Source organism: Toxotes jaculatrix, chromosome 8, assembly GCF_017976425.1.
Source record: "Toxotes jaculatrix isolate fToxJac2 chromosome 8, fToxJac2.pri, whole genome shotgun sequence".
Lineage (NCBI taxonomy): Eukaryota > Metazoa > Chordata > Actinopteri > Toxotidae > Toxotes > Toxotes jaculatrix.
In genome coordinates, this window is record NC_054401.1 from 27,514,425 (window position 1) to 27,643,170 (window position 128,746).

At 41.1% G+C, this 128,746-nt stretch overlaps 1 protein-coding gene across 1 annotated transcript; it reads right to left on the bottom strand.

Moving 5' to 3' along the window:
• Positions 1–14,497: 14,497 nt before the first annotated feature.
• On the bottom strand, positions 14,498–115,555 carry adgrb1a (adhesion G protein-coupled receptor B1a). The gene is made up of 32 exons (XM_041044446.1): positions 114,820–115,555; positions 79,653–79,811; positions 78,795–78,899; positions 76,680–76,847; positions 76,075–76,254; positions 75,086–75,250; positions 73,139–73,303; positions 72,916–73,017; positions 72,714–72,820; positions 72,197–72,391; positions 71,451–71,519; positions 69,745–69,853; positions 65,918–66,061; positions 61,529–61,604; positions 57,152–57,254; positions 56,981–57,024; positions 47,403–47,529; positions 36,037–36,140; positions 34,579–34,681; positions 34,302–34,452; positions 34,145–34,214; positions 33,784–33,850; positions 31,897–31,982; positions 30,397–30,456; positions 26,351–26,449; positions 22,683–22,854; positions 21,890–21,985; positions 21,752–21,791; positions 19,572–20,233; positions 17,857–17,892; positions 17,475–17,633; positions 14,498–15,760 (listed from the first exon to the last, which is right to left on the bottom strand). The coding sequence occupies exons 1-32, from the start codon at positions 115,553–115,555 to the stop codon at positions 15,566–15,568; spliced, it is 4,854 nt and encodes a 1,617-aa protein (XP_040900380.1). The 3' UTR covers positions 14,498–15,565.
• Positions 115,556–128,746: the final 13,191 nt, after the last annotated feature.

Here is a 128,746-nt window from a genome sequence, read left to right on the forward strand (position 1 = left end):
TGTATGAATCATAAAGACCTGCCTCTTATTTACAAAGCATTACATGGCCTTGCACTTCAAGATATCCATGATTTATTGGTTCCATAACAACACACACTTCCATTTCTTTCCAGGTCACAGCTCAGACTCTGATCATGGCCCAAAGTATTTCTATCATTGCAGATACTGGTTTCAATGCTGCAACCACTTATATTTTCCACACAGTTAAGGCTGATTTTGTGGAAGAGACTTGAGCTGGCTGAAGAGTTTGACTTGTAAAAATGCAACAAGCTGCCACGTATGTGCGATTCATTGTAGTCGCTCTCCCGAGCAGAGATGCTCTGCTTTGTGCTCCTCGTACTATGTATTATTCAGCAGTTCATGGTGAGTGGCTGCTCTCTGAATGGCACTGAGAGGTCAGTGGATCACAGAGCACCATTAGCATCTCATCCCACTGCTGACTGTGTGTGTGTGTATATATATGTATGTGTGAAAGGGAGAGAGAGAGAGAGAGAGAGAGAGAGAGAGAGAGAGAGAGAGAGAGAGAGAGAGACCTCTGCCACAGTCAAATGTAAACATTTTTCAGGCCGTCCACTGGGAGATTTATTCCATTTCTTCAATTTCACCTTTATCTACAATGGGACCACTTTCTTTCCCAAGTGTGAAAACAAATCCTGAAAACACAAGACGAAATATGTGTTCTCTGGTGTACACAAACAAAACTAAAGGTCTGAAACCTCAATAGCAGGCCCTCAAGTCTGCACTGATCTCTGTGTGAAAGTGTAGGATAAATTCCAGTAAGAACATTTTACCATTAGTCCATAGATTCTGAGGCCTTGAGACACTGAGACACTACGGTCTCCACAACTTGACACTCTGGTGTCAGAGGTTCCAGTGACCCTTATGAGCACTGCAAAGGACAGTTTAATAGTGACTCATATGTGTCTCAGTGTGACCCAACTCAGAATGTAGAGAGGCCTGAGGAGTTAAAATCATAAACTTCAAGGTAACTTACTGATACTGAGTGGTGACATATAACAGTTCAAAAAGGAAAAGTGGCAGACATGCGTTCAAACAAATAGATTTATTTAAACAGTTAGAATTAAGACAGGAAATGTTAAGAACCAACAGGCTTGAAAGAACAAAAGCACTCAGGTAAATACAAAAGATAGTTTTTATTCTACAATATTTGAATAACCTAGATAGCACCAACTGAATACAACAATAAAAGTTTAAAACAAGGGCAGAGCACTCACTGTGGGGAGATTCTATTGCAACCTGCTTATACTCACACCATGTGCTCACCTGGTGCTGGTCCCACTAGAAGACACTTCAAACACTGCAAGGCTTTAAACACTGCAAGTCCACCAACACTGCACTGCACATGAGAAAATACAAGACACGACTATGTGACCGCCACCATTTATATTACCACACAGCATGCAAACTACTCCCCACAGGCTGGACCTCTAGCTAAAAATAAAAATAATTACAATCAGTTGGTTCTGATGAACAAATAAAGTGGACAAGAAGGGACTTATATGGACAGATAATTAAAAACTCAATGAGTTCACAGGAAGTAATGCCAGTGCAGCAAAATAATTAAATCAGTCCCTGTATTAAAAAAAAAAAAAAAAAAAAAAAAAAAAAAAAGTGAAGGAAACAGAAGGAAGTATAAGGAAACAAGGCCGCTCAGGCAAAGCAGCAGTCTGGATCTGGGCCTGAAAGAACTGACAACAACTATTAAAATGTATATTAATACTTTAGGGGATACAGCCCCACTACACTGCCTTTAAATAAGCTTCATACTTCAGGACAGTGGGGACCTACTACAGAACCCCTTGGCTCTGTCTGGTTCAGTGGATAAGACTCAACAAGGTACGACCCTCAGTCTTCTTGCCAGATGGAAACACACATTACTATAAAACACAGGGAAAGAGCCAAGTTTACTTTAGCCACGGCCTGCCTCTTGAGCATGGCATCAACAGCCTACAGGCTCACAGGACTGCAAATATCTGTATAATCAGAAAACACCTCTATTAACAAAATAAATCACCTTTTCCCTTTGCGTCTCTCTACAAACCAAACATTCCCTCACCTGCACACACCAAAGCACTGCTCACAGGAGGCCTCAGACAAAGAGGAAATGCTGCACCCTCACCTGGCCTTTTAAAGGCGGGCATATTCATTCCTACCCATTAGTGGGTGGAGTTACAAACCTAAACCAGCCAGGCCTCTAAGCCTAACTCAACCCTCACACCAGTAAATTCTAACACAGCACCTACAAGAAAGAGTGTTATGGGTGAATGGGAGTCATCACTTTTCAGATCTGGCCCTGCTAACGGAGGGGTGTAGGCATCTGAGGTATCTAATACCTCAGCTGTAATAACAGTAATAATTACTTAGCATGACACTGAAGCAGAGTTAACAGGTCACAGATGGGGATGGGATCCGTATCCCAGTGGCCCTGATCGGGTCAAAATTCATTTTCCATCAATTTCAGAGATTGAGGTGGCATGATTGGTGCTTCCTGTTGGGAGTGCCCAGTATGATTGAACTCTGACCTGCAAAACCAGGTAACCATGGATGATTAACCAGTAATCATCCATGTACAGTCTATATAGAGAAAGGGTGAGACAGACCTGTCCTCCAGAGAGCATGGTGAAAGAGCAAAAGCATGACGGTAGTGAGAACAAGGATTTGAATAAAGAGGAACAACAATAGACATTTTTCATTTCCTAGTTGTCAGATCTCACTTTTAACCTGCTTCAACCAGCCTTCAACCAACCCGAATTTAGATTTGCTTAAATAAAACAAAGGAACCTGCAGCTTTAAATAAGCTGAGCATTATGTAAGGAGGACTTGTGATGAGATTTCTACATGTGGACACAGAGGAATCATTGCAGACACCTGACACAAAATCTAATGGATGTTTATCAATTCATTTCTGTCACCCAGCCCCCAAGCTGCAGTGTCTCAGCCATGGGGTTTCACAGAGAAGCTTCTCAGTGGCTATACAGCTACTGACTGACTGAATCCCATCTACCAGTTACTACAACACACACACACACACACACACACACACAGACACACACACACACAAACACAAACACAAACGCCCTGTGGGGGGAAACTGAGAAATTATCTCCTCTACCAACCACCCACATCAGCACTGACCTCTACAGAGTCCCCGAGGGAGGGTTCTGCCATGGTTTGTCATTGATCCCCCAACACACACACACGGGTGTGATAGCAGGTTAGTTGAGGGGACACACAATCAATACGTTACCGTTATCTGCGGCACAGTGATAGCAGAGGTATCATATGCTGAGAATCACCAATGTTAGCTTTAATTGTTTATAGGAAGTTGCTGTAAAATCACAGTCTGACATATATTGTTGTGTGGAAACGTGTTGCCATGTGGCTCAGAGCTCATCAAGGGACCAGAAAATGGCAGACATCCCATCTCAGATGTGTACATGATGAGCAGCTATGTGTGTGTGTAGCCTGTTGTGTTTTCTTACATATGCAATTATCAGCAATGATCAAGAATAAATTAAGGAATGCAAGGGTACTTCTTGCTCAGAGCATGACCTTATTATTATGCCTATTAGGCAACCACCTCCAATTAAATACATGCAAGCACATGTTACAAAATATATTATACTGCTACGTGACATGAAAGCTGTATTTCTACTGATGAAGAAGAAGAAGATGAAGAAGAAGAAGAAGGAACAGGCCCTCATCCACAATGCTCCAAGCTATTTTGGTCTGAACGATCTGTCACATAAAGGCAAAGAGGTATATGTATTTAGAATAAATGGGTTTAATTGTTTTTTTCAGGGAAATTTAATATGATAGAGGAGTACAGCATTGGAAGTGAGTCATTTGCATTCTTTATTATAATATGATCAATGTAACCACAAAGGGTAGTCTCAACATTACTGTAGACCTCTGCTCTTCTGAGTTTTGCAGCTGTGACAACGAAAAAAACAAATGTGTGTGACTGTGTTTGTGGACAGCTGAGTAGTATTTGTGTTAAGTACAGAGAAAAGAATTTATTTCTTTGTGTATGTATGTTCTCAAAAACTGTACATTGATTTGATTCTTGCTCTTAAGGCCGTAGTATTTTTCTAAACATGATGAAGTCTGAAAGCTGGACAGTATGGGAACACTCACTATTCATGAATTTGAAAGCCCAGCCTGGGAAAAGCTCTGAGCGCTGGGAATAGCCGGTGGGGGGGGGGGGGGTCGGGGGGGAGGCGGGTCGTTTGGATCTCATTATGGGAAACAAGCGTCATCTTCACTCAGCCAGCACAGGAGGACAGTGACTCTTATCATTTCTCTGATTTCTAATCAGCATTATTACTATGAAAGCTTTCCTGGCACAGCTAATTCTCTCACACACACACATCGGTATGGGCAGCAACATGTCTGATACTTGAGATACAATGTTTTGGACTGTGTTAAAGAAACGACTGAGAAGTGTGTTTGGATGAATCCTAATTCATCTTTGATGGACTCAATTGCGAACCCATTTATAGAGATTTGGAAAAACAAAATGCAGTTCAGAGCATTTCTCAGGTCTGGTGGTACAGTGTGGCCTGAATACAAACACTTTAATGTCATTTCTTGAACAACGCTCCACGAAATCCTCATTTTTCGTGACAGTGCCATGCTTTTGTTGTAGGGTAAACTTTTCTGTTTCTTTGCAGCCATCGTGTCTCGAATGAACACGCAGCTGATGGCTGGGCTATTAAGACTGTAGAGCTAAGCACTATTGTTGATTTATTTTTAATGAGTTTTCCAATTATGCACGCAATAATACCCATTAGAGGTTATTCAAGAGAACTGGCTGTGGAGCAGGCCTGCGTCGCACAAACTTCTGCCTTCAGCTGCAGCAATTGTGAGACTCTTGGGCTACAATGCACGGTGAGAGGAGTCCTGACTCAAAGTACAGGTGTGGATGAAAAGCACAGTCTGTTCTGCTAATAGCAAACAGTTTTCTTTGTTTTGATTGAAAGAAAGTTTTATGCTGTTCCCGGGAATGTAACCAGTTCTTTAACATTTTAGCGGTGGAAAAGCTGTGGGGTGGGGGTGGGCAGGGGGGTAGAGTGTATGTGTATGTGTGTTTGTGTCAGTTGATTCCTGACAGGAACATTAATCATTGACTCATGGGCAGACATAGATCAATGTGGAAAGGTTTGCTTCCAACCCCCTGCTGGAAACATTTCTAAGTAAGAGTGCCGGAGTGACAGGCTGTAAATCAGGGTTTGTTTGTCGGATCAGTGGCAGGTTTAGCGGCTGTTGGCAGTGGCTAATGTCATAACACTTAAAATGCTGGAGGAAAACAAAAATCCCCAAAAACACACACTCATCTCTTCTTACTGTTGACTTTTACTGTCGCTGCTGAGCAGTGAGAACATGGTGGCTGGAGAGGTGGTTCCCAGTCCAGTTTAACACGCTTAACACTGCTGTTTAAGCTACAGTGGTTAATATTAAGAGAAGCCATTCTGCTGTTGTGGAAGGTTTTAGCCTTTCAATTGCAAATCAGATCATTTTAATGAGCAAGAAAAGGGTCCTTGAAGTGATATGAATCAGTACAATCATTTGAAATTATTCCACCTCATATATATTAGAAACCTGCAGTGGAGCCTTTGTGGATCGTAGAAATACCTTCAGAGCAGCAGTGAGTGTGTAAGCAGCTCTCTGCTGATTGCCATATATTTATCTGTCAGGAAAACCGATTACTTCTGTGAGAGGCTAAAACTAGAACTAATAAAATGTACTGACTAACGCTCTGCCTGGTAAGCTGCTACGTCGTCAGTTAAAACACAGCGTAGCTGACCGACCCCGGAGAGGGGCAGGATGGAGGTTTAATGGCTGTGTACCACTAAGGTGGAACTGCTTGGGAAAGACATTTTGACATCTGCTCCACAATTAAATCACTATACTGTTTCCTCCTCATTCAATAGTCTGACAGCAGAGACAGATGGATGGAAGTGTGAATGACTGTATCAGGACTTCGGCTGCATTAAAACACAGTCTAAGATGACCAGAGAGGCTAGGAGGCAGGAAGGAAGAATGGAGGTTTAACGGACTGATGCTCATTAGAGCGCTTTCAACAGTCATCTATTATAGGTCGACCTGAGCGCAATCATTTTAAATTTGGGTATAGCCAACTGCACAGCCATTGTTCTTTTTAAGCTAATTTTGTCCGACACCGTATAAAACATGTTGAATGATTTGCAGCAGCAGCAGCAGCAAAAAAAAAAAAAAAAAATCAGGCCGTACTTAACTGTGGAAGTGATTCTGAGATGCCTGATCAATTCTGTCCGTCTAACTTCACGTCTACTGTGGGACAGACGTCATACTGCAGGGAGTTCAGTGTTTTACATGGTTTTTGGGCCTGGCGTCTTCACCGACTGTGAAGTTCGTACCGACGATGATAAAGATTTAGAAGAACAACGTTGTTTCAGTTTGATGGCTCGGACACACTCTCATCACTCATTTTAAATGTCAGGAATGCAACCCCACAGCACAGCCGCTGTCATTCACTGTGTGCGTCTCTGGTTACACTAATGAAACAAGGAGTTCTGCAGTTTGTGTTCAGACAGAAGTCGGTGACATGAAATTCACAAGTGAAACATAATAACTAACTAAGTTGTGATGATCATCAAAAGTTATCAACCCTTCAAACATATATCACTAAGCCAACACACACTAATTGACTGAAAGTGTGTATCTGTTGAGCACAGATGAGAAGCGCTAACCACACTGTAACTTTCTTATTCAGCAGTGATACATATGGAAGTACAGCCAATCACGTGTGAATAAACAGATCAACCACAGCCTTAACGTGTTTATTATCCCGTTATTTTTATCTGTGACTAACAGCATGACATTTTCTGGTGACAAAGGACAGCATTATCGAAAATATGTCACGGTATCTCGTGTCCGTGACTGAACCTGTTTTCTTAGCTATATAGACTAAACGTGCTAATTCTACAAACACTGTTTTTAACACAGTGCTTTCAGGTGTTTAACCACTTTATACCTTATCAATGGAAAAAATGGCTCAATCTGTCCGTGTTCCTCCTTAGTTCAGAAATCAAACAGACAGCCAACACGTGTTGAAACAGTCTCAGGTGGTGCAGAGCCTGCTCTGTGTTGATGTATCTGACAAAAAAAAAGGACCAGAAACCACCTTATCGGCCGAGGGAACATCATAGAAATAGCTCTGGAGTTCAAGAGTTCTCTCTCTGGGGGTTTCTGAGTTCTCTGTCTGAGTCGGAGCAAGGAACAGTGGGAGCACCAAAATTCCTGGCATGTGGCAGTGTCATGTATAGTGACAGTGAAACCATTCAGTGGTATGTTCCCCTTTCGTACAGTTTTCAAAAGTATTATTACGCTGATGACATAGAAAATGCTGACATGCTTTTATACAAGTCCATCTCTGCAGCTGTCTGAGCCCAGATGTGTAGTGAAATTCTTAGATGCACGTCAGTAGCGGCATATGGGGAGAGACAGGCCAAATGTTTTTATCAGTTTAACTATTCATGTTGTACACACACACACATCCATGAGATCACATACAAGGCACTGATGCTGTTGTGTTATAACAAAGGTATGGTTTCCTTTCTGCTAGATTCACAACATTTTGGCCTGGGGGCTACCCTCTCTGCTTCTCAAATCCTTCTACAGCAAGTATTTGTTGATTTCCCTCTTTTTTTTTTTTTTCAATCATTTCCTGAGCTTGAATCTAGAGGATGGTAAAGCACTGTCAGTGGGATCCTACTGGCAAAGCCAGAATCTGCTACATACAGCTTTGTCTTATTGATTCTGTTTGATGAACACAAATGTAGGTCCTGCACAGGATTACGCCTGGGGAGAAATGCACACACAGACAGATATATACAGGGAGAAGCAGAGCGAGAGACGATAACGTATATGTGCATTCATCTGCAATCAGACTAATAGCACAGCAGAAAACACACTGAGCCTTTATTTGGATGTAATTGGATATGGGCCTTTCCTGCAGATTAGATTTACAGTAATTAGTCTTCTCAGGTGAAGTGAACACAGCCAGTTTCTCTGCACTGCATTATTACGCGTCCCTGATTAACACTGGTAAACAATAGGAATAACCACAACAAAGGCATCAACATACACTCCTCACCACTCCTCCAACACTGCCTGGCATTATTATTAAGAGGCGGTGGAATCTCTCACACTGCATGGTATATGGTGTGTTTGGGGATTAAAATGGCTGGTGTGGAGGAAATAAAAAGTAGACAATGACGGCAGACCTGCTGCCATTGGAAGTGTTGTTGCAGAGATAAGCTTGTGGCTATTATAGCACAGGCCAGCACCCCCATGTCTGACCGCCTTATCTCCTCCTGCTAAAATAACCCTGCCACACCATCAGCCTGGACATGGATAAGGGTGTTGACATACACTCGTGTTTGTGTGCGAGGTTGTTTTTTTTTTGTTTTTTTTACTGCACTGTCAAAATTTGATTACTTCAAGGCCCATCTCCTTGACTGTCATGGTAAATTGTAAGAAAATAAATAGCACCTGTGACATCTCACATAGGTTATGAAACACTGCTCTGATGCCCAGATTTAGGTGTACTTGTCTCTGTCAATTACAAGAGCCAGGAAATTCAAATTAGCGAGCTGGAATGGGTCGCCCTTGTGGTTTATCGAAGAAATATAAAACCAGTGGTGCTGCAGCTCCATGCTAGCATGGAGACCTAGCTAGCAGGAATGATGCTGACCAAGTGAGTTCAGTATGTTAGCATTGTAACGTTTGCTGATTAAAAGAAAACAGGAAGTACAGATGAGTCGTGGAAATGTCATTGGTTTTGTAGGTATTTGATCATCAGCCAACTCGTTGGACTGATCGTGACACCAGATGAAATGTCACAGGATCACCAGAGTTATTGTAGTTCATCATGAATGTCTGTATCAGATGTTGTGGCTATATCCATCCAATAACTGTTGAGCTGTTTCAAATAAAAACAGTGTCAGCCTCATGGTGGTGCTAGAGGAAACTCAGAGGATCGCCAAAGTTAAAGCTTTATGATGTCAGTCATTAAGATTGAATTCGTTCAGCTATTCAGCTATTTCAGTTTAGGCCAAAGCGGTGGACTGAGAGAGAGACGTTGCCATCCATAGAGTCCTGCTGCTGGTGTGGCATCACATCTGTTTTTGTCAATGGTATGAAAAGACACCTCCAAAAGCACAACTTGCATGATGTGGTCTTGGAGAGAGTCGGGCTTAAAATGTAAAAAGGTTATTACAGGACAATGAGTCATAGATTCATGATCATGGTCAATGCTAGAGATGAACCTTGAGCTTTTTGTCACGCTGTGACCTTTCCCGTAGCAACACTGCAACAGCAAATTCAACCATTTTAGTTCCACTACTGGTAAGTTTCTAATAATAGTGCAATTGTCAGCATGTTATTCGCTGTGCATTTGAATGAGCTGTTGAATGCTACAGCCTTAAGGCCCCTGGCTGGCCTTAAACTTTTAGTTTTGCAGTTTATAGTAACAGGCCAACATATGCCAGCATGTGTTTATGCTGTGTTTGTGCGTAGTCTTGCTTTTCTTGAGTTTCCATCAGAAGTCCTGTCTAATCGGTTTGCAGCAGGAGTCGCTCATCGCTGCCAAACATGGGACTCATAAAACGGAAGCTGCAAAAACAGATGTCCTCATGAATTAGTGAGGCACCCATGAAAAATTAACAGATGACCCAGGACGTAAAGCCAGGGGGCTTATGCTCATTTAATTCTTCCTTCAACATGCAATATGCTGCCTCCAGTCATTGTTTTCGCTGTCTGTCCCTGTCCAGCTGCAGCCGTCCTGTTTTTAGATGTGGCAAATTAACAGTGAAGGAAATGTGTCTGTCAAATAAACGACAACATGCGATGTGGGATAACAGGCTCCATTAGATTCACTGCTAAATGCCTGAAGAGTGGTTTTGGATGGTTTGAAAAATTATCTGTTTAAAATTCGGGATTAGTTTGAGCTCCAGAAATGTCTCAACCAGTCGCCTAGAGCAGGGGGTTTCTCACTATTTTTAATTCCGACGAGCCTCAGGCCTCTTCTCTGAGGGAAAACTACAGCACCAGTTTACACAACTGCACGTATTTGACTCTACATGAGAAGTACACTTACGGAGCCGAGCTGAACAAGCTTCCAGCTGTTTTTCCAGTTTTGTTGTAAAAGTCGGTCTATTCCCAAGCTTTGTAAATAGATTTGTTGATTTGTTGATTTTTGGAGTTCTGACTAAGGAGCAAATTATGTAAAAGCCAGAGAGAAATCAAGACACAGAGGCCCATTCCAAAATGGGCACAAAATTTATCTGCTTGAAGATTTTACTTTTTGGAAAATGCACCTTTAAACCAGTGACATTTTCCACCAGGCTGTCTTAGAAATGATGTGCTTCAGTTTTGATCAATACAGTCTAACTACCTCCAGAAGATGGCTCATTATTTTACGCCTTGTGTACTGTCAGCTTCATTATTCTGAGAATTATGTCCTTTAGAAGAGGAATTGAGAATCATTTCAAAGAATAAATGCCTTCTGAAAACGTCCTTCCTTGCTGTTGTACAAACCATTAGTTGGTACATTTGAATATACACTCACTGAGCACTTGGGTGAGTTGTCCACATACTGCGTTCACAATCTAAGAACTAGAACAGGGTTTTTACTGACGCTACAGCTGAAAAGATTTGACAAAAATCCTCCCATGCAACTCTTCATCATCATCATCATGTCTCCATCTATTCACGTCTGAAGCTGCTGGGAGACAAAGAAAGTTGTTTGACCTTTGGGATATTTTGCAGCTCTTTGGTTGGAACAGTAACACCTGGGTGTCAAACACACCCCCATATTCTCCTTACCGCTCATGAACTCCTGACTCATGGTGTAACTAACTGTTTGAACTGTAACAACTTCACCAGATTTCCCTCTCATCAGGGGCTCCTTATGGGCCAAAGTGCCTTCAGTGGTGCAGCGATGTGGCGTGTGGAAAGACCGGCCTATAACGTCATTAGCATCCATCCAGACACATTAACCTCACGTCGTTAATTAGACCATTAACAGGCATTAGCCTCACTTGTGCCATGTCCTACAAAGGCCTGACAGTGGTTATTAATGGACTAGCGCTGATGACATCTCCTGAACTTGTCTGTGATATTTTCAGATGGTCATCATGTTAAGACGTAGAGGAGAAGAGAAGGATTCTGATCACCAGCAGCTGCTGCACAGTCCTCCAACCACACTACTGTGACCATCCACCTGCCACATCAGGGCAGGAAGGTAGACTTTATATTTAACACCTGGCAGACGTCTGGATCTGGAAAAAGAGAAAAAAGGAAAAAAATAACGCAGATGAAAGACTGGGTGCAATGCAACAAGAAAGTACTTTCAACATTACTTGGAACATGACTATTAATAATAATAATAATCAAAATTACACAGAATTCTGCTGTTCAAATGTGAGAATCTGTTGCTTTATAGTTTATCTTGAGTAAATCTGATGGGGCACTTCACATCACACACAAAAAAAAAATGCCCCCATCAGACAATGACAGATGATTTCTGCATTAATCTCTAATAACAACAAACAGTAGCTGCAGCTCTGGGCATGGACATGTTGGTAAGAATGTGACTGTGTGTCTACTGAAGAAACACATGGGATCAGATAGCTACATGTTAAATTCATAAAGTTTGAGTCATCATTCAGTAAAAGTATTTATCAGCCAGAGGGCCTGATGAATATGGATAGACAGCAGTGTGAGTCTCTGACCTGGAGGTAAATCACTTACCTGGATGTAACTCTTCTGTAAATCACTGTAGCCGACCGTCGCTCTGTATCACAAGAAACAATCTAAACACAGTAACTGTGGAGAATAGCAGCAATAACAGTATATTTCTTTTCTTTACTTTCTTTTTTTAACTGCAGCCAGTCCTTTCTTTCTCTCAGATATTACAAAAAGAAACCATTTTTGAAACACAAGCAACAGATGTTAACCTAATGTTGTCACTGGACATTGTAAACATGTCATCTGCCATGTGTTGTACCAGGTATAAAAGTGGGACACAGCTTTATTGCTCAAGGACACAGGGTAATGTGATTCATATTCCTTAGTGAAACACTCTGCAGGTTATCCTTAATGTTTCCACATGTAACATGTTTACATGTACACATCAACCTGCTCAAGCTCATTGCTTGACTATAACAGAATATTGTGGCTACATAATAAATCATTTTAGAATTCCCCATTTAGTATATGTACAAATCTGGTATCTATTTGCAGAACCATATATGGCTGCTTAAATCTTTATTGTTCAGATTTATTTATTTATTTTTTTATTTATTTTCAGTTGAGGGATGTAAGTAATTCTCAGACCAGTATATACCAGTATAGATGTGCAAGCAGTCATCTAATTCCACATTTTTCATAAGTTTTACTCCTTTAATCTGAATTTCAGCTGCAGTCTCACAGCTCTGATTTCTAACGACAATTGGCTAATGACAGCTAGCTCAACATGTGCTGTAATGAGAGATAGAAAATTTAAAAAGACCCACTATGTTCTTTTTTTTTGCTAGATTTTCTCCTGTATAATGTAGAACACTGTGGTTTAGAATATGGGCACACTACTGCGATATGTTTACCAATTATTTCACCTTTGTGTGTTATTTTTTTAAGTTTATTTCTTTGTTAATGACAAAATGCAACTGAAACAGAAGATTTCTGCTGCTGAGTGACTGGAAGGATTTGATCTGGTACACAAAACGTTAAAATGTTTAAAAAAAAAACAGCAACTGAATTGAATTTGATAAAACAAAGTCTCGTCCACTTAGTGGTCAATAGATCACTCTGCTGGGGGAACGGATGAAAAGAGCTGCAGTTACAAATTCAACTTGTTAGACGACAAGGAACAAGCAAGTGACGGTCATTGCAAAGGAGATTGATAAAAGTATTAATCCTGCTGTACTATACAATATAACCACTTCCATCAGCCTTAATATCAGCGTCAGACCCCAGAGCAGCGTCAGACCCACAGTAAAAGCAGGGAACGAGCAGGGTTGTCGAACCAGTGTGGACACATATAGACCAACAACACACTCATGACTTTTGTTAGCAGTAAAATCCATAACCACGACAGTAACTCATCACTGCTGTAAAATTTGTTGTGTTTTGACCAGTGCTGCTGAACAGCTTTCGACTCATTGCAAACTGTCATAATTTTCTAATTTGGCCAAATAAAGAGATTTTTTTTTTCCTTGAATAGACTCTTGACTGAAAGTGAAGGCTGATAACAGGAAACATTGGTTCAAATGTCTCAGTATGACCTCAGGTTAAGAGCGTCTCAAAGACACTTTTCAATAAATATGTAACACAACTGTAAACGTTGAAGAAATAGTTGTTTTGGGGAAATGCACTTGAAGCCTAGAAGCAGGCAGTAAAAGCTAGACTGAGTCTCCATACAGGCTGCAGTGACTTCTGCAGATTCTGCATGTTGCCTGACCCCATGCCAACCACGCCAACAGGACATCACCGTGTCAAAAAGACAAACATTTCCTGCACACAAGTTTCCTTAAAACCAGAAATGGACATTTTTGTAGTTTCCTTTGTGAAACTACAAAGGTACCACTGCTGTGTTTTTGTGTGTCACAGATATTTCAGTGGTTTGAAACAACTAGAAAAACAGAAATAAATTTAAAAAAAACGAGCAGTTACTCCCCGATCCTGTAATTGCAGCTTGTAGCTACAGAGGCCAACATATTTTAACAGTTTGAAGTTTTTAAGAAGCAGATTCTCCTCTCTGACACCAAACTGCACGCAGACTGCAACACACGTTATTAAACGTAAAAACAAAAGAGCTAGTGTTTTTTTTATTATATAGATATGTTTTTATTAGAAATAAGACACATTCATTTTGTGCTCTGAAAACTGTACATTAACAAAGAGTTGACCCAGTAAAATAAAAAGGGGAGTGAGGGGAGGTGGGAGTGGTGTGTGTGTGTGTGACAAGGTGGGTCGCACATTGGGAGGGGCGGGGTTTGAGGTTGTAGGTCAGGTGTCGACGGTCGGGAGTTTCGACAGTTACACATCTGAGGGAGTGACTGGCGGTGATATCAAAACACACACTGTTACATTGCGATACAGAACACTCGTATAGTCCAGTAACCTGAAGGGACGGGGATGGGGGGTGGGGGACGGGTTATGGGGGGGGGGGGGGGGGGGGGGGGTTTGGTATCAGAATTATGATTATGTTCATATTTATAATCATGATAACAACTATCCCCAAGCACAGTAAGAAAGATATTTATAGGCTAAAATCCATTCTGTAGAACTCTGTTGAAATAATTACAATGCTGTACATCAGGACTCCAAATGAGCCTTGTGCTTTCTCTATGTGCAACCACCACCCCTCACTGAACCCAGCCTTCAGTATAGCATCACCTTTAATCATCATATCATATATATATTTATAGATCTGGTCATTTACTCATCTTCCATTAATCAGCGCGCACACACGTACACACACACACACACACACACACACACGCACATAAAAGTACCTTCTTCCTTAACATCTTTGCTGTACCGAGTTTGCTTATACATCAAGAAACTGATCCAAACAGCCCGTGTCTGTTGCACGTGGCTCCCTCAGGACACTCTGTTGTCCATGCTGTCCCACTGTGGGCAGCATTGAGGTTGAGGACCGATTAGAGTGCAAAGCCCAGTGGCCCGCTCTCTGGCGTCTCTGAGGTGTCTGTCGATGAGTAGGCAATGTGATGTCTTCGAATTTTTTTTAATTTTTTATATCCTCTCCTTTGCTTGTCGTTGCTGGGCCAACCTTGCCCCTGCCAGGGTCAGGGGGATAAAGAGTTAGAGCCAAAGGGATTGGGGTGAGTTGTAGAAGAGTAGGGAGGGTGTGTGGGGGGGACAACAGCGCTGAGGAGGACGTTGATGTATGTTTGGCAGTCTGCCTCCTCAAACCCTCGTTTCCTTTTGAGATTGATGTTGGCAAAGAAATAAATCCAGAGGCATCTCAAGCCGTGTACAACATCAGCGTTCGTCAGGAGAAAGAGAGAGCTGAAGCAACAATACTCTCAACAGTGGAAAAAAGAGACATAATCATGATTATTACATTGTAACCATTTAATACATTGCATGATTACCTTTGCTATGCTGTTTATTACATGATGCACACACAGTAGCTGAATCAGCTACTTTGGCAATCTGTCTCCCGTGGTATCTGAGACCGTATACAAGGAAATGACTAGTATTTTGCTGACAAAAACACAGTCCAAACATCAAATGAAACAACAGAGAAAGACACCTGTTCCTGTTCTCTCTTTAGTTGGTTAAATTGATTTTCTGATATTGTGACGCTTCTGGCTCCTCCTCGCCCTGCTTCCCCCTCATGTTCCCGTGGTAGGCTTCATCCAGCCTTAGAGTAGAAGCACTGAGCAGGGCAGTGTGTGTGTTGTGTCTGCTTGTTTGTCTGAGGGCATTGGGGAAAAAAAAGAGAGTTGTAGGTATGAGGCCAGAACCCAGGTCACACCTCTGTCTGCAGGTCCATGATCTCCTGGCCCACCAGCGGGATGGTGGCGCTGGTCTTCTCCCACTCCACTGTCTGCAGCTCCAGAGGAGAGGCAGCCACTGTCTCCAGGTCCTTCCTCACCCAGGATGGGGGAGAGTGGGTCTTCCTGATGCCCTCCCACGCCCTCTTACTCGGGGTCTGCTGCTTGTCCTGATGGGGAGAGGACAGAGGGGAGAGGCTTGTTTGTCTGAGACAAAATCTGTGATATTTCCCAGTTCCTTGGTGGATTTCTTAAAGGAACAGTTTGACATTTTCATACATGTATTTGGTTTCTTGTTGATGGTAAAACAAGGACATCATCACCACTGTAAGTATGAATCTGGAGCTTAACTTAGTATGAAGAAAGAAACAGTGGGAAGCTACAATGGCCCATTCAAAAGTTCAGAAAAAAATCTACCAGAACATCTAAAGCACACTAATTAACATGCTGTATCTCATTTGTTTAATCCGTACACAAATATAAAAACATCAATTTTAGTTTCACTTGAGGCTATAAGCTGGAATTATTCCTTGGGCCATATCTGGCAATACTTATAAACTTATAAAATGTCAAACTACTCCTTGCTCATTCCGTCTAAAGTGTAGCATACACAATAGCACTAATAAAAATATGATTATGGCCGAGGCACATCCTCAAAACACATCTTGTACCCACAGTGGACAAGTCGATCTCTCTGCCTCTTCCACTTGTTATCACATCACAAAGTTTCTTTTCTTTTCCAAAGTTAATGCTGTGTGATTCTACAGGAGTATTACAAATATCTAACTGGGTTCTGAAACTCAAATTGTGTCAAATTGCTGTAGCTTTGACAGTTGGGAAGTGAAGTTGCCTTAAGACAGAGAAGACCTGACTCCAAAGCTGTGAAACAAACGGAGCTCGGGGGCTTTTGCAGCCAAAGCTGCAGATCAGCTGGAAATCAACAGCTGCCGTGGAATAACGGCAGCTACAAAGCCAACATGCGACTCACTGGCTAATAGTAATGTCTTAAAATTGCTAGTTGTAGAGAAGCAAGGTGGGGAAAAAAGTGTTAGCTGGCAGTTAGAGCTTTTTTGGCTTGGACAGGCAAAAAGAAAAAAAAAAATCTTATCTGATAAGCCAGATAAACTTGGATTGGCTCTTTAATTCTCTGATTTGCTTGCTTTCTTTGCTTATTGAGTACTGTAATATTTATGTATAGCCATCCATTATTTAAACATAAGTTTAAATAATTTATAGTGGCCATAACATAACCCTACACTATGGTTATTATCATAGAGACCTGAGAATAACATTCAAAGAAAACAGGAATGGGAATTTACAGTGGTTTTCCACTAGCATGAAACTAGCACGTTAGCTTGTACTGCGACCTAACCAGTGTCCTAATGCTGCTGTATAGTTTTGCTTCATTTCATTCTTTGCTGACCGTTAGCTTGCCTGTCTTTTTTTCTCTCTAGGTATTGCATATCTACTTGAAACTCATGACATAGATGCAGAATTGGCACAGTCAGACAGACGCTTATGAAAATAACCAAGCACTATTGAAGGGCAGCAGTACATTAGCTTGTATTTAGCTACAGCCCGGGCTGCTAGCTCAACCTTTAAAGTGACACTGTAGATTTGGCAGTGTTTGTAGTTGTAGCTTGTATGCCCACCCACAGCTATACCTCGAGATGCCTCCACAGATATGTTTTTTCTGGCTGTTACATTGTAAGCAGATGTAATCTTTAAATTGGCTGCACTAATATCAGGCAACTCCACCTAGCTGTGGTGATTTGTGCTAGTGAAAAGGAGAACAACATTACAAAAGGTGGGGTGGGATTGGGAAGTGGTGGTGGGAAGGGGGGGGGGCAGGGGAGGGGGCTGAACAGAATAAATAAACTTTACACTCATGTTGGTCTTGTCACTGCTGGCAGAGGACACACTCCATCTTTTGGTAGCTTTGGCGTCAACAGGTGGAGATTCTCTATCCTTGTCTGCACTGTGAATCTTCCTGTTCAGGTCCTGAAACATGTCCTGGTGGCGTTTCCGGGTGTGCATTATTTTCTACACAGGAACATTGCACGTTACAATGTAAACAGCACAGGCTACCATCAATCCTACTTTACGCCCTTTACATGTAGACTCTAATCTCGATACTACAGCCATACCCAAACTTTGAGTAATAAATGTATGCAAAACATCCAGAGGTCTGAATAGCTTGGAGACATATCAGCGTTTTGGTCTAAGTTTAAAAAGCTCTGTAAGGAACCAAAGAGACTAAAATTACCTCAAAGTCAAGCTCTGCATAGCGTGATTTTCGTCTCTGGGGGGGAGATGAGACAGAGAGATTAAAGATGTGTCTTGATATTGTGTGCCTTATTTCTCAAGTGTTTCACTTTGTATCACCACATCAGCCAGTCACGAAAGGGTGTTTCTGAGACTCAGAGGAGAGGAGTGAGTCATGAGGGAAGAAACAAGGTTTGCTGCTGGTCATTCTGACCCTGTTGGCACAAGTTTGCAGTTAACAGATTGTGACCGAACGACCTTTAAGTCCTCCGTAACAGAGTGGTGAAGGAAAACCTGACCTTCAGGCTGCTCGGTAGCTGTGGCAGCTGCCGCCTAACACGGCATTATGGAAGTGCATTGTGCCCCGAAGTAAAAAGACACCAGCAGGCAGATGTCCAGGCTGTGTCATCTCAACTTGCCACTGCTGTCTGGGCGAAGAGCTGAGTGAAAACTAACCTTTTTAGAGATGCTGTCCTTACATGGAGCCAGAAAATGCTGGGGTGCTTCTTATGACACAGTTTTTTGTTAAGACTGAAATAAGGGGGCTTAAAAGAACTGTAGGACACTGCCGACCCGTAACCTAATTCAGGTAACTGATAACTATTCAGTTCATCAATGTATGGCTAGTTGATCATCTCTGTTGCTACGTTTGTGAAACGTAGCCTATGGCACAATACATGCCACGCTGATGATGCTGTATAGTTTACTATATAAATGGCTGTGGTCCATGCAAACTAATAGATGATGAACAAAAAAGATTCATGTGCCTGTATTGAGAGAGTGACAATAACAAGATATAATGAGAAGAAGGTGATATTTACCATCACAGTGCTACCATAAATTCTCAAACAGACACTATGTGGTGGGTGGAACTATATGTTACATGGTAAATTAAGCATAATATCCTTTCCCACAACACTAATTCCATCAACAACACATGACATGACACACTGACAGCTCTGCAGTTCCTGTTTAACAGAAATACCATTTTTACGCATTAATTTATTCCAATCAGTTCTACTTTGTTGTCTTTTTTTTTTTTATCGTTTTAGCATCCAGCTACTGTGAGTCACTACTTCCTGCAGACGGCTTCCAGGAAAGGAAAGGGATTATACCAGTTACTGACCGAAACTTAATAGCTCTAGAAAAAACTGCAACTAAGAACACATTTGTGAAAAAAGGTATTTATGCTAAAAAGCGAAACTGAGAGCAGTCAGTATGGAACAACTGTTGTTGTTGATGGGATTCCTGCCGTGTAAATTCATATTATCATGAAGTTATCAAAAAATAAAAAAAGAGGTAAATATGAAAAAAAAAACCAGGTAAAACAAGTAAATATGATTGAAGTTTTGAATTGGTATTAACATCAAATGATCAAAAAACATCAAAAAACATAAATAGCAAATTATAAAAGGAACACATCAGAGACCACAGAAATATCTCAGAACAATACAGAATAAAAAATCAGGAACTGGTTTATATTGGAGACAATTTTCAACATGGGAATTAAAACCTGTCTCAAATGTAAACCAGTTCCTATCAAAGGCCTGGTTCTTGAAGCAGTTGAGATGAATAACCCAAAAGCATTTGAGAATTTGTGGTAAGTAGCAGCAGCACAAAACAAAACTTTACATGCATGTATGTTAAATATGAAGCATGAGGCTGATAATGCATTATTCTAACAATAATATGCTAATTCGTTTAGTGGTGTCTTACCTCCAGTGAGCTCATGGACAGTGTGGAGACGGTCTCACTCTTGGACATCACGCCAGAATTTCCAGACTCTCCCCCGTCACACATGCTGTTGGCCACCTGGGAGTCTCTGGGCATGTTCTGCAGGTTGTGTGCAGGTGAGTCTCTGTCAGAGCATGACACACTGACCTGCTCAGCAGGCAGGGTCTTCAGCCCAAAGCCAGGCACTGGCTCTCCGCTGGCAGTGTTAGCCAGGTGGATGAGCCTGGTCTGAGGCAGCTGCTCGATGCTGATGTTATACTTGGCCGTCTGCTCTTCTTTCCCCTTGGCTGGCTTCAGGGTGCCCGTGTTGTTGGTGGGTAGAATGACGTATCCCGGGGCTTTAACGGCGCCCTCCGAGCTGCTGCCTTCGCCGTTCCCTCGAGGCAGCTCTCCATCCAGTTGCTTGAAGAGCTCGCTGTCACAGATGTAGATCGATTTGGCACCTGGAAGCTCTGTGCTTATTCCCTTGGCGGCACCTTTCTCCCTTCGTAGCGTCAAAGTGTGACTGTTGTAGTCGGCCACGTTCTGGAGGTGAACCTTAGCCATGCTGGCCGGCATGGTGTTAAAGTTAGAGCCCTTCTGAAGGGTGAGGGTCCCGGAGGAGGCCTTCTCCTCCCCCTGGAGAGATGAGCGTTTCATAGTGCCTGGCAGCAATAGAAGGACAGAAAAAACATCTCAGATGAACAGTTGGATGTGTCTGGATACACCTGCTTGGGGGTCCTTGAGCTGTGGGTCCCTCCAGGTCTCCCATTTCTCACAGTACATTATACTGTATACGCTGTAGTGTTCAAGCAGGCAAATTAACAACAACAATAACAATAACAGTAACAGCAATAATAGCAGACTTTATTTTATAGCACAATTCATGCATGGAATGCCACACCAAGTGCAAAACATAAAAAGCAGATAATCACAACCTTTATGAGAAAGCAATAAAAACAAGGAAAATGTATCTGAATTAAAACAACATGATAAAAAGAAGTAATATGAACCACACTATATGAACCATACTACTGGATTTTGTATTTATATTTAAGAGGCTTCTAAACCAGACAGGGCCTCGTGATCAGGTAACAACACATCTGAAACTGTAAGTTAGTGGTGCGTATTCTCAGATATTCAGGTTAGCCATTTCAGATTTGCTGAATTTAGAGGTCTGTTTGCCCCTGATGCAGCTTCCAGATCTGTCAGGTCAATGGTAATATTGACCCAATATACCCAGAAATATTAGAGGGATACTACAGTATAAACGCTGTGGCAAAATTATTATTATTTTTATTTATATTATCTCATGAAACATAGAGTATTATCTAACGTTGTGCCTTTGCACACACATACCTGATTAAACATACTGTGGACAGAAAATTCCAGCAGTGTTAATACCAAACAAAGCAGGTATTTGCTCTCACACACCTTTATTCATCAGATCATGCTGAGTGCTCTGATGAATCAAACAGCAAATCTCCCAAAAAACAGATCTACTGAGTTATCTTTGTAAAATCATTTGAACTGACAATACATGGCAACTGTCATGTCTGCCTTGACCTTACGACCTGACCTCATTTCAGTATAACAACTGTTGGCTTATGGCAGCCCATTCCATATTTAGGATGGTCAGCAGCATCACACAATGCTCAGTCCCACAAGACTAAATATCTAACATGCCCTCACAGTGCTCCCTCCTCCTCCATGAAATTTACAAAGAAAAAAAAAAAACATCAACAAAACAATCATATCTCTCTCCGCTGCTTCCTGTCTTTTCTCGATCGGGCCTGTCTGTGTCTCAATAGCTTTTCTGCTCCAGATTCTTTTCTTGATATCCTGTCTCAAGAGATAATCAGATTTTCACTCCCAGCTGATATCAGAGCAGAACCGGTATCTGATGCAGCACTGTCAGGAGGGACTGCTGTATAATTACACAGCGGCAGTGTAGGAGTGACTCTGACAGCCCTATTTATCTGCATACACGTTCGTCCCACTCCCATCAGCCTGGGCTAAACTGTGATATGCAGCAGTAATGCGCTGTATCTCTTGTCAAAACAGCTCCGTGGCGAAAGGAGGCTATTGTGATGATGATTGTGAGGCACAAGTGCAGAACTGAGGGAGAACATGGTTCTTTTCTGTTACAGCGACGCTGAGGGCTTTGAAGCAGTGAAGCTTACCTGATCTGCAAGCCATATCGACGTCTTTCTCAAAGTCCGTCTGAGAATAGAAAACAACAAATACCGTATCAACTGTGCACACATTTAGTACTAGAAAACCGAATGAAAATCAGACCACGCATATGCACGTATTCATACCATGAGCTGAGCGTGGCCATTTTGGAAAGACCCTCCTGAATCTCCATTAGCGTCTTCCTGCCGATCCACAACACGACACTTCACTGCCTCCTGAACCTGAAACAAACCATGAGAGATACATCAGTTCTCAAACGATGAATGAGTTACCGTTTCTAAACAAATCTAAAGGTCTGCAGGTCCTGCTGACATGGGGTCAATAAACTCTAGAAGGTTCTCCCCATTTGGGAGCCTGAACGGTCTCCTGGCGAGCCATGGAAGTCTGAACCCTGTGTCCCCACCCAGTATATTTTAAGATAATGGACCCACACGGTCCACAGACCATCATGATGAGCAGTCTGGGGTCACCAAAATCCTATAATGTAAATGTAACTAGAATAGACTTGGAGTAAATGAGTGAATGCAGCGTGATACAGAGGACATGAGTCTATTATACTGAAAAAGATCCATGGGTCACTGACTTTCCAAAAGAGGAAGGGTTCATTGTGTGGGAAGCATGGATGTGCTCACTAATTTACCTGCTCTTGATATTTCTTGTGATCAAGTGAGACTTTTGGCTGAGTGCAGGGTAGAGGGGTCTGCCAAATAAAACATTAGGATGGACATTCTGCGGACTAAGGACATCATGGACAATGAGACATTATGACTATAGTAGTCAAAGGATAATTTGTACTTACAGCGATGCTAGATGGAAAGTTTAGAGTTTAACAAAGTCCTGAGTAATCATCCCCTGACATCACCTCAGCTTTATATTTCAGAAGTAGACATATCTAAGGCGAGTGGTCCTGTGAGGTACCTCTCTGCGCAGGATGCAGTGCACCATGACAATGACAAAGCCTTCCAGTGAGTCAAAGACAGCAAAGAGGATCTGGAAGAGCGCAGAGCGCCGATCAGTAATGGCAAGGACAGCCGACATCCAGGTGAGGGCCAGGAGGGGCAAAACCACACAGGAGCTCCACAGTGACGCCCTGCAGGACGGGATGGGAATGACAGTCAAAGACAGCACAAGCAAACTTTTGTCAACTTGACACAAAGGGCAAGACTACAATGTTCTGTCAATTATGCTGTAAAAACACTTCATATTCTCCATTAGCTTTTTTTTTTTTTTTTCACAGCCTACGGCAGTCCTCTAATAGAAATCAATCCCAAGAGATAAACTGAATTTCTTTTCTTTTGTAACATCAAAAAAAAAGGTAGAGAATGCTTAACACAGTGTTCAACCAATGTCCTACATGCCCTTATATAACTGCCCACGCTGTTAGCGGCCTTCAACTCTAACCATGCATAAATACACAACAAATAATTAGGTTACTATCGCAAACAACAACATACATCCATTATCTGCTGCTATATATGTTCATAATTCACATATATTACATGCATGTATGTTTAAGATGGTTCAGTCAAACCATAAAAGGGTCTAGTGCCACAGGAAAGACAGGAGGAGCGAGGGTGAGCAGTGGGGGAAAAAAAAACGAGTGTAATGAGGCTGAAACAGAATGCAAAGACAAACAGAAGAGGCAGAGCAGAGGAGGACAGAGGAAGAGAGTCAAAAGAAAGAGAAGTGTCATTCCCCCTGCCCCTGTGGTTGGTTCCACTTTACTGGTTTTTCTGTCTGTTTGTTTCTGACTCATTTCTGTTTGTTGTTATATTTACATCACGAATGAACAGGGACAGTAGATACTCTCTGTGTGAGTGTCAGGAAAGTAAGCTTAATTCAGCTGTTCTTACTGAACCTATTCAACAGACGTTAAGGTTCACTTTTAGTTAAAGTATAGTCCAGAGGTGGAAAAAGTACTGAAGCCTTTTCCTCAACTCAAACTAAATCCAACAGTGGAGCGCTGCTCCGTTATAAGCATCACAGCTGCACATGTGATACATGTGAGGACAAACCAAATGGAACTAGAAATAAATGCCTGTCTTTGTTTCATGCAGTGTAACTGCTGTAACTGGTCTAACAGCAGGTTTTCTCTCCAAAGGGACAAACAACTGCAGGACCTCATGGTACTTATGCTTCACTCATGTCACATGAAAACATTATTCTCTGACTGAAACTGTTTAGACTGACTGATCCAAATGGTAATCCTGTAGGGCATTACCAATGATGCAATGATGACACAACCACTACAAATCATGCACTGATAAGAGATGTAATGGGAAAAAAATAAAAAAAATAATTCACAACATAAATAGCGATTATAATCCATCAAGATCTCAAGATAATATCGCTACTAACAAGACAGAAAATGTTCCCCACTACAATTTTAATGTGTCAAAGAAACATCCAAATATAATAATATGATTGTGTTTAAATGCTATCGTGCTCAAGGCATTTTCTAATGCACATCTGTGCATAGTTTGTGTTTAATAAATTATTCTGGAAAGGGAAATGTGAAATATCAGATAAAGATAAAGTAAAAATGTCAATATTTTTCTCTAAAACGTAGTTAAGCTAAAGAACAAAGGCAAACAACAAGAAAACCAAAGCAGCAGTATTAAAAGCTCTGTACTGCCTAATTAATAAGTACTTAGTTACTTTCCACCTCTGGTATTAAACTGGGGTAGGCAAACGCCCACAGTATTTCCTACTGTGTGAATCCTTTTTTGGAGAAGCTTTCCCACCCTGCCCCAGTAACAAACTTCAACATTAAGCTCTGGTATGAAACTGGTCACAGTGAAAGATGCCAAAAACAGGCACAACAAATTAATACAGCATTCAAAAAGGCAACTCCAGTTATTTTCAGTCTGGACCTTGTTTTCAGTATTCCTCATTCATAATCAAACGATCTGACTGTAGTTCTACAAACTGTGGTTCTTTCATACAGGCTAAATCCACTGATGTTGGAAATAAATCAATACGATACTAAAGCTTGTGTTTATAATAGAGGCTGACCTGATTGTAAAACTTGTGGACCACGATGGGACCACATCAGACCACAACAGATGGGACCACAATAAAAAGTATCACTTAAAAGGACTGATACTCTGTTGTCCAAAGGAAAGAAATAATACACAAGTATAAAACAGGATCAGCAGCATCATCAATAGGATGGGGATGGATGAATCGAGGTAAGCAGCAATAAAAGCTATGACCAGGAAAAACATCATTATTAGAATATTTGAATGTGTTGCCTATTAAATTTAGATATATGGGATATGACTCAGAATCAGAACAAACATTATTTGAACCTTTAAATGTTGCCTCTTTTTTTTTTTTTTTAGATCCGCCCATATTTCCTGGGAACAGACTCAACTAGACCGTGAAATAGCTAGGATGCAGGAGCAAAACAAAATCTGGATACTAAAGAGGCAGAATCGGGACGGGACGAGGTTAGCAACAACAAAAACTACTGAACCGTTATTAAGAAACATTATTATTTGGCTATTTAAAAGTGTTGTGTATTATATTTTGATCTACCCATATCACTTAGAAAGAGACTTGATTAAAGGTCACAGGATTGGGAAAAGAACAAGGCTGATCACAATAAAAGCAAAAAAAATGAATGTAATTTTAATATTAAATGTGTTACCTGTTGTAAATCAATCTACCCATAAAAGTGAAGGGACTGGGTTATATATACTGGCGAATATTACCCAACCACAGTCTGAAATATATCCTGCAGATATCTGCTCGTCTATTTGAACACATTTTACCAGCCAGAAAAAAAAAAAAAATGTGTCCGTGTGTGTGTGTGTAATGCGTCAACAAGGTCACATACATCACATACACACGTGGTTAGACTATGAGGGGAAATTATGTGTATGAAGCGTCAATCGAAAGACGTCACTGCTTTTTAAATGTATTAAGTAAGTAGCTATTTAGATGTAGCATATGTGGACTGTAGCAGAGAGTAACACTCAGTGCAAACAGAGGAAGATAACTCCACAATTAACCTCTGCAGTTATGATCAGATTCTATTAACAGCATAGCTAGAAGTAGAAAATGAAGGCCCAGGCTGAAAATAATGGAAATAGCCAATCTAGGCAGTCATAGATCACAGCAACACACACACACACACACACAGTCACACACACATACACACACACACACACACACACACACACAGACACACAAACTGAGACAATAAAAGTGCTCGATGTCCTCTCTGGGTACAGAGCCATGGCCTTCTCAAAAATCTATTCTAACCAGCTTTGTGATGATCTCTTCAGGGACAAACACAGACACACACACACACACACACACTTATTCCATCATCAATCACATAAGCATTATTATTTACATATATACAGTTAACACAGTTTGTTTTCAGCAGCAGCATATGAGCTTCAAGAGTCTCTCATATTGCGTGACATCCTCTCTGCCAGGGCATCAGGGAGAAGAAAAAAAAATGACAGAGGGGTAAAGGGAAAGAGATCCTCTCAAGAGAGGGAGAAGAAGGGAGGCGTACAGCAGAGGAGAGAACAGAAGTAAAGAGTTAAGGAAAAATAATTAGCGGGACTAACATGGCGTTACTGGTAGCTGTGGTGGAAACGTCAGCCGAAGAGATAACTCCGCACTTGGCACATTTGAGCGTCATATTGTACAGTGGCACTGTCATCTGACTGCAAAGTCAAATTAACACGCTGTAACATACACAAACAGATACAGATGCACCTATACACAGACTCACAGAGATGCACGTGCACACACAAGCACGCACAAACAGTCACGCAAACAGTGAGTCACAGTGTTCTCGCACAATCTCTCTCTCAGGGTCCAGCTCGGAGTTTGGTGTGTGTGTTTTTGGCTTTGCCTGTGTGTGTGTGTGTGAACGACTAGTTTGATGGTCTAAAGGAAGCGGGACTCCTCTCTGAGTGGTCAGTATTTCATCCACTAAACTATTTATTTGTTTGTGCAACGAAAAGCTTTCATTCAAATGCCTCATTTCATCCATTTCACAGGCACATCTCAGAGCTCCACTCAGCTGTTACAGTCAGTCACTAAGTTCACTAAGGAAAAATCCTGCCTCAGTTATGACGATGCTGTTACAGGAAGTCGACACATTCAACACACCGCTGAAGTTAATTTATGGCACGTTACAAAGTCCGAAGTCATTCCCTCTCCCACAGAGCTGTAAAGATATTATAGAGCCCAGGTATTAAAATCCTGTTCATTTTACATTCAGCACATGAACAATGATGAGAGGTTCACAGCTGGACTACTGGATTTTTTTGTACAATTTACCAGTATGAAGCTTGAAAATATTACTAATACTGGCTCTTGATTCATTGTACTCTCTACAGGAATTTGCTAAGATCTTAGAATATAGCAACACTGCTAAACATGAAAACTAACAGAACTAATACCCTGAACTTTAGGTGGGAAGAGAGCTACCGCACTTAAGAGGCATTTCAGATTAAAACATTAAATTACTGAGCTTAATATTAAGTGCAGTTAAAACTGAGTGGAAGTTAAAGATTGCTCTCACCTTGTCTTCATTATTTTACATTAACCTTTGGACTCTAGATTCATTTGGTAACTGCGCTGCAGTGTTTTGTTTCCACTTGTGAGAAAATATTCTGAATGTTCTCCAGCTCTGATCTGTATGTGTGACTGCTGTCTTTACAGTCAGAAGCTCCCCAATTTCATGACTCTCTCACGCATGGTATGACTTTCATTCCTACACATTTTTTTGCCACTGTATGTCTATCTTGATGAACCTGATATTGATTATTGCTTTTCTTTTTTTTTTTTTTTTAGAATGCTGGCAGCATTTTCTGTATCCATATTCCATTACAGCTACAACACTAGAAATATCTCAGCTTGATGCCACGTTGTTTGCCCCCCGGCCAGTTATTCTCAAAAACAAAAACTTCAAAATGGACTGTTTCTGTGAGTTTAGCTTTTAATTTGTTCATTGAAGAGAATTATGGTACTAATATTATATTAATTCCCATCCGTTTACATGTAATTAAAAAGCAGAAGATGATTTCACTTTTTCCCCTTCCAGCACCAAATCCTACCAAAGCTCCCCAAACCATCAGGGTAACATTTATAACTCTGTATATCTCTCAACTGTTGCTTAACAAAGACTGACTACAAGTCTGGAGATATTGACAAGTAATAACAAACCGATCTGTTACCATGTGGCCTCGTCCTAAACAACAAATATAGCTGAGGAGCTGAAGGAATCGATTCTTATAGCCTCTGGACACCTGGATTAAAAATCACATAATGGCATAATGGAAGAAATTCAATTTCAAGTAAAAGGGCAATACAGCTGCTAAATGTACACCGTAGGGAATGATATTAAAAAGCAATCAACACTTTTGAAATACACCACCATTTCCCTGGACCTAAGGATCGAGAGGCAAAAGGTTGGTTGTTGGGTGGGTTGGGTGAGACGCATAAAGCTAAATAAACACATATCTAATATGGTCAAACATCACACTGACTGGGCACAGTCTAGTCCTTGAATCGAACACAAACCTTCTACTAAACACTTTATAAGCAGCTCTGGAATGCACTGGTTTAAGCTACAATAAGCCTTATCATCTAAAATCTTAATGTCTGATTGACCAACGGTTTTAACCTGTAAATACAAAGGCTTGATGATTAGGAATGAACAAGGTCTCACACAGCAGTGAGGGGGAGACCCAGCAGTGCCCCCCCCCCTCTTAGAGCTGACCTTCCTGGTGCAGATGCTGCTGAATGCTAAATTTGATGCTGCAAAAATTAATTCACTTAATTAAACAAACATGTTTTGCATTTGAAGCTTGAGAAACATAAGCAAAGGACTGGGGGGGAGGGTGTTGAGACGTCAACAAAAGGAACATAACATATTCTTTTTTTTTTGTCCACCACAGACAGAAGTTAAAAAAAAAAAAAAAAGCCACTTCACCACAAGGTCAGCACAAACAATACGTAATTTAAACCAGTGTGATCTTCACATGACTCACAACCAACAAGCCTGAGCAGCCTCAGCATATGGAATCTACAATTTAGATTTACATTCTTAAGTGGCCATGACCCCTGAGAGAGACTGTGACTGTGTGCAGTATGTGGAGGAACGGATAAGACCCGAAGGTGGACTGCTAAATTAGTTATGATTTAACTTAGAGCTTCAATTAACAACTCTACTATTCATCACAACTGTGCTCATCATTTATCTTTTAAATATACACTGACGTGCTTCACACATCAGCTATGCTGTTTCTGGCTGATGTTGACCAGACCCCCTATGGCAGCAGGCCCAGCCACCGAGCACCTATCTGTCACATCCCCCTGCAGGTCTGGTCCCATTTTCTTTAGTCAAGGGGAGATGACTCTCTTCTACTAAAGCTGAATCACAAATTCTATTCAATTGCCCTTAGTTTTGCCTTGGGGGACCGAACCACTAGATATATTTCCAATTCATACAGGAAGCTCACCGTCAGCTCAAAGGAGCTCAGCTACAGTAGCTGAAAGGAAGTCAGAGTACTGAAAAAAGCAACATGAGGTGGTTGGGCATCTAATTCAGATTACTCCTAAGAGCCTCCTTGTGGAGGTGTTCCAAGTGAGCCCAATTGGGAGGAGACCCAAGAGGGACAGACTCACAGTGCACTGAAGGGATCTTGTGTGTACTGTAAATACCTTGTTATCCTCCCAGGACAGGATGTAGCTGATGAAAGGACATTTTGGCTATCTGCTACTGCAAGAAGCGGAAAATGGTTACACGGATGGATTTACACCTGGCAACGCATCAATCATTAGGCCTGTCCACAAACACCCATTGTAGTATTCTCAATGACACCTCTTTAGTACAATAGCCAGAAGAGTTGTGCCCACTGATACGCTAGTCATTGTGTTTCAACAACAACACAGTAGCTGTAAGGAACGAGACGGAAAAAGACCTTTGCTTTAGTAGGGACTAAACTGCAGAGTGTCAGACTGTCCCAGTCCCAGGGACTGGGTGCATACATTCACAGGTCAAATGGTGACAACTGACATCCAGCTTCAAGACTCGTGGAAGGACAAGAGTCGAGCAGACGAGGAGTTTAGGAGGACAATCGTATCAGGATTCTGCCCAAACAAAACAAAGTGACTGAGAAACATGCTGAACTGATTGTCAGACTCCTCTTTTTGACATTTCCATCCAGTTGAAAGAAAAGGCTGATAAATTCAAGCAACAATCTCACTGGTCCTTACTATCAGACAACCTGCGTTCTATGAGTTTACTCCATCCACCGCAGAATACACACACAAATGCAAAGCAGACTACCATGCTAACCTCGCACACATGCATTCCCACGCCATTCAAGTGAAGAGAAGATATTAATATTTCTGCCCTGCAACTAGTATTTGTTATTTTAGAAAAAAGCAAACCAGAAAACTGTCAGAACCTGAGGCAGTGATATGTTATGTCTATCCAGCTAACAGGAGGTAGCATATAGTGAAATAGTGAGGTAAATAGGCGGGGAAATAATAGTAAGCCAATCAGAGGTGCTTGCTTGAGGATTCAGCAGGTTTGGTAATGGCAGGGCTGGTAGCCACACATTAAGAAGAGGGTGGGATGGGCAGGTATTTTTACCCAATCACTGATGACATGGGTGGGGGCTTCTGAGACTGATGTTTTCCTGATTGGAGAGCCCTGAGTGAGAGAGAGGGGATTCTGTGCAAACTCAAACATGACATTTTTTTTTTTTTTTTTTTTTTTTTCAGACAGCAAAAACAAGTACAGTTGAACAGAGAAATCATTGAAGAAAGCAAACATTTTTTTTTTTCAGAGAGAGAAAGAAAATAACATTTGAATGCACTAACAATGCCAATGGAGACAAAACAGCCTGCAGGGTAAAGGGGAGCAGGGTGCAGATATGCTCTGTGTTCACTCTGTCACAGCGCTGATTTATTATTCAAATTTACAATGGAGTGGGTATTTTACATTTAATATAGCGTATACACTGGCTCCTGCTTTCACCTGTTGTCCAGCTGGCGATGGGCTGGAACACTACACCTATCCTTGCATGTGCTGACCCCACATGGTGGTGGCTCCACATTGTTAATTTGGCCCCCTGGGGGCCCATGGCTACAGACACGGCATTCTGGCACTTGTCTACAGTCTCCTACCAGGTTTAGCTCTAGCTTTTCTGATTTTGACTGTCATGTTATAAGAGCCTTTTCAATTGCCCCCAATTTGGCCCTTTACCTGGGTCTAATTTGCCTTGGGAGACCAATGATACAACAAGGTGGCATTTGATGGAGGTAAAAAGGTATTTAAGTAAGAAGTATTTACCTCTAAATGCTGCATGCTGCAATATAACTGCTTAATAAATGAGTTGATGGTATTATATCAGTATTATATCAGCTTTATATTTTTTTCTATAGCTCCGGTCATTAGTTCTATTGGTTATGTAAACACTGTATTTTCCAGAGTAAGTGCTGAGATCTCCTGTCCAATCAGAACTACTTCACTACTTCCTTTTGCAACCTCAGCACTTACTTTGTTGAGTACAGTGTTATCATAACAGGTGATGTGATAGTTTTCCTTGATCTGAGGTCTTACCCTGCTTCCCTTTACCAGAAACAACTGAACAGGAGAAAAAAGACATGGATGGATTTACAGAGCTTTACATCGATAGCAACACCTGTAAACAAAGAGCAGCAGGAGGAAATGCAACACATTTGAAACTTAAAAGAAAGCAATGAGATGAGCCATCATCTTGCTCAGTCTGTGCAGGACCAATAACCAGACACCCCTCCCCACATCCTTCTTGTCCTTCATGTTCTTCCTGCCCTTACTTTATCTCTGATTCAGAAGCAGTGATCTTAGTCTTAGCTGTATGAGAAAACATATTGTCTTCTGGTCTCTTATCTCATTTTTGATCAATTCAGTCTTATGTCAGTAACTTTTTTTTTTCTCGTCATCCTCCTGGTGTTAAAAATGAAGTGTCATCTTCTTGCCAATTAGGCAGAGTGTGGAATGATGACCTGGGATAAAGAGCCAATAACTGTGCTATTCCTCCCCCCTAGCTGAGCAATCAGGCTGGTTATAGGTCACTGTGTAAAAATGGATGTGTGGTATAAGGCATACCCCGCCCTCTCCTTTAGTTTCATATCAGTAATGCCGTCTTTGGACACCAGTTTGTTAAAAACGAGAATCCCAATAACCATGTTAACCTGCCAAAGAGAAGAGGCACAGGATTAAAGCAGAGCAAAGACAGTTTCATTAATTCAGATCATACAGCACTACTCACATAATGATGATGATGATGAGGATGTTCATCAGGACAAGACTATGACAGCAGCATGCACATACGTCATCGCACACACTCCAGTTGTAATTACTCTTGCACTGTAAACCACCAAGACTGTGCTATGTTTAACGTTAGTGACAAAAACTCTCAGGCACCCGATGAAGAATGAGAAGTGAAAATAGATGAAAGGATGGATTGCTAACATAAATTAATTTTTCAATATATATAGTGTGTTAAAAAAAGAAACCATGCATAAAATATGAGCTGTGTGAAATCAAAGGCAGGGGAGGGGGATACCCTTGACTGTAGTAATTCTGACAATTTTAGTGCTTTCAGAGTTCATCGTCTATAAAAAAAAAACTCTTGTACAAGCCACTCTGATGCTTTTCAGAATGAACGGGGCCTCCAGTATGGCTGCCAGTTAGAGCAGTGGCCCTTAAAGGACGCCCAAACCAAGCTGTTCACTTGTAGGTGGGGAAGAAGCAGTGAGAAGTGAATCACTGAAACTGCAGCTAATAGATGTGATTAATGAAACAAGGACACAGTGTCACTGCAGTGTGTGTTCTGCCAGCCATTATGCCAGAGGTAATGATTATACAGTTGTAAGCAAAGGGTTGGGCAAATTACATAATTTGTTGATTTTTGAACTGAGAAGAAGTAAATAGGATTCCTGCAGCAAACAGAGTTTCACAAATGAGCTGCAAATGTCAGTAGGTTTAGTCATTTAAAAGTAAAAAGTAAAAGTTTTCTGTTGTAGTTTTCTGTTTGTAGTAGTTTTTGCATTCAGGTGAATATGAATTTATCTCTACATGATTTTTACTCATATTTATGATCAGATTTGAATGAATGGAAATGCTGCAGAGGCCAATAAACCTTTCCTTTAGTGATGATAATTGACGAGAATGTTGGTACCATTTTAACAAACATTAGTCTGCCAATTGGAGGTACTCGTATTTTTCATAGGCATTCTTTAGAAAAGTGGTTGTCTGTGTAAAAAGTTACGTATTATTTCCAAATTCAAATCCAATCTTTAATGTTGACATTATGAAAAAACATGAATCTTAGCACAGGGTTTAAGTTTTGCTCATGGGTTCAGCTGAACAAAGAAGAAACTAACAAAACCTGACATGCTTAGAAATGCTTAGTAATAAAGTATACTTAGGAAAAGGGGTTGGGAAGAAAAGAAGCAAGGTGGAAAAGAGGTAGTAAATGAGGAAGTGGGCAAGAAAAGAAAGCATAGGGAAGGAGAAGGAAAGATAAGAAAAAAGGTAAAGGCAGAAAGGAAAGAGGGGACCAAGAAAGAAAAGGTGGGAAGAGGGAGAGAACAGGTAGGAAGGAAAACAGGAAGTAACTAAAGAACAGGGAAATGAAAAAAGAAAAAAAGTGGGGATGGAAAAGAGAAGGTAAATATGGATAGGAGAAGAGATGAAGTAAAGAAGCAGAGATGGGCTTATTTATTTACTGTTACACTGTTCGGGAGCCTGTCTGGGGCCACATTTTTTCAGAATTATTTTTTTTACAATAACTGTGAAACTGCTTTGATGTTTTTTTTTTTTTCCTTCGTTGTTGACATTATTAATACTATGCAGACTACATGTGTTTTTTTTTTTTAAGTGACTGTATGAAAACTGTTACATGAGCTAATGCCACTGGTCTAATTCGCTTTAGTGTAGAGGTGTTAGAAGCCAACCATGACAAACAGACTAAAGATGAAAAGGAAATACCAAGACAACAGCTGCAGCAGGTCCAACAAATGCATAAAGAAGACCTCCTTCCAGAGACAGCCAGCAGCTATAAGAGAGGAGAGCAAGGAAATACAGGAGATATGATTAGAAGAAATGAAGATGATAGAGGAGAGAGGCGGGGAAGGGGGGAGGAACATAGGCGGTTGCAACGTGGAGGAGGGGCAGAATGTGGGGAAAGTCAGAAGAAGGAATGCATGACAAGAATGAGGATGGTAAAAGATAGATGAGACAGAGAAAGAGGTTAAGCTGCTGCATGTGTAATGTGTAATATCCCATATGCATTAATATTTAAAAGAGGAAGAGGAATCCAGTGGTGGATCGATAGAAAAGAACTGCTTACTAGCTTGGCGTTCCATATCCCTTCGCCTTCGTGAATCCAACTGAGATCGCCACTACTAGCGCCGGGAGACCTGGGAGGACAATAAGAATGGACGTTAACACAGGAGAAATGAGAGACCACATGACTCACACAGTGAACAGCAAAACAGAAGGCCCACCCCAGCCGAGACACAGGAAACGCTTGCGTATGATGCGATTCCTGAGGCGGCCCGTCACCGCCATGTATGACTGCCACGCCTCCGTCAGAACCCAGCAGAACGAGGACAGGAAGAAGAAATGAAGGAACGCCGCAATCAGGGTGCATAAGACCTGTAACAACACAAAAACAGAAGGAGAAAACAGAAAAAAGATAGGAGGGAACAATCTTGGATGAATACGTTAGCAGGAAAAGTGAATCACAGTGATCATTCATCTCAGACTCTGACTGGTTCTCACCTTATTCCGTGTCTGTGTCTGTCCAATAAGAATAAGGGCATTGGAGGATATGATGGAGAGGCAGAAGTTAATGAGAATGACTGAGCGCTCAGACCGAATGTACCTGCAGGAAAATGAAAGAGATGAAAGAACTTTTACTTTGACTGAATCCAGCACATCTGTAGCCAAGATCAGGGTTTCAGAGAGAAGCCTCTTCTACATGCTGTCATTGAGGTGCTGATGGTAAACCGTGCATTTCCCAGCTTCAGGTTCACAGTTATTCAGCTTGGCTTCTTTAGTGTCAGGCATCATTGACTTGGGACATGAACACTAAACAGCATTTTTTGTTTCACTTCTTTCATGCAGCCTGTCACTGTGCTCATGTCAGCCAGTTCACCCTACTACCCTCATTTACTCAGCAGAGCAAATGAACATTATGACTGAATTTATTTTATAAATCTTCAAACATCTTAACTATACAGTGTGTGGATTGTACTTTATTCAGTCTGTCCCTGGCAGGTAGGTAACAGTAGCTAACAGCTGTCTGCAGGTATCAGACTGATGTCGCGGACACGAACATGAATTAGTGAGCAGACTTTCAGCTTCTGTCCTGTCTGTGATCAAAGTCATCATTAAAGTGAACGTCTGTACTTAGTTGCAGCATCTGCTCCTGACAGACCATGTGTAGCTGTACGGGGGTAACATGAATTTTTTAAAATATGAATGATGACAACCTTGTCAGTGGTGCATATTTTCGATACTAACTCCTTGGTCCACATTTTCATTACAGGGAGTGTGATGCTCACACGCTGAGCATAGAAGAAATTTAAATTCTGAGAACTGATTTCTGCAACACTGGTATTTATCTGATGTAACTGTGTCATCAAGAATCAAACTGAATTGAAATGATTTGATTCTGGAATTCGTGAACTGAAATCAAATCGATCAGAAGATCAGTGCCAATGCTGAAATGCACTGAACTACTTTCTCTCTACAAAAGCTGGTTTAAAATGGAGGACGCTTTAATGTCAGTACTAATTGAAGGTGTATTTCTGCACACCATATTGTCTTGTATCGTCTGAAAGCTGCATGAAGTCGTGCAAGTAAATGCTTCTGGTCTCAGCAGCCCAGCTGGACTCCAACATAAAGAGAACTTCATGTGAAGAGTTCATATTGAATGACTCACTGTTGTAGCATTCACAAATTTTCATTTACTTCATTAATGTTTGTTCAGAATTGGAGTACTGCAGAAGTAAACTGAATCGTTCACCAAACAAAAGAGGAGTCGACTGATTTAAATGTGTTCTCAACACAGGACATGTGTCTTTTATTCAATTTTATCTTCTAGAACATGCCAGCAGAATAATTTTCCTTTGTCCATTTTAACTTTCTGTTCGTTAAGGATGACGTTACAGCTTCCAACCGTGCGTATGACACAGCCCAGTGCTAATGTTTTCAATACCAGCTGTATTATCTCACCTCCAGACAGACACATAGATGATGATAAGTAGCAGCAAAGTCAGTGAAGACACTCCACAGCCCACAATCAGCGTCACAGACGGGAGCTGTGTCTTATCCATGTTCTAAAAAAAGGAGGAGAAAAAGGCGTTACATCTCCAAACATTATGACACAATCAAGATTGAGCGGGTGATCAGATCTGTTAGCAGATCATGTCTACCTGCGCTCCAACTTATTACACACAGACATCACGATGTCCATTTCAGCAGCATAATGAAGAGAAATCCTGTAGAGAAGAATGTGAAAACCATCACTGCAAAACCAAGTCACAGAAAAATGTCAGCAGGGTCCTACAGATCTGTGGTGTCTACAGACTTTGACAGGAGCTGTCAGCAGATGAATGCAAATGCAGAAAAAAATTCAGCTGGCTCGATTTGCTGAGGGCTCACCTCATAAACTGGGTCACTGATGGTTCAAATGCAGTGGGCTACATTTTCCTTAACATCGCTTCAGCTTCTCTGATGCTTTTCAGTGGGAAAAGGTTCGTCAAACACTGCAGCTCAAGTGTTGTGACAAAATCAAGTGAATTTGTTCACTTTAGGCCTACACTCAGAATCAACATCCTTGTGCTGATTCAGCAGATAACATAATAAGGTACCTCTTTATCTTATTACCATATGGCATTAACATGCAGTCTGTACCTAAGTATCTTCACTGGATCAAGAAAAACCCATCAAGGAAGTAGGGTTTCCCACAGTGTTTCATGCTGGAGTGAAGGTCACCTTCACTCCAGCATGAAACATGAGAAGCACCAACTAACGTAAGAAGAAATAATTCTATTTTTCTGATATACATCATTATGCTTGTTAAAATTCAATGGAAATGTGCCGCGATGCTACATCAGGCAGGCCTTATCAGTTTCCTTGGAAACCCTCAGGTGCAAATGCATGTTTTGAATCAGAACTGAACATTTTTCTGATGTGACACCTCTATATCCACAGTGCAACTTTGTTGTTACAAAAATAAAGCCATGTTCTGATTTTATGCCACTGAGGTTAAGGTTTAGTTAAGTTTATGGAAAATTTTAAAAGGAAGCAGAGAATGTTGGAGAAATACAATAAAGCACCTAACCTTGCCAAGATTATCTGACCTCACTAACCTTAGGAATGGCACTGCATCAGGAGATACGGCCTCCTCACTCTGCTTGGCACAGCAGGAGACACCTGACACAGGGGCCACCAATAATGGAGTCAAAAATGTAATTTATTATCTAGTATCTGGCAAATCACTGGCCAATCAAATACACTGAGCTGCATATACTGTGCAAATGCCAAAACGTACAGCCAGAGTTATAAAGAACTATCTGCAGAGACAAGAAGACCAAGGAGTCCTCACAGACAGTCTGGCCCCCACAGAGCCTTGAATGCAATGTCACTGATTTAAACTGGATTCTCCAAGATGCTGGCAAAACCTACCTGCCAAGTACCATGAAAGACTGGTTCTGCCTTATAAGCAAGCAGTGGTCACAGCAAATACTGATTTGATTTTAAAAAACAGTTTGAATGAATGCAGCTATCAAATAAACCCACGTGGGGTGTATAATGGTGCATTTTTACAACAGGCTAATTTCACTAATTGGACTAGGTGTGCCATTTTTGGTTGGAAGGACATGCTGATTTGTTTGTTGTGCACCTGGGAGTGTACTGATGTAAATAATACAAAATACATATTTGTCAAATCATCTGTCAGGCCCTTGACTTCATCTGCACCAGTGTTATTTTGGATGCGTGGGCCCCAACATGAAAGGAAGCTATGGAATTCAAATACCCAACTTCCTGTCGCTGAAACTTTGGTGTAGACATACATGTGCTGATATAATCAGTGGACTCTTGGTCTTCAAAATGTTGTCCATTGATGTTTTTTTGACCAACAAACTACATTTTACTATTGTGAGACAAGATAGCACCAAACCAGTAAATAAAGTGCTAACTGCCTTCTACTGCAATATTAAATGCTATATTTTTTTGTATTTACCATGTTCACAATCTTAGTTCAGCCTTGATATCAGAGACAACCATTAAAGAAGTCACAATAAGGACACAAAGTTTAGGTACCAGAGGGCTTGTCCCTATTGACCTCACACTATTAAACTATCATTTGGACAGGAAAGAGATCTTACTCCCAGTAGTATGCCAAAGGAATTTATGACCAGGACCAAGAACAAAGCAAATGGAAGTAAACAGTCAACCCCCCCCCCCCCCCCCCCATGTAAAATTAAGCTCATTATAACACAGCAAGACTCATGTCTGATTGTTATTTGACTGTTATTCTCCTCAGAGAAAACAACACAACAAGAAGTGCAGTTATCACTAAGGTGTGAACTTTTATTCAAACCAGGAACTTACTGATATCACTAACAGAGACACTGCAGCCCACTCTCTAACAGGTCCCAAATTGCAGATCTCAGATATCTATCACAAATTACACTACATTCCAGTCTTGACTGGGAACTTGCACATGCGTGAACTGATGAAATAATTGTCTAAGCACCCTGTAATCCAGTTAATATTCTCTAACAAATGTTTTCAAGTCCTTTTGTGCAACTTTTAGATTTGTAGGCAGTTTGTCCTTGTGTCTTTTGTTTAATGCTTCACCAAGTGTTTCTTAGTAAGTTTTGAATTTTACGCGCAACCTGTGTCCCCTTTTGTTTTATAAGCCAAGTCAGCAACAAATAAAATCAGAAGAACAGAAGTATTTAACTTTCCAACTCTGAGTCCTATCCCTTTGGGAGCTATCCCAAAGTATATTAGTCTTTACTGAGAAGTGCTGATGGTGACATAAGGCATTATAGGACTGCACAGCTGGGACTGTTGTGTCAGAACTAGCTTTGGTATTTGGCCATCACAATATAGGGATAACTCAAATTACTTGCTTATAACACCTCTAAGTCAAACACCTCTAAGTAAAAAAAAAATATAGAGTTACAGTACAAGCATATATAGGTCTTAGCCTTAACTGGTTACAAAACTGCTTGAAAGGCATACAAATCCACCAATAACTGCCTGTAAGAGTAACTCACTAGTTCACTGCTCCCTCCCCACTTTTCAATCTAATTTGGACATAAACAATCAAACCCCCTACATATCTTTCCCTCGTGAATCAAACATGGCAGCCTCAGCTGCATCAGATGCTTTGAGTCACGATGATCCCTTTGAGAACCTGGAAACTGCATTGGTGGCAACAAATTTCACAGCTACAAGAAGAAAATAAACTCCTTCGACACCAGCTCAGACACTCTAAGAAGCCTTCAGCACAGGCTGAAGCACACATCAAGGAGCTAACAGCTCAGTGTGATGAACCACACAAACAGAGAGCTGAGTTGAAATCTAGAGACAAATACTTAAAACAGTCTCTCCAAAAAACGTGACCAGGAGCTGGCTGAGACCCAAAACCAACTTGCTGAGATGAGAACAGGCCATGATGGGTACCATGACTTATTCCGTTGGGAAATGGAGGATGATCTGAAAGTATAGATCACAGACTCTGACCTGCTTCTAGAAACTAAACAAAAGTAGATCCAACAGATGCAGCAAAAGTTGACGAAAGCCAGGAACAGAGTTAAAGAGGTGCACTACCAACAGGAAATTAAAGAAGAACTGGCAGCCGTTACAAGAGAACTGCAACTTTTGACGTAGGGCAAACCCAACAACCATATCTTGAAGAAACTTTCCAGTAGAAAAAAAGACACGATCTACCCATTAGGGGAACTGAAAAAGGCACGCCTTTGCAAATCATCTCACCTGTAATGCCAGACCCCTTCAAGGCCAGCAGAACCCTTCTGGACGAAGTTCGAATGATTCAGCCTCTGCAAACTTATCAGGCACCCATACTTCACAGGGTCCCTCAGATCAAGACTTGGATAAGATTGCACACAACATAAGAATCTACTTGAAAGACACTGATTTCTACTTGCGGAAATTCCCACATGCTGCCGCCAAAAGCAGTCTCTATCTTATCAAACTGACCACTAGTTGCAATTTTAGAAAATTCATTGAACATCAGCCTGCCCATATCACAGGTAACTATAACCTACTCTGCGAGGCATTAGGAAGAGAATTCTCTAACTACACCTCACAGATACAGTAAGTTTAACCGCTGCAAGGGCAGTTAAACAAGGAAGCCAAGAATCTCTCCAACTGGGATGGAGGAAGAGTTGAACTTCAAATCCAAAACCTCCACCCCGGTATCAGTGGTTGTCTAGGTGTCCTGGTAAACACCTGTCTTGGACAGGGTTGATGCAAATTCCAGAATAGTTACCTATGGGACAAGCAACCCCAAACTTCACCATGATTCCTCTGATGAGGACATGAATGGAGAAAGTAACAAACAACCCTTACAGCGTAAGACCAACAAAGCTGAAAGTAAATCTCAAAAATCTAGTCATAGCCAAGAAGACCTAAAAATAATCAAGCACCTAAGCAAAGCCGATCTATTCTAACTTGCAATGGCAGCAATTAAAATTGGTCAACATACCGAATAGGTTGGGGGCGGCGGTAGCTCCTGGTACAATCTTGGTAACAAACCTGGGCTCACAAGACAAATCCCCTAACAAAGATGCATCTGTCATCCAGCTAAAAGAACCCTTCCAACAATTTCAAGCCACTCCTTGCCACGGCTGCAAATGTCAACTAGATGTCATCCTCACTTTTCAGTAAGCTGCAAACAATAGTACACCAGTCAAATAACAGCTTGGAACTCCAGCTATTTGCTCCGAATGTGCAACCATACTAACCACAGTATGTGCAGAAGTGTGGCTAAGACCAATGGGAATATCATTTATTTTGCTGGTATTTGGTCAGAGTACTGAACAAATGAAAAAGTTCTGAGGATCAAAGTTATTAGAGTGCATCTTCAATTTTATAGCAATCCATCGAATAACTGACATTTCAATAAAAATCAAAATGCCTAGGCCATGGCAGTGCTAGAGGTGAAGTCAGGTGTCATGTGGCTCAAGTCATGTGGCTGTATACTACAGTCAATGTTAATGTGGTGTCATGGCCAGATGAGATGGTGAGGTAAGGGGAAAATTTAAAGAAATAAAATTTACAGTTGGGTTGGGTGGAAGGTGAGAAGTTGGTTGGACATAAGGGGAGCAGGACATGAGGGAGCTCAACCCCCCCTCCCCCAACCCAACCCCAACCCCGTAGGAGATAATTGGCTGAGTTTATAGCTTGTCTTGTCTCCAGGTTTGATGTGTGTGCTGGGGCCAACTTAATTAAATCCCTCTGATTAATCTGCACTGCAGCAAGTTCCTTCTCTAAGAGCAGGGGGAGGAGGGGTATTAGGCGTGCAATGAAATGGAAAGGCGTCTGCTGAGAGCACTACCATCCAAAATAAAGTGACCACACTGCATTATTCCACATGAGTAGAAACAGGGATGCTCCAGCAACCGCCGGCTGAGAAGCAGCACAGGATGTCGTTTCCACCACAAATCTAGCAGATGATGCTGCTGCAAATATTAACAGTAAACAAATACAATTACAAGTTGCACTGGTTTGAATTATGGTATGGGACAATGGATAGATTGGATGATAAAAATACTGATCCAAGTACAAATAGAAAAGCCATTTATGTTTCCTCAGTGGGACTTACTGTAAATTGAATCGGTCAAATAAAGTAAGAATGATAAATGATAATCAAATTAGAAAATACACATTATCTGGATCAAACAGCTTATTGGTAAACTAGCGGTGAACTAGCTTATACACTGAAGGTTATATGATGTTAGATTTTAAATGATGAGTTGAACTGATTAAGCAACAACTATATGGATAAGTGATTCACATTTATCAAGCAAAAATGCCAAATATTCACTGATTACACTTTCTGGGATCTGAACTTTGCTGCTTTTTGCTGTTAGAAATTATTGTACGCTATGCATCTTTGAGTTTTGCAGAGAGCAAACCAAACATTCATCAAACATAAAAATGAATCAGAGAAAATTACCAGCAAATTAATGAATGATAAAATAATTATTAGTGCAAATAAATTACATAACATTTCTTTTTCAACAAGCTAACAAATGAAACCCAGCTGTTCAGAATGAGCCAGAGTAAACCCACACAAAACAAAACTGAACACAGAGAACTTTTCTAACTAAAAGGCATATTATACTTTCTGCTACTAGGTCAGCCTGTATCTTGCTACTTTTATCAGTTTAAGGGGGAGTTACATGTTGAAACTATCTGTGAAGTGTAAACTATCTCAGTGTGCAAATTCCTGCAACCAGTGGAGACTCTGTGGAGTCACTGCTCCTGGCCAAGAAATAGACCTACAAACGAACCTCAAGAACAAGATGTTGTTTTTATACATTGTGCAGTTTAAATAAAGGAGATATAACATGCTAATTAGTGATCTTTAGAAGTGCTAGTAGGTGCAGATAGGTTTCTTTTGCGCCCAGCTAGCAGTTCCCTCCTGATTCCTGTCTTTGTGCTAAGCTAAGCTAATTTGCTACCAGCTCCAGCTGTTTTATTGTACAGACATGAGGGTGTAGAGTGAACAGACAAGACAGCACATTTTACAAAATGTCGAGCTGCTCCTTGAAGTTGGGCATTTGAAATTTCCAACTCTGAATATGGCCAAACATGCATGTTTTTCAGAGAAGGCTAACAAAACAACAGGAAGGTTAAAAATAACATTCGGACAACATAACTAAAATAGCTACAGAGAATCAGGTTTTGCATTTGAAATTCACGCAAAACAGCAATATTGTACTGTGTACTGTATTTTTTTTTTATGTATGTATGCATTTCTAATTCCATTGGGCATTTATGTTACATTTCTACACAGCCACATTGGACGACTGCAGTTGTCAGTATGACTACCATAGATATTTTTGGTGCCCCCTTCGAAGATGAAACGCAAATGTATACATCCCAGAATTTGAGTATGCTGACACTACAGTGACCTGAAACAATAGTCCTTATTAATTTTCTCTCACAATGTGGGCTAATTGGCCAAAAAGGGCTTGTCAATGCATCTATAGGCTTCTGACAGCACATTCAAACCGAGGAAAAGGCTTATGCAGGCTTACACCACCCAAAATGATCCAAGCACAAGCATGTTCATTCATCCTTTTTCCCTTTAACACACAAAGGTCTAGCAGTAAACTAGGGGGATGGGGAGGGTGGGGGAGGGGGTCTTTCTAAAAGCCTGCAGCGAAGTTGGACTGAGCAAAATGGACACGAGAGGTGGCAGCAAGAGAGTAAATTATGTAGTAAGCGCAGGGAGAGAGAGGGAAAGCTAAAATATAATGCAACCTCAGAGCATGAAAAATAGGGTGATGAAATGACAGAGGAATAGAGAACAGAGAGATAGGAGGAAGAGAGGAGGGAGTGGGAAGATGGAGAGGAAAAAAAGAGGCTGGGGTGTTTGTCATGCTGGGGCTGTAGGAGGCTAGCTGCAGACAGAGCGGCTGAGCCATTTAGAAGCTACTGTTTGTTGCAGTAGGCGTAATTAGCATGGTGGCCATGGCTGTCTCACAAAATGATAGAACGTGGGGGAAGGGATGGCGGCATGAGGAGGGGGGAATTGCCTTTTCCTTCATTTCTGGCAAAAGAAGCCGTCACAATTTAGCTTCCCTCAGGGTGTGTGGAGCCTCCAGGCTGCAACAGAGCTGTGGAAAGGCTGTCATCCGCACAGGTGGAGACAGGCTGCAAGGATGGCAAACTCCAGTATTGGTTCACTTATGATGAGATTTTCATATTTCACAAATATACCCGTGTATGAACAAGATAAAACATCAGCAGTCATGCTAGCTGCTCTGCGAGGCTGACTGTCAATGCTGTAAGCTAAATGCTAATGCTTAGCATGGCAACATGCCCACAATGACAATGATAACAAGCAGCAATAATATTTGCCATGTTAACATTATAGTATTGTGTAAAGACTCTAAAGAATGAGCTAAGGGATCACCTTACAATTCGTCCTCAGAAGATAAGGAATATTCATACCAAATTTTATAGCAATCCATTCAATAGCTGTCCCAACATTACACTCAAAGCCAAAGTTGTCTCAAAGTAGATTGTGACATATTTCTCATGATTAGTGACAGCTTTGACCTGCAGGTGGCCCAAGGTGAAAAGTTGGACGACAACCAACCAGTCATTAAGATTCATCCCTCTGGCACTGTGGATATCTGTACCAGATTTCACGAAATCCATCCAATGGCTGCCCTGACATATCCTCAAAACAGAAATGTCTACCTGCTGGTGTCACTACTGTAAAAGTTACAATTACCAAAGTCAGTAGATTCATCCCATGGGGACTGTGAATGTCAAACAAAACGACCGACTAGAGCCATCCTGCTAACGCAGCTAAAACTCAGCTAAACTGTTCATGAAGGCGCTCGATATCTGGAGTCTTCTTATTCCTCTCTTATTCCAAAACCTCCCATTGGTGTTCAGTTGGGTTGAGATTTGGAGATTGTAAAGCTCATTGGCAATGGGCTGATGAAGCCTTGTTGAAGCACTGAAGCTTTCAAGCCAACTGTGTTCATTTGGGGACATGTAGAAATACCTTGTTACACACTGTCTCCACAAGCTCCCCCATAACTTATCCATGACCATTTCAAACTGAAACATTTCCATACTGGCAACAACAACAAAGGGCCCACTTCAACACAAAGCTAACACTTTCACACTCTTTAAGTTATTCAATGATCCTTGACCTTGTGGAAGTGTGAAAGTAAAGAAAATAATTTGAAGGTTAATAGATAAAGTATTTTTGTAATCTTAGTCACAACATTAAATAGAATGACCAGGGAATTAGGGCAGGTCCTGTATACCACCATGCAAAATTGAATGGGCCATTCCTAATAAATTTGTGTTTACTTGAGTGCAACAACAAACAATTATATACATCATCAATTAGACTTAATTTATCAATTAATCCAACAATTACTGGGTCTATAAAATGTCAGAAAAGAGTAAATTGTGAAACATATTGAATATATAATGTTATAAAACACACTGAGAACGAGGAGCTGCACACATGATGGCAAATGATCAAAATGGTTAAATATTGTTGAATATTGAATAATTCGGAATGATGAATGAATGAATGTTGCCTGTCATTTTTTTGTTGATAGTATTTTGAAATATATTTCAGCAAACATATATCAGAAAATTAAAATGTAACATTATTAGTTACATTGTATATTAGTTTGTTGTTCTATTGCCTGTGCATAAGGCACATATACTGTGCTCCATAGTGTTTGTTGCTCCTGCTGCTGTCAGTGGTCCTTGGGAGGCTTCTCTGTCTGTAAACTTGCAGCTTGTTAAGGTGTGCACTTAGGCGACAGTGGCAAGAAAAAACTCCCTTTTAACAGGAAGAAACCTTGAGCAGAACCTGGCTCATATGGGGGGACCCTCCTGCTGATGGCCGGGCTGGGTGAAAGGAGGAAAAGGAGGAAGATAGGACAGCTAGGAATGGAGGAGAGGAGGAGAAGGACGTGCAGCATATAAAACATTATACAAACAGGGTTGGCAGTGGACAATGTTAGAAGGCCAGCATTCAGATTACAGAACAGTTAGTGGATACTGTGTGCTCAGCAGATTACAATTATGATGGTTATTCAACAGCAAAAACACCAGACGACAGGCTATTTTCAAACATCTGAAGCAACTAACTGGCTGTAAGCATCATTATTGTGATTTTCAGATTTTCAGTTCACTCCCCAATCTCATGTCCATACATTATGTATAAAGCTGGAGACAAGTCTTTATGCTAACCCTAGCTTAGCATAAAGACTGAAGGGCAGGGAAGCTAAGTTAGCTTAGCTCTGTCAAAAGTGAAAACCAAAAAAAAAAAAAAGTGACACTCCAGCCAACACATCCACAGCTCAGACAGAACCAGACTGAAGCTAAAGACCTAAAGCTCAAACAGAAATGTCAAAACAATTATTTATGGTTTCAGGAGACATTTTGCATTATGGAACTATTTCTTGCCAGACTACAGCCGGGCACAAGTGAATGTATGCAGCTTCACAGTGAACAGCAGAGCCACAGAGCCAGGCTGCATCTCCAAATCTTTATGCTAAACAAAACTAAGCTTGTCGTGACTCCAGTGTTGTACTTAACGCATAAGATTATTTCCAGAATTGCTGAACTGTTTCTTTAAATTGTCACTAAGCAATCCTCTGTCAGCCATCTCATTCAGTGATGACCTAATATGTCAGCGCTGAGAGCACAAATGGAACACACCGCTGCAGCTCCTCAGCACGAGGACGGCCATTGCTGAAGCCATCAAACCAACCCCACAGCAGCTTCACTTACACAGTCATCTGCTCCAATCAAAACCACAACTATGTCTTTTACAAACACATTCAAACATGCTTGATTCAAGGTGGTAAAGCCAAACCGTAGTATCAGTGGCCTAGCCTTCCTCGTGCGGGCCGTGCAGGCAGCAGTATGAGCAGCACGCTTCCTCCTATGTCTTTAAGAAAACCTCGGTGCCCATTCTGTTACCAGGGCAACCAGTGAACAAATTGCTTCCGAGGCAATTTCCAGTCTAATAATAACTAATTGCACTGAAAGAAAATGCCCCACAAAGACACTGCCCTTTCCTGAAAGAAACTGGGGCATGTTTGAGTCACTGGGAATCTGCCGTGAATTTTAAAATAAATAAATAAATAAATAAATAATACCATTATCATACACACACACAGCTGGCTTACTGTGTCCAGCTGCGGTCACAATGTAAGGGACGTGTGTTCTGTAGGCTACTGCAGCTGCAAGTCTTTTTTAAAATGTGTCTTTATTTTTTGACCAAATTATTGAACTGTCACGGAGCATGTGCTCTGCGGGGCCTGGTAACCATGGAAACAGCATTTGACAGTTTAATATGTTAAAATATGCTAATATGAACATCCATTGTTGGAGTTCACATGAAATAAGAAACGTGGAGGTGGGTGTGTGGAGGAGGGGGGTTGGGGGGTTGCATGCAGGTGATCAGCAGCTGTAACATAAGCTTAAATTCCCACTCACCATGTCATGTATGAATATTAGCAGCTTGATGCACAGGTTAGCACAGCGCTGCCCTTCCTGTGTGCATTTTCCTCTTGGATACACATACACAACAGCCCATCACAATTTCTACAAAGCTTATAATAACCTTTTGCAGCATGGCTTTGGCATGTCGAGACAGATAGAGGAAGGAGGGGGGGAGAGAGAGGGAGGATCTGTTGATATGTAATGACAATGACGCCCTTTGGAAAAAAAAAAAAAAAAAAGCAGCTGATGCATTCACATAAAACCTCACAAAAAAAAAACACACCGTCTCCGATATCTTTAACGCCAACCAAGTCAAGGGAGGATGGTGGACTTACCATTTCGGGATTTAGCCGTGCTAAAATGGCGAAGGTGGACAGTCTGTCACACACGCATTTGGTTCTGAATGAGTCGACTAGCACGGTTTTGCAGCCCCTGGCAGACCAGGATCCCAGCAGAGAGGAGCTGCACGGGAGAAAAAAACACACACATACACATACACACACACGCACAGACATACACAGACACGCACACACAGAGAAAGCGATGCGGTGAATATAGAGACAGTCCCGGCGAAAAGAAAAAAAAAAAAAAGAAAAGAAATAAAAGAAAGAAATAAGAAAGCTGTTCAAATCCCACCGCGTAACACCGGCTATATAATCCACTTTACATCTCCGCCGATTGCAGGCGAAGGCGCAGAGAGCGAAGTGAACGCGGTGATGAAGAGGTTGTGAGGCGGCGTGCTGCAGGTCTCTGCCTGGACATATTATAGCATAAACCCTGTGCACAGCAAGATCATCCCCAGACATGTATTATTATTATTATTATTATTATTATTATTATTATTATTATTGTTATTCGATAGCAATAGTAATAATAAAGGGACAATACAGAACTAAATATAATTACTAAACGTATTACTTGGTACTTATTATCAGCATTTATGATAATAACACCCACTGAAAGACTAAAAAAAAAAAAAAAAAAAAAAAAAAAAAAAACTACAGCTACAACAACTACAGCTAAACTACAGTGTATGGTGTGGTCTTAATTTGTGGTTTACTCACAATTCTGTGCATCTGAGAATGAAAAGCAGGCTTGGAAAACTCCACAGGCTGTTAGAAATAGTGTAATGTCTGCTACCCTGTCACACTGTTTATGTGAAACATGAAAAAGACTAATTATTATGAATTATTATTATTATTACTACTATTAATAATACAATTTTTAACTAGCATCTCATATTTTTTTTCATAGTATATATATATTACATAATATATATGTTTGTTTTTATCATTCTTAATATGTCATCTATTTTTTTGTCTTCTCCTGGTAGAAGTTTTCAAATTAGAAATGGGGAATATAGTGCTTCCTGTGACACTTTTCTCTCATTTCCTGAATAAAATACTAAAATACATCAATTTATTATACATGGAGCTGTGTGCTTTCAGGGTTCCTTCATTGTGAACAAAGTGATATAGTATTAGTAACAGGACAAGGCCATTGCCAAAATCCACTTGAAAGCCACATAACAATTGGTTAGGAATAAAAGCAACACATTAAAAAAATAGCAACATAGCAACCTGTTGTTGACAGGGACTACATTACAGTGACATGCAGTCAGTCGTCAGACATGTTCCACTTTGTACACAGAAAGCCAGGGGTTTTAAAGGGTTTTCAGATGTTTACTTAGTGAATCAAAGCTGTTTGACATATTGTTGCTGCAGGGTTTGTTAATTTGACACCTCTGGCAATTATACAGCAAAACCGTTTGATTAGGCTCCTGTCACAGACTTGGCCATACATTAGTCTGCTCGAGTGCACACAGAATTTAAAGCAAAATAAGTCATATTGATGAAGAAGCAGCCAAGTGTTATGAACAAACAACAGGCAGCAACAGGCAACAGACTCCAATTCTCCTTGCACAGTTTTACACCGACTTGATTGACTTGAATTTACATCGATTTGATTGAGCAGCATGCAGATTTTGACTCAAACTTGTACTCCGGCCATGGAATCCAAATTAATTTGTCAGGCAGTGACAATAGCAAGCACTTGAAATGTCAGTCATCATGCTGCTTTTTTGAGAGAAGCTCTGGAAAAATCTATAGAGTGAAAGGCCTCACATAGACTAATCAAATAGAGGAGATAAGCAATTATTTATGTAAATCTTGCTGCTGTATGGGTTACTCAGAGAATGTCTTCTAACTTTCTTCTAACTTTGAAGTGTCACTGGCTTCATAGGAACGTGTCAGGTCCTATAGTGAGAAGACTGATTATATCATACAGTCGCTGTGAGGACGTGATGGTGAGAGATCATCATTTCCTCATTTTGTTTTAATGGGACAGTTTGTGATTAGATTGCTGACAACTGAAGATGTGGTTTATAGAATTATGAGTGAAGTTTTGACAGGTGTGTCCAGTGTGGATCTGGAGGTGGGCCGGCACCATATGTTGACTGTCAAAATATGACCTGAAGGAACATCTCCCTCTCTCACTGGATTCGTTTTCCCATGAGCGCAGAAAGCAGGCTTACCATTCTGATATATCAAGTTCAATCTAACACACAAAGTCCAGCGAACAGAGCTGCATCATGTTCCAGCTCCACTGTGACCGCCAGAGACACGGTGACTGCCATTCTAATCAGTGTGCCAGTGGCTCTTTTCTTTGCTAACCTATCTTTGAGCCCCACATCCTTGTTTCTCAAAAGCTTCTTATGGCTTAGATGATCATAATGATCTTCTTACGCTTAAGAGGTATTTCCTAAAAGCAGCATAACTGAAGTCATTCTTAGAAATGATTGCAGATTAATGGGTGTCTCCCACCCACTGTAGGAGGCTAAGAGCATCTTTATGATGGCAAAGCTAAATTTATCAAAGTTCACATTCTTAAAATGACTTCTACATATTAACAGCCGAAAGCTATACTGTGAACTACACATTACGCTTTGTTTTTTATACTAAAAAAATTCCAAGTATAAAACATTTTGTCATTTACAACACTTAGACTTTGTGATGTATTTTTAATATATAGCACGGCTTACAGACAGTTAAAAATGTGAAGTTACTTTAAATGTATTCTGCATCTTCTTCAGCACCATGGGATGACAGTGCTGCTGTGGAAAACACATGTAGAAAAATTAATAGTTAATTAAGAGCAATTGCTACACTGCCATACCCTAGAGTCTTATAGATGGTGCCGAGGCTGATAAGTTGAACGTACAAAAATCTGCAATGTGTCAAGATGCAAACATTATATATATATATATATATATGAGGAACAAAGTTTAATTATTATTATTTTTATTATTATTTTCTTTCAGAAAACTGTGTTCATTTTTAATTACTGTCAACTACAAATAATTCATTCCAGGAAATAATTATAAAGTAATGGACCCATTAGTTATTATTAGCAGAACACCTTCTGCTAATATTTACTATTCTAGAAATGGAGATAAAAAAAGAGAGCAAGCAAAATAATGCACAGCAATCCTGACAATCTGTCTGCTTGAAGACATACCACTTCTGAAAGTCTTTCGGTGAACAGTGGTCTAAAATGTGACGATGCCACCACACGCAGTGAACATGAGGAGTATGAGCAATCATGATTAAATGCAAAGATGCTTCAAAAGAAAACTCCAAAACAGAGAGTCTCAGTTAGACATTATTTCACAATGAAAGTCCAGAACAACTTCAGTGCTCCTTCCTCAAAGTGTGTGAAACTCTATTTGACATAAGGTTTGATGGTTTGGTGGTGGTGGAGAGCGCTCTCATTTCACTTCAAAATCTCCCATAGGTGTTCATTTGTGCTGACATGTGGTGTGAAATGTACATCTGTGTGTGTGTGTGTGTGTGGATTCGCCCCAGGAGGTGACTCATGAGTTGACATTAGCTCATCACCTTTAAAAGAAATCCAATATATTAGAGCAGTTTCTCTGTATGGCTAACATGATTAGGCCTCTGTGAGCCACACAGTGGCCTGCAGACAGTCTTGTTCCACCGTCTAATTGGATAATTTAGGTGCTGGTGCAGCAGCCCTGTATGGAAGAATGTCCAAGAACAGGCCACACGGGTAAAAAGCAGCACAGAGAAATTATATAAACATGGAGTCATGATCAGGTAAACATGATCATGGATACTTCTGTGATCTGTGATCAAAATAAACAGCTGGTGGCACTAATAATGCAGGCCATTAAACCACTGCTGAGGAAGAGGGTGCAGCAACACGGTGCAGTTAGTAAGAGTGTCAAACCTTGATTAGTAATAAAAAAAATGGCCTTAATGTTTGTTTTATGAATTAATTTAAGGCACGTAACCGTCTCATTATCACACCACACACATCTGATGTTTTCGTCACCCACTGTTTTCAGTCTCTTTAGTGGAGCAGAAGCTTCAGTGACCGTTTAGGTCACATGTTCCATGTACACCAAGCTTTTCCACCACAGCAAGTCCATCCACCAACAAATAAGTGGGTGGAAACCCAAGCAGTGTCCATTCTGACTGCTCGTTTTTAATCTCTCTCAAGCCCCACAACTTTATGGAAAAGCCAAACAACAATGCACAAGTACCCCTTTAGATATATATTTTCACATTTCAGCAAAACAAAATATGAACATACAGTCCATTACTTATCATTACTTATGTGAGCCAGTATTTAAACAGCTGATGTTTCCACATCATAGCTCTAATAAAGATACTTATGTCATGGTCTATAGTTGACAAGCCTAAGCCTTTCTAAATGAGCGGAAGCAGCATGAAAGTGCATGATGAGGTAGGCTAGTTGAGCTGAATGGTGACGAGATACTTTGGGGAGCTCTGAGTTGGCTGGCATATGAGTTGGAATAGATTAGCACGCTCCGAATATAAATAGAGTGGACTCTGCACAGCCTGTTCCCTATAATGCAGCCTCTTTTTATTCATACGTCCTTGTAAACAAACATGACCCCTGCTCACTGAACTTCACCACCTCTGCTCAATCAATCAATCAGTCCGACTTTATTTGTACAGCACTTTTCATACAAACACAGGGTAACACAAAGTGCTTTACAGAGATCTCCCATCCATTTGTTCTGACTTCAGGTATAATTAAAGGCCGCTACCAGAAGACCTGATGGTTCTAGGAGGTTCACAAGATAAAAGCAAATCTGATAAATAAGTAGGACCATTAAGAGCTTTATAAACCAATAAAAGGATTTTAAAATCAATTCTGAAGCAAACAGACAAGCCGTCCAAAGACTTTAAAATTCTTGTACTATGTGCTCTCTCTCTGGCTTTAGTCAACATGTGCAGTTGTGAAGAAAATGCAGTTGTGTTTTTTTCTTCTTAGGGAGACCAGAAAGCAGAGCATTACAGTATACAAAAGGGTGCAGTAATGTTTCTGTACTGAGAAATATTTGCACTCTGGCAATGTTCTGCGCGTGATAAAACACACTCTTAGTTACATTTCTAATTTCAAAAAGCTCAAAAGTGAGATCTCAGTCAAAGATGACTACTAGGTTTGTGCACTTCACAGGTGTTTCATGCCAGTGTTTGCAGTTTCACACTCAGTTTCTCTCAGCTTCAGTACCAATGTCCAAGATTTCAGTTTTGCCCTGATTGAGCTGTCAGAAATTCTCTGCTATCCATAACTTGATATCTAAAATACAGTTAAAAAGGGCACTGATTGGCCCTGGTTCATCAGGAGACATGGCAACGTAAAGCTGTGTGTCATCAGCATACAGTAGCTATTCATGCCGTGCCTCCTGATGACATTTCCAAGTGGCAACAAGTGTAAAAACCTAAAACTGAACCTTGAGGAACACCACAAATCATTTAAAACTTTTTTGGTGAACATTCATCCATGCTAACAAAGAATTCCCTGAACTTTGCCACCTGACCTATAATTATATTGTAGTAACTGATGAAATTTTAAGTCCACAGCGGTCAGCTTCAACATTTTTGATGAACTGAGGCAGCTCCTTAACATCAGCACTGACTCTGTGCACTAACTGGGACAGCAAGGTTTGATTCAAAGAAAGGCTAGTTAGTGGCTGCAGCCTGGTAAAACAATGTCTAACCTATGCAAAAAAAAAAAAAAAAAAAAACACCTGGCTTGCAATGGCTGTTTGAAGTCATGTTAATCTTTGTTTTTTTTTTCCTATTATGAATGAACAACCACATCTAAATTTTAAGTTTTCTCAGGAACTGGCTGGCTTGACTGCCGACAGAACTTATACAACACTACAGGGGCATTCTCTGCTTGCAGGGGTAGATTCAGGGCTAAACCATTACATTAAATGATTAAAGACTTTTTTTCCATTAGTGCACAACCATTCCTGTATCTGCAAGGTGGTTGAGTAGATCTGTAAAACAATGTCTGCTTTCAGCTAAAGTAAATAAGCCTTGCTTGAGAAAAGGTGACTAAAAGACACCAAGAATATGTAGATTTAATTTTAGATTATTTTATAGCCCAATTTATATCAATGGGCTTGTGTGACAATTTCAGTACTACCAAAATCTGCTGGCAGGTATTAACTGGGTTTAGCCCACAACACAATTCCCACCTGGTGATGCAATTTGGACCTGCAGGTCCACAGGTGCAATGAAGTCTCCGTTTGAGAGCAGCACAGAGATTGTAAAATGTTCCACCATGGTTGGAATATTTCTGAGGGGTATTCCAGTGGTGGTATTCAAGAAAGCGTGATTAACCTAGCTTGGCATAAAGCCTGGATGTAGGGTGGAGGGAAAATGTTGTGACTGACATCAAGTTTGAAATAAAAAATAAAAACCTGAACAATTACAACAGGTGCTCGGAGCCACACTGCTTTGCATGCGAGGCCCCCAGCCTTCTTGGGCTTTGGACCCCTAATAAGGAATGAATGAAATGTTAATGGGATTTGGCAGGTTTAACAGGCCACATTTGTTAAATGATAACAAGCATGAACACAAAAATCTGTTCCAAAAATGTACCAAGTATTATAAACCAAAGTATTTAAATCCTTTATTTGAAAGGGGAAACTTTAATAAGGGCCCTTTATTGTAAGAGTGTACATACCACGAACTGCAACATTTCCAGTTCATGGCAGGGGACCTACATCTTGCATGTTCTTCCCCATCCATCTATCCCCTCATTTCCTTTCAAGTCTCTAACAAACAAACTAACTCTTTTTATATTCCTGTTAGAGTGATGGAATTGTCAGATTGTCACTGCACTGTCTTAACACAGACTGATGCCAAATCACATTAAGTTCAAGTATTTATAGTACATCAGGTAAGACATACTGTAAACAAAACTAAGTAATAATGTCACTGTGAGTGAGCGTGAGACAGACAGAAAGAAGGTACTGATAGTCTTGTTATTGATTTCAGGAGATTGAAGCTCGAGGCGAGTGAAGGCCCAGGCTGCTTCACAGCTCTTATCAACATGACAAGGATGCCTCCTCAGAGACCAATTTCTCTCCCAAATATTAACTCATTAATCATAGCTGCTGTCCAAGATGGATTTTAATTTTGCATAGAACATGTCTCCCCCCAGCAGCCCCAACCCCCAACCACCAATCCCACACCTAAACACCAAGAGATTAGATTCTTTGTCCTTGCTATGTTTCTGTCATTGTCTCTCCTATTATGTTGTCTCTCATGTTTGTGGGTGCTGGTGGATGTCTGAGAGGTGACCAAGGTCAACATAAACCTTAATAAAATAAAATAAAATAAAATAAAATATCATGGTTACACTTATGTTGAAACTGATTTAGACACTGTTTGTTTCACTGAACTGATATTAGATACTATACTTTATGTACCATAAACTGTCAGATAAAAGTTAGTGTGCAAAAAATAGTCAAGACTTCAGCATCATGGCACAAACAAGTACGGGCTACTGGATGATAGAGGCACTGTAAAAACCACAGAGGGAGTGGAATCTGTGTACAATGAGACTCACTCAGACTGGCTTACACAGGGCTGGACAGTCCTGATTATGAGGGATCCCCTCAAGGGTACAACAGCTTCGAACTACTAGCCAATAACCTGCTTCTCCATAACATGAAAGCTGCTTTCAGGGATCATAGCATCAGAGTCGATTAGGCACATGAGCAAAGTTCAGAAGGGCACTGGAAACAACATTAGAGGGTCAAAGCACCAGCTACTGGTCAATAAAGCAGTCACCCAAGACTCTAAGACCAGACAGAGCCAACCTGAGCACCACCTGGATTGACTACAAGTAAGCCTACAACACAATGCCCCACACATGGATGACATCATACTGTACGCCAGGAGTGAACGAGACATTGACTCACTGATCCACCTCACCAGCATCTACAGTGAGGACACTGGGATATCATTCGATTAGTGTGGCCACATGGTGGAGGGAAGGTGATCAAATATGGAAGACCAAATCCCTCCATGGGAGGTACCACATAAAAAAAATCCGACCAATGGCTAGAAAAGGATAACCTGAAGGACAGCACAGAGGCTCTGATCATGGCAGCACAAGAACAGGCCCCAAGCACCAGATCCAAAGAGGACGGGTCTACCACAGCAATAGAGCTAAGATCCAGTACAGACTGGCAAGCAGCTGCTGGCCAACCAGCCAGACATAACAGTGCTTGACAACAAGCAGAAAAGGGCAGTTGTAATAGATGTGGCAATCCCAGCTAACAGTAACACGAGAAAGAGGGAGCACGAGAACACTGAGAAGTACCAGGGGCTGAAGGAACAACTGGAACAGAAATAAGAGTTCAGTATTTTCATATATATGGAAAAATTTAACTTGTATTTTTCACTTTTTCTTTAGCCTCCATGCTCACTGCTCTGCTCTCTGTCTCTCGCTCAGAACACTGTGAACTACTCTCTATCGTACGTGATGATGTGTGTGTGTGTGTGGGCTGGGTGATGGGAGGAAAGCTGTGAGCGACACTTTTAATTTTCCACATGCTGCATCAGTGTCGTAGCAGTGATAGCGTGGGGTTAGCGTTGTCCCAGACAGGAGCTGCTGAGCTGTCCAACACACTCAGCACCGATCACTGGGGAGTGGCGCGCTGACTTTGTCAAGATTAAAAACACCGCGACCAGCCATGGAACTTTCAGAGGGAACACAGTGTCTCTAAAACTTGGAGTACAGGGAACTCCCTTGTGTGCTATAGAATACTGTACATGTGGGTTTCCCAATGTTTACGCTATGGATATTAGCATAATTAGTGTCAGCTATGCTTGCTAGAATTATGTAGTTTTACTGGTTGCCTGTGGGGGAGAACTGACCTGATATAATAAAATAATGAATGATCTGTGGTGTGATAGTACTTTTTGCCATGAAAATGTTCAAAACATTTCTGAAGCTCAGTTAGTGGCTGTTAAAGGTTGCAGTGTTCACTTTATTACATAATAGGAAAGGGCTGACTAGACCATGAGTTTCCATCCAAATTTTAAACAAATTGCCAGAAACTTGACAAAGGAAAATGTGGATAAGTGCACATTTTCCATCCAGTACTACGCAAATATGAGTGGTTGGTTCATCAAGATGAACAATCAATGGCACCAACTCTCCAGTTGGGTGCTATTAAACCATTGCTGAAGAAGAGGGTACTTCTCCATTAAGGTCAGGGCTTCAGGGGCCATTTAAGGCACATGCCTCCCGTACATCATGATTTATTTGCTAAGTCCACTTTCAATGAATTGTGTCAGATTTCCATTAAACTTTTCCACTTCAACATGAAAACATTTTTGCAATACTTCAGTTTTTTTTTTTTTATCTGCTGGTTAATCTCTGATGTTCAACAAGTGGAACCTTTGGATTGATAGTGGGATTAAAAGAATAATCATGGGGCTACCAAATTTATCAAAGTTCATCCTCTGGGGAACATGAATGTGTTGTTCATGATATATTAGCAAATTAGGGTGTGTGCACAATCAGATGTCAAATCGAGGTTAGTGGATCTTACCTGTCGCTCTCGTCCCACGATATACAGGTCTGGTTGGTGGTGCCCTAATAGGTGGAGAACAGAGAAAAACACATGAGCACCATTTGATAAAGAGTATAGTTCCAGTTGCACTGAGCCACAATAGCTCGATATCTGGAATGGCTTTGAGACAAAAGTAAATTTGTCACTCACGTTGTACAGGTGAGAGAATTCGACTACAACCGGAGCAGAGAGGGAAGCAGGAGTGGGTTTGATAGCCACTGACAAAACCTTGGAGTTGAGGACTGTGCTGTTCCTACAGAGAAAGAAGAAAAAAACTAAGTGTCATATCATGTAACAAGGGCCCACTTTTCATGAACCTGCTGGTGAGGGCACAGGGTGCAGCATACTCGACTGCATCCTGTGCCCGCCCAATGCACCAGGGGTGTGCCAACCGCACTTTGGTATTTTCATGGCCAGCTGTGCCCGGTGCACCTGCAGCGCACTTGGAAACAGGGTGGAAACAGAAGGAATACATTATCATACATTAAAGGTGGGCGTGTTAGAGACCGTGACAGTCACTTTCATCCTCTCTAAACATAGGACTTACTCTGTCATGACATGCTGACTGAGAAAACCTCCACAGGAGATTTTCTCAGTGGAAACTTAATGTTGTCTAGGACATGCATAGTTTCAAAATATGAACACGGTAGCTCAGGTATACTCCAAGTAGCAGATGAGCTTTCTTTTAAATTGAATTTACTTTTGAATTCTCTTTGGAAGCCTTGAAGTTCTCATGTTGATTTCTGTGCATAACATTAAACTGTTTTATTTGTCATACAATGATCTATGGCCAGCTACTGATAAATACCACCTTAATGCCATATGTACAACAAAAGCAGAACTAAAAATGCAGTCCAGTCTTTTTTTTTTTTAAATAACATTCTTTTGTTTTTGGAAAAAACACTATGAAATGTGACAAACAAAGCCTATCACATCATGTTGATCACATTGACCTGTCTACCTGTACTGTAATTAAAAATGCAGAGCTCTGGGTGGATGGGTTATACTCCTGTTAGAGGCTGCAGATAGAGCAGATACCTGCTGCCTTCAGATGGCTGTAAAGAAAGTCATCAGAGTAAAGACCATCAGTGTGGTAAAAGTGGAGGTAAAAGTCACTTATTACTGGTTAGCATTAATGCCGTAATTGGAATACAACCTTTGTGTGCATGGTCACGTCAGCTGGTTGATAAGAAAATAAATGGATGGTGGACCGCATAAAAACTATTCAGGACCGCAGTGCATCACTTGAATGATCATCTGGGGGATACAGGGAGTTACCAAGATCACCCTGGGTATAATACTGAGAATGTCCACTATGGGGTCATCTGTACAGCCCGATCCAGGGTGGAGACAGCCATCCTGTGGCTCAGAATGAAACCTGGCCTCTTACTGCCACTGATAGAAGGCACATCACGGCTTTCATCTTCTGTCCAGCACATCCCAAACCAGCTACCACACGGTTTAAGTGTGGAGACTGTGCCGGTCCTCCGTCATTTTTGTCTAATGTTTCGGGACATTACCTCGCTGTAGGATCAACCCCTGACCAACCATTTAAGGATGTTCACTGGACTTGAACTGCTTAAATTTCAATAAAAACTGGAACTAGAATGATCACCTTGTGGGTGTATGCCTCTGTCAAGTTGCAGACTTTGAAGGAATTAATACAAGGTATTAAGTGTGTGTTTTGATTTGTGATATAGGGATCCCTAGAAGCAGAACCATGTCAGAATCAGAGCAAACATACAGTACAATCCTACCAGCTAAGTTAGCACTAAAGAGCCTAAGGATGTTCCGAGCATCTGATGGGCTCCACATTGTTTTTCAATACATTTTTTGAGCATTTTCTCTTACGTTCTTCCTGCCTGCTCAGTATGCATTGCAATTTCTGCTTTTCATAGATACTATCAATCATGTGGAATGAGACAATCAGGAAAATATGAATTGCTACTGGAAATACTGACACCAAAAGCTTCCAGTCGGTCAAACATGTTCAACAGCCCATGCTCTGTTTTCCAGTTCCTCACATCATCACTATATCCTCTATGCACAGTCGCATTCTCACCCTTCCAAAACACAATCAGTCAACTTAAACTTTCGTGTCATCTAGTCTCTTGCCTCAAACTCATCTCGTTTTCCATGAGAGGGGAATCAAATGCAAAAAAAAAAAAAAAGTAAGGAGACAAGGAGGTAAGGAAAAGAAAAGGGAAAAAAAAAAGAAGAGTAAAGAGGAGCTGAGGAGAAGAGAAGCAGCAGAGATTCTGAACAAACGTGGGAGGATGGAAGAGAGTGAGGGTCTGCTTCACTTTCCTTTTTCTGCATGTTAGCAGTTCATTATGTGTTTTTTACAACATTATCATAATGGAGAGCTTCTTACCACTGTAAGCACAGTCACAGATAAGAGGCTGTTTCTCACAGAAATGCCTGCATGCATTCCTGTATGTGCACACACACACACACAAAATGGCAGAGAGCTACATATACACTGCTGTGTTAAAATGTATGTTAATCATCATGCAAACACCAACTTCCACCAAGAAATCCCTTTACTCGCAGAGATAAAAGACATACATGGGGCCACCCACTGCTAGTGTGCTGCTGCTTCTGCATCTAATCCTTGTTTTCATTTAGCTGGAAACACATTCACTCCAGCGCTGGTGTAAAATGCCCTGACTGCACTGTGACGATCCATGAAGGCCAACTCAATTTTGAACAGGGTTCAACTGTTTCAGCTTCATCAGTTCCTACATTTCACTGCGTAGCTGCTTTAATAAAGGTCACTGTAAACATTGTAATATTTTATAAACATTTTCTGAGACTGAAAGACGCTTGTTCAAATACCTCAAAATTACATATGGATATGTAACTAGCAAAGACCTGCATGCAAAAGTAGAACTGGCATGAATCCCACACAGAAGTTAAAGGGTTTGCTTCTGCTTTCTTACCAATTGGTTTTGGTTAGTTTTGTAAACTAATGATGGGTACAACTAATAGATGAATTGATTACTAATTGGACGCATACCCGTATGGAAAAACACATGGTATCAGACAGACAAAGCATTCTAAAACTACAGAGCTGGCCCAAATATGTTTTTTGTCTAAAGAGTATGTTTGAAAAAGCAGGGGCTGAATTACATTTGAGGACAATACCATTATCTTTACATATTATTCACCACACCCTGTATTCTTTTTAAATGTAGATTATCTCATTACAGGTTGTTTGTGGCGTGATCAGTGTTCTTCAGATCCACTGGAAGTGTTTCTTTTAGAGTTGGTTAGCCCTAAAAGGGATCAGGAAGCCCACCTAAACCTGTGGCTCATGTGATGTGTTGTATTACTTACAACAGCAGCTTGTTACACAGTCCGCTCCTCAGACACACTCTGTGAGTGAAGGAGAGCTCATAGGCCCCTTCAGAGGTGAGATTTCTTTTTTTTTATAACAAAATACTTATTTTGGCTGTGGTTTGACTCCACCTGAGAAAAACTGTTATTATTATCATTATTATTATTCAAACTGTTGAGAAAGAGAGACAGATGGAGCGAGTCCAGCAGAGTGGATAAGATGGAGGCAGGATGGTGTTGATATGGGTGTTAACACTGAGGTAAACGCAGCCAAGTTCTCCGTTAAGTGTTTTAACAAAACAAAACAAAAAAAAAGTTTAGTTCATTATCGTTGATGCTTAAGTTCAAACTTCAAGTTTGACGAAAACAAAGCACAACTCTCTGTCCACTATTTTTTGGCCGTTTCAGTCATCACATACTGTGTTCATCAATAACTGTCTAATGGCTCCATTTTTGTTTCTAATAATCAGGTTTTACTGGCATATTAGCATATCTGTAATTAATAATAATTTGTTTCTGCCTCTACAACCTTACTTGTAGTTCTTGTAAAGTACATGTGTGATCACCATCCGTACAGTCATGCTGCTAACATGGCTAAAAACATTAGGACATGAAAAAAATTCTCATATGAATCTGTGAAAACTTATTAATCCATCACAGCATACAGCACAGATCCATACAGTTCAGTCAAGTGTTCCTAGCACCAAAATACACTGTGCACAAGTACATTTTGGTATATTCTTGTCAAATATTGAAGCAGTAGTTTGTCAAAATAATCTGAAACCATGGTCCACTTAGATTTTTCCAAAATGTTCTCACAGTTTGCTCAGTTACCAAGTCATTCTGCATGACAGCTGAAATGCACCGATGAAGATCTGAACTATCGAGTAGCTCTAGATTACATTTTATTTAGCAATATTCCTTTAAGGTTTTTCAAGTCACTTCAATTGTACTACTAATGGGCAGGTATCCTACAACAAAATATTAAATCCACTCCGTGACATTCCTTTAAAGCTTCCTCGAGCCATGCCCAATAACCCTGGAGTTCAGGTCCCATGAACCAAACTGTAAAATTCATTTGGTTACATTCATGTAAGCTCTAATTCCCTGGCCTCCTTGTTTGTTAGCCGTGCAACAAAAACCCCTAATCCTTCAGCTGCAGAGTTGCAGAGCAGTCAGCGGTCTTACCTCTGCAGAGTCAGAATACTGCCCAGGTTTCTGTACAGAACGATGCCCGTCACAAACGTTGAGGAGTCGTCTGAATCTGCAGCGGGGAAGAAGCAGAGGCGCACACACAGAGCACAGAGGTCAAAGTCAAATGAGGCAGGAGTTGTGTTTATAAAGAGTGAATGGTTCAGTTTGTGTTAGTACAGTGACCCTGCTATACGGGGAGAATGCAGGTCAGCCATGCTGCCTCCACTCCTCCCACCCCCGGAGCTCCAGAGCTCTTTACACTGGAGCTGGCCTACATGACTAGTCATCTATAAACGCTATCTCTGCTTTACAGTCACACACACATTCACAGACACTCACCCACACAGATACACACATGCACAACTGCACGCTCACAACTTCATTCAGGCAGGCAGCAACAGTAACACAGATATCAAAAGTTAAAAGCAAATCTAACTTGCTTTTTGAACACACACACACACACACACACATACCACCAGTACATACACACAGAATTGTTTATCTTTTTATCTGATATGACACTGCTAATTTCTGTAGCATCAGATAGCATCAGCAGAGCCTGACACTGTCCCCACCCTGGAGAAAAGCAATGCGGACTAAATTTTGCTTCAGCAGTGATGCAGGACATTTTACAGTGGGGAAAAAAAGAAATCTACTTTTTCTGTTTTTAAACTTTTTGTTCATTCAGTGTTTAAAGTTTCAGTCGGCTTTGATAAACATAAGCTTTCACAATAAGCATTTGCAGGGTAGACATCACGGCCCAACATGAGAGACTAGTTCATGATCAAGATCATCTAGAAGAGAGCATCTGTTTATGGATATGGATGAAATCAAGCTACAATAACATAGCTGTTCTTCTGTGCTTATATAGTAATCAATGCAATCATTATTTAACCTGACATGCCTTCTTCTGCTGTCTCTGGCATTATGTCCAGTCTGTGCAGCTACTGTTCCAAAAGGAAATGACAGAATGCAGATACACTGAATGGTTACTGCTGAACAAATGAATGCAATAAATAGGAGGAAAAAAGCAGTCTGACATGCAGTAAACAGAGTGATAATCCACCATGTTCAACCTGTGAAGACGGCCAGCTGATACAGTGTAAAAACCGTTCTCCAGCATTGTCTGACCTAACACTGTGTTATCATTTAGTCACTCAGATTCACATTTACACGCACACATTTTAGACTCGTAGTATTTGCCCCGGGGCCAATACAGCCTGCTCACAGCGGGAGTGTTGCACCTTTATTCCACCGTTCTGTTTAAAAGGTATGAACACAGAATGGTATGGGGGGGGGGGGGGGGGGGGGGGGGGGGGGGGGGGGCTTGTTGTTGTTCTGGCAATAAGTCGGCAGTGGAGATTGCCACAGGGCCAGATTGACATCTGTGTAAAAGGGAGAGCTGGCATGGCGGGACAAACAGCGACGCTGTTGTGTTACACAACCCTCCGATTCTGGAGCGACAGCGTGCTGAATCTGAAATCACACACTGTGCCGGCTCTGTTCGGTTCAGCGTAAACAAGCAAATTATAATGAGGGGTCTTCTTAGCGGCAGTATAGCGTTTCAAAGCGGCTACTGAGGTTGCCATGGTTACCTGGGTGACACCTGAGCACATGCACATTGACCTAGTTGGAAATCTATCCACTGGAATGGTGATAAGCCAATCAAAAAAGACCTACATTATATACAGTGGAACATCTATTGGCTGATATCGATCTCTGCATCCCTACACGTGGCTGCAGCTCTGTGGGTGAGCTTGCTGCAGCTACAGGGGGATAACAGAGCAGAGAGTAGTGCCAGCATTGGAAGAACTTTGTCAAAACTTGACTGCTAGACTAGATAAAGGCACAGACAGGCCTGGGGCGAGGAGAAGCCTTTTCTATCCGACTGCAGTGTCAAAGGCAAAAAAAAAAAAAAAAAACACAACTCCATCTGCCGGGCCATCTGAAGACATCCAGCTCTTCTGCTCCAGCACACTACATGGCTGCCTCAGAGCGTGCAGCAGTGTGCCAGGCAGCAGGCAGAAGCTGTAGCTCCCAGGCAACAGCTGAGCTCCCCTGGGCATCAGGGGGGAACCAAGGAAGACATGTGTGTGTGTGTGTGTGTGTGTGTGTGTGTGTGTGTGTGTGTGTGTGTGTGTGTGTGTATGTGTGTGAGGAGGATGAAGTATTATGTTTCCTGTTCATCCACTCTTTGGCTGGCCCGTTCAATATGCTCTGCCAGACTCAGCCTGTGCCCAACAAGAAGTGGCCTGGAGGGACTTTAACCAGTGATTCAATAAGTTATGTGTCTGTGCACAAGAAGTGAAACAGTTCACAGCCAAGTATCTGCCTATATACATTTGTTTGTGTAATGTACACCAATCAGCCACAACTTTAAAACCAGTCACCAGCTTTAATGTCGAGGCTGAACATTTATCTGCTTATGTTGGAGGGTGAATATTCATGTAGTCACGCAGAAGCTTCTTTATTGTGAAGTTTCTTTAATAAGAACTGACACAAGCATGAAGTCTGAAACACAGACCATGACTCAGTCTCTCAGACACAGACAGTGACTCAGTCTCTGAGACACAGACCATGACCCAGTCTCTGAGACACAGACAGTGACTCAGTCTCTGAAACACAGACCATGGTGACAGTGGTGAGAGGAGTAGAAAACCCTTTCACAGGTAGTGTGCACTTGTGCTTACCTAATATTACTCCACTACCTCTTAACAGCAGCACACATTAACTATAGCATCATAAAAATGTAGCTTGTCTTGCTGCTTTGTCAGATATTGTTTTGTTCTTTTAACCCAGCTTCTACAAGTCACAGACACATGTAAAAATCTGAAATCTACAAATCTCCGTTTCTTCATATCCCCAGGTAACCATTTTGCAAATCATGCTACTATGTTTTAGCAATTTGAACATATACTTTCTATTAGTCAAGCCATCCACTGGTCCCCATGTATCTCCGTACAGTATATGAACATAGGCTCGCTGTGTGGCCATACAGTGATGATAAAAGAAATTGTAGAGCCATCCAGAGACATCCAAAAATCTATAATTGCACAGCTTACATTTTAAAATAAGGTCAGTAAGTCTCTTAAGAAGCTAAAACTTTCAAACACACCAGTTTGGCTCACAGTCAGTTTTAAGGTTTTGATCATAAATTACTATGTTAACTGTGTAAAGTGCAACGCTACTGCACGTTGTTGTTATTGTTTTGCATTTTTGTTCACACCAAAGTGAGGGCAAATCACATTCTTCCTGTTGTCCCCACCACTGTTCCACTCCATGTTTCAGAAAAATGCGTTTCTTGTCCTCGTTGCGTTTCAGAGAATAACATTTGTATTTTTAATTTGAAGAAAAAGGCTTATTTCAGAACATTTCCAGTGATGTGAGAGGGGACCAATCAATCAGTGTAAACAAGACATCAGAGAGCAGTTTTAATCCATGTAAGCAGGTCCAAGCTGTATGCATAAAGAGGGCTGGCTGCTGGTGTGACATTACCACTGTGGAGACACATCTCCCAGCTGGGGAGGAAATTGTTTCTAATTGCTCCTGATTGGCTCCTGTTGACTCCTGATTAGGAGTGACGGCCTCATTAGCATGCTAGCGGTACAGGGCTGTCTTTAATGGTCGAAAACATCCCGGCTGACAAATAACCCCACTGCTACTGGAAAGTGTCTACCTAGCACCTGCCTGCAGACAGGAGTGAAGCTGTTCTCAGTGTTCACCACTCTTAAATCATTAAAATGAATGTTGATACTGGATGATGCTGAAAACCTCTAGATTGTACTTAATAACAATGTTTATTATTTATATATTTTTTATTGCAATAAGGCAACGGTTACATTTCTGTTTGTTTTTTTTTTTAAAGCTGAAGACGTTGTACACAGACCGTCCAGCCTCCACTCTTATAACTCTGCTGTCATTTGAACAGAGAGCTGCTCAGCATCATCAGTTTTCCTAACGCGACTCAACCAAATCGCAATACCTATTTTGTCAACTCTAGCAATATGTAGCATAAAGTTTTAGTTTCATGTAACTGCAATTCAGCAGTTTTAACACCCTTATGTGCGCACACATGGCTGCTACTCCTCCATAGCTGTAATATCAGCTGTTCAAAAGTCATTCTTCGTTCGAGGTTTGACTGACACTCTTTAAATTACGTCACCTCATGGTGCCCCCTTCTTTTTCAGTGGTATAACAGAACCTCACTGGAGAATTAGCGCCACTTACAGCTCATCCCAATGAACAAACTCTTTAATATTTGCAACAGCAACAGCTGTGGATGGAAAAGCACATACATTCACATTTTCCTTTGCCAGTTTTCTGAAAAATTGGTTAAAGTTTGAGGTACATTTAGATGGTTTCCATCTGTGTTACAGCTCTCACCTGGCTTGCCCGTAGACAAGATGTTTTTGGGGATGGTGACTCTGTCTTCAGAGCTGCGGGCCCAGTCCACCATACCCCTCCAGCCCTTCATAGGGAAGTTGATGTCTGCATGACCGACCACTGGACGCTTGTGGATGCTCAAGACTGTAACAGAAAAATGACAGAAATACATTGCACTTAATGCCACCACTCACCGAGCACTTTAGGAACACCTGTATGTCTACTTATTCATGCAATTATCCAATCAAACAATCATGTGGCCACAGTGGAATCTATAAAACATCAGAATGGGGGGAAAAAAAATGTGACCTCAGTGACTTTGACTGTGGCATGATTGCATCAAACAGGCTGGTTTGAGTATTTCTGAGAAATCTGAGGCTGCAGTGGATACAGGCTCACCACAACTGGACCGTTGACTGTAGACTGTAAGAACGTATCCTGGTCTGATGAATCTGGACTTATATATATATATGTACATCTGTGGCCTCCACAGTCTCCAGTGCGCTGTCTCCTTTCAGATACTTCCATTTGTACACTTCAAAGTAGTACACTGTGTGCGCTATATACTTGCTTGCTTAGTGTGTGAATTTTGATTGGGTAGTGTTGACTCAAATCAAACACAGCCATTGTGTAGTTCTGACGATTGCCGCTGTTAGCTAGCCAGCATCTGTGTTACTGTGTTACTGTTACCAAATCATTACAGACTGCTAAATTTACCCCAATAGACATAATGATGGGAAATGGAAACATCTTAAAGCCATGTTTTCGGTGATCAAACTGATTTATTTATAAGCCAACACATTCTGCTTATCATGTAGACACACAGGGGGCGCCACCAGCTGCATCTGTAACAGATGGTGACCACTAAGGCTGAGAGGCGTCCAGCGTTTCACCCTCAGCTTTTTGATAGTTATGAATACACCATCCGGGTACTCACAGTGTATGAAATATTCCCATGATTGTCAGTATGAACACACATCTGCACTTATGTACTCAAAATAGCAAGTGTAAGTACTGAAGAACTGAAGTACTGAAGTACTGAATCCAGTACAACACCTTTGGGATGTTGGGTGGAACAGAAGATTGGCAGCTTGAATGCGATGCAGTCATGTCAACGTGGAGCAGAAGCTCAAAGGAAGGTTTCCAACATCTTATGGAATCAATGATGTGAAGAACTGAGGCTGTTTTAAGAGGAGGGCCTGCCTAGTATTAGTATGGTAGTCCTCATAAAGTGCTTGTTGAGTGTATTCTTGTGTTCTATATTTTATTTGCTTTATATTGTCGTTCTGTGGATTAGGTATTAAGATCTAAAACCAAGGCATCTTTTCTTTTTTCTTTTTTTAGTAGTATTTTTTTTAAACATCTTATCTGAATTAAGGATGAGTGGTATAATTTGTAAAGGCCCTCAAGGACAAATTTGTGATTTCAGCTTGTATAAATTAAACTGACCTGACTATAATTGACCTGTGATCCTTTATACATTCTAATATGAAAAACAATTCTCCCAGCGACAAAATAAGATATACATAAAAGCAGTGTAGCATACTATTATGGAAAATGTGTACCTGCTATAATGACAGCACGGTTGAATTAACCTGCTAGGGGGACCCTCTGCAAAGATTAGCTGCTGGGTCCCTATTTACCTCCCACCGCCTTCCACTCTGTACAGTTTTTCTATACTGGAGGACTATCTGGACCAAGGTTAACTATGTGGTGTAGGACTAAACCCTTTAAGGAAAATATAAAATATGTCAAATTTGAACATAAAACTGACATAATAAATAAAGATCTTAAAGCTAGATGTTGACATAAGAACGCTCTTTAACATAGAGTTTCACTGTCAGGCAATGAAGCAGGAAACTGAAGCCCTTACTATGTCTGTTGATACTGTGCTTTAGGAGTGCAAATAAATAAATTAATTCAATTAAATTCATACAAATCAGCTAGTACAGCTAGTACTTGGATAAATCAGCTTTAAATGTTACATCTTTCTTTCTTTCTTATTTAAACAGAATAAAATCTTTCCTATAATATAGAATACATAATTTATAATAATACATAATGTTATATTTAAATAGAAGAATAACTACATTGTCATAAAAAAAAAACAAAACACAAAATAAAACAAGAAACAAACAAACAAAAATAAACCAGTTAGCAGCTGAAGTTCAAGTCTGGTGAATTCTCACATCCCATTTAACTTGACTACTTTGATGAGTTTGGAGGAAGAAACTCTGATCTAACTATATGTTGGCAGATGAAGGAGCGTTGTGTGCATGGCTTTGTTTGAGGTGTGGGAGGATAGAGGAGGTCAGCCACCCCAGGGGAGGTACGCTGCTGGTGTGGGTGTCTATTTGGCTCCAGACAGCGAGGTGGCACAGCTATAAACAGGACCTCTCATCTGGCCTCAGTTCCCACATATTCTCCCTTGACTCAACTCAAACTCTGCCTTGTTTTTATCTGGAGGTCACAGACAGCAGCAGAGCCTCTGTGATGACTACACTACATTATTTTTTCCCCTATTTGAGAAAAACAGTGTTTACAGTTGCTGGGCAATGGAAGGAGGCGGCAGGTAGTTGTGAATGTGGATTTAAAATCCCATGAGACACATCTAAAGACCTACTGCCCTGGAGAGCGCTAATATTTACCATGGGATGTTCTCTTGATGTAAATACTGGGGAACCGAACAGAATGCAACAGGAAGAGAGATTAGACCATGCCTCGGTACAACAGAATTAACAATTAGATCAAAATGGTCGGCAAATAAAAACCATCACAATATGAGCCAATCCAGGTCCTGAGTCCAGATTTCCCAACCCACAGCCTCTACTGATTCCAGGCCAGCTTCAGTTTTATTTGACAAATGTGGAAGGATTAAATATTTGCTTGTCCCTACGTAGTGTAGCTACAGGTACCACCATCATGTAGGTCCATTTGAAGCTTTACTGTGAAAGAAATATTATCTTAATCTTCTGAAGACCTGCTATTTTCAGTGAACTAGAACTCATCCAACTCTGGATGTTACAGATATTAATGTCTGACAGTTTTATGAGAGCGTTTTATGTCTTATGGATTTTACATGTTGACTGTGAGACGTTACCTTTTTCTCAACTTTTAAACTGTTACCAAAAAACATCTTATCAAGACGATTGTTGACACTTTACTCTGGAAGTCTAATCACTCTGTGTTTCCTATGTGTGAAAAATGTGGTTAGTATCACTAATTTATGCAGTGTTGCTGTACACTGCCTTTCATGGTCATTGTTCACTCAACTGTTATGCATGTGTGTGTGTTTTGCTGCTTCCTGTTGCTTTGCATGATTTTGTTGCTTTCGTTGTCAGTTTGAATACTACTGTCCTACAAGCGTGTTTGTATTTATTAATCTGTCCGTCCATTTAGCCGGCGTTAGCCAGCTGACTAACACCAGCACATTTCCTGACACATGTTCATTAACATGCATCGTCCTTATAGATAAAGACGTTAAAAGAAAAGTCTGATAGCAATACATGCATCAGCGTTCTTTTTTTTAATCCTTTTTTTTTTTTTTTAATCAATTTACAATTAACTGTAGGGATCTGAATACTCTCTGAAGCCAATGAGTGTGTGTGTGTGTGTGTGTGTATACGCATAAAAAACTATGCATGTAACATTGCTCTTTGCAGATGAACTTGAGATCGAAGGCACATGAAATGTCTGCTTAACCATCTAACCATGCTATTGTAGTTAAAAACATCAATTTTCAGAGAAAGAAAAGCCGTGATGAGAGAATTTTCTTTTTTGATAAGCAGAGATGCAGCGGCGATCTCCTGGACGGAGATAAGACTGACCTAGGTTATCAGTGACTTCATACATGTCTTGAAAGTCTTTCATCCTCAGGCCAATGACATCCACAAAGTCCTCCACCAGACGGAACAGCTCTTTGATGTTTGGCCCTAGCTGAGAAAACAGAGACACATGAAAGTAGAATGAAAGAAAAGGATTATGGTTTTGAGATGAATATGCTGAACAGCTGTGGAAAACACTTGACACACAAAAGGCCTTTCATAGAAAAACGGTTTGAGGCGAACATTGTCACACCATCCACTGATGGCTTAGCGCTACCATTTCTCATATTCCACACAGCTATGATCAGCATTAACATGCACATTTTGTGCATCATGGCAACAGTATATGTAATGAACTCCGCTTTTTAAAATGGGGATAAACTCTGGGACTGCACGGTTCATGCAACAAAATAGTCAGTGCAGTTTGCTTTAAAGGGTACTATTATACTACTATACTACTATTACTACTATATATTATTATATGACATAAAATGAAATTTTAACTCTGACAACATTATTCTCTTTTAGCTTTATTTGATACCATTATAGACACTCTAATTACGCTTTGTGAGGCCCAGCGTCCCCTTTTTCTCAGTCTCTCTATGCTGTGGATGCATTAAGCACTTTAGATAATCTTGTAAGCACCATATAAACTAAGAAAAAAAAAAAAAAAACATTCAGACTATATTTTAAATCAGGGCTCAACAAGTTGGGGCCTTAAAATGAAATGAGAGCTTAGGTGTTCCCTCTAGGCCCTTATCATTTCAGTTTATACCGTGTTGTATAGAGCATTAAACAAACAAATGTGAAATTTAATTAAATTACCACAGACTGCTGTAATTGCCATGGTGAAGTTGGAGTTGTTGGCCCTCCAGTGGCTCCAGGGGCCCCAGCAGCAGATTTACCTGGTTGGTAAATCCCTCAGATAGTTCTACAGACTGAAAGATCTGCAGTTTTCTGCTTTCTCAAACTTCACTGTGAAAGCAGACCTGGTGTCCACGGTGACACTGTGAGGTTACTTTTACCGTCGAGAAATAAGGGAAAGCTGGGACATACACATTCGATAAAAAAAATAATACTACAGTCACACTGGAGATGGTGAACAGTGGTGTAAAAAGTCTTTGTCCTAAATCACACTGATTCTGATCATGGTTAATGCTGAGGCCTGAGATAAGATGCCACAGTTTAAGATAACAATAATAAGTGTTGTAATAATAATAACAACTAATCCTTCTGTGGTGGGGGAAGAAACTTACTTCCTGTGTATGAAGCATGTTATTTGCATTTCATTTGCATTTAAGACACTGTGCTCGTTTCGATGAGACCAGGTCGGCTTATTTAAAATTGTACTGATGCCTGCAAGCTGACACTCCTGTGCAAAGGATGAAGTGCTGGTTAGAGGCAAAGATAGAGTTGCATGAGTGGATGAGTGCAGCAGATGGATGAGTGGGTGTTCGCGCTGACTTGGTTACTCATTAGCTATAGCTATTTCTGTCCTTCTGCAGCTCTCCTCTTCATCTACCTCTGTCAGTCTGAAAAGACACAGGTGGGCTGTTTGTCCACCTGTGTCTTTGTCACAGTGTCTAACTCCCGGATTCAGCAGCTTCAGGTCTGTCGTTGTTATTGTACGCTTAAGTTGTACAAAAGATATAATTACAGTGGAGGCGATGATGTGAGTCCTGTTTAAAAGAAGATAGCGTGATACTAACCAGTTGTGCCTCCTCCCATCTCTCCCTGTTCTCCTCCATCAACAGATTGCTGACTGACTGCACAAAGTTCTACAAAACAAAGAGAAAATGTTTCACATTATTGTCACATTACTAGCTTCGCATTGTAAAGTCAGACAACAATGAATGTATCCCACTAACAAGTTTTATGTGTGTATCCACAGCATGATACATCTAATTCCTCTCTGCCTTAGAGCTCCTTTATTGTCCAGCTATTAAAAACATATCAGCGAGCTACGCTGTTGCACTGGGTGTCGTCGGGTTTGTTCCTTTCTAGTCATGGACACACACACACACACACTGTAATTTATTTCCCACATCCATCGTCCCACTGGCAGAAATACTCACCACAGCATCAAATGTGTGTTAATCCACAACTGAAAATAGTCCCTAACAAATGTGTTATTTCCTATTTGAGTCACATTTCCTAAAAACTAAAAGAAAATGAAGATCCACTCATAAAAACATTGCTCCGTGGCCCTACTGGTTCCCACCAGTCACACTCAGCAACAAGAAAAATACAGAATAACATCAGCTGTATCTTTTTTTTGTCCATTAAATGGTTATATCAATTCCTGAAATTTCAATATTTTGGGCTTTTGAGCTAAATTTGACCAATTGTTGCTATAAAATAATAATGTCTCAGTGTCTTTAACTTAACTGTAATATTATTAAGGCATAAAACACATCAAACTGCATCAAAAACAACAGTACAATTAACATTTCACCCTCATATCTGCACTGCTGGGGCTGTAGTATGCCCTCCTGAAAATCTCGGTCATGTTCTTTAGCACGTCCACAATGGCCAGCAGGTCACCGCTGTAGCTGGTCCCATCACTGGACGTCACCCTCAGTTTGGTCATCACCTCTGAAACACCATCTCCCACGAGGCCGCGTTGCGCTTTGGACAAATGTTCCCGAGTCTAACGGAGAAGTGGAAAAAGAGTGGCTTCACTTAGCCTTCAGATTTAGAGATCAACACGACATCTCTGTTTATGGTTACAGCTGACACAACATCAGATGTTGTGTCAGGGTGTCAAAGAAAGACATAATCAACTGTTCTGCTCTAAGGCTAAAGTGCAACCCAAAATATCTGAGTAGTATAATATTCCCGTGTTCAGACTGTCACAGCTCTTGGTTAAGGTCAGTATTTGCTCTTGCAGCTTAGTTGTATAGTTGTATAGTAATGTCACTTCTAGGAGTTCCTGTACCAGGAGTGTAACAGAAAAACCTGTTGATGCTCACCAGAGTCTGGATGCTGCGATAGTCGTTAGAAATGCATTTCATATAGGTGGGATTCTCCCAGTAGGCGATGCCCTCTTCATCCAGAGTGCAGCGGCGCAGGATAAGCCCTGTATGAGGACACATGCAATAAGGGTTCTATATTAGTACAGTATATGTGTGTGTGTGCATATATACAGTATATGTATATGTGGTATAAGCTCACCCATGGCATTGGGAGGACAGCGCACTGCCGCCGTGTCCCCAGCTGGAGTCATCTTCCATACGACGTTGGAGAAGTTGTCCTCGCCACATATTTCATGAGGTTCTGTTCACAGAGGAGCCAAAATGAGTTTCATAGAACTGTAGCATGTACTGTAGGTATTTGTTACATTAGGGATCAAAATTTCCTTCTGCTGATAAAGCAGCCTCTGTTTCTACGTACTGACCTGGACATCTCTTTTCATTACAGTGCCGGACCTCCTCTGGTTCTCCAGGACAAGGCTGCCCCTCAAAGAAGGGCCCATAACAAATCCTGTTTCTCTGCTGGCTCCCCCCTCCACAGGTTTTAGAACAGCCCGACCACAAAGACCACGGCTGCCACTTGCCATCCACTGACATAATGAATACAACAGTGACAATGACAGAACAAGATCAGACTCAGTCAAGCAAAATGCAACACACACCATTCTTACATTTAGAACGGTATTTTTAGTTTTAGTACATTTAATGCAAATCAGTACAAAAACACAATTCAAATCATGCATACTTTCCATCACTGCAGATCATTTTTCAAAAGACATATTACTATTCTGGATTTTTTCAAATTGCCATTTGCTTGTATTCATTTCCCAAAAGCATTCAAATAAATAGCAGAAACTTTGCAGAAAATTTGCATATTGCAGTTCATATTTTTCATTAATTTAAATCACATTGAAACACTAGTAAGTAAAATACTAGTAATGTCATAAAGTTAATGCGATTTGTAGTAAATCTGGAGTTTTGGTGACGTGTGACAGGCTGGGAGAAGAGGAGTGGGAGATGGAACAAAGGAGAGACTTTTAACCCAAAATACTACTGGAATCTCAAAACCAGTGGAGAAGCATGTGGACAGTGGCTACTGAATACTTTGCCACCATGAAGGATAAGAGTCTTCAGGTCTGTAGATGGTAGGCCTGGGTATTGCCTGAAATATCATAGCTGGGCCAGTGAAGTTCGTTATGAGGTAGTTCCTACACAGACAACCAGCATCATGAACAGCACCCACAAGGGCTTTGATTAATTTCATCTACCACACTGTGCAAAGGCTGTAGGCACTTGAGATGTTTCTTTCTTGTCCATCACACAGCACCACCTGGGAGGCAACTGATGGGCCCGAAATTAATTTTACAGCAGGACAACAAGCCCAAACATAGAGCCAGAGTCATAAAGAACGATCTTCAGAGACAAGAAGAACAAGGAGTCCTGACAGATGGTCTGAATAAAAACTTATTTTGAAAGCATCCTCACTTTATCGTGCCTAAAACTTTTGCACAGTGCTGTATTTGACCATGCAGGATTTGAGATTGTTTGTGGAGAAGGGTACAAACCCTTCTGCTGCTTTGCTTTTAATATTCGTTATACAATGATTAATTAGCTTTAGGAAGCAATGAAATGTGGCTATTTTTATTTTCTCATAGGCCGTAAATCATGTAACTTTTAAATGTTACCTATTAATGAATGTGGTGGGATTTGATTACATCCTCCTAAGGATCCTCTAAGGATCTCCAGATCTTTAGAGGATCTGTATCTGAGTGGGGAATAAGCTTTGTAATACCGTACATGCTGTAACGTTTTCATTTGTCATATCTGCATTGTTCTTTTTTAATTCTATTTTTCTTGTAAAGTAAAATCTGTTGTCTAAATGTCCTGCAGCTGACAAAAATGAAATCAGTGTGTTGTAATCCTGTACCATCACACTGCTGTCACACTGCTTTTTTAAAAAATATGATTAAAATGATCCCACACCACTGGATATGATAGATGCAAAAAACCATTGGTATGGCCCATTAAAGTCACAAGTACCAAAGCTAAAACATTTCATCCATCAAGCCAACACACACTGTGCTCAAAGGGACTTTATACTGTAGTGAAATGTGAAATATGTTGAACTGAGGAGCAGTTCCACACAACACAACAGAAACAGAAAAAAAACTTGCTGCAACAAAGTCCAAAGGTCCAAAAAGTTACAATAAAATCAATTCTAAAAGATTTAAGTTCATTTAAATATAACTCAACACCCAGTTATTAGTGGTAGCTCTTGGTCTGCTATTAAATCTGTAGTGAAATAGCGAGAAATTGATTTTGGGACCATTGTAAATACTTTGATCTAGCCACGGCCCTTTCTTTTTTCATACCAGGACACTCCCCGAGGAAGCAGTCAACAGTCTCCAGCCACTCTCCTCTGCACTCGGAGCCTCCGTACGAAGGGCCGTTACACTCCCTGGTTCTCTGCATGGTCCCATTAGAGCAGGAGGCAGAGCAGGAGCTCCAGCTGGACCACTCATTCCACACTCCATCCACTGAGGACGGACAGGGCCCCCAGCAACAAACAGGGAAACAGTATAGGACATTAAAAAAAGATATGTTAGTTATATGCTGTGTAATGAGTTATATAAAATCTTTTATTCTTTGTGTTTTTTGTAATACTGTGTGACAAATCAATAATTAGGATGCACATGTCTGTAGACCACTTTCCCTTAATTGGGAAAGTATATTGTGCTAACATACTGTATATGTAAACTTTAAGGTGTGTTTAAGTGTCTGTATCTGTTCAGAATAACCACACTCAGAGGTAAGGTGCTATAAAGGAACAAGATATAATGAAACAAACACTTTCCTGGCTGTACACATAACAAAGAAAAATCAGAAATAGATGTGTGAAGAGTTGGATACAGTCACAGGTCTGTTTATTGTGCATTGGGTACAAACATAGACACATTCTAACATGTTTTCCGGCACATATGGTCCTGCACCTACAGTCCACACAGTCATAAATTTTGGGCTGCACACCCTCCCCCTCACCTCCCCAGATCTGAATTATTGATGTGTGAAATGGGTGTGATTGTCGGTCTGTAGGTTGTGGAACATTACAACAATTGCTGGATGGACCCCAATAACACAAAGGTGTTAAGGGGTGGGGGTGTGAGATGCTCCGGCAAACACTTCTGAAGCATACTGACTCCTTTCAGCATCGCTCGTTACTGCACGTGCACTGAATAATTGTTCTCTGTATCGTGGACGTGTTTGGCGAGCAACAGTTGGTTGTTTGGAGCAGGCTTAAGTCTTTTTGTTTGAATTTCTTTGTAACTATTGTGAGTCTCTTTATGATTGGTGTGTTCCTCACCTGGACAGACAGCTATGTTGCAGAATTTGGTCTGTTTCTCCGGACCTTCACAGGGATCTCCCCCAAACTGAGGGGGAGTGCAGGTACGGGTTCGGGACCTGTAACCTCGGCCGCACGTCGACGAACACAAACTCCACGGTGACCACTCGTCCCAAGCACCGTGCACTGCAATCAGAGCAGCTAGGGTATGATTTATAGAGAGACAAACACAGGCCCCCTTAACACACCAATACAACACAAGACAACTTCACCGACACACTGAACTGTACTGACAACTAAAGGTTACTCTGCTGTTTGGTTTGACTGGCAGCATCTAAGCCAATTCATTGTCCTGTGGTAATCTTGTTCCCTAAGTTGAGGAGTCTCCCTTCCTGTCTTGATGTAGGACACCGTGAATCAATCTCTGTTAGGGTAGTAGGAATCATCCTAAGCTGCAGGCAAAGCCCTTCCTGTAAGGTGAGGGTAGAAATCCTCTCAGGGGCCACAGGTCTGCCAAGTACCTGAGGAAGGGAGTCAGGTGGGTCTTGTATAGGTGAGGCAGGGTCCAGGAGAGGGCTGGGCAAGCACATGACTGTGGCACTAGACGGGGGAATGAGGGGGCTTACCTGGACAAACAGCAGAGTTGTTGCAAGGTCTCTGCTCTCGCAGTGGCCCACTACACTGGGTGCTGTAGGAGGAGGACACGCAGAAACGAGTGCGACTCTGCCAGCCCTCCCCACACGTGGCAGAACATACACTCCACGCTGACCACTCCTCACCTGAAGCTGAGTCTACTGAGGAGGAAGGGGTGGGGAAAGGATAGGTAGGCAGGAGGAAAAAAAGAGGAGGAAAAGGAAAGGAGAGGGCCATAACTAATTATCATGCAGGACGCAGCCTCTGTGGCCAAAACAGGAGGGGTTGAGGTGTGATAAAGGGAAGATATCAGCCACATTTTAGGGGCTGCCTCCTTCAGAGGCCTAATATTTCCTAACAGGTAGACGACGCTGTCCCATTCCAAAGGTTCTTCCAAATGAGGTTGATTAATGAAGACTTCTTTTGCAGACATAACTCGTGGTCCTCGATGGCCCTCAGTTTTCCAAACCACTGGACTCTGGTCTCTTGAAAGGAGAATGACAAGAACTTGCACGAAGGTCCACCGCAGACCATTTCTTTTGAAAAGGAGACACGGGTCCAGCACTCTAATGATCTGTCCAACGCACTGCGTCCTTCAAAGGCGGCAGCCCCTGAAATGGACCCCAGCTTCTGTTCTACATCTGTGGGGCTCTGATGTCATATCCACAGCATTGACTTCCAGGGGAAGTGAATGCCACTGGCTTAGGATATGTCAGTCATCGTTTCAATGATCATGACTGCCAGGTCAGCTGACCAATAAGGGAACAAAGGCAGTCAGAGGAAGAAGGAAGAAAAACTAAACAGGATGTGAGGAATCAGTTAGCAAATTAAAATAATACTTCACCCAAAGTCCATCTTGTGGTATCAAACCTTCATCCCCTGTAGGCTTGAAAAGTTTGTATTTTACTTCTGTCTGAGGGGCACTGGCTCCTGTCAGCTTAGATTCACATAAGTTATGATGTATTCCCAAAGTTTTTGTGGTGAACAAATTGTCCATAGAGAAACAACTCCTGCAACATCACCACTTCTCTCTCCACTCATCTGCTCACTTCGTAAAATATGGTGAAATACTGACACAAATCCAAGGTGATCACAGACTCTTATCTCTGTCGCAGTCACCTTATAAAGTTCAGCATTTTGGGGAATAAAGTTGTTCACTTTCTTTCCAAGAGTGAGATGAGTTGATCAATACCGCCCTTGTGCTTTTGTATGGAGCTGGAGCCAGGTGATGATTAGCCTTGTTAGCTCAGTATACAGTGGGGAAACAGTTTGCCTGGTTTCCTTTAAAGCTAAAAAACAAACCTACCAACATGGCTTAAGTTGACTAGTCATCATGTATCTTACTTCTTTAATCTGTACTTAAAGTAAATATCACAATGTGCAGTTTGTGGGGGTGTTACGTGTAACTACTTTTTTGGTGAACACCAGTCAGGTGCAGTAACTTGCCTGGCTATCACAGTGAGGCTGCCATGTTTGTTATCTTCACACATACCTCTGCTAAAACTGTATATATCAGCCCAAAGCAAGAGAAGTTTTGGGCTGAGTGCTTAAGATAAAACATGTTCATCAGTGAGCTTTAGAGGTGTTGGTAGGTGTGTTTCTGAGAACCAGGTTAGCTGTTTCTCCCTGTTTCTGGTCATAATTGGTAAGCTAGGCTAAGCACATCTTAACTCTAGATCCATACTTACCACACAGACATGAGTCTGGTCTCTTGCTCTTGGAAAAATACAGTACCGAATAAACATTGCCCCAATTTGTTAAAGCATTTTTTTAAGCCTACAGAGGATTGAATGATTTCTACTCCAGATTTTGGGTGGAGTACCAGTTTCACAGAGAAGGAGGACTCCATTTGATATAGTGTTTTACAGAGAGGGCACCGTCTCCTGTTATAACCTCACATAAAATACAGTTTCACTATGTTCAGTCAGGGTCCATGTTGGAATTAGTCCATTGCAGACAAGGCACTACTTTGGGAGATTTTGATAGATGTGTGCGTTAAAAGTGAGTGCTGGTGGTTGTCATTTTGTATGTATTGTACAAGTGTGGTGGTCACCCAAGCTGCTTACTATGACTGATGCATGGGATCCCTCTGCGTCCTGTAGTCTTACCTGTCTGAGGGCTCTGCTGTCCGCTGCGAGGCTTGTCTACGTCATCACGCTTGCGGCTGTCCACCGAGCGAAGCGACTGGCTGCGAGAGAGATGGCGACCTTTGCCTAAAGGGGGTGAGGCAAGGCCGGGGGTTGGGGGCAGGAGGGGGGGTTGGGGTTAGCAACCAGAGCTCCTTCATTAATGGCTTATATTTGGGACACAACCGTGACGTGATTGGTCACCCAAAATAGCATCAGCCAAACTTGGGACTTGTGATGTGCTGTCGGTGTTAATGTGCTGTAAATGTGTGCAGTTCCTATTGGATGTTTTCAGCTGCTGTAGAAACCAGAAGGTTTATCTGAGAGTTCAAATACATAAACACATCTAATGACAGTCTGCCATTTGAGCTATTCGTCAGAGAGACACATAGAAAAATGGTTGTCTATAAATGTAAGCTTTGCCCTGTGAAACATTTCATTGAAAGCACTAAGGCTTCTTGGTAAATCACTTCTACAAAATAGCGCTCAGATGTTGATTTTCTGTGTCCCTTTAGCCATTTGTGGGTGTAATGATTTTGACATACTGCGCATGCATGGTCTTGCAAATGGCCGACCATGTCATTGTTATTTTTCATCGATCAAAGTCCCCTTTCCAACATGCACTCCTTAAGTCAAATCGCTGACTTATAGAGGATGGATACACAAGCAGATGAAGAAGATGTAAGAAAGGAAAGGTAAAAAAAAACAAAAAAAAAAACGCACACACCACACGCTCATATGCAACCACAAAGTCTAAGAAGGACACTTGCTGTCAGAAATGGATGTATAGAAAAATTAACACACGCACACGCACACACACGCACAGAATGAGCAGCTCACCAGTGCAGGGCTGTGAGTTGCACGGCCGACCCTCCTCCACCACACCCTCACACAAGTATGACTCCTCTGGAGGTGACTGGCAGGTCCTGGTCCGGGTTTGAATCCCACCTCCGCACTCGCTGCTGCACTGCGCCCACTGACCCCACACACTCCAGCCACCTAGAGACACACACACACACACACAGTAGTGGTCATTTAGAAAACACTGCATTAATGTCAACCCTTGACTAGAGAGCGCAAAGTTATGGACCAAACGCTTTAGCGTGTGTCTCAGCAGGTCAGGCCACCTGAGATCATAGAGGTTTAAAATGTCATCAAAGTAAAAGGCACTGACTAATTTTAATTTTAACACCTCAGAAAAATAACATGATGTTCCAAATGTACTGCCATGTGTTCTTGAGATCATCTGATGAAGACTGACAATTTCTTTCACCCCCCGGAGTTTTGAAGAGCTGCCAAAGAGAGCAAGCAGCCTTGTACAGACACAGTTTCATAGCTTCAGCTAAAACCTTCTCTCCACTGTATATACTGCTTCAATATGGTAAAACTGAAAGGGTGAAGCTGAACAAACTAGTACCAACATAATGTGTCATGGCGCCTCCAGTTCAGGCATACAAGAAACCGTGAACTCACTCAACATATCACAGGGTTAAAGAGGCCAGGAAATGTGTGATTACATGACTGTGCAGTGAGTCTGTATGGATGACAAAAACAAAACATGCACATATAACTGGAACCAGCTTAACAAACAGAATCTGCCTCACAATGGAATATTATATTAATAATATTTGATCAGTTAAAGTTATATCCTTTAAACCCCTTTGGCCCTTGGTGGCTCAGACATTACACACTCATGGTCTGCAGCTACTATTTGTTCAAACCTACATTTTTTTTTTTTTTCTTTTTTAGTATATTGCACAGAAGATCCCTGAGGCTTCAGTTTTCATAATAGACACTTTAAAAGAAATGCATTTTCATCTGGGCCTCCTCCCATTATATATGCAATCATGTTTTTTTTTTAAAGGAAATATTGCAATATGTATGGCACCATACATTTCTGACCTGACCTCCCATTATATAGACATGACATAGCTTATAGCTTCCTTTTAGACACAATTTGGATTTAATGTTTTAATAATAACAAAAGCAGCTAAATGTGTAGCTGTATGTGTGAGGAGTATAACTAGATGTTGAAAACACTGCAAAAAATGAATGACTAGACAGGTTTTTGTGACATGAACAGATGAAACAGATGCAGCTTTGTGTGTCAACCCTTGTGAATACTATGTTCAGTTCCTTGATGTAAAATAGTTAGCTAGCAACTATACTTTGGATTGGGTGTTCTCTCCTAACTGTTCTAGACACTGACATCAGTAGTACAGGGGAAAAATCTAGAGCCGAGGAGGAGGAGATCCAGATTTCTCTAACGTAGCGAGTGTGCACCGTGCAGAGCAGAGAGCTGTCGTCTATCATCCTCTGATGTCCAACAGCTCGCTGGCAAACTCTGTTCACGGTAAACACCTGTACACATAATAAAGCCCTGGTCTGTGAAAAGGCATAAACACATGAAGTCACTAATTAGATGGACGGTGTGAGTGAGTGAGTCCAACAAAAATGAACCTGTAACACAACTCCTGCATTAAACAACAGGCTGGCGTCTAACAGAGAGAGAGAGAGGGGTTCAGAGGAGAGATTTTTCTTTTTAAAACAGGTGTGATGCATGCCACTGTCATTGTGCAATTCCCTGTTTGGCCATTCTGATTTAATGCGCTCCATTAAGATGTGTGCTGATATGAGGAGGAGCAGATAAAGAGCTGCTGAATGGCTCTTTCTCTCTGCGTCCTGCTCACTCATGAATGTTTAATGGCACAGACAGATGCCTTTCAGCCCCCACAGGCAACGACAAATATGTATTAATCTGCATGAATAGAACATGAAGTTGGCCAACATCCAGACACACACGTTTTTAATTACTCGCAAATCAATTTCCTTTGGGGTGAGGGATGAGATGAGGGAGGGCACTGTGGAGAGGAGTTCAATTAAACTTAGCCAGCCACTAGCCACGCTCTCCGTACAGTCCCCGTGCAGAGTGCTCACTGTTGACCTTTTGCAGCCCACCCCCTTTTTTTTTTTTCTCCATTCGTTCCTAATCCCACTTTGCCTCTTAGCTTCTGGATGCTAGTGCTGGCTACAGAAAATACAAGTAAAAAGTCCCAGTTCTGATAGTTTTACAGAGCCTACAACACATTCATCCAAATTGGGAACTCGTGTGCACATATTTGAGGACTCCATTTGACCAGACAACACCATGTACACCACAGATACTGGATTATGTTTGGCGTTAACTAGCTTGCATCTAGCTCCACTGGCTCACTCTGTGATTCTTTGTCATAATCTCTCTTTGTGCTGTAAGATGTTCTGGAGATCCAAGCAACATGTGCACATCAGGTTTGACTGTGTCCATCTTGACTGAGGTGGGGGAAGAGGCTGTAAAGGACTGCTGCTGTAAATACAGTGGTCACTAATGATAATAAATGGTTGTGATGCTTTTGTAAGCGGTTAACATTCTGGATGTTAAACCCTTGATGCCTATGATGTCTGAAGGGCCAGTGAAGCTGAGTAAATGATACTCTGAGTAAAGGTAATGTATTGGTTATAATCCTATTGTAAGCCCATGTTTACTGCTATTTAAACCACAAACCTCATATACTTCAGTGAGTAGCTGAATTATTGCTCTGTAATGAGCCATCAGAGCCACTGTATTAAACCTCAAGGATTCTGATAAATTGTGACTGGATTTTTCCAAACCCAGACTGCAGCTATTTGTATAAAATGTTTTTGTTTTGTTTTTTTCATTTTCAAACAGCCCTGTGTATTTTGAAAAAGAAAAGGTGCAATACATCCATACTGGATCCTAATAAGAGTGTTTCAGAGGCAGATAAACAGAAGTTAAAAGGTCATTTCTGGCCTGGGTTGAGACTTTTCTCAGATCATATTTCTGTGGAAATAGTTGAAAACATCACCTACAGAGGGCTGAATTCATAAAAATATTCACCTGCCAAAAAAAGTGATGACTATGGTCTCTAACGTGCTTTGTTTAGTCTGCTGGTCACTTCAGTCCATCCAAAATCATATCTACCAGCCATCAACAGAGAAACTGGAAACTGGTCACGTATGCAAAGTCTGAGTTTGATTAGTTTATCTCAGTTCAGGTTGGTGCTATGCTTTCATTCAGTTTTTATTTAGTCAGTTTAAATGACATGTCTTTAATTTCTGCAAAGATTCCTGCAGTCTCTAATCTCTGATTACAGGAAACATTAAACCTTGACTCTGATATCTCATAGTCATAGTCCACTGAGCAGTGCTGAGTGGGTCAAATGCTTTTAATAACCTCCAGTGTCACACTCAGACAAAGTCTATGGTTTTTGTACTGTTTAGGCTCTAGGAATAGATAATTTATTGGTATTCGATTGTTGATTGATTTTTGTGCTTGAACACCTTCATTTGGTGAGATAGAATAAACTTTGGTGTGGTTCAGTTTTGTTTTAGGCCTGGGCCTGGGAGTGTTAATCAGTGCAGACTGGAAGAAGCATTACATACAGGTACAGAAACATTTTTCCGGTGCACCCATGTGTAAAGTAGGTGACACGCGTCACAGACTGCAGAAATACAGAAAGCTGCCTTTGTGTGCTTTCACGCCGGCCCACAGTCACCAGAAGCAGAATGGCATTACCATGACAACAAGTTGTCACCGTTCAGTGACGTGCAAACTTAACTTCCAGAGCCTGAAACAGGATGTTGTTAGTAAAGTTAGCAAGGAGAAGGAAAGTTAATGAAGAGAGAGACAGAGGAATGAACAGAGAGGTTTGTATCAACCTGACTCAGCCTGCATGCTCATAGCGTGTCGTCCTGTTGAGTGGGAGTGTTTTAGTTGAAGGATAAGTATGGTGATATTCTCTTGTTTTGTTTTTTTATCGTCAAGAAATCTCACTGAACGAGCAAAGCCAACAGTGATTTTATCATAAGTACGGTTGTGTAGCCAAAGTGTGATGTGACCTTGTGAAGTGCTTTTAAAGATGTACATCTTCAGTAGAAACCACTGAGACTGAAGGTAAGAAAGGCTTTTCATTGAATAGGAGAGAGGGGTTTTGTTTTTTTGGACAATTTGGACAACACATATATATATATATATATATATATATATATATATAGTGTGTCATTCTCAAATTATTAATAAATAATTAATAATTAGTAATAAAATGTTTAATAAACTAAAACATTTCAATTCTTCTGTGTCTTTAGGGCTGTGACTGTTCTCTATGACCCTGCTGACCTCTGTATGATATCGCTGAATAATTTCATTACTGAATTGTTGAAATTATTATTATTATTATTATTATTAATTCTAACAGGTACAGGGTTACTAAGTATAATACATTTTGAACCAAATTTTGATTTACTTAGATGGAAAAAAAAAACAAAAAAACAATGATGAATATTCTTTTTTTTTTCACTTCACAGTTTTGGGACCTGAAGTGAGTCTGATGCAGTAAAATAACCTTCAGCCACTATCCTGAATCATTCAAGGTTTATTGTGAACAAATATGCTTTATGAATACAGAGGAAGATTAACTGCAGTTTGGAGCAAAGGACAGAAGCTCCTTCTGTCAAATGAAGGCTTTGGCAAGGCTAGAGGAAAAAAAAAGGGGGAGGGGGGGTCCATTTACAGATAAGATTCATTCTTCTACATGGAAAATAAAAGTGAAATGACAAGAGTAGGAACTTTTTTTTTTTTTTTCCTTTTCTGCCCAATAATCAGACTCAGGGAGGAGGAGAAAAATGGGAGGAGTGTGACACAGTGTTGTCTTTCTCACTCTGCAAGGACATTTCATTATGTTCCCAATTATTCAGAGGGGGTCTTTTGTGAGAACACCCCCGGTGGAAGGAGCAGCTGCTGAATCCAAGTCACCTCAGTAATCCTTAAACTCATCCTCCCTTCTTCACCTTCCAAAATCCCTGCTTCACACTGACCTTCACCTTCCTCCAAAACACACACACACACACATACACACGGTTCCCTTCAATTACTGTGTGCTCTGCTGCTCACTGGGTGCATGCATGTGCACCATGCAATTTCTGTGTGTGTGTGTGTGTGTGTGTGCGTGTGTGTGTGTGTGTGTGTGTGTGTGTGTGTAAAGTACATCTTTAATCAACTTCCTGAAAGTCACCTTTGCCTCCTATTTGGAGCAGTGGGACGGCATCTCCTGTTACAGCTCCAGTTTCTGGAGCTCTGAAATTATCAATAGCTGCCACTAACCTCCAAACCCCACCACTGAAACACACACGCATACACCCACAGCACTCTTATAGATAAGGTGACTGCAGAATTATTGATTGACAAGTGTGTGTGTGTGTGTGAGTGGGGCTATACAGTGTAAAGACCAGTTGGAATTTTAAACCATTGAAGTTTTGCCTGGTTCGCACTTTCTGACACACCTTCAAATGGCTGTTTGGGGGTTAAGATTTGGTTGTTTTAGGGTTCGGCATTCAGTTGTGATGGTTAAGCTTAGGGTAGGGGGGTAGGGAATGCACTATGTCAAGGATTGTCCTCACAAAGATAACTGTACAAACATTTGTGTGTGTGTGTGATGGGAAGAAAGGACAGCTGAAGTATGATGCTGAAGCTGACAACTATTGTGGTAAAAAGCAAGGAAAATGTAAAGAGAGGCGGAGACGAGGAAAGCAGAAAATCATCACCAAAACATGAAATGCAGGCAGGAACGGGGTGATTGGTTCACACAAAGCTGTACGGCTGAATGAAGGATAAGGCAAGTGCTGACACCCAGAGGACAGAAGCAGTTAACTGCACGGTGGAGATAACAGGCGGTGAAAGGAGAGAGCAGGAGGGGGGAGGACAGAGAGAGATGAAGGGAGACAGGAACAGAAAGAGGGGGGAAAAAATGTTAGGTCAGATAAGAAGAGAGGGGAAAATGAAAAGAAGGGAAGAAAAATGGAGGCTCACGCCAAAGTGAACATAATGTTATGATTTCACATCAATGAAAATGCTCACAGATTCCCCATAAAAGAGAGAATTAGGTTTTGTTATTTATTTTTTTTATTTATTTTTTATTTCCACTGCACCCTGAGATAATATTCACTACGTGACATTTCTTGAAGAAAATATGCTGTTGAATTCATCAAACTGATATTCTGCTGACAGTGGTTGGAGTGAGAAATACATGGCCAATTTCTATATTGTAATACAAACACCTATTGTGTGTATTATACCCATTAATATGTATCAATAGAATCAGATGTCTTTTTATTGCATTTTAAGTGTGTTTTGTGAAGGTTCTACTGTGCTTCCCAGATATAGATAGGTAGATAGGTAGATAGATAGATAGATAGATAGATAGATAGATAGATAGAAGGCACCTCAACATAACTGCATCCTATCCATCAGTCTCTTTCAGTAAAGTGGGAGGCTTAACCTGTGGGTGAACCCACCACAGAGCACCCAGCACCCAGTCGACTCCCCTGCCAGGTCACTTGTGACATTAAGCGAGCAGTTACCTGCTTAATGCCACCGTTATCTGTTACACCTGATTTTCTGTTTCACGTTCGGTTCAATGGAGGTGATCACTTCATACTGTTATTTCTTAAACCTAGGGATAGGAATTGATAAGACTGTATTGATACGAATGCCATTATCAGTTCTGCATATCAGTCTGATTCCTCATCGATTCCCTTAACAAGCTTGATCACAGCGTAGAATGAAGGCTTGAATGTGACTCAGGTGTGAATGAAATGAGAGAATATTTGTTCAGTGTTCGTTTTCATTTACTTTAGTCCAGTGGTGTAGTCCAGGATATACGCCGGTATACGGCGTATACCTACTTATTTTTCAGTCAGCATTGCGTGTACCCACTTCTAAATCCCCCTGATGCGCACCATTCAATAATATCTGTGAGCTAGGTTGCCCATTTTTTCCTCAAGGATGGTGAAGTCATGACCCACCCTCCTCTGCCTCTAATTGGCTGGTACTTGCTGCCTTCACTGATTAGCAGAGTAGGGTCGCTAACACCTCAGGTGCCAGTGAAAAAAAAAAAAAAAAGCCTCAGGTGCCAGTGCCACTTGACGCTAACGGCGGACAACAGGCGGCGGTGTGCCACCCCAGCTGATGGAAGACATGTTTCCAAATGAATCATTGATTTAAACTACTGGCAATATGACTGCACATTTAGAGGAGAAGAGATTTTGTCGCCAATAGTTAAACTGTGCGAGTCGGCTAACGTTATGAAAGGCTAACGTTATCCTAACGTTAGTCTGAAGCTAGCTAGATTGGGATAATGAGGGGAAACCGTGCCATTGTTGGTTTTCAGTAAGTGTTTAATCAACCCAGTTTGCAAGAATTTCATACCAGACTGTAATGTTAGATGAAACCGATTATCTCAATGTCTATGAAGCTCGTTTGTTATTGTAAAGGTCTAAATTATAACGTTAGCCAAGTTACTTAGCCCTAACTAACCTCCATGATCTAGTTTAATTTTAAAGTAGCTAGGCTGGTAGTTGATTTTTAAGTAAGTTAAAAACAAGAATTGGAACAAATAGTTTAAGATTCGGCAATATTGAGGTCTAATCAGGCTGTCTTATTTTGTATAGGGATAGATAACAATGATATATGAGATATGAGATATTGCTAAAATAGTGTTCAGCTATTGAAAACCAAATAATTTATTTCAGTTTTCTGACAGTGCACTTTTAAGTTTATCTGATTGGTTTTGATGTTTGGAAGAGAATGATTTGTCTGTTTTATTTAAGATGAAATATGAACGAGGATGCATTGTCAACTTCAGATTTGAAGTATTTTATTTAAATAAATGTTCAAAAAATAACTGAAACACCATGTTTGCCTCATGATAAATACATTTTACATTCATCCAGGCTGCTTGTGTGACCAGTAGTAACTACAAACTGCTCCTAATCAAGTCATGATCATTTTATAATAGTGTGCAAGTAGAAATGACGGATTTTTGGGTAAACTTAATAGAGTAGTCTTACATGTCACTGTTTCTAAAACGGCTTTTTTTCTAGACTACTTTAAAAAAAAAAAAAGGTGAAAATTGAGTATACCCACTTCTCCATGGACCACTACACCACTGCTTTAGTCAAAGGAAAAGGTGCTACCTGCCCGGTGCTAATGTTACTGTATAACAGGACATTTACCCTCAGATTAGCTGTAGCTACAATTTACTGATGTTCAATAAATGCAGGCGATGGTAGACGCTAGCTGTGCACATAGAAGCATGTAGTCCTTTACTACAACACGTGCACCTCAGACAGGTGTGTGGACAGAAAAGAGTTAGTTTGAAAAAAGGTAGATAGGGGTCTTAATCTACCTGAGCAGCCAGAATAAGATATGCCTGGCTTTGGATACCATACTCAGTGTAGGACGTTTCCAGTTTATAAAAACGTAGGTCTCATTTCTGCCATTCTGGCCATCATTTGTACTGACCTTGTCGTGGGACTACTATACTTTAAATTTAAATTTGCTCGTTAAAAACTGGGGCACCACCTTCAATTGAAGAAAAAATAAATCAAGGACTGTTACCAACCCTGTCTCTGTTGTAAAGGAAATACATAAGACCACAACTTGGCGAATAATGAAGATTTATTTATGTCTAAACGTCTATTAAGAACTGAATTAATGACACATTAATGATTAACACATAACAAAGCTGTCAAAATCAAACAGATGTATACATTTGATTTGAATGTCAAACTGATGTTACTTAGTTTGACAATAGTGAAGTGTGGGAGTCCGAATTACCAGAGCATAGCAGAAGGCTGGGGGACAATTTGTTTTACTAGGACTTAAAATAAAGAAAGCAAAGCTCCATCTGACATCAGCTCTTATCACAGACAGCAGAGGTAAAGTTTAGCCTACTCTGGCAGCTCGGAGCTGGCCCCCTTTCAATTGGATCTGAAGCGGTTCGGTGCTGAGTTCACTTGCAGCTCCCCAGAGAGGCAATGCTCCCCAGGGTGTGGCTGTCATCAGCTGACATCAAGACTGATGTTTGCTTTACTCCCTTTTCTTAACTAGACTTGTTGAATAGTCTTGAAAAGTCATTTCATTGGCCAGATGGCAAAACTTCCAAAATCAAAGGGAAACTTACTAAAGTACAAAAATATAAAAACTTCAGTTTGGTCTTGAGTCCCAAACTGAGGCTTGTTTCGGTTAAAGATGCACGCAGCGAACAAACAGAAGGGCTCTTTTCATCCACTGTGTGTTCTGGGAGGAGAACCAGCCTTCAACACCTGAACTGTAACTTTGTTCCAATGAGCACTCATCCAGACGGAGGAGGAGGAGCTGATTTTCAAATATTTTTTATTATAAGTACAGCAATTTAACTGAAGTTTTACACACAAAAATTATACACTTGGCTCAGTACAGTAACTCTTAAATTACATGCAAGACTTGATTACATGGTTTACATTAATATTACATATTGCACTTAGTAAATCACATAATTTACACAGTACACAGAGGTCGTGGGTTTGAGCCCCCACTTTGGGCAGCGCCGCCGTGCATTGTGGACTGGGCGGCAGTCGCCCCCGCTACCTGGGCCCAGACCCAGATAAGCGGCAGATGATGACATGACATGACTTGATTAAAAAGGGTTGGGTTCTCTTTTAAATGTACAATAATTATAATATAGTGTCCCATCCTCAAAGCATCTGGTTCAGATACAGACTGAAATTCCAGATAAGTGTAGATTTTAATGATTAGAAGCACATAATTTGTGAGGAAGGGGCAGATCCTTCTCACATAGCTTAGGAACAATCCTCTGGTTCTGGTTGTTGAGGCAGTGTGAGCAGAGAAGTCCCACCAGTCGTCAACAAACGCAGCTAGGCTTCAGAGTTTGCTCTGGCCCATAGTAACACATACAGCTGTGGTGCAGATGTGTCTCCAAGTGTGTGCCTGATGATCAATTTGACCGAGTGCAGTGAAACCTATAGCTGCAGCAGTGTCTGTGCAAGGTATCTGTCCCTTAAGCTCTGATACCACCTAAAACATACCAATAACACAATTATCTCTGACAACATAAAACAGTACTAACAAACTGTTACACTGTTTTCAGATGCAGATATCCTGTATGCTACAGATTTACAAAGCACAAGACAGATCGTCTGAGCTCCTTCATGCCTTTTTACTGGGAAATAGTTGCCAAGGCCCGCCCACATCTGGTTCACCTCCTGCACATAAATAAAATCAGAAACTTTATTAAAGAAAAATACGTTTTTTTAAAAATCATCATTATTTTCAGTGGCCGCTTTTTAAGTAATCACCCCTAGCTTAGCAGCTGCAAGATCCTCCACCATTCGCCACCACTGGAGCACAGTGAAGAGTTTGTAATAACACATAATAAATGCAATGTATTCATTTAATCACAAGGACTCTAGTGTAATGAACCCTTCAAAGGCTCCTACCTTCATCCTTTTGTCATAACAGTCTATTAGCGCGGCAACTATTTTCAGAGATTTTGTGACTGCGATATGGTTCATAGTGGGAATGATCATTTTGTTGCCAAGGTTTTTGTGTTCACTGAAAAAACTATTAAAATCATGGTGATGTGACATTTGTTGGAGTCTGTCTTCTTACACCTGGAAAACAAGATATCTAGGCCAGTTCCTAAATGATTTAATTAACTGTTCATTCCCGTTCAGCCCCTTTACAGCAATGATAATGTTTTTATTTTGGATTTGGTCAGAGGTTGGACATGTAATGGCCATTGAATCGCATTGTGTGTGAGAGACAGCTACTTGTTTGTGTGTGAGCTGAATTGATGGCACATCCATATTCTGCTTTATAGTCGTAGTCTTTCATGTGCACAAAAATCATTCAATCAATTCCCACAATTCCTCAGGAATGCCCGAAATATTGGTCTGGGGAAGCCGCGCCTCCTAATGCATGTAAATCTCCATAAGACTAAAATACACAGGCCACATTTTAAAAAGCTTTAATGAGAGTGAAAAGACTTACCCTACCGTTACAAGGCTTCTGGCTCTCTGACAGAACCTAAAAACACACACAAGATAACTTTTGTTTTTGTACATAAAACAAGGCATCTTTAACTTTATGTCGTGACAAGCAGAAAAGGCTGGAAAACACCTGTTACCAGACTTTTTTCAAATTTTATACTGTTTTATATGATTATATAGATCAAAACATTGGAGACAGTTTTATGGTAAAGTAATATCAATGTTTACATTATTCCAAATCAGATATTCAATGGCTTTTTTAAAATAACTTTTGCGGGTCAGTAGGATTACCTAGCTTAACATTAGCATTCTAACATTCCTAATCACTAACATTGCTAAGCACATTAGCAACATAACATTAGCAGCAAGAACTGACAGAAGCACTTAAAAATCTTTCATTTCTCATGTAACAAAAGACTACAACTACCTAGAATAACATTTAATAGCTTTTTTTTTACTAAACTGCCCGCAATTTATTAATAATAGCTAGCATTTCTGATTGCTAACTCAGTCACTGACTAACAAGCTAGCAAATAACGAACAACTAGCAAAGATAGCAATAAGTTCAATCCTTTTAATATTAATTTACAAAGCACCTGTCATAATCCAAGGAAATGAATTAACTTCTAACACACTATGACCACATAACGTGACTTACCTGAGTGAACTCTGAAGTTGCTCTTTCCTTCTGCCGGAGAAAAAAAAATAAATTGTGTGCTCGTTCCTCCACCTCAAGCCCACATCGGATCACTGTCAGCTGCTATATGGGCTATTGCTACTGATCCAAGTCTTTTATTTCTAGATATGTACCACATATGTCACGCCTAATGTGGCCCAAGGTCAGTTATCAAGCACTGAGCTGCTGATCCTTCTTTCTCCATTTTTCAGTCTCGATGGCTCCACTTCCAGCACGGAACAAGAATACATGCTACCACACAGACTACCGTGTTGTGTGCGTTAGCTAACCATAGGCGCAACCAAGTGTACAAGTGTACTGGGAGTCACGCACTTCTCTTTTCCTAAGCACATGGAAATAAGAAATGGCAGGAGACAGATCCGTTGAATGGGTCCATAGAAGGATGACACACTTCATAATTTCTTTTATTTTATATTTGGGGGACAGATTGGTGATTTCTCAGATAAAACCTCTCCAAAGAATGCATGCTTATGCCCTAGTCTGTAATAACCCCTCTAAGCATGTTAGCTAGTTGAACTTGAAAGTCAGCCTTAAAGCTGTGATGAACACTTTCACACTTTTGTTTCCAATGCTGTTTGACTTTGCTTACTTGGCTGAGCTGTACAAAACCAAAATTTCCTTCAAAAAAATTCAGTGCCTCCATTTAAATCCACTCTATAGACTTTGTTACATTTCTTCTCTTTCTCCTTCCCAACAATAAGTGGAAATGCTCCAGAAATCAAAGCAAGTTTTCATCGTCTTTCCTCCACTCTTTATTCTTGCTTGTGAAACAGCAATAGGAGCATCATGGGACATTAAATCTCTCCATTGAAAGCTGAAATTCTTTTAGGCGGGTTAACAGTTCCTTCAGGCAGGATGAGGCAGGTTTCATTGCAGTTTTTACACAATATCCTCCCACCACACTAGAATCGTTTCTCTGGTCAGACAAATTCAAATGATACTAAAACAGTGACGAGCAGGAATGAAGAAGAAACACTGACTATTATTTTCATTGTTGATGAATTTGCTGGTTGCTTTTTCAGTTAATCATTCGGTCAATGCAACTTTGGAATACAGCAAAAATACCTGTCACAGTTTCCTAGAGCCCAAGTTGATGTCAAAACATATCTTTGTTTTACCAACCAGATGTCCAAAACCCCAGAGGTATTCAATTTACTATAATGTAAGACATTTTCTTACATTTGAGAAGCAAGAACTATGAAATGTTGCGTGGTGTGTTTACTTGAACAACAACCTAAATGAATAATTATCAGAATTGTTGCTGATTGAACTGTTAGTTGATTAAATGTTGCAGCTTTAGACATAATACTGTGTTATTTTCCTTGTGCTTAAGAAATAATAATTAAACGATTACAGAGGGATTAGAAAGGCCAAACAATATGCACAAATATATTTCTCTCAGTGGAAACCATATGGGTGCTGCCATGGTCAATCAAATACCATGACAGCATTCGATTCAAAGTTGTTATGTAGGAAGTGTGGTGGAAATGTCCAAAGTCTGACCGAGTCAGATCGCTGTTTACAGAAATGTGAGTCAGACGCCTATTCAAACAAAATGAACGTGTCAAGCTGCCAGCACATTTCAATGATGTGTGTCAAAAAGGCGGCTTTAAAAAGAAAAAAACATGTATCAGTCAAATTCATGTTGTGAAAATATAAAAAAAGGACACACACAACGCTCTGAAGTATAATCCACTCACAGATCAATCTAACTATTAATCCCTCACACTCCAGCGGATCCTTGAGTCTGCAAAATGCTGTGCCATCTCTTTAACCCGTTCAGCTGCAGAGCACCAACCATTACACCCCTTGCCTTCCACTGCAGGCATCATCTCTGAAAGTCTCTGCTCAAACCCATTGTCTATAAATACATATCATGTGGGCAGCTCTTTGGTTGCAGGTGCAGGTCAGCCAACCAGACATTTCAATTCCGAAGATGGATGCCCCATTTCAGAGGGAACGATAAGAGAAGGCTCAAAAGGTCTTTCACCACAGGAATCAGATGCTTTTCTTACTTTTTATCCAGCCTGACTGACGGCTCACAGAAATAAGGCTTTTCTTTTCTGGTTTTTGTCTTTCTTGACACACATCCATCTTTGACAGAGACAGCTGTTGATAAAGCCTGCATGCTCAGACAGCAATTGCATGTGCAGCCGTTCAACACCATGTGTTTGTTTTGATGTCAAACAACTGCAGTTATTTTGAAAGTCTCTCCAGACTGGCTGCGCATTCAGATTTTTTTGTTTTTCTATGTTGATTTCCACAGCAGTTCTGAGCTGCGGAGAAGTACTTTGACTTTAGTTGGATGTTGTTTACAGGTTGTCTTCTTCTCAGTACCCCTGATGTGTTGGGCATCAGGCTGAAGTTGTCCTATGGGAACTGCCAGAGCCTCTGTGTCTATTTCCTCCATAGACGGGTAGGCTCCCCACCCCCTGAACCTTCCCCCACATGGCTATTAAGACTGAAAATCGCCCCCGCTGTGCTCTGGTGTGTCCTTCGCTCACTGCAGCTTCTTCATTCACTCTACAGCTGATGAATGCATCATTGTTTTTCTTCTCAGTGTTTCTCTAAGATACTTTGGGAGTGCATTTAACTGCTTCATTTAAAACCCATATGGCATGCTACGTATATGAAATATATTCAGAGGCGTCCAGGGATCACTAACCCGTAAGCCTCCGATCCACTGGCACACATACAAACAGATCCAAGCGCGTGCACACACACACACACACACACACCTACACACACTCACACACACACAGAGAGATCTCTGAGCAATGCGGTTTACTCTTCCCACGCTTTATAACACTCTCATACATCAGAAGCCCTTGTCTCCCCACACAGTGTGGGATGGTGACTGCATTGTGACTCAGAGACAGAGTAAGAGAAACAGAGAGAGAGAAGGATGAGGAGGTGGCAGGGGGCTGCTGGGGGGTTCATCCTGGTGGGCAATGAAGGAAGAGCCTCACAGGTCACTGTGGATGATGTACGATCAGCTGTAGATGTGTGGAGATGGAAGTTCTCAGTTCCCACCTCCACTCTGGTGGGAGCATCTATGAGTTTCCCTTTTGACAAACTTTTTCTGTAGTTCTATGTTATTAGTATATACACACATGCCAATATATTTATATATATGCCCAAAAGAATGCTGGCATCCCTGTCCACACAGCTACCTTTAGGGTTATGCCTTTTTCTTTCAGTTCATGAGATTCTAATTGCTACATTAAAGTCCTTATGTGAGATATTTTCATTCTCTTATCCTGAGCCTCCCTTTCCTCCATTGGTTTTTAAAGCTAATATGACTGTTCCATGTCAGAGTTAAGATGACGATTAGATGCACGTTTGAGAGATCTGATCACTATGTAGCTGATGCTTCTGAACTGCTACGTAAGCCTACTTGTTTTTCATTCACAAAAAATGTTACAAAAAAGTAAGAAAAAATAAACTGCTGACTGTGGAAATGAAGTCCTGCCGTCTGAAATCAGAAGACGAAAGCAGAACAAGTTGTACGATCAAAGAAATGGACAGCAGAAAACTTTCTATGAAGCATTCTAGTACAGATTATGTTACACTGTTGGTAGAACCTGTATAATGGAGAACCTTCTCCTGAACAGTGGCTTGCAGAAAACCCTTGAGGCAGCCGTCGGAGTGGAAGAGCCTCCCTATTATCAGGTCTTTTTCTCTTAGGTGATTCGTCATTGTCCAATCAGACTCAGGTGTAAAGACGGGGCCAAAAAATTGTACTTGAAGCTTCAGCATCACACACTTTGATTGCTGAGTTTTTCTGCTTTGTATTTTTACACACATATTCACAAAAACACTTTTTTTCACCTAGTGCCTTTGTCTAACCTCAACACTTTTCTACACATCTACAAACTTGAATTTCTCATGACAGATTTACAACTACAAACTATGGAATTAGTTGTGCACATCACTTTACAAGCTCAAAATCTTTTTGACCCTAATCTGAGCCCATAAAAAGCAGACTGTTGACAATACTACCACAACCTTGAACCACTTTTTGTTTCTAGACTTTTGGTAGACAGTTGGCTCTATCTCTTGGACGTGACACTTTAAAATGAATCTTCCACTGAAGATGATACTTAAGACAATGGTGTTCTTCCAAATTTTTTGTCAGGTTGCTGGAGACCACTTCCTGTTTCAACATGATAATACCTCTGTGTACAAGACCAGTTCCATAAAGAAACGCATTCCCAGTTTGGTGGGGAGACCAGTGACTGGCTTCAACAACATCCAACACCTTTAGGATAAAGTGGAACACTGGTTGGGAGCCAGACCTTAGCCCAGCAACAGTTAGTGGTCATGTGGCTGAACAGTCAGGTTTTAAAATGTGGTGGAAAAGAGGAGTGGTGGTTGTTACAGCACTGTTCACTGTGAGTGGCATAAAAAGAAAAAATTAAAAAAAAAAAAAAAAAAAAAAGGCAGCCAGCTGTTTTAGGCAACTACTGTGCCTTTGTAAAAACTGAAACCACACTTGTGACCATTTAAACATTTCCATCTTCATTAGGAATGAGCTTAAAAGAAATAGCAAAATAACAACCTCCTCTACACCGAAATGGCATAAATAAACAAAAACTTGGAAACATTTCATCTGTACTTATGTGAATCTTTAAAGTTATAATTGGACTAAACTTCACACCTCAGACACTGAAGCAAATGCAATACAAAAGCACTGTATCCTCTGCATGTGCAACATTCTCTTTTATTTGTGAGGAATTTAATAACATTAACATGTCTCCTGACAGGTTGTCCTACAGCAGAACTGGTGTCTAGAGACATTATGGTTCTATGTAGAAGCACCTGACTGAACCTTTGTTTCTCTGTGTGCTCTAACAGATGGAAACCTGTGAGCTGAATGGTACTTTGTGTGTTGCAATGCAACTTAGTCTTAGTCTGCTAACAGCAGCAGGAGCAGCCAGGTCTTTTCCTGTTATTAAAGAGTATTTAAAATGCATGTACTGCTATGCTGGCCTCTGGTACTTAAGGTTCCAGTGGCACAAAGGGGACCCACCAAATTTAAGCCTGTGGGAAGCACTACATGGAAATTAATTCCTACATTTTAGCAGAGTGAAGTCTGACAAAAAGGCTTTGGAGTTCAAGTTTTCATTTAGTTTGAGGGGAACAAAATGAGGGTGCTCTTCAACAATAGAATTTCTGTTTGAAAAGTTAAGTGTCAAAGATATAAAAAAAAAAAGAAAAAGAAAGAAAATAATCCAACACAATAGTACAGAAGACTGAACACATTTATGATGGCTTTTTGAGTGTTTGTATTCGATTTCAGCTTTTATTCTTCAAATAAACCATTAGCTTTTCCAGTGGCTGAAAGAAAAAGCTCCAAAACAGATAATGAAAAGCAAGCACAGATTCAGCTCTGCCAATTTAATGGCAGGAAAGCAACACTTAAGATTTTGGCATCAGGCAGTGCAAGTCAACAGGAGCAGGAAAAAAGGCAAGTGCACTGCGTTGCTTTTATACCCTGACGATGACAAAGGTCTTGAAGTCACATCGAAAACTAATCTTCTCAATCCTAAACGCTAAAAGATTATTTTCTCTGATGGGAAATGTTGGAAATGGGCACTTCACTGTGATGGAATTATAATATACACATGCGTTAAACCTAGAAGTTAATGGTTTGTATGTAGACAACACACCAGTAAAGTAGAGCCCCAGAGACACGGGGGCAGTGAAGGCTTCAGGTTGTCTGTGCAAAAATTGGATTTTGGTCATTTGATGAGTTGCAGATTTGTTTGATGAGGCTCTGTGAACTGATAAAGCACAGTAAAAACTGAAACGCAAGGAGCCTTAAGGTGACGTTTGTATGTACTTTATATTCAGGCTCTGAACTGCAAAGGGGCCCTGAGTTAAAAATCTAGTATTAGTAAATAAACACCCACAGTTAATTTTTGCCCCTGGGTCCCCCTTATCTGCCCTCACCCTTACAAACTCCTCTTACATTTATCATTACCATAACAGGAAATGCTAAGATTAGTTAGTCGAACTGAAATGAAATGTTAGTTTTGACTTCAGATACTGACTTCAAACACACACACACACACACACACACACACACACACACACACACACACACATATATATATATCTATGCTCTGTTCTCCTTTGAGCAAAAAAAAATCAGAAACAAAAATGGAGAAATTTACATTCTAAATTTTCAGGATATTACCCTCCAGTCTTGTATTAATATGCCAGACTGCTGTTCGCTCTCTGTCTGTATAGATAAAGAATTTCTTTCCAAATATTTAGTTAAAGAGACAACTTCCATGTTATACACAGTCACACTGACAAACAGCAGCCTGCTACACAACACAAGAGCCAACGACCCACATTAACTTTCCTCCTTCTTATCTAAAATATAAACATGAACAAACTTCTTGTTCTGCACCTCAGCTTGTTGAACTAGTCACCAAACAAAAAGCAATTACTCAACTGCAACACATTAAAAAGCATGAAAACTCCCAAGCAAAAGTAACTTGGGTCTGGTTAGATGCCGCTGTGGTCCTCACTCTTTAATACCACTGACAACATGCTGTCTCCCATTACATGTTAGTATGTTTATTTAGTCTTGTCCTGCTGCTTAGCCTGCCTCTGCTGCTGTCAGTCAAATCCAGACACCGACACGCCCCCTTCCAGCTACTGAGAGGAAAAGGAGCATTTCTTTCCTTTTAATAAGAAAATAAAAAGACTAACGAAGATGATGATGTGACTCAACTGGTGTTACAGCCCTGAATGTGACAAATTTAATTGAACCTGTGATGTATTTATTATGTAATGTTCCTGTTCAACAAGTTTTAGTTTGGTCTTTCCTATCCTATGATTGGACCCATTGGATCCTTTCCTGAATTGGCCTCCCTGCAGCGGCTGAAACAACTGAAACAATCCTGGCTACAATCGTAAACACGATGTTAAGGTTAAGGAACAGTCAGGGTTTAAAACAAACAACATTTTATCACAGACTTTGTCTTTCCATAATGACCTCACCTGACGTCCTCCTTTACTCCCTTCATAATTACTATGACCATGGGATTTATCATTTGACCATAAACATATAATTTTGGGGCATTTGTAGGGATGTATTATAATAACTCTATATGCTTTCTTAAGTTATCTATAGGAATTAGCTGAAAAAACTGATTCTGTCTCAGACGACCGCTAGATGTCCTTTTAAACAAACCCCCCCCCCCCCCCCAACAAAACAGGTTGTTTTTTTATGGGAGGGCAGTCATGTTCCTATCTATTAATGACTTTGTTCCTGTTATTTCATTTCTCAGTGTAACTGTTAACACAGTGATGCTGTAAATGAGAATCAGCAAACCTACACTGTATAAATTAAGTAGGGTAAATAGAGGTTAAATGAATGCATATAAAAAGGAGTACATCTAAGCAACAACATTGCAAGGCTCAGTTTGGTGGATTTAGGAGAAATTGGACGGTGTTTCCAGAATAATTGAATATTTTTTGCAGACTGAAAACAGGAAGCTCAGACCAATAATTGCTCTCTGATTCCTGAGTTTACTAGGTGTAGACATTTTTCACGCTTGATGTCTTAGTGAGGAACTGTCAATCATCTCTTGTTTAGTACACACGTAAATATGTCACGTAAATTCATCCACTGCCTTTTCAAACCACAGTAAGAAAGGTGAAAATAAAAAAACAACTCTATTCATGACTGTCGACCATCAACTGTTCCACAGCCATGGTCATTCATGTGCTGCTGTAACTGCCTCCACTGTTCTGGTTCCAGTCTTTGCACCAGATGTTGAACCTGGCTGCAGAGATTTGCTCCCATTCAGCCACAAGAGCATTAGTGAAGACCAGCACTGATGTTTGGTGGTGGTGCCTGACTCACAGTCGCTGTTCCAGTTCATTCCAAAGGCTGTGGAGGGGGCTGAGGGCAGAGCTCCATGAAGGCCAGTCAAGTTCTTCCACACCAAACCCGGAAAGTGTCAGTCATGAAGTGATGACACAAAGCTGGAAACACCCTATGTAACTGGAGGGTTGGGGTGACTCAAGCCTTAATTTCAGCAAGTGTGGAGAGTGTGTATGAAAGCTACAACGGAATTTTACTCTGAGAGGTGGATGTTTGTCTTAAGACGTTTCCTTTTTATTGACCTCCTCCACTGAGTTGAACTGAGCACAGCTGATAAATGTGTCACAGCTCAGGAAAACACTGGACTCAATTGCATGACTCAGAGACACCCTGTTAAAGTTCAAACGTTCACCTTTATTTAAAGGTAGAGCAGGAAGGGGCTAAGGCGAGGAGAGAACTCAGCAGGCAGGCAGTGGTCGGTGACAGGCCGGCAGGGACACCAGGCAGAAAGACAAAAAGGAAGCAGGTAAAAGACTAAAACCAAAAACATGAAGGGGGTCAAAAACAGGCAAGCAAAGACAGGAAAACACACAAAAAGGCTAAAGCTGTGACTGGAACGGCACAACAGTCATTCTTGCAGGTATAAGTGGATTCTAGGCAGCTAATGAGGGACTAGGGAACAGGTGAGCAGATGAGCAGATGGGAATAAGATGAGCGGAAAGGTGGGAAGAGCTGGGTTTACTGCAGATCAGGTGGCAAGGTGTGAAATGACAAGACAGTTTGTGAAAATCGAATGTCAAAGCAGAGAATGAACGAATAACCGAATGAACAGTGACAGGATGATGGCTGACGTCAGCAACCGCAGAGGATGCTTTTCAACCTTCAACAACTAAAACATCAAAATTACATTTATCTTAGCTCAACACAACACAGCTAACACCACAGATAAAGATAATTCATTAGCAAACTTTCCACCACACTACACTGAGAAGAAAAAGAGCTAAAATCTAGAGGGGAGTGAGAATTTGATTTAGACGAAGCAAACTGAAAAGATTTATTCACACTCGAGCCTCTGGGCATCTGAGCTGCAATAATAGAATGTGTTTTTCGGAATGCCCGAAAATAATTAATTGTAATTTTTGTTTGAGATTAGATTGGGCAATACAATCTTTAGCGGATATGAAAAGCAATGAAAAGATAACAAGTCTATCAAGCACATAAATGAGAAACTGTGAAAAGGCACACCCTAATCATGTTGCAATGCTTTGATGAGAAATAAATGGGAGTAAATAAATCAATTTAAACTGAGAGGAAGAAAAGAGGACTAGCTCCTGGAAGCTGATTATAAACCCAGTGCCTTACACTGAGAGAGTTGAGATACATGCATAAAGTTATGTTCCCCTGCTATCTGTAATTACGTTTGACTGGTATACAGAAGTAAGGCTGGGTTGGATGTAAAAATAATAATTATGGAGTGTCAAGCGGCCATGTGATTCAGATGTTTACCACATAAACATATCAGATTTGATTCTGTCCAGGGGCCTCCTGTCTGTGCAGTGTCTCCTCTGCGACTGTCAACTAAAGGCAAAATGTCAGAAAACTAGCTTTAAAAGTAATAATTACTATTACATTGGGTGTATTAATACTAGCAAGAAGATCTTTGTAGTTTTTTATTAATGTATTTATAAAAAGATCAAACTTTTTTAAAAGTAAAAAGCGCTGAACACTTCCTGAAGCCACAGTATCGAGAAGCTTTCTGACTCCAGCACAGAGGCAGGTCTCTATCCAAGTAACACAGAGACCCAGAGCTCCTGGACCCACTGTAATTCAAATGTGGTTTGACTGATTTAGGATAACATGCTGTTATCTGGCTAAAATAATCCTGTTCATTCTCATCCAGCGACAAAGACAAAATTAGTTAAAAAACCATGATCAGCGTTCATGTGACTTGCATGAGTGCTGATCATGTGATTGCTGTTACATGAAAGTGGGCGTGTTGAGATTCATGAACACAAGTCTCATTATTTGTGTGTTCCTGCATTGTTATTTTGTACATGATGTGTCCACAATGTTTCCACAGTCTAATCACAGTTATCAGGTATCAACATCAGGTATTAGCAGTGAGATGTGTGACTGATGTTGGCGTACTGTATGATTGGTGAGGCTGTCCTCAGTGGACATGGGAGAGACTTTTCAGTGATGATCATAAAGCCCTCTATGAAAATGAAACCTTTCTAAAATCTCTCAGGAAGCAGCTTTAATCACATTAACAATTTTAAGCAGACTGAGCTCTGCAGTTAATTATTTAATGAGTTTTCAAATGGCAAATTCCTCCACTACACTCCTTCATGTCAGACTAAATGTTTGGGCTCCATTGTTCTGTTGACAGTCAGAATTTTTTTAGTTGAGTGTTTTTGTTCATAATATCTCAAACTACATTCGAAATTATTGGTCATGCTCAAGCTGTCAGTAAACCTGCACTTTTGCAGGTTTGGCTTTAAAGACTTGTTGATGTGCCCCCCCCCCCCCTCTCCCCCCTCTCCTCTGCTTTCCCACTCTCTCTCTAAGGGGTCCCAAATTGCAGATTACAAACCTCCATCATAAATCACACTGGATTCAAATCTTGGGAACTAGCACTTTCCAACACATGAATGAAATAATATGGAAATATATGTCTATCCATTCCATAGCCCAGTTAATATTCTCTGACAAATTTACCATATAACCACACTGCCTTCTAGTGGATAGGTCTAATTAAGCCCCCTCCATACAAATAAAATACATTAAATGTTGTCTGTTGTGATTTTATTATTGCTGAAACTTCATTTCCACTTATAATAATGGTAGAATCCATGCATGCTGTTGTTTGATTAATTACTAAATAATTGGTATTATGATGTGGGCGGCACAGTGGTGCATTGTCGCCTCACAGCAAGAGGGTTCCAGGTTCGAACCCCAGTCTGGGTTCTTCTGTGTGGAGTTTGCATGTTCTCCCTGTACCTGCGTGGGTTCTCTCCAGGTACTCCGGCTTCCTCCCACAATCCCAAAAACATGCATGGGATAGGTTAATTGGCTACTCTAAATTGCCCGTAGGTGTGAGTGTGTGCATGTGTGGTTGTCTGTCTTTGTGTGTCAGCCCAGCGATTGATTGGCGACCAGACCAGGGTGTACCCCGCCTCTCACCCATAGTCAGCTGGGATAGGCTCCAGCTCCCCCGCGACCGTGATGGTTTAAGCGGTAGAAAATGAATGAATGAATAGTACTATGATGAAGGTTTGTGAATAATTTCCTGATGTGAAATTCACATTTATCTTACTCCTGTCTATCATTAACAGTGCCGTTAGGCTTATATGTTTTTTACTTTCATGTTGTAATGGGTGATGGTGAAAGTTGGATGTCGGATTTTTGCAAGTAAACTCAAGATTAAACAATTCTATCAGTTTTAGAAAGCACTTTCTCCAGTTTCTCCAATTTCTCCAGTTGAAACTAAGGAAGAAGACGGGTACAGCCCCTAAGACACATGTCCAGCCGTCAGGACTAAAAACAGCCGCATTTTTTTGCACCACGCATTTTGCCATTCTGTTTTTTGTTATTTTTTAGCACTTTTTTATGTTCTTCTGTAGTTTTTGACCTTGTATCTTTTGTTCCTTCTTTTGCTATGTGTTTTCTAAGAAAATCCTTGTTATTACTAGTGGCCTGTAACTCCTATTTTCTAAGCCACATCAACAGTAAGTTCCTTAGAATAATTGTTCAACTATTACCACAGTTTTGTTTTGAAGATTTTGGAAGGTTTTGTGTCGTTTGGCCAACGCCAATCCCTTCTAAAGTTATCCTGTGCGTAGAGCCAGCGCTTTTACTCCACCATCAACCCATCAGAGACAAACTCTTGGCTACAAGCCTGCGTGGCCGCCTACTGAGAAATCCACAGCAGTCTGTTGGCAGATTTCTAAAAAAAACAAAAGATATTGGCAAAACCTGTCACCTAGGTAACGCACAACACCTTGGAATTTACCGTAGAGATTAAAAACTGCGACAAGGAACTTTGGTTTCCAGCCTAGAGTCTCCAGACCACCAACTGTAGGAAGCAAAGTCATCTTTTTTTCGCTGCTCATGACTAGATTGATCTCAGAAATAATCTCTATTCTTCAATTCCAGTTGTAGATGTCTCAGTATCCATTAATAAAATCCCTAGCCTAAACATACTCTGTCCTTCCATTGCCCAATTCACCACATTGCCCAATTTTATCAGTTACAAGTTACTAGTTTTCATTATTTAAACCCAGTCGGGGCTGTGTGTTCCTTTGAAGTAGAGATCGGAGATCCATTGAATGAAAACGTCACAGCTTCTGATATTAAACCGATTAAAATCTGTTTCCTTCAAATCGGGAAGATAGTGCCTCCCATTTACGACTGTATATTAAAATGAAAATCCAGACTTCGCTACAGAAGAACCAAAGAAATCAAGATTCCTGTCAAATCTACATTAACATTTGAATACAGATAACTCAGTCATCCCTGTGTGAACAACGTGGCTAAGGTTAGATTTGAGATCTTAAATTAATTTAAATAAATAAATGAATAAATAAATTTAAAAAATTAAGTCGCTGACCACAGACACAAACATAGCACTGATGAAGACTTGACACACACACACGGTCACACCATACTTTGCTAGCTACAGCTTCTGACACCTCAAACTGACATCTGATGTTTTGAGTGGAAGAAAATCTATTTAAACCCCATTGCTGCAGTGTCAGAAATCCCTCACTGAGATGCATTACTATCCGTGATTGGCCCGTTACCTAACCTAACAGCTAATGCTAACAGTGCTAATGTGATTTAAACTGTTTGTTAGCTTTCAGAAGTGATTTATAAACTGTATAAACTTCAGGAAGATGGTCTGAAGGGTGTGTTGGAATGGGTCTTCATGTTTTGTCAGACTGTGTATGTGTGTGTGTGTGTTGTTAGAAGAGCACATGGACCACGTCTGCACTAATGAGTTCTTTTCTTGGTCCTGGCAGGCTTTGGCCAAGATCCGCTCAGTTTATTGTGGGTGTGTATCAATGTGTGTGTTCGGTGTCTTGTGTGGGGGTGTGTTCTGACAGGCTGTCACCTCTGGGTGTCATTCCAGGTGATACCGCCAAGGAGAGCAGCCTTTACAGCCGTCCCGCAGAGCTACCTCCTGCTCTTAACAAGGACACAGAGGCACGCAGACGCAACAACACGCTCACAGTCACACACGCGTTCAGGGTTTCATCCAGCTCTGGCGCACAGCAGCAGTAAACCTGTACATTGCAATGTGATCCGAGGTAATACATCTTCATTGTCCGAGTCATCAAATCTGAAAAACGACAGTGAGACAGTTGGACCAGAATTAAATGTCCTCTCAGCCAAGGATACTGGCAACATGAACACACAGACACACTCTAATTCTCCATTTTCTCCCTCACTCACACAATTTCACCCTTCGAAGATACAATGCAGTCTCTCAGTAATAGAGCACTCGTCTGAGGGGGGGAAATGGGGTTATAAATCTCTACCAGATTCCTCCAAAACCAAAGAGAGTGTCTGATGGTGAGAGGAAGTGATGAAGTGTAAAATGGAGAGGAGAAAAGAGAGAAAGAGTGGCAGCAAGAAGATAATCAGTGACAAGCTGCCTGTCAGAAAACAGAGGGATCCTTATCACGCTGTTCCTTTTTCACTCTCACGCCATGAAGGTGCTGGAGGGACTGGTTCTTACCCACCTTCGACCACAGGTGAAATCTGCTCTAGAGCCTCTAAAGTTTGCTTTCCAGCCTTATGTTGGGGTGGACGATACTGCGATCTACCTGCTTCAGCGTGTTCACTCTGACCTGGATGGTCATGGTGGCACCGTGAGAATCACATTTTTCAGTTTCTCCCATGCTTTCAGTACCATCCAACCTCTTCTGTTGTGCAAGAAGCTGCCCAGTTTGTTCTGCTGGGGAGGTCCCTGACTGATGTGGTGGTTAGTAACTCAGGAGTGCCACAGGGGACTGTCTTGCCTCCATGTCTAACTTTGTGGACAAGACCAAGGAGATGGTGGTCAACTTTAGGAGGAGAAGAACTGCAACCAAACCTTTTATCATGATGGGTGAGGAGGTAGGAGCTGTGGATCAGACTGGACTGACACTGATGCTACGTATAGGAAGGGGATAAGCAGGCTCTACTTTCTGAGGAAGCTCAGATCTTTCAACATATGCTGCAAGATGCCCAAGATCTTCTACCAGTCTGAGTTCCATCTACTGTGCTGTAGTCTGCTGAGGGAGCAGCATTTAAGCTAGAAATGACAGCAGGATTAATAAATTCATCCAGAAGGCTGGGACCGTCATTGGTAAGAACCTGGGTCAGTGAGGAACAGGAAGTCACTGAGGAAGCTGCTCTCCATCATGAATAATCCAACCAACCCCCTTCATGACACACTGAGGACAGCAGAGCTCGTTTTCTACCAGACACATTCACACTGGCACAAAGACGGTTTCAGGAAACCATTCTTAAGGTTCACCACACCACTGTACATCAGCTCACCTCGGTGGGACACAGCTACACTGCCATCTCTACATACTGTCTGTATCATACCTTTACTTTTTTCTTTTTGCATGTTTTTATTTTCTTTTTCTATCTATCTATCTATCTACCTACCTATCTACCTATCTATCACGTTAAAATCAGCCACCAACCGTTCTCCTGCAGACACACTTGACTGATGAGGCAGGTAAAAAAAGTTCAACATGTCTTTTCTGTAATCCTCACACTTTTCTTTATGGCAGGAAATTAATGGCTTCTCATGTAGGACACTTTTAAAGACGCACACACACACACACACACACACACACACACACACACACACACACAGACATTTGTCTGCTCGTCATGCTCATCCTGGAGCAGTGCTTTTATCATCACCTGGTAAGTAGCAGCGGTAAAATTGCTTAATTAAAGCATGAATGTTTAATAAACCCTCAGGCTGCGTGAGGAGGGACCTGAGATAGGCCTTCCATTTACGGGCAGCCTCTGGGAAGGAGACAGACAATTCCTCAACTCGCTTCACACTGACTTTACGTTCAAGCGAGTCCTTTGACAGAGAACAGGTGGAGCCGATAAAGGCCAGAGACTTCATGAGTGGCGAGGTCACTGCTTTGAACTTTGTTAAAATGCTAAGTTGTTCATTTCTGTGAGTGGCTGGGAATGTCAGCTCCTGAGCTAATACTGTAACCTTAACTCCAGGCTAGGTTTGCTTGATTTTCATTTATATACAGGCTTAGCCACCACATGTCTTAGCTAGGCGGACCATATCATTTTCAGAATAAGTTACTGTAGGCTACAAAAAAATACCATTAAACTGCACGTAAGTGGCATTTATAGAATCTCACTGATGTCTCTCCCTCTGAAGTGGTAAAATCACAAGGACAATAATGTATGTTAGTCTTTATTCATTAAAGTCGCAGTATAGAGCTGATTTTTATGTAAAACTTTAGTTGTCTTATCAGCATAAATAGATTTGTGAAAAACACTCAGCGGAGACAGACATTACGCTGCAGCTGGAACTGTAGCTACTGTGCTGCTTTCAAGTAGTGACGGAAAAAATGAATGTTGTTGTTAAATGAATGTTAACTAAATAAATGTGACCAGATCAAATGGTGTTTTCTCTAATTTCTAAATTGCTGAATTTGATGTTTTTAACAGGTCCTCCAACCTAAACAAGCTTATGGGTTATTTGTCCCTACAGTCTGATATGACTTATATGAGCATTTCCTTATTTAACATATCTACAGTAGATATTCCACAGATAAGACTTTCTTATAACTAAGCTTTTATGATATGACAATGTTATGGTAAAGGTTTGGTTCGGTTTAGAGAAAGATGGTGGTTTGGGTTAAAATAAGTACTTTGTTACTGTCAGAGGACCTTTGTTGTCACTGGTTAGAAAAATAAAGCCCTGGCTAAGGTTATAGAATGATAATCGTCATGGCTAAAAAAAAAACTGACGTCAATTGCTGTGAAACAGGAAGTATATAGTCTCCTGTATTAAAGTCCAGTGTTTTGCTGTGTAGTTTCTATGGCCACTGGAGGGCACTGTCACTTGAGTGTAAAGGTTATTTTGGGACATTATCTAGAAAGATTCATCAGTCTTCCTAGCAACGTATATATTGCTAGAACAATACAAACTGTTAGATTAGCCATCTAACAACAAAACAACTATAACCGGCATGTCAGTTGGTCGCCAGTTGGACAGTCTGTTTTTAGCATACAGAAATCTTAACATCAAATGATGGAAAAAGTAACATATTTCAAATTTGGATTTTTCATAAACTTGGTAATTTTATTCATTAAAAAAAAAAAAATCTACAACACAATACAGTGTGTGAAATGAAAGGGGTCCAAATACTGTCTGAGGTGGTTGTACGTCTTTAAGCCTCTCAGTAATCTGTCAGTCATCTCTGCAGATCTCTGACCCCACATGTGTGTCCACAGGCTGGGTCTAAGTCCATTTCATGCTTCAAACTGTCACTTTCTCCTGTTTAACAACTATATCAGGAAGCACAGCAGTAAAGAAGTAATGATGCCAAATGCTATACCTATGGTGCAGTGCTGGACCTCTCCCACTTTCCCCCATTATTTATTCAACACTTACTCTACTCTATCAATGAGACCTGTCAGTCAGATTAATTTGACTTGGAAAGATTTCACTGCATCACAGTCACTGTTCTCTAATAATTGAGTTGACTGAGATGAACGTGTTTACATTTACATTTTCTCATTTGGCAGACATTTTTATCCAAAAAGCTTTACAAGTGAGGGACAGCACTAAAGTTCAGTGTAGTGTACTTAAAGTGCACATTGAGTGTTAGGCATGTTAGGGTGTCACAGGTTTAAGAAGATGTTGTGACCACAAATAAGACCACACACGTGTGCTGTTTTCCCTGCCTCCATCCTAAAGTAAAAGCTCCTTATGGAAACGTCCCAAACAGGCTGCGAGGGTCCCCGCAGGCAGATCGACCTCTACACCAGCACTGAGCATCTCACTGCGATCTCTCATCAGTTTATTCCTGCCCACACGGCGCCCCCTGCAGTGAACACCCCACCTCGCTCTCTACACATGCTCACACACACACACACACACTCACACAAAATCAGCTTTATCCTCTGTCTCAGTCAGCCACCCACACTCAGTCACGAGGGACCAGTATGTGGTGGTTGCACCAGTTTATGTTCCATTTTCTTGTGTGACATTTTACCTCGTGTGCACGAGTGCTGTATACAGTGCGTATGCGTGTGCACGACCACGCATGTGAGCGTGAAGAGGAGCGAATGCATTAGCCTTGCTTTAGGATTCCTCAGTGCTCTTTATGGAGGCTGGTTGGAAATCCCTTAGTTTAGCAACAATGTGGTCCAGCCACGCAAAAGCTTGCAGGGAGAGACACCGTGCTCACATTCATCTTCCTCAGCTGCAGCCAGCTGCCAGCAGCAAGAAAAAGCTGCACGTCAGGAGGGTTTATGAGTGTTTTTTTTTTTTTTTCTTTCCACATGCTGTCACTTTTTTGGACCGTGGATCCATCTGGTCTTTTACTATTTCTTTCCCCTTCCATCACAATCAATTTGTGAGACAGCACTGATTAGACTGTGATCAAAGTAGTGAAATGATGTATCACAACACTTTTCTGGCACTCCCAGACTGTCAGTGGAGGCAGTGCAGTTAAAGCTCAAAAGCAGAAAGTCAAAAGTTTCAAATCCTATTCCTCTTGCTGTCGGTTTAATACAAAAACCCACCTATCCTTGTCCTACTGCCTTTAGGGCCATTAACAAAACGCTTGCCCAGTTTGTCTGAGGCCTGCAGAGAGACATGCTGGTCAGGCTCCATAACAACAAAGCTGATTATGAAGAGTTAAAAAAAAAAAATCTACACACATAACTTTTTGTAAGGACTCATTGAATTTGGTGATTAAGGCCCTGGCTGATTAAACCTCAGCTCACACTGAGGGGAGTCACATGAGGTCAACCAATAATGATTTCAGTGTAATTTGTCCTGCCATTACAGGAGCAACAAGACTATAAGGAGAGGGAGGGAGATGAGATGTCAGTCAAACATCGTCTGTACACAGCCACACACACCTCTGATGGTGTAATGAGGCAAAATTAATTAAAATCACCTGTGGGGGGTTTGCCATGGGTGTGCCCAGTATTTAGAGAATGGCGTTCAACACGTTTTATTGTTGAGAGGTGTTGATTTAAATTTATGGTCACTGTAAAGTCATAGTGAAACTGAACTTAGAGCCTCTACAGTGGCGCTGTAGAGGCTGTAGTTGGCCTCCTTGTTCCTGTTTTGATAACACCAGAAGGAGAACGAAGGAGAAATGAATAAATTAGACTTCAAAACTCCTCTTTTGAGAGTATAAACATAATTTGTGTCAGTTGAGATCCAAACACACACCTCCTACTTCTGTGTGATATTACTCTGCTAGCCAAATGTGGTTTTACAGGATGGATAGGTGGCTAGCTATTTGTTCATTAAATCACACTGGATTCAAAAGAAGAGAAAGAAGAGGGATTTTGATATGAAAAGAATGACCAGTGATTTTTTTTACCTTTATTTGGCATGTGCAAAGAGATAACTGAACGATTCACACAGAAACACAGTATTAGAACTCGGAAAAAGGATCTATCTGTGTCTTTAACGCTGTGGTGCTGTTTAGCAGTTTTGTGTTATAGAGGAAGGTGTGCGACCCACTTATATCAATAAAAAACAAAGGACTAAATGCAGGCCAGCTGGGTAAAACTATTAAAGCAGCAAATGAGTTCAGGTTTGATCATTTCGTTAATTGTGTGTTAGAGACACCCCTCCCTTTCCAAGCATGTAGGACAACCTACAGAGACCTTTGGGTAAGGTAAAGATTCAAAAGACCCTCTCTACAGCCAGTGTTTGGTTTGTCCATTCTCGGCTACTGCAGAAACATGGTGGTGCAACATGGCAGGCTTCAAGGAAGAAGAGATACAAAGGGCTCATTCTGAGCTAACAAAAGTCAGCGGTAAAAACAGAAAACGAAAAACATGTCAGTTGTTGACAGCTGCATCACTGTCACTGCCATGAGTGTGACACTGCACTTTCATCCAGTAATCAGGATTTGAGAAAACTGGAAGAAGCAAAAAGAAGATTATTCAGTGCTCCGTATTCCCCAGGGTCCAACACCATGATAGAAAAAGAAACATGTGTGAAGTGTGGTGAGTTGGCAGTTCTTGTCAAAGGCAGAAAAGACAAGATCATCTTTGTTTCTTCAAGCACCAGTAACCAAACAGTCTTCATGAGAGACATGATCAGCAAAGCAAACACACAGAAGCTCCCTCCAACCGTCCATTTTCTACATCTACTCATTCTGCATTGTATCCCAGCATGCATTGGGACAAAGGCAAGCTCCACCCCCAGACAGCCAAGTGAAGGTCTTCTGCACTTAGACAAATACATTAAGGGCTGGATCTTACAAGATGCATCCCATGATTCATTTAGAGCAGAGGTTTCCAAAGTGTGAGGGTTGAAGTGGGGTGTGGAGGGAGAGATGTGAGGCGTGTGCTGCAATTTGTGTCAAAGTTTGTACTCCTCCTCGGAGTCATAACGTCTGAAGACAGACGTGATATGGGTATGCTTTGATTCAGTGTGACTTATGCTTCCCGAGTACATTATATCTCTGATGACCACTGAAAATAAACATCCATAAATCCACTAAAAAAATCACAGGAAAAAAAATACTGCACCTGTGCTGCAAATAGAAACTGCTAAAAGCTAACTCAGCATAAATTTAATGGTGCCAGTTTGGCAAAATATAAACTAATTTAGCCTCACTGTCTGTGGCTCATGGAACAAACAGTCTGTTTTTTCCATAGCAGGGTATAAAGATGGTAGGCACATGTCTCCATGTTTCAGTCGGTGACACTGTCCTTGCTTGGTTATTTTCCAAGCTTTTCTGCTTTACTAAGTATTTCACACTTGAAAATGACTGGCAAAGCTGAAAGTGAGAGCGCGTGATGTGCAGCCAAGGTCACGACTCATATGATCCCGAGGCATTGTGGGTAAGTTTATCCATCCTCACATTCACCTTCGGTTTACTCTGCTGGTCACTTCTGGTGCTTGTCTCTAAGCGATCACAATCGTGTCTCTTTTGCTAAGATTGAGTCATGAGGCTTCTCATCTCCTCACATCTCTCTGATCCACCCTAATCACTAACTGCCTCCCCTGCTGTCCACTGAGGGCTAACAAATGAGTCCTTTCCTGCTCCGTGCCACACAGCGTGACACAAATTACGCCGCATCCACACACACACACACACATGCACAAGAACACATTGGAGGTCTACCAAAATGGATTTTCACCGCCAGAATTTCTGAACCGCAGCTACCAACAGCCAATATTTTGTCCCAGAACCTTTGACTGTGAAAATATGAATGTCAGAACGTTTCCAAAAATAGCCCTGAAATCACCAGTCCTCTCAACTTAAAGGTTAAAGATTTCTCACACAGCACAGGAGCTGTGCTCACAGAGTAAGCAGTTGACATGTTAAACACAGACTCCCGCTCATTAGCTATAATTACTATATTAAGGCATGTTAATTAGCTAACAGAAGCAGTTCACTGTAAATAATTGCAAATATTTTGTAATTAAATTAGTTTTCTGGGATATTTCCTTTTATGTCCCCCAGAATGTCTGTCATCCAGGAGACACTAAGACTCTTGATGATTGAGTGATATTGATAAAAACACTTACAAAACATGTGGTGCTTCCTTTTATCCTTTAAATATGATCTAAAGGTCACATCACAATCAATACAGGTTTCGAGCTTCCTATTGATGACCCTATTGACATTGTAACGCAGACAAGCAAGCTGTATCGTGTCTCAATGGACAATGTTCAATTTTGCATTATCAATGAAAGGATAATATTGATCCCCATCAGTTTGAAAGTCATTATATTTATCTCCTCAAATACACATAGGCCAACCCCTGCCCTCACAAGAGTGAACTTTATCGATAAAGAAGATGCAGACACACTGTCACCCCATCTTTGCACACTGTCAGTTCATATTTTTGAGATTAATAGATTATCGATCAATTATTACCACACCTACTGGGAACTGAAAGAGCTGACAATGACAAATTGTGAAGTCATTCACAACAGTCACTCTGTGAAATGAGTCACCTTTGTGATTATAACATCTTTCCCAGAAACAGTAAACCAATCAGAGCTTTAGGAGTTGAGACATCATTTTCCTAGCTACACAAAAAATAGGTGTAAAAATGGCTACAGAAGCAACTCAAACAATGGCAACAGGCATGAATGAGACTGAAGCAGCTGTGCTGTTGTAAACTGACACAGAGAAATAACTCTTAAGTTGTTATTTATTGCTTTCTGCAATATCTGCACATGGTAAATGTGGTATATTTAAGGCTAGGAAATGATTGTAAGGCACTTGAGTTTGTAAGTTGTTAAGGCTCCTTGATGGAAGTCAGATGTACTACATGCCGTCTTCGTCAGCCACATCCTTAACCATCCGCATTGATACTTGGCTGAGATATTGGCTCAAATGAACATTTCAGGGGGCACCAGATAAAAGCTGTCACATTAAAATAAAGTTTCCATTACAACAAATAAAATCCTTTTTTCTCATTTTAAGTTGTGTTTCAGGGAACCTTTATGCTTTGGCATATGAGGGGAGGTTGAGCGCAAAGCCAGACTCCTCATCTAGCCTTATCATTCGGACATGAGCAGAGTCTGAATGCTGACAGTATGGCTTACTCCTCCATCTGCTGCTGGGCGGGACCTGCAGCCCCTCTGCAGTCAGGGAGTGAAGAGGAGACAGACTGTAATCTATGAACTCCTTGGTTACCGAAGGTACTTAGACCAACAGGTCCAGCTGCGTATTGCCTGACCCAAGCACCGACTATATATCCTCATCAAGCTGGTCCATATCGGACAACCCCACCCCCTGCTCAGCTCTTCGTCAGCCTCTTCACTCTCCTTTAGTCCCCTCTGCCAATCTATCTCTCTTGTCTCTGTATCTATTGTCTTTCCTTCATTCATCACTCACGACTATCGTCCATGTATTCCCCCTCTTCACTGCACAGTGGGCCATAACCACCCGCCTCCCCAACCTATTTCCACACAGAATCCATTACATGTCCCCTGCCTCTCTTTATCTTCATCCCCCAATTCAATCCATCCAGTCAAATATTCACACACTGCTTGCCTCTTTCCATTTGAGCTCATCACAGGGTTCCACAGCCACTTGCTCACTCTGAACCTGGGATTATCATCTAGGAGATGCCTTTCCCATGTGAGCTGAAGCACACAGAGGGAAAAGAAAAGCCATAATGCGTCCCTCTCCTTCTATCTCCGCACAAGCCAACAGTGGATGGTATATTTCTTTTTTATTTCTCGCACCTTAAGGCACAAACAGCCCACACCCACTGTTGAGTTACATAAGTGCGATAACTAGAGGAGAGGAGGCTGGGGCAGCGAGGGGATATTAACTGCTCTGGAGACTGGAGGAGGATAAGGCAGGAGATACCCACCGCAACATCGCAACATCTCTGCTTGGTTGGCTTCCCACGACTGGCTCAGTATCAGCCCACTATCAGCCCGAGGAGGGAAAGATGGGGAGGCAGCGACGGTGGCTCAGAGGAAGAAGAGGAGGAGGAGGACCAAGAAAAGAAGACCACAGGCTGATTAGAGGAAGTGTCTGAGAGAAGCAGAGGAACGAGGGAAAGATAGATGGTGGAAAAGTTAAGGGGAGAAAGGGGAGCCGAGAAATGTTCCATTCCTCTGGCTCTAAGTCCTGACAGAGCCAGGATAGAGATGTCAGGCCACATCCTGTCTGCCGAGTGGAGGGAAGAAGAACTGGGATCAAGCAGCAGACAATTAGACTTCAAGCCACAGGCCATTATCCAATCTTATTTCTGCTTCTCTCCTTCTATCTTCCTCTTTTGTCTCTACATCACCACCCCCACTGCTCTGAGCATCCCCAAAGCTATCCAATATCAGTACTTGATTCTCTTCTGTTCCACAAGCTTCCCGGAAGCCGATCGAGTGTCCCTCCCCGGACTGCAGAGGGGCGGAATACGGTGCCAACCTCGCAAGGTCACAGAGCTTGCTTTCATCAGATGAAACCCTAAACCTTCCATTTCCCTCGTTCTGTCCCTTTTCTCTCCTCTACTTCAGCCAGAGCACTCCACTTGCTGCACCAATGTCACACAATTATCCCCACTTTTCACAAATCATACATATTTTCACTAGCTTGATTGCTACTGAAGATGCCGTTTCTTTTTCATTTTGCTGAGAATATGCTAAACTTCAAGGTGACCTTGACAAAACAAAAAACTTTATCTATTTTACCCACTGAAAACCTTGGCTTTCTCTATTGTTTCACAGAGAAGCAGAGATAATCGTTAAACTTAGCTCTTAGTTGCTTTTGAAAACTGTGCCGCTCATGTATGAAGTGTGATGTAATCCCCTAGCCAATCAATATTTTACAATCCGCTTTTTTGAGTTAAACAACTGTAAAAGCTTTTCAACTCACCATTTATCTCAGCATCTTTTCCATTCTCCTTCACGCTGGGTAAACAGTTTTCCAGGTAAACTCCATTATGATAACAGCTATCCCCCTCACTGAGCTGTGGTGGTGGCTCCCAGCACAAACATGGAGTCTGCATGATGCCACAGGGCCTGTTAGACGTGCTGGAGGTCAGACAGTCCTCCAGCCACTGGCAAAGCATCTGACAGGCCGCCATGCTGGGGTTGCGCTTCCCCACCACTAGGTACTCTGTTTTGAAATCCCAGTCGCCACCTTTGATGGCTGTGCCTGCCCGAGGAGGTCCCTTCCTCATTTGGAGGAACTGTTTTCCAGCCTCCAGGAAGGCCACCGGAGCAGAGGAATCACACAGCCTCACCACCTCGTCAAAGCTCTCCATGCCCAGGTAGGTGCGTGTAGTTTCCAGGAAGGAGTCGTACTGGAAGGTGCGCAGCTGTGATGGCACGCAGCCCTCTGTGGGTTTGGTTACCTTGATGAAGATGGTGTAGCGCCGCGGATCGGGGTTCTGCAGGGTCCAGGAGCAAGGCATGGTGGGGAACACCGATGATGACAGGAAGAAGCCAAAGAAGCGGCTCTGGACTAAGGTGGAGCAGGAGTCCGACTCTGGGCCTGAGGGTGCTCCGTGACACCAACCCTCCATCAGCAACAGAGGAGCAAAATACAAGAATAGTACTGGGAGAGGCCATCTTGCTTGGCCAGGAATCTGAGAAACAATACTTGCCATGATTTGCAGATGAAGGGAAGGAGAAAGTATCATAGGCTGATGGCTGTTTCTGGAGGACTCAACTTACAGCTGTATAGGGCAGAGGAAGAAGAGGAGGGGGAGGGGGAAGAGGATGTGGTGGAGGAGGAGGCAGACGAGGTTGCTCTCAAAGATCCAGCGATCGGCCCATGGCTGCATCAGTCGACCCTGAGATTCACAGGAACCTGTGAAATGGAAGAGACAAGATATGAATTAGACTTCCTATCTGATCAGACAACAGAATGGGATTACACTGATTCTATTTATCTCCGCAACAAGAAATCTCTATCAGCTATAATTGTTTGTGCTGTAAACTGAGAGCAACTGCAGTGACTCGGGCGCTGGTGAAGAACGACGAGTCGAACAGAAGCAGATGAAGGGAGGGACCCAGTGATTTAGTGACATCTTTCTTCATTACTCGAGGTCAGATTGGTTTCTTCCTGAGAGACAACTGCTTTCCTCACGTCTGCTCGCATATTTCATTCGCCAGTTCATTAATTTGCCCAATTATAAGACTATTAATTACAAAAAAAGCAACACCTGCAGTCATTCATTATTCCACTTTATCAAGGATGAGCCACAGACAGTGATGCCAGGATCAGTAGTCCTCTTTGTTTTTGCTTATTACAGCCAAAACAATTAGCTGATGTTTTTGCCTTAAAATACACATTCAAAAGATGATAAGCAATATATTTCACTTTTTGGCCAATTTGCTTCTATTACGCTTCTCCTTCCTTGAGTAGCTTTGCCGTTTGTTATAATCAATTTTACTATATTGAAAAGCTATGACATTGAAAATAGTTTTAGGATGGTAAACAATGTCATTCAAGTACACACTCCTGGTTTGCTCTTTTGTGAGAATTGTGTAGTTTCGGCTAAGTGCAATGACTGATTTGAAACAAGTTGTTTTTTTAGGGAGGTTGTCTGTTGTTAAAGTCATTGAGTGAAAGACAAAAGGTGCTCAGTCTGCAGCACTGAGGAATATTTACAAGGACGTCTGTCATCGGGATGAATTGTGCAGGTTGCACAAATCATGAAAAAGGATGAAAAAGGACAATTTTATGAGTGAGCAGACTGTCATGTAACCTTCAGTTATCCACCACATAAACAAGCTAAACTAACAGAAGTTTTGTAAAGTGACTTAGATTATTTGAAAATATATTGGACTGCAACATTAATGTCATGGATTTATTCAGTTTCAAGCTGGACTAATCAATATTTTGTATATTAATAATCAAAAGCAAAGATATTGCCTATAAGGATGTGCCCTCAGCTCAACACAGCATTTTAGCATCTTTTAGCTGATTTATTTTGGTTTTACAACTTTACTCTTTTGGTTTAGTCTCAGCACTTTCTTCATATTTTTCCTAGCTGTGACAGGTTGCTGTTTTAAGCAAATAAGCTCTGATAAACACGCCTTTATGCAACCTGCTCAACAGGAAGACAAAGTCAGCTATTAGCTGGTGAACATAGTGCAGCATTTAGCTGCTAAAGAGCATCTGATTGGTACTGGTATTGATACACACCTCATTAAGTAAATCAATTATTGACTATTGGCCACCAGAACAGCATTCTCACTCATGCCACAACATGCTTCTTTTCATAATTTTCCCATTATTTGTGCCCTTTTTACCCCAGTAAACAATGCTGATGTTGTTGTTGGACCGATTTCCCAGAATGCAAGCTACAATCTACTGCAAGAGGTCATTTCCTCTCACTCATTTTAGCATGTTAGCAATTTCCAAGTAGCAGCTAGTGCATCAACTTTGTCAAACAGGTTCCAATCCTAAAATTTGATGATGGGCAAATGATTAGCATCTTTAAAAATATTACAGTGTGTGATCTTATGTGAACCAGACTGGAACTGATGCATAACTTCTTCAACAACCATAATATGCGTCAACGGACAATGGCTAACACACACAGACATGGTTCTCTTCATACAGTATTACACTGGGTGCTAGCATGCATGAACATGTTCTGAGGAAACACATACAAACTGTTCCACACAAATCCTCACAGACACAGCAAATGATGAACATTGTCCAGTGTCCCAGTCATCTCTATAGCCTTCTCTGGGTGGATGCAGTAAAGACAATGCCTTAAAACAAACACCCCGTCTGTGAGGCTGAAAGAACCCTGGGTTTATTCCAGAGGTGTCAATTCTGCAAAGTCCCTGCAGCTAATATCACTTACCACCAAAAGGCTTTTCTTCTGATACAGTGATTCTGCCTATCTCATTTTATCTCAGCATATCTCGGATCATATCTCGTTTTGTCTCGTCATATTTTGGCCTGCCTCTTCCCGCCTCACCCTGCCTCACCCTCTCTCACCCTGCCTCAGCCTGGCAGCTCTCTAAATTCACCTCCTACCAAAAAGTGTCCAGGGAAAACTACCACGGCCTCTTTGACCAGACAAGCCTGACAGTAATGAAGTGAAAAAAAGCTTTAACAGAGGATAAAGAGCTGCTCTTTATTGACAGCTCTGCCTCATCTATCTCTAGACCCCCCACACACCCAACCCACCCCACCCTCCTCCTCCTAACCTGCCATGAGGGAGTCTGATCACCCAACATGCAGTGCTCTGTTAGAGCTTCCTGTTCATGTCAAGCCTCCCCTCATTATTAACACCAAGCACTGGCCCCCACCTCCCTACCTCCAACCCTGAATCACACACACACACACACACACACACACACACACACACACACACACACACACACACACACACATACACACACACACACACACACACACACACACACAGGCACCCCCACTGTCCTCTATCGATCTTTGTATTTGAGAAGCTAACAGATATAGAGCAGCTATTAACACACTTTCATCTACTTTGCAGCAGAGGGGAATAGGATACAGCAGTGAAAGAAGAGATTTGAGCCACAGCTGCACAGCAGCAGTCTGCTGAGCAACATCCGACCCCAAGATTAAACTTGTTCCCTGTAAATTAATCAATGCAACTCTTTGTATCTCTGCTGATACATGTTATATTATGGTTTTTGAAAGGTTATCAGGAACTGAGGGCTTCTCTGCTTTTCTGGGCTTTTCTGCACAGAGCACTGAATTCAGTAAGGTCCGCACAGAGGATGAAAAACATAAAGGCAAATACACATAAAGCCCGTATGTACAGATTTTGATTAAAGTTCTTTTTTTTTCCCCCATAATGCAGTTCAAAACCATGACACTCTGCCTTGCCAGTAAATGCCCGTCTTTAATCTCCACAACACCAGTTTGTAATGCAGGCTTTCTGCTATGAATTTGCAGTTAACACGTCCAATTTGACATAACCCTGGCGACATTAGAAGACAGACTGAGTTACTTCCAATGAGGAATAAACTGATCTAAATGTGTACCATCAGTGGATTGTCCCTTTTAATAATCCCACACATCCAATATATACCTGCACTGATGTGTCACTGACATATTTGTAGTTGTGTATATATCCAATAAGTCCTCCAACCTAAACCACCAGATACGTCATTTGTTCCCACAATTACTACGACTACTAGGGGTCACCTAACAATAAACTGCAAAGGGCGGTTGTGTAATAAATTGCTTGCACAGAGGACCTATGTCAACAACAGGACAGTCTCATGTATCGTCGGAGAAGTACTGCAAGAAACAACTGCAGTATGTGCAAAATGAGCAAGCACTTACTTTTATCCTCTTTTAGTTCATTGTTTTGGTATCCTGCTCATAAACTCGTAAACTGTGCTCTCATCTTTGATTTCTGTAAACACATAAATCCTCTTTTTCTTGTTTTGTATGTTTAACAAATGACTATGTTTATGTTTTATATAAATTAATAAATAAAATAGAAATAAAAAAAAATGCTGACAAAATTGGAGTCACGAGATGCTCACATGACAACATTTGCACAACATGCAACATGTCGTCATGAACCAGGCAACCTACCTGGGTGCATTTCGTATTCAGAGTAAGAAGTTCTTTACTGGGAGGAAATTTTAGTATTCTGTAGCTGTGGAATTATTCATTCCTTTCAGCCTGTGGCTGGAACAGCAAGCAATTAAAAGAACAAAGGTGTTGCATTAGCCAGCAGCCCAGAAGCATGAATCCATGTAAACATGCCCAACAGGCTGGCTTTGTGAACGAGTCAGAACAATGGCCCAATCACAGAGAAGCAACAGTCCCTCAGACAGATATGTAGAGGAAGAGAGAGATAGAGACAGAGACAAAGAGAGCAGTGATGAGAAAATGATAGAGTCGCATGGAGCATCACTTCTCACATCAGCAGTACAGGGATTACAGGCTGATTAGCAGAGTAACACAGGGACCTGCTGCTACACTCTGCCGTATAAACTACAAGCCAAGAAGCCATGGGACTGTGAGACGCCGACGGATTCCCTCTTCTCTGAAGTATAAATCCTGTAAAATTGCTCCTCTGCGTCATCAACTTCTTTCACATGCAAAATAATTTGGCATCAGTTACAGCAGTTTGTGCCAGTGGATATTGATCATAGAGGCCATTCTGTCCATGCATATAACACTCAAGTGAGCAATCAGAAACTAAGGAGGAAGAAGGGCAAAAGAGAGGATGATGGAAGATGAAAAAAAGAATCCATTATATAATTTTAGACTGCTATATCAACGTGAGATTATCTTTTTGTTTAAAATCATGTACGTTCCATGTTCCAAATCCCTTCCACACGTCTCCACAATTATTATATGGAGACATTCAATGATCACACAGCCAACTTTATGAACTCTTCAACAATTATTACTGACATTAGAACATGGCAGAAGCTACATAACCAGGAGGAAAGTGTTAAATGACAGCAACACGAGTGTAAAAGCAGAACTTATTATTAACTTATTAATTTAGCAAAAAAGCAGATGAATTAATAACTGATCCTGGTTAGTGATTTTGTTTCCTAATGTTTTTAGTTCAAACAAGAATCTAGTTTGACTTGATGAATGAGAGAGGTTCAATTATTAGTCATCCCTTTGGTTATTATTGTAATTGTTTGGGACCATTAGAAACATTAATGAAATCTAGAAACATTATTATATATCTTATGTGTATAAGGATTAGCCTATATTTTTGAATACTTGAAATAAAATCTTGAATAAAACTGCTGAGTCTGTTATTAAACTGCATCAACAACATTCAGCAGTTTGGTCAGATTTCTGTTAGCACTGGTGGCTTTAAGTAATATGATAGTAGACAATAAAATTTTCCAAAGGACAGCATTGCTTTGCAAATGTCAAGCCAGGCAGTCAAGAACACAAGGGAAGAGGACCCAAATACAGGAACCCCAGGATAAATGTATGAGTGAGCTAAAAGTCTTTTATTAAACTCACTGGAACAGTCCAGGGCCAGAGAACAAAACTTAAGCAACTAAAAATCATCTATGAAGGAGGGAAAAAGGCTGGAAACATAAAACACAAAGCAAACTCCAAAAGGCCTTACTTGAAATCAAAAGGCAACCAAGGGAGGTGACTCAGGGAAGCAAGGCAGAAGCACACACTGGAAGCAAGACAGGGGCGGCAACAAGACTTATATACACAGGAGTAATGGGCAACAGGTGAAACCAATTAGGGCGGGGCAGACAATCAAAAAAGGAGGGAAACTAGACAAAGACAGGAAGTAGAACAACACCAGATATACTAGGGACAAGACTTCAAAATAAACCAGGAAATACACAACTAAAACTGAAGAGACAAAAAGAATAACTTGACTTAAGAAAACAGGAACTACTAACAGAACAAGAGTCCAAAAGGGGCTGTGTTCCATGAACATGACGTGTGCACAATATTGGAAATAAAATTATATACCTTATGAGAGATACCTTGTATTTGAGTGACTATCGGCTCCTCCCCACCTGCAGGGTTAAAAGGGGGCTCTGAAAAGTTTGCAGCTTGTCCCTTCATCGTAGCTTTTATACAACTAAAATTCACAGCGTCATCGCAAAAACAAAAGTCAAAATGAATCAAAATTTCTCAACCAATTCTGTAATATAATGTGCTTCCCCACCGATGATCTGTCGTCACCAATAAGTTACTACTTTCAGAGGAGCTTGCTGCACAGAGAATGTTAGTGCCACACACAGTTTAGCTGTGTTAAATACCATTTGATACTGAAAACCTATAGACCTATCTGTCCAGTAATCTTATAAGGTTTGTCAGGAATTATGTCAAGTGTAAGGCCTGCACAGCAAATTTCTATTACATGACAACTGTCTTCAGTCCTACCCAGTACCACCCTTTTACAAGGTTGTCCTCAGCTATGAAGGTTAACAGAGACACGAGTTGGAGAAAACACGGCAGAGTCTTTTTTTTTCCGACAAACTGCTGCTGTTTCTCTACACCTGCACCCTAGTGACTGCAACAACAAAATCCACAACGTCCTGCAAGGCTCCAGAATTAAACAGATAATCATCTGTCTCTGCTGATGAATGTGTTTACCATGGTAAATGTCAAAGCCTTTCTAATGAGCAGAAGGAAGGCGTCACACACGCACACACACACTTGCTCACTATTATTTGGATACACGTTTCATTACAGCTCCCACAGGGCTCAATGGGAAGTCTTACAGTGAAAGTGGGGAATGTTTACTTGATGAGAATTGACTTAGGATATGGTAATAAACTGTAGTGGATTGTAAAAAGAAAAAAAAAAGCCACAGTAGACTTTACAAAGGTAAGAGTGTGTGTGTATTTCAATACAGAAATCAGACCAGAGTGGTGTGGAATTTACTGTACAAAAATCTGCAGTGCAGTCTGTCTCTCTTTGCATTAAGGAGGCTATTATCCAGCTAAATCGTTCAAATGGACAAAGTACAGGTTATTAGTAGACAGAGTGTTAAAAGCGCCAACAGAAGCAGACAAGTTAATTACAGCACACTATATAAATGAGCTGGAAGAAAAAAGAAAAAAAAAACACATTCCTGCCATCTGCAAAGGATGGTAAAGAAAATCTGTAAGAACTAAAACATGAAGATGACCAGTTGAAACAAGATGCAGAGGATTATGTCAGCAACAGCAAAAAAAAAAAAAAAAAAAAAAAGAAGAAGAAACTGGCAGGAGACTGGCAACATAAAATAAAACTGTCCAAATCTAGAAAATCTGTTTTTATGTGACATCACATCATCCCAATGTAAAGTCTATGGACACACTGATGTGGGCTGTGTAACATGGCAGCAAACCAAAACAAGAGAGAGCATGTTTGGCATATGGCTGGGTGAACAACTTCTGTTCAAATGAATGGGTACCATCCTGAAGTCTGGTAAGATGTTTTCATAATTCATCCATTCAGTGTTCATATTATGTGCAGTGCTGCAAGCCACGAAACGCAAACAGGACTAACAGGTGAAACACGCTGTAGAGGAGGACCGCGTCAAATGCTAATCCCCTAACTGACATTAAGATGTGTAGCACTGCTGCTACAACAGCTGATTTCTACAGTGCAGCATTTCACTCATATCTGCCCCTTACATTCAGATTTATTCTTTCGCCGACCTGATAAAAGTGCATCACAAATCATCAAGGAGTCACCAAAGTCTTTAGGAATCTTCGCCTGAGGAGCCTGAGGCGATATGTTCTGTGGTCTGTTGTCAGGATTGTCCTGCTCCAGACTAAAGCGTTGGAATAGACAACGGCCGACAGACTGACGCTGTCATCCTCATGCTGGGCTGCTAGTGGAGCAGGGAAATTGTGATGCTGTCAGTCTGTATCAATCAAAGCCCACAGTGCGGGATGTGGACAGCAAACAGACGTCAGCTTTGTTTACACCACTGTTACACTTGAGCCGCTAAAGCACCATGAGTGTAATTGAACATGTCTATTATTAGGTTTACAGTACAGGCTGTGTACAGTATAGGAGCTGAATGAATCCAGCTGCATGCTGCTCTGTCCTTGAGAGTGAAAAAAAAGAGGCAGAGCAATTATTCCATACACAACAGGCAATGGCTGTGTTGAAGTGGATCCAGAGTTAAATACAGCCTTAATTGGATTTCACTGAGATGAGAATTTATGACATGTGTAACCCCAGATTACAGTCTTGCCACAGACAGAGCAAGAAGCACAAGTGGTTTACAAACACATTAATGAGCTGATAATGACAAACAGATCCTCAGCTTTGTTGGATTCTCACTTCTAACACTCATGGCTGCAGTCACAGCAGTGCTCTGCCCACTGCCAGGAGAAAAAAAAAAAGATTAGAGTCATGATGCATGTGTCTCAGTGTGTGTGTGTGTGCCATCTCTCCTTCCTAATACCCGTATCTCTCAGTAGGGATGTTACTGATGGCAAATGTGAAGGTCCTTTTTTTTTCCACCAGCACCATAAGTCTCTGTATAATGGTGGCTTTGTTCTATGACATAATCACATTAATATGAAAGGCAATTGCTCTGGATAGCAAATCAAATCAAGCCAGATCACATTCAGATGAAAACGAGCTAATCAGAAAAGCTATGTGTTTGCAAAAAGGAACGGGTATTAAGGCTGAAAGAGGACATCATGTGCAACCGAAAGCTTTAAAATGTTATTTCAGCTCTGTTCCATCCGACCGTAAAATACATTTTACACAAACCTTTGAAAGTCTCCAAAAAATGTGAATCCAGTGTGCTTGCATCAGCTGGAATAAAGACACTTTCTTTATTCCTCCATCTAATGTTTAAAATATGCATCCACAAGGGAAGCTGAACTGATATTTAAAGAATCTGATTGGGATTGATTGGGATTTGTATATAACATGTGATTTTCTAACCAGCCTACTCCCACAGTCCAGTATACTGACCCCACCACAGCCTGCAGTGTATATTTAGTACCAGTTCTCATCACAGTTCACCAAAGAGTTGTTAGGCTTGATTATAAATCTCTATGAAAGATGGGTACGTCTGCATCTTTCAGTAGAGTGATGACCTGCTGCGGTTATTTTAGACACGCAGGGGACATTTCTGGATAATTAAACCATACACTGTATGGGGATACATGGAGGGTGGGGGTAAGTCGGACCCGTCAGACACACACAATCCTGCGTCCTCCATGTGTGATTGTATGTCACAACCAGGCTCAAGGCTCAACAGTGGAAGACGCCCACATGAGTAACAAATTCAAAGTAGGTCTATTTGGCTGAACTGAAAGAGGAAATGAGCTAAAGACATACAAAATAGAAAGAAACCAAATAAAATGGGGGGCACACCAATGAAAAAGCACCAAGTGGACTGCAGGCAGACCAGGTGAGCTTAACTCTCTTATGATCCTGCAAAGAGGTCCTGCCCAGAGAGGATCATTATAAATACTATTTGCATCAGCACGTATGAAAACAGAGGACATAATGTCCACAGGAATTTTTGTCAACATTATGCCACATATTTACAACGTGTGAATTCCAGGTCTGGTTCCAGAACTCTGAAAAGCTGCCGATAACATGACTGTTTTTTTACCTGCAATTCAAAACTGATGGCTCTTTCACCTGTTTGGGAAACAAGCAGCTGATTGGACAGGGTTTAAGAGTGGGACTGTGATTGTCTTGTGCAACCCTGTCTTCTAAAAAATTACATTTGATGACTGCAGCTATCTGCTGCCTGGATTACATCCACTGCCAACATTTATTTTCTACTGCTACATTCTTTTACAGCACAGAAGTCATAGGATGGTGGATTCACCAAGCGCAGGACACTAGAGCAGGACCATGGTTTGTGTCCTGTGTCCCATGTGTGATATTGAACTCGTGCTTCAAGTCAGAGGAGTTTTTTTTTTTTCTTTCCCAAACCTCAACCACATTTTACATGGATGTATTTGGTGATTTTGCAGAGGAGTCATTGGATTACTTTGCAACAAGAAATGGCATGAGTGGCTGGTGTTGACACAGCTGTACAGGCTGCTGTAAATCAACTCTTAAATCTGCATATTTCTTTGATCATCCAGAAAAAAAAAAAGATGAAAACAAAATGATCCTCTTCCTTTTGCCTTCAATTAATTAAATATCAGTCTGAATAATCAAGTAAAATGTGAAGTCAGTCTAATTTTCAGGGTGAGAATCTCTGTCCGCTCCTTTCTTAGACACTTTACTCTGTTTTTTTCTAATTAATTTGTCATCCATCTGTATGCTATGCTCCACAGTTATAAATAATCCAACTTCATTTCTGAGCCCCAGCATTTTCACTGTCCTTTGTTAATGTAATCAGTGACAAAATATGCAATTTAATATTTAATATAAACCTGAGTTATGTACAAATGATTTCATTTCCATGAACCACACTTTTTTGATGCGGAAGCTCAGAAGTGTGATTCAATAACAAGAATCCAACCAAGGGACCGCTCCAATGGGCAGCTACCTGGAATTATCTGTGGGAGAGTGAACAGGAGCTCCGGCTGCCTGTTTATGACCCTGTCAGCTACGATATTACTATTTTAATTTTATAATATCTTCAAGAAACAGACAAACAAACCAACCGCTTTTCCAATTCAGCTGAAAAACCATTCAGTTTCAGGAGCATCATGCGACATTGTCAAAGGTAATGTGTCTCTTTCATGGCTGCTTCCACATCAATAGAGAGCAGACTCCTGATCAGCTGCAGGTTAAGTGCTGTTGAGTGGAGGAGCAGCATGAAAATGATTCTATCCATTACACCATCATTAAACCATGTATGGGACCAGAATTACATGATGAGGCTGTTTGTGCCAAACGCATAATATTAATCACTTCTCAATGCAAACATAAGCACTATTATACACATTACACACACACACACACACATACAAATTTACACATTGAAAGCAATGTTATTTGTCTGTAGATGCACAAAACACGTACACACACACACACGCATAGACACACATACAAAGGGCAGCAATGACTCAGTATAATAGCCATTTGTGAGACCGACCTTAGGGGATGACGTGGCCACACATCATCCACACATGACCTCACAGTCTGAGAAAGACTTGCACAGACGGCTCTATAATCCTGACAACAGCACGTCAACACTCAGCTCCACACTGGTGCTGTGTACAGAGCAGGCTCCTTCAGAGGGTGTTTTCTAGTTAGTTATGTTTTAACCATGTTTACCTCTTAATTTTATACTCTATATTCTTTAAATTATGGATTGAAATGCTAAAACAATTTGTTGATTAATCCATTAATGTCAAATATTCTTTGGTAGGAGTTTCATCAACGTGAGTATCTGATGCTTAAAGATGTCACCTTGGGCTCTCTGTTCTCTCCTTTCTTCAAATACATTTTCTGCTGAGTTATCCACATATGAAAAATGAAATGATATGAAAACACCCCCAGGGGGTGGGAGGGCGCTGGATGAGATCCCCAACAAGACGGCTTCAACAGCAACAACGAAGGATAACGACCAACTGATAACAATGAACGCCGTGAGATGCACTTGCAGCAAATCTATGAGAATGAGCGGGGCCTCAAAACCCACAGGACCAAGATGAAATGCACAGAGAGGCAGGGATTGGTGCTGGTCCGGCCTGAAATCCCCCCCACAAAGCACTAAACTTCCACACCCCTCAACCCCTGACTCTATGCACAGCATTCCAGAGCAGGAAGATCAGAGGCAGGTACTACAAAGAAGGTTAGTGCTGCAACTTTAGATTTAACCCCAGGTTTTCAGGCTTTTGATTGTGAGTCACCTCGTTATGGAAACTTACGCTTGACATCTAACCTGCTCAGGAGCTGGTTAACTTCAGGGGATCAGATTAAAACCTGGGAGGGTATGATGAGTTCTACCATGATCACTTTGCTAGATGGCAGAACAATGCACGGGGCAGGGCTGGAGCACCTGTTTTGAGCCAACAGAATTTAATCCTCTGACCTGTCATCTAGTGCCAGCATCAGGTCCAAAACTGTGTTTGGCTTATGGCCATATCCTCAGCTGTGCATTGTGTTTAATGCAAAGAGGCAAGTGTTTGCAATGTTGAATTATAGCCTACTACTATAAATCTAAATGTTAAGCGTTGCCACCATGACAATGTTAGCATGGTAACATTAGCATTTAGCTGAGGGCATTGCTTTGCAAAGTACAGTGGTGCAGCCCTTAAAAATGTCATGCATACGAGGTTCTGCACAAGCAAAGGGTTGGGGTTAGACATTTAGTTGTGATGGCTGAGGTTAGGGTAAGGGGCTATGGAATGCATTATGCTAATGGGTGTCCCCTAAAAGGACAGCGTATAGTGTGGTCGCATGTGTGCACAGCAACAAGGATTCTGAATCCTGGCTGTTACTGTAAGGCCAAACACAAAAACCTAAGCAAAGAGTCTGTGCAGTGGAGCTTCAGAAAAGCACTCCACTGATCATCACACAGTGTTTAAGGTAAACCTGAGGGTCATGATGTGACCTTTTTTTTTTTTTTTTTTATTGTTTGTTTTTACCTGTTGTTTACATATGCATGTATACGTATAGTTATGTGAACCTGGAGGATTACATAGTTTATGGAGTAGGGAGCATATCAGTGCCAATTCATCCCCCAGTCAACACCACAATATTTTTCTTGAGACAGTTTGAACTGAGCGATTACGGCTGCCTACCTTTAATCAGCAGGTGAGTAACTCTGCCCCAGCTCAAGCTACTTCATAAGATAAGATAAGATAAGCCTTTATTGACCAGTGTGTGACACTGCACAGGTTTTATTTGAATTTGATTACTGTTATTATATAAAATCTGTAGCAGGCCAATTTTCCCCTTTTCTTTTCATTTTCAACATGTTTGTGGAAATTCAGGAACAATGCAGACCAACTCTGGGGAGTCATCACGCTCTAGCAGGAATGTCAATATTTTACCTTTTCTGCTTCTCAACAAAAGAAAAGGTGGCTCACAGAGCTGCTAGCAAAGCTGTAGACAGCTGTCTTACTGTTTGTTGACAGGTTCACTAAATCTTTGCTTTCTATTAACAAAAAAAAAAGGGGGGGGGCTCATTCTTGTTCCTGTCATACAACTTTATCTAACGCTTTTGTGGTTACCTCAGCCTCCACTGACGACTCAGATGATTCAATCAATTAAACATAGACGAGGTAAGTAGAAAATCAATGCCGAAACTTTTGCTGTTGCCTCACCCTCAGTCTCATTACGTTATTAAACTAGGTCTGGTTTTATTTGGAGTGATTCACAATTAGTGTGTTCACTGAAATATCTAATGCAATGTGTGAGAAGTCTTTGAAAATAATGAGGAAACAGTTCACCG

Coding starts and splice junctions, on each gene's coding strand:
- adgrb1a (XM_041044446.1), bottom strand. CDS start 115,555: ATGGCAAGTATTGTTTCTCAGATTCCTGGCCAAGCAAGATGGCCTCTC. Junction 73,304..75,085: donor CTTCCTCGGGGAGTGTCCTG/GTATGAAAAAAG, acceptor TCATTATGTCAG/TGGATGGCAAGTGGCAGCCG. Junction 15,761..17,474: donor GTGACAAGACCAACATGAGT/GTAAAGTTTATT, acceptor TCTCCCCATCAG/GACAAGCAGCAGACCCCGAG.